The following is a 144,179-nucleotide window of genomic DNA, read 5'->3' as shown; positions in this document are numbered from 1 at the left end:
CCCCTATGCACCGGAGGGTGAGACAGCTTCAAAAAGATGCACTTGAGGAAGAATTACATGTTCTAGCCAATAAAGGCAGCAGTAGGCGCCCACAACAGCTCATTACAGCAACTGCATGCTGTCCTGAAATTGGAGCCCTTACAAGTAGTTAGATAACTGATATGGTCCATTAGATTGGCAGGCCGGCAGGCCTGAGTGCCAGGAAAACCATCCATACTCAAAAGGAACACTGTTAGCAGTACTGAAGAGGGATGCAACAGAAGAAAATAAACAATAGTGGAGTCAGTTGGTGTAATTGGCCAGCAGACTAAGATAAATTCATTCCAGCTTGTGAATACGGCTGCTGAGCATGATTCACTGAGTAAATCATGTGGCCCTGAATACTGGGCAGGCAGGAATGAAATGAAGTACGAGACAAAGGCCAGTCTGCCTTTTAAAGTGCCTGAGTGAAAAACCACCTCCCTGCTCGGCCCTTCGGGTTTCAGTTGCCTGATTTCTCTGCTGTCACAAGCTTACCAGTTTCCCAGCCAGCCATTAAGTCTTCCAGGGGAGACCCAAATCTGAGTTAATGTAAACAACAAATCAAATATTAAAAAATGTTCTTAAAACCCCACAACTCGTTCAAGTCCTCTTTATAAATCAGAAAGCCGGGGGGGGGTGGGGGTTCCATTGTCATTAACATTCAAGCAAGAAAGCGGGTTACATCTGTAACTGATAGCTGAATTTGTCTCAACAGGTTATTTTCACCCTTATATTGTTACTCTGTATAATAAACATTTACCTTCAATGTGGACCTAATAAAACGGAGCCAAAGTCATCCTACATGCAATGCCATATTATGGCACTGGAGCTGAAAGGTTGGAAGATGGATCTCTGCGGGGGAAGGAAAATCTGGAAGGAGGAGGAGTGAGGCTGTAGGAGCGATGAGCTGCCCCCATAGAGAGAGTCAGGACGCTTTCCCCAGTAGCCCAGATTAGATTCTAGTCAAATGAATGTTTGGTTATTTGTGATGCAAATACGGCAGCTGGACCTTGCAGGGACTAGAGGGAAAGATATTCCCCCTTTTCCCGTCATGCCTTGGGAGTTTTCAGAATAGATAATGCAGCTTTAAGGCAGATCAGTGTTCTGTGCCAGCAGCGGACCATCATGTTCTCACTAAAAATCTCAATTAAACTGAGGCCGATTTTTGACCACAGCCAAGCCCACGTGTTTCTCACAAAGGCAGATTCAGAAAGTGGGAGGCACGATGGCAACTCAGTTCTCTCTCAAAGGGGCAGGCATGTCTCTGCACAAGCTCATTCTTTACAAAGTTCACAAAGCCCCCCCACCCCACCCCCCTGCCATTGCAACAGAAGTCTCTCGGGGTTCTGCAATAGATGAGGCATTATTTTCTCTCACTATCCTGAACCCTTTGGGATCCTAATAAGAAATATTTTTCTATGGCGTTGCTCAAAACTAATTCATTGACATCGCACGGCTAATGGATGAGGCCAACGTTAGAAAAATAGAGTAGAAAAATTGTAATCATAACCCAACATTTCCTTCTTTCTGCCATTACACTATCTTGCCTTTATTGAGAACTAAGGAAATATACTTCCACTGTGTCTCTGCAAAATACAGGTTAGAGATCTTTCCAAGAACTTGCCTTAAATGATAAAGATACTAGAATTTCTTTCAGACCTTGGGAGGCAGGCCAGTCCTCGCTTACAAACTGCCCCCCAACCTGAAGCAAATACTCACCAGCAACTACACACCACACCACAGAATCACTAACCTAGGAACAAATCCCTGTAACAAACCTCATTGCCTACTCTGTCGCCCTATCTAGTCTAGCGACACCATCAGAGGACCCAGCCACATGAGCCACACCATCAGGGACTCATTCACCTGCACATCTACTAAATGTGATATATGCCATCATGTGCCAGCAATGCCCCTCTGCCATGTACATTGGCCAAACTGGACAGTCTCTATGTAAAAGACTAAATGGACACAAATCAGAAGTCAGGAATGGTAACATACAAAGCCAGTAGGAGAGCACTTCAATCTCTCTGGACGTTCCATAGCAGATTTAAAAGTAGCCACACTTCAACAAAAAAACTTCAAAACCAGATTTCAAAGAGAAACTGCAGAACTAAAATTCATTTGCAAATTTAACACCATTAATTTGGGCTTGAATAGGGACTGGGAGTGGCTGGCTCAGTACAAAAGCAACTTTCCCTCTCTTGGTATTGACACCTCCTCGTCAATTATTGGGAGTGGACCACATCCACCCTGACTGAATTGGCCCTGTCAACACTGGTTCACCACTTGTAAGGTAATTCCCTTCTCTTCATGTATAATAATGCCTGCATCTGTAATTTTCACTCCATGCATCTGAAGAAGTGAATTTTTTACCCAAGTGAGCTGTTGCTCACGAAAGCTTATGCTCAAATAAATTTGTTAGTCTCTAAGGTGTCACAAGTCCTCCTTTTCTTTTTGCAGATACAGACTAACATGGCTGCTACTCTGAAACTTACCCACAAAAGCTTAGGCCCAAATAAATCTGTTAGTCTTTAAGGTGCCACCGGACCCCTCGTTGTTTCTGTGGATACAGACTAACACGGCTACCCCCCGATACTATAATTTCTTTGTGTCATTTATAACAGTTACATTATTTTTTCCTTATTAGTTATAAAAGGAATTTTTCAGCTAAATTTTCAAAGAGGAATTTAACTTCCATTTAGGCACGAAAATAAGTGGCCTGATTTTTGAAAGAGCTCAGAAAGCTGGGTACAGAGATCTTTGGAAAAATCAGGTCAGAAGAGTCACTATGGGAGTTGCTGGGTGCTAAGCACTTTTGAAAAAACTTGCTACTATTTGGGGTACTTGGAAATCCCATTCGTGTATAAATAATAAATCTCCTAAAGAGCAGCTGTACGGAGCTTGAAAAATACATTGGCTAAATCAGATAGTTATTGATGGTGGTGATCAGCAAAACTAACCTTGGTTGGTCCTAGTTTTATAAGAAGGCAAACACATATGTGGAGTACCATGACAGACTGCACAGACGTATAGACCCTAAGGTCAAAAGGGACCGTTAGTCTGATTGTTGAAGGTCAGTATGCAGCTCATTGCATTCTTGTGGTACAAAACATGCATTAGTTTGTAAGATCACCACCAATTATCCAAGACCTCGATGCTGGGTGTGAATTCAGGATCACACGACAGCATTAACAAATTAAACAGATTTTTTTCCTTTAAGTTTGCCCCTTTAAAATGATTCTTTTTCCGCTTAAAGGTAACTGCTTGTGTTTAATATATCTCATGAATGACACTGATGGACTGAATCACGTTGTGTTTGATGACGACAGGGCGTGCTAATGAGCACTCACTGCACCTACAAAGTGACTTTCATCTAAAGATCGCCGAGTGCTGGGCTAACATGAATTAAGACCCACAAACACCCTGGGAGGTATGAAAATATCAGTTGCCCCATTTCACAGATGGGTTAACTGTTGCACAGAGCTAGTTTATGGTGGATCTAAAACTAGAACTGAGAAGTCATAAGGTATGTTTATCCTGAAGAAAAAAAAAAAAAAGTGTGTTCTTAACTTAGGTGAGCTAACTCCTGTTAGCGAACTTGGGTTAAAACAGCAGTGAAGAGATCATAGAATCATAGAATCATAGAATATCAGGGTTGGAAGGGACCCCAGAAGGTCATCTAGTCCAACCCCCTGCTCAAAGCAGGACCAATTCCCAGTTAAATCATCCCAGCCAGGGCTTTGTCAAGCCTGACCTTAAAAACCTCTAAGGAAGGAGATTCTACCACCTCCCTAGGTAACGCATTCCAGTGTTTCACCACCCTCTTAGTGAAAAAGTTTTTCCTAATATCCAATCTAAACCTCCCCCACTGCAACTTGAGACCATTACTCCTCGTTCTGTCATCTGCTACCATTGAGAACAGTCTAGAGCCATCCTCTTTGGAACCCCCTTTCAGGTAGTTGAAAGCAGCTATCAAATCCCCCCTCATTCTTCTCTTCTGCAGGCTAAACAAGCCCAGCTCCCTCAGCCTCTCCTCATAACTCATGTGTTCCAGTCCCCTAATCATTTTTGTTGCCCTTCGCTGGACTCTCTCCAATTTATCCACATCCTTCTTGAAGTGTGGGGCCCAAAACTGGACACAGTACTCCAGATGAGGCCTCACCAATGTCGAATAGAGGGGAACGATCACATCCCTCGATCTGCTCGCTATACCCCTCCTTATACATCCCAAAATGCCATTGGCCTTCTTGGCAACAAGGGCACACTGCTGACTCATATCCAGCTTCTCGTCCACTGTCACCCCTAGGTCCTTTTCCGCAGAACTGCTGCCTAGCCATTCGGTCCCTAGTCTGTAGCTGTGCATTGGGTTCTTCCGTCCTAAGTGCAGGACCCTGCACTAATCCTTATTGAACCTCATCAGATTTCTTTTGGCCCAATCCTCCAATTTGTCTAGGTCCTTCTGTATCCCAAGATGGCAACTTGGCTTTTCATTTGGGTTAACAGCTCGAGTTCAAGCATATACAGCAGCCTAAGCTTGAACTCAAGCTGCTAATCAGGGTTAAGAGCAGAGTTGCTGGATCTTTACTGTTATTTTAACTTAAGTTGGGTTATGTAAGAACAGAAAAATGGCCATATTGGGTCAGACCAATGATCCATGTAGCCTAGTCTCCTCTCTCTGACAGTGGCTAGTGCCAGGTCTTCAGAGGGAATGAACAGAACAGGGCAATTTTGGGTGACCCATCCCTAGTTATCCAGTCTCGGCTTCTGGCATTTAGCTATCCTGAGTTAGGAGCACACCTTTGTTTTGCCGTGTAGATATATCCACAAAGTCATTTGCCTCCTTAAGCTCTAGACCCCACTCCATCATCATGAGACATTATTTAATGCAATGCAATGGAATCATTTTAGTTTGATGTGTGAGGTGTGTCATCCCAAGCTTTAGCAGCCTTATTAAATGCATATTTGGAGTCTGCAGGCATCCTTTTATTGACGTATCACTTAAATCAGCCTCTGGACTAGATGACTAATGTACCGCCAACATTTTTAAAAGGCTCCAGAGGTGATTCTGGCAAGTACAGGCCAGTAAGCCTATCTTCAGCACTGAGAAAATTCAGTATGTTGGGAAAGAGTCAACACAGCTTTTGTAAAGGGAAATTATGCCTCACCCATCTATGAGAATTCTTTGAGGGGGTCAACAAGCAAATGGAAAGGACAATCAAGTAGATACGATGTACGTGGACTTTGAGAAAGCCTTTGACAAGGTCCCACACTAAAAGCTTGTAAGCAGTCATGGGATAAGAGGAAGTTCCTCTCATGGATCAGTAACTGGTTAAAAGATAGGAAACAAAGGTTAGGAATAAATGGTCAGTTTTCACAATGGACAGAAGTAAATAATGGGTTCCCCCTTGAATCTGGGACCTGTACTGCTTAACATATTCATAAGTAACCTGGAAAAAAGGGTAAGCAGTGAGCTGGCAAAGTTTGTGGACAATACAAAATTACTCAAAATAGTTCAGTCCAAAGCTGAGTGTGAAGAGTTACAAAGGGATCTCATAAAATTGGGTGACGGGGTGACAAAATGACAGATGAAATTCAGTGTAGATCAGTGCAAAGTAACACACCCTGAAAAAAATTATCTCAACTATACATACAGACTGATGGGGTCTAAATTAGCCATTACCAATCTGGAAAGCAAGCTCGGAGTCTTTGCAGTTCGTTCTCTGAAAACATCCGCTCAACGTGCCGGGGCAGTCCCAAAAGCAAAAAGAACGTTAGGAACCATTAGGAAAGAAGACAGAAAATATCATGATGCCGCTATATAAATCCACAATAAACCTACAGCTTGAATACTGTGTGCTGTTCTGGTTGCCCCATCTCAAAAAAATATATATTAGAATTGGAAGAGGTGCAGAGAAGGGCTCTGAAAACGATTAGGGGTACGGAACAATTTCCCCACAAGGAGAGATTAGAAAGATTGGGACTGCTCAGCGTACAAAAGGAAAACTTAGGGGAGGTATGATAAAGGTCTATAAAATCATGAACGGTGTGGAGAAAGTCAATGTAATGGTGTGGATGAAAGTCAATTGCAAAATGAAATGATTCATTTAAGGGTGATCAGTCCCTAAATGAGAATGGTCATAATCCGTTCTCTAACAGTACCTTGACGGTAGATGGAGCTTAATCTAAAATTAGCATGCTGCTGTTTTTATAATCAATTATAACAACTCCCCTAAATTAACATTAAAGCCACCTTTTAGCATAATTAAATATTTTCTACTTTCTCATTAGCTATTTACCATTAAACATCACCTCATTTAGCATCTGTGGAAATATAGATAGCTATCAATATAGATAGCATTTTCCAAAACATTAACAATTTATTGAAAACACTTGTAAAAACCAGTAAGGACCAAAACACGTTTACAACATAACCTGGGGTTATGTATGTCCTAATTTATCTTCGACTTGCCTCTGAATTGTGTCACTTCACTTTATTCATATTTTACCAAGCCTCCCTTGACAATTGTCAAAGAAATAGATTTTGGGGCCTACTTACATGTCAACAATTCTATATAAACATAAGCAAATATCCTCTCTGTAGGCTACAGATAATGAGAGCCATATAAGCATCTAGACAAAGAGAGTGAGATAGCAGTTTAAAGGTAGGTGTCATACAGAAGATACCACAACCCCAGGCCTCCACTAATAGCCTCCGATAATTACATGCATTGAACAGCTGAGCAACAGAGCATATTCTACAGAGGTGCTGAAGAAAATTAGGAGAATGTGCAAAAAATCAATGTAAACAAACAATCACTCTTTTAAAGTTCCCAAATGCGTGCTAGGCATTTAGCAGAGAAATATAAATAATATTTAGGTTTTATGTATTGGCATCTTTTTGATGCGCTGACTTGTTTTGTTTTGTTTTTTTATTGATTTGCGATTCTTCACGCCACAAGCTGGATAAATAAATATGGCTCTTATCTTTCTAAAAAACTGGATTTCAGGAAATGTGACCCTTTGGCAAACCATATACATACAAACCGTGATCGGAGCAATATTGCCTGTGAATTGTACAGACAGAGAGCCTTTGATGAAATAGCCACAAGATGTGAAAGTTCCTTTACTGTTCTGCTTTTTATGCCCCTTCAATGCAATGTGGCAGTGGCCTCTCGCCAGCAGAGCTTTATATGTCTATGCAAAGTTCCCTTTCCCTCCTCCCCCACGCGATCGTGAAGAAAAAAATACAATGAGATTAGCTTTCTGCTCATCCAGCAACTAAGTGTGCAGCCCACAAAATGGCGCACTGATGAGCTGAGCATAAAATTGGTCCTAGCCACAAAATTCAGATCCGGCCGCAAAGTCTGGGGAATGTTTGGATCCAGGGTTTTGGCTTGGCGCCAGGTGCAGTATATTTCTATAGTGCCTTCCATCCCCAGGAGCCCACCAAAGTGCTTAAAAAATGAACACGATATCCATACTCTAAATAAGGATCCTATTTATTTAAATGGGAACTGCTGGAGGCTCCGAACCCTTTTAAAAGCCACCTGACAGAGGCACGAATTCAGTATAGCGCTTAAACACATACTTAAGTCAACCCTTTAATTTTAAGCATGTGCCTAACCCCCCTTGATTTCATGTGTCTGTATAACTGACTGCAGTGGGACTTGCTGAATTAGAGCTTTGTTCAATAGCCTATATCAGGATTTAGGAATCTGACTTTAAGTTCCTATCTGTGAAAATCTTGACCTTCAATTATTGGAGATCTCCCTTAGGTTGTACTATAGTAGTCGTAGATCCTTTAACCTCTTTAATATAATGTCTCCTAGTGCAAAGTAGCTCCGCACAGGGCCCAGTGTCTATACAGCACAGTCAAGCCCTAAATAATCACCAGTAAGTACAAGAAATGACTTACCATTTGTTTTTGAATAGCTGAAATTTAATATTCTCATTTGAGGGTTTAGCGATAATCCATTGATAAGGGGAACACCACACCAGAGCTCCCAAGGGTGACTCAGCCACCAGTGGATCATATTCCAGCTGGATGGCAACTTTTGTCTCTCTCTGTTGCTGTTCCATTATTAAAAATCTTGAAGCAAAACACGGATGTTCTATGAATCTGCCTCTTAGGGAACTCTCTAAATAAATTTACTGAATAGGCTTTTGTGCCAGATTTATTTCCAAGTTTTATCTCCCAGAGAGAGTCCAAGTTCTTCGTTCCACTTTTTCCTCAATAAGGGTCAGGAAGAGTGGCAGAGAGCTGGTATCAATTAGCAACATTGGCCACCAAAGTGTAGGCAGATAAATTCCTCCAGAGGAGTGGTGGTGTGCTCAGACATGGTTCTAACAGAATGTATCATTTTCAAACAGAATGAGAGACTGAACTCTTGTTTTGTTTTTTGTTTGTGTTTGGTGGAAGGCGAATGAAGTGATGGCGCCTGTCTTGGTTAAGTCTAGAATGTACCTGATAAGTAGCTCTTAGAGGCTGTTACTTGAAGCTTTTTCTCCCCCTTCTGCAGTGTGGATTGTCCCACAAAGGGAGTTGGAGGGAAGATAAATTAGGTTTGTCATGTTTATCACTCTTTGTAGGACAACCACAAGGAAATGAAGACGGGACAGATTCTGATGAGAACTAGCCAGATTACAGGCCAGGAACATCAGAGAGAAGAGAACCTCCTGGAGATACAACCAATTCACAGGCCCCACAAGCACACATCCTTTACTCCTTCCACATGCTAACCCTCCTGTGGACAGTCATCTGCAATTATATCTCACAAGCACTGGACAACCCCTTACTCCTTCTGTTAGGCTCTGCCTGCTCAGTCTTGATAAGGATGGAGGGGGACCACCCAGTCTTAAAGAATGTATCCTCACAGCTCTTAGTTATACATTAGGAAGGTACGGCTCCACATCTTCCCCCAGTCTGAGAGTCAAAATCAAATTTAATATCTACCTTCAAAACTGAAAAAATCACCCTCTCTAGAATAAGCAGGGTGCATTTGTTCTCCCAGTCCCAGAAGATGCTGCAAGGCATTTTCATGTCACCAAAGCCCCTACATGATCCCTTGTTACTGCATGTTCTCACCTCACAGCCTCATCGGTCTTCACTTGGAAGCAGGCTGAGAGAGAAAGGGAGTTCCTTCTCCTTTTCTCTCACTTCCTTTCTTTTCTGTCTCTCACTATTCCTGCCTTTCGCTCTTCCTCCTCCTCCACAGTTTCCAATCCAGACAACTCATTGAGATGTTAGTTGAATAGGGTTAACTTGCATCCCAGCACAATTATACACTCACTTATAGAAACTGTATTGACTTCCCAGATAATAAAAACTTTAGGTCAAACTGAGACTCTAAAATGTTTCCTTTGAAACTCCCCTGCCTATTGCTGCTGGCTTATATCAACTAGTGTCTTTCTAGAGATTTTGTCCAATATGCTCGTCCCATATGCGTCAACAGAGTGCCCTTGTTGCCAAGAAGGCTAAAGGCATATTGGGCTGCATTAGTAGGAGCATTGCCAGCAGATCGAGGGAAGTGATTATTCCCCTCTATTCAGCACTGGTGAGGCCACATCTGGAGTATTGCGTCCAGTTTTGGGGCCCCCACTACAGAAAGAACATGGATAAATTAGAGAGAGTCCAGCAGAGGGCAACGAAAATGATTAGGGGGATGGGGCACATGACTTATGAGGAGAGGCTGAGGGAACTGAGCTTCTTTAGTCTGCAGAAGAGAAAAGCGAGGGGTAATTTGATAGCAGCCTTCAACTATCTGAAGGGGGCTCCAAAGAGGATGGAGTTCAGCTGTCCTCAGTGGTGGCAGATGACAGAACAAGGAGCAATGGTCTCAAGTTGCAGTGGGGGAGGTCTAGGTTGTATATTAGGAAACACTATTTCACTAGGAGGGTGGTGAAGTACTGGAATGGGTTACCTAGGGAGGTGGTGGAGGAATCTCCATCCTTAGAGGTTTTTAAGGCCTTGCTGGGATGATTTAGTTGGATTTGGTCCTGCTTTGAGCAGGGGGTTGGACTAGATGGCCTCCTGAAGTCTTTTCCAACCCTAATCTTCTATGATTCTATTATATCATTTGGGGGAGAGGGGGAAGGGAAGGGGGGAAACACCACCAAAATCTCCCCCCCAACAAAACTGTGTCTTAATAAACACACTAGTAAATACACTTTACCTGAGTACAGAAAATGGAGTTCCTCCGAATGTTGATGACCATGGACACTTTCAGACTATGGTGTATACATTACAGCTCTCAGCCTCCTTAAGCAATCCAGCCATCACTGACTCAATCAGTCAAAAGAAACTGCTGCCCAGTAGCACTCTAAAAACAAAACACAGGCATTTCAAGTTAGGGCAAATACGAAACTCCAAGGCAACTGATGGATTCTAATATCTGATATATCTTCTAATATTCTTTCCCGATAGGGAAATTAACTTCATAATCAAATTTAATCCCCATCTCTCAGGAATAATGGTGTTGCACAGATATAACTGAGGGCACCATTTGGGCAGCAAAATCTTTATTGCTGGAGATGATACACAAGCCAGGAAGAACCCAGCTTGACTTTCAGTCCTAAAGGTGAATTTTGAGAGTTTTAGAAAAAACAGCTTTTAATTCGTGAACTGGTCATATTTAATGTGGAATCAGTGAGACACAATAAACTTTGGACCCCACAACGGCACAGTTCAGAATAGAACTGCATTTTAAGGTCAAATAGAGAGAAGGATGGTTTCATGGTTAAGACACTGGCCTAAGGCTCAGGACAGAGATCCAAGTTCAGTGCTTGACTCTGCCACAGATTCTTTGTGTGACCTTGGGCAAGTCAGTTAGCCTCTCTGTGCCCTGCTTCCCCAGCTGTACACAGGGTGCAATCACATTGCTAAATCACCCAGGTCTTGTGAGGAGAAAGTTAGTTTGTTAAGATACTAAAGTGACGGAGGGCACTTCTGAGCCAAATCTGTGCTACACTGAGATAGCAGGAGAGGCATGTGCTTTGTGAATGATTTTTGAGCCAACCCTACCATTCCTCCTCATGGTAGCCAAGCCCCGTGACAGGAGCTGGGTCCAGAAAAACCACTTTCCAGGAGAGGAAAGTTGCCTTGAGCTTCAGAACAACTCCACTTCCTTCTGCCGAATGTGCTGAGTTGCCCGAAGTCTCTATCCTGCCCAACCAGTGACATGGGTAGATCACAGACTCTACCTGGGAATGGCCCTCACCTCTGTTGGCATGACTTAGAAAGACAAGTAGTATCCACATAGCTTATCACCACTCTTCCATAGGAGTGGAAGGTGTCCAGTACTTAGCAAGAGTAGGTCTCAACGAGGACCATATTTATTTTTACACTGGTTTTTTACAACTCTTTGTATTTTTAATTTTTGCAAGGAGGAGGGTAAATACCAGCAGTACTGATGGAGAACTTTGTCCCACAGAGGAAGCACCAGCACCATGGAAGAGGAACATACGCTAGAGAAGGATTCATGTTCAAATGAATCCCCTATTGCGAGTTGACAGGTTTCAGAGTAGCAGCCGTGTTAGTCTGTATCCGCAAAAAGAACAGGAGGACTTGTGGCACCATAGAGACTAACCAATTTATTTGAGCATAAGCTTTCGTGAGCTACAGCCCACTTCATCGTGAGTTAAGTTGTGAGGTAAGTTTTTCTTTTAGCGATGAATCAGCATAATAATCCATCTGTAACATTAGATGTGTCTGCTTGTAACAGCAAAGGGCCATCTGCCCGTTGGAATAAACGTTCAAAATGCTGCTGGGACCACAGCGATGGTCTCTTAATGAAAGGTGGTCAGCAATTAGCCCTTCAAGGAATCATACCCATGGGGTTCTGTACCATGGATGGTCTCCAAACCTGCACTCAACAAGTGTTGGATATTTTTTTTTAACTGTCTGTGGCAGGCTTTCTGTGTGGGGGGTTGTTTTTTTTAGGGGGTGGGGAGATAAATATGTTCCAATTCCTGCAACAGCAGGAGCCAAGTCAAGTTGTAATCAACATATGGCCATTGTAAGCTGGGTAGCCATGAATTAGAAGGGCAAACTGCTCATCGTTTCCAGAATGCCCCTCTGAATCACAGCCACCTGCTTAGGAGGCCAGGCTGCAGCAAAGTAACTGGCCACGTGATTCCATCTGTTTAATCAGTGTGCTATAGATTTGGGGAAGCTGACTAACTTTGCCTCTATCTATTTTCTTTTCTCTTTTTTTTTCCCCTCTAATTGGAGTTTGCTTTATGCTGAGATCCTCAGCCGAAAGGGCGGACATCACAGAGACAATGGAGCACAACTAGGCCAGAGCTGGAGTTCGTTAAACTGAAAACAGCTTTCTTCCCTTGCTAAGGCTGAACTGCTTAAAGGGAACAGATGAAGCAAGTATCCAGTTGCATCATGGAAGTGGGGGAAAGCCTCGGCCTGTGCTGTTAACTGGGCTCTCCTGAAAGCAGCGTTTTGCAGCCCTGAAAGGAAGATCAAACGTACATAGCACATTCCCTCGAGTAAGAAACTGTCATACGGCTTCCTTCTTTCAGGGGAAAAAATACCCATACCAACCATCAACTCTCTGTGCTAGTCTGCGTCAAGATATATTGAACTAAGTTAGCAGCCCAATTGAAATCGAAAATAAAAGTGGACCATGAACACTTGCATAAAATCCGTTTCAGTGACGTTCTGGTTCTTGTTTCACAAAGCAACAGCAACCAGAATATTCAAAGCTGAGGCTGACATATGGTTTCCTGATTCAAGTCACACAACCTTATTATGCAGAAATTTAGTTTCTTTTCTAATTAATTCCAGTTTTACTTTTTCTTTAAAAAATAGTGGCTCTAAAACAAATATTTACTTGAGAGACCTGAACAGCTTTTACCAGCCAGTTAAGGTGTACTAGGAAACACATGATGTTGCCAATAGACTAAAATGTCTCCAGAGGAGTTAGGTAAATATTTAGATAGGTGCTTACAACATGCATGAAAAACCACTGGTAAAATTCTTTAACAACAAGGGTTAATGAAAGCCTTAAGAGTTTTCCTATTCATTTGCTGAAGAAATAGATGGGGATGGGTGGAGAGAGAAAATAGGTATCAAAATAAATGACAAGTTAAAAAGCATTCGCTCTGAATCAGGCAAAACAGGGACTTGAAGGGGAATAAGCTATACTGGTATAAGGCCCCTTTATCCTGGTATAATTGTGTGTAGACCAGCCCTAAACTTCTGTCATTAACCACCTTACAGGTCATTAATATTGAGCTGTAAAGCAACATCAAACCAGATCACAAAAGTATGTATACTGATTAGCTGCATCTGAGTTCTGTGACAGTTATTAGTAATAGTTTTTCAGGACCTCAAACTTAATCTCCTCCATTAGTTTACCAAAAAAAAAAAAAAAAAATTGGATAGTCTTCGAAATTCATGGCCACAATTAGGACGTTTTCCAGAGGCAAAAACATTCAGAATGTTGTATAACAAATTCGCACACTGTCTTCTAGTTTCATGGAATACCCAGACTTATCTCTTGTTGTGAAGATGGAATTCTTCTTGTTCCTTAACCAGTCTTTATTTCTTATAATTATTATAATTATTATTATTATTATTATTATTATCTCCCTATTCTTGCAATTTGTTGGATCAGGACCTACATTTCTGCTTTTCGTCTGGAATGTGGCAGAATTAGACTTTAACAAGGGCTAATTATCGTTACCAAAAATCTATTATGTATATTCAGAAAGCTTTTTGGCAAGCTTACTATCAGGATTATTACATTTTTGATAGATATTTATTTTAATTTCCCAAATGTGCCGACCCCAAACTCTGGGTGCACAGGCAAACATCAGTGTAAATCACCATTCTAAACCCTAAAAACACCTGTAGAAAACCCCTCTCCCAATACCACTGGTATAACGCATATGCACTATAGACAGAGAGCGTCACATAATTCCATACTTAAAATTTTAAAACACACGTCGGGTGGTTTAAAAATGCGTTTAATTTACATTCAGACCAGATGTGAAAATGTGTTGAGCACCGACAGTTTCCCTTCGCTACAGCGGGGACGGCAGGTTCTCCTGACCTCTCGGGAGTTGGCTCTGGGACAATTTAGAAGTGCACATTGTACCAAAGCAAACTGGACTTGAGAAGATGTGCTTTCAGGCTGACAATTAGCTTGTATAGCTTCAGCACAGCGCAGATTGTTCAGCTGAATTGCACCCTTTACAGCATTGAAAATAAGGCAGTGCATGCACCGTACAACTGCTGGTTATGCTTCAGATCTGCCCAGCTCACAGGCCTCCAAACCGTGGGGCGTGCCCCCTACATGGGCGCTGAGGAACGTTCGTGGGGGCATGGCAACTCTGGGCCAGCCCCCACGGGGTAGGAGGGAGTGACACCCAGCCCAGCTCCGGCCCCACCTCCCGACCCCGCGCCTGGCCCTATCCCCAGCCTCAACTCTGCATCGAGCAGAGGGCCTGCTCCCACCCGAAGCCTCGGCCCCTAACTGCGGCTCCATCCCAGACCCAGGGCCATGCTTAGGCATACGCAGCATACACAGCTGCAAAAGGCACCCGAAAATTTGGGGCACGCCGGGGCTGCGGGGCCCTGGCCAGTTCTGCTTGTGCTGTGCTCTGACTCCGCTGTCCCACCCAGAGGCAGGCTGGCCGGGGCTGTGTACAGTTTGCACCCGGAGTCTTCTTCGCTGCACATGTGCAGAATGAATCAGGACAACAATCAGCAGCAGGGGTGGGAAATTAAAAAAAAAAGGGTGGGGAGGGACACACGTGAAAGAAGCCCCCTGGCCCTTCCCTCTCGCACACTGCTCACTCCCTTCAGCTCACCCACTGGCCGGAGGGCTTCTCTCTGGGAGATCAACAAGGTAGGAGCTGGCATGGGGCTGTGGGTGCCCGGAGGGAGCCGTGCGTGCTGGAGACAGGAATCTCCTCTCAAAGCTGGGTGTGTGGCGGGGGCCCCTGGCCAGAGCTTCCATCACCCCCCCATGCAGATTAATACACAGGCCAACGGGGCACGTGCCCAGAGCCGCCCTCCCCTCCCCCGTGGCCAATATGGGACCCCCCAGAAAAATGGGCACCCAAGCAGACAGCTCAAGCCACGGGGTGGAAGAAGCCCCGAGGTCACCTGGGTGCCCCGGCAGAAGCCACGCCGGGAAGGATGGCGCCAGGAGGGTTCTGAGGGTCCACAGGTGGTGCGGGGTGGTGGCTGTGTCCCCTCGACACACTGGGGTCAGCGGCACCGGCTGGGGACCACCTTCAGTGGAGCCCCCACCTTCCCCTCCCCCGTCCCTCAATATCCCTCCTCAGGGCATATTGCATAGGGCCCCATAAATCCTAAGGATGGCCCTGCCCAGACCCAGACCCACCCCCAGCTGCGGCCCCAGCCTCAGCCCCCTTACCTTGTCCACGTCCCCTGCCCCAACCATGTTCTCGGCCCCAGGATGGGATGGGGGGAATAGAGGCACATGAACAAGGGTAAGGTGGGGATGTCCCTCAAAAGTTTGGGGACTACTGGTCTAGGTATCTGTATGATTCCCATCACCACAATCTCAGAGCCTCAACTACATGTAGGCATTCCTCTCCCCATTGTGCTGATGGAGCTCTAGCACAGAGAGATTAACTGACTTGTTTAAAGGTTGCAAAGGGAATCAGCAGCAGACATGTGAATTGAACCCAGGCCACCCAAATCCCACTCCAGCACCTTAACCCCAAGGCCAGCTTTCCCCTTACCCCATATAAAAATAGTGGTCTTATTCCTTCAGCCTTGCAAACGAGTTCAAGAGTTTCCCCATTCATTACATTTTCCTTCCTCCAAACTTCAAGCCATTGTAAATAATGCTTAGCATTTGGCCTCCTACATTACTGAATGCATTCTCTCTCTTCTTTCCTGCACAATACAATTTAGCATTTAAGAAAGTGACAGTTCCATGACTAATTGCAGTTCAGTGTTTGCCTGCATGGGCGGATTTCAACACAGCCAAAAGTTACAACCCTTGAAATAACTTTCAGGTTTCAGCCAAGTGAATTATCATTCATATTAATAGATTCTTTTGCCAGCCCACACTCCACCTTCAGCCTAAAAAGGAAAATGTAACCATTCCAATGAATCCTCAGCAGTATAATCTTCACTGCTGCAAGCATGTTGTGTCATCGTCCTGTTCTACTGAAGTCCATTACACAGATCCCAGCTGCTTGCGGCATGAATTTTAAGTGTCACAAAGTCCTTGGTTGTCAAGATCTGCTATATGGTAATGATGGGCTGTGCATTTCACAAACATGCAGATGTTATAATAAGGAGAGACAAGCATGCATCGCTACCCCTCCTCTCCCACTGAAGTCAAAGGGAATTTTGCCATTGGCTTCCAGAGGAGCAGGATTAAGTCCATAGAGCAGTTACCACTATTTCTGGCCACAACTGTGTTAAGGAAATGAATACATGAATAAACTTTCATTCATTAAAGTCAAAGTAAAGGTGGGCTGGAAGACAGTAAACCTAGACCAATGGTTCTGGATGGTCCAACACCTTATAGATAAATTAAATGGAAGTTATCTTGAAAAATATTTAAGTGCATCAGAAACAGGAAGCCTGCCAAACAATCAGTGGGGCCACTAGAAGATGATGGTGCTGAAGGAGCACTCAAGGAAGACAAGGCTAAATGAATTCTTTGCACCAGTTTTCACTGCAGAGAATGTGATGGAGATACTCACACCTAGGGTGACCAGATGTCCCGACATTATCAGGATCATGCCAATATTCGGGGCTTTGTCTTATATAGGCAACTATTACCTCCTCCCCACACACACACACACCTTGAAAATAAGTGTCCCGATTTTTCACACTTGCGATCTGATCACCCTACCCATACCTGAGCCATTCTTTTTAGATGACAGATCTGAGGAAGTGTCCCCAGACTGAGGTGTCAATCAAGGTGGTTTTGGAACAAATTGATAATTTAGATAGTAATAAGCAACCAGGACCAGACAGTATTCACCCAAGAGTTCTGAAGGAACTCAAATATGAAATTGTAGAATGACTAACTGTGGTACAGAACCGATCACTTAAATCGGCCTTGTACCAGATGACTGGGCGATAATTACTATAACACTGATTTTTTTTAAAAAAGGTTCCAGAGGTGATCTGGTAATTACAGGCTGGTAAACCTAACTTCACTATCAGGCAAATTGGCTGAAACTATAGTAAAGAACAGAATTATCAGACACATAGATGAACACGATATGTTGGGGAAGAGTCAACACGGCTTTTGTAAAGGGAAATCATGCCTCACCCATCTAAGAGAATTCTTTGAGGGTGTCAACAAGTATGTGAACAAGCGGGATACAGTGTACTTAGACTTTAGGAAAGCCTTTGACAAGGTCCCACCCCAAAGGCTTTTAAGCAAAGTAAGCAGTCATGAGATAAGAGGGAAGTTCCTCTCAGAGATCAGTAATTAGCTAAAGGATAGGAAACAAAGAGTAAGAATTAATGAAAAAAGAAAAGGAGTACTTGTGGCACCTTAGAGACTAACCAATTTATTTGAGCATAAGCTTTCGTGAGCTACAGCTCACTGCATCCGATGAAGTGAGCTGTAGCTCACGAAAGCTTATGCTCAAATAAATTGGTTAGTCTCTAAGGTGCCACAAGTACTCCTTTTCTTTTTGTGAATACAGACTAACACGGCTGCTACTCTGAAACCTAAGAATTAATGGTGAATTTTCACAATGGAGAGAGGTAAATAGTGGGATCCCTCAAGGATCTGTACTGGGACCAGTCCTATTCAACATATTCATAAATGATCTGGAAAAGGCGGTGAACAGTGAGGTCGCAAAATTTGCAGACAATACAAAATTATTCAAAGTCCAAAGCTGATTGTGAGGAGTTACAAAGGGATCTCACAAAACTGGGTGACTGAGCAACAACATGGCAGATGAAATTCAATGTTGATCAATGCAAAGTAACGCACACTGGAAAACATAATCCCAGCTATACATACAACATGATGGGGTCTAAATTAGCTGTTACCACTCATGAAAGATCTTGGAGTCACTGTGGATAGTTCTCTGAAAACTCAATGTGCAGCCGCAGTCACAAAAGCTAACAATGTTAGGAACCATTAGGAAAGGGACAGATAATAAGATAGAAAGCATCATAAAGCCACTTTATAATTCCATGGTACACCCACACCTAGTTCTGGTTGCCCCATCTCAAAAAAAGATATGTTGGAGTTGGGAAACGAACTGAGAATGGCAACAAAATGTCTAAGGGTATGGAACAGCTTCCATATGAGGAGAGATTAAAAAGACTGGGACTGTTCATCTTAGAAGAGAGAGGACTAAGGGGGGATATGATAGAGGTCTATAAAATCATGAGTGGTGTGGGAAAAAAGTGTTATTTACCCCTTCACATGACACAACCACCAGGGGTCATCCAATGAAATTAATAGGTAGCAGTTTTAAAACTAACATAAGGAAGTACTTCTTCATACAACGCATGGTCAACCTGTGGAACTCCTTGCCAGGACATGTTGTGAAGGCCAAGACTATAACAGGATTCAAAAAAGAACTAGATAAGTTCATGGAGGATAGGTCCATCAATGGCTATTAATCAGGATGGACAGGGACACAAGCCCATGCTCTGGGCATCCCTAAACCTCTGACTGCCAGAAGCTAGGACTGGATGACAGGGAATGGATTACTTGATAATTGCCCTGTTCTGTTCATTCCCTCTGGAGCATCCGACCACTGTCAGAAGACAGGATACCAGGCTAGATGGACCATTGATCTGACCCTGTGTGGCCATTCTTTTGTTCTATTGATAGCACAGGGATAGGGGACACCAAACTGCAAAGTTCCCACATAGCTTTGCTCCAATCTACAACCCTGACCTCATTCCTTATTGCATCACCCTGTGCCCCTTTTGTTCCTCCAGCGATACCCACCTTGAAGCACCTGGCTTCTCCTATAACCCATCTCCCTGTGACTATATTTAGTGTCGCATGCAGCACCTAAAAGGCTGTGGACACCTATCAAATATTAAAAATGGGAAGCGTGGAGGAAGGAGATGAACAAATTTAATGGAAGGCAAGCAAAAGAGGCCTATAGCACATCCATGATCAACCATATTTATTTGAAATGGTTTTAGAAAGTGATCACTTAGGGGCCTCAGGATGTACTGAAAAACCTCTTCCATAGAAACAAACGTTCAAAGTGCCCAGGATCTGTATCGCTGGACAGGAGAGAAGGGTCCTCATTCTCGTATGGGGCATGATTGCAGAGCTTGCATTCTTAACACCAGGTAGTCAAGAAGGAAATGCCTTGCAAGTACATGCCTGAGCACTGACATCCTTCTCCAGAGAATTCTGGAGCCACACTCATGGGCTCTTAAAGGTGATTGGCAAAGAATTTTTTTCAACACTAGACTTGTACCTCCTTTAGTTTCTTTCTCATGTTTACAAAAGGCCTGGAAGGAAGGTGTGCATGTGTGTTAATACAGTTTCTTTCTGTCTTTTTCTGACAAAGGGGACTGACAAAGGGCGCTATTCGCAGACACAGCATACCCTCTTCCTGAATTTGCCACCCAATTTGTCTTGCCCAAACTAAAACAACATCTACACTTTTATATTTCAACCAGGCAGCACCCAAATCCAGAACATGAATCAAAAATCGGGGGACAGAGACACACACAACATAGTGAAAGTAGCTTAAACTGGCAGAGGATGAAACAATGGTGCAATGTGAGTCCATTAATTGTGCACTCAACTTGCGTTCTGACCGTTTGTACCAACACCATGATTCTTTTGGTTGTGGATTATTTTTCTCGACACAGTGAAAGGATTTTCTGACAACAAACATTTTTGAGGCGCGTGGAGGTGATACAACATGTTTGCTTTGAACAGTTTACAAACTTTGTGTTTACAGCATTGGGTGGGCTGATGGTAAGTTAAGGCAAATGGCAAGCCCCATCCAGAGACATCTATCATACAGTTTGCAGCTCTACAAGTAGCACTGCTAATAAGGAGTCTGAAGTTACAAAGAACAGCTTAATATTTCAGTTGGTAGCCCAGCTGGCTTCCTGCCTCACCACTCATTTGCATAATTATCATTGGGGGAAAGAGAAGAGTGGGGAACTGAGCAGCCTCCTAATGGAACAGCTGGCCATTCTGAAAATGGATTATATAATTCTATTGTCCTGATGTCTGGCTTGCTTAGTTTGCATATTAAAGATTTCCCCACCCAGGCTTATAGTTTGCTATAGAGCAGCAGTGTCACTCGCATCTCTCACATTTAAGGCTGTCTTAAGCCATTCAGTTTGCTCTTGACACTCGCTATACAAACTCCTGGGTTGTGAAAAACAGCAACAAATCAATCAGGGCAGAGACCTTAACCTTATGGAGATTAAAAGGAATGTGTGAAAGTTCAACTTGACATTATCATTTGCAAATTAATTTAAGAACAGGCATCATGATGAATATTGAAACGTGTCACAATCTGGCATCATACAAAATCAGAGTGAAAAGACCCATTCCTTTCCCCTCTGGCTGTGTGTGTTGTTACAGCCTAGACTACAGGTTTTTATAGTTAATGTGTGAAATAAATACAAGCCTGGAGGAGTTCAAGGTCTAGATAACTGCAAACGATTTTGTGTATGTGTACAAATCAGATCACGCCCACAAATCTTTCCCCCATAAAGTTAAAATCACGTTCCTTCCCCCAAGAGTAACAATTCATTTTTTAAGAAAAGAGTTTTTTTTTATTTTGCTGAGTATTAGGGATAGAACCTCATGATCACCCCAGTCAGAGCCAGATTTGCACAAGTGTGAACCTTATTGATAGTTATTTTTCATGTGTGCAAGAACTTCAAGGTGTCACCTTATGTTTGCAGTAGCTCCCACAATGTACTAGGTGCTTTCCATTCTAACAGAAGAGAGCATACAGGGGATTTACTCCCATTAGAATTTCTCTCTCTCTCTGTTGCTTTCTTCGTAGGCTGTCTGTATTCGCTTCTGCCTCCCCTCCTCGTTTGCCCTAAACAGACTGCAAATTCAATGACATTTGAACTCATGGATTTGTTATTAGACTTAGCAAGTTTGTCAATTCCATTACTCATCATATTAGGCAATGAAGGTAGCACTACCTATAGGTAAGGTTACCCACCACTTTCCATTATAAGACCTTCTTTTCAGTTGCTTATAACTTTGCCAGACAAATCATTCAGGCTGTCATTTTCTAATGCTGATTGTTTGCTTCTGGCTGATTCCCCCCTGCCTCCCACCCACCTGTTGTAAAGGAAATTGTTGGCTCAAACAATTCAATCATCTCTCAAAATGCGGTTCAGGAAAAAATACATCGTTTTATCCATATTAAACAAAAAACCTCTTACAACCATTTTAGCTGAGAAGTTTTAGCATCTGCATGCTTTACAGCAGGTACTTGCCCTGGGGTCAGATATGTGCCTTTTGTTGTCCCTGTGAAATCACATCTAAATTTGCCTATTTTTTAAGACTCTGAAAAAAATCTCAGTTTACACTTGCTCAGCAGAGACTTTTGAGAGTTTGGCAAGCTAAATTCTCTGAAGACTCCATCTGCACTGGGCAGGCTCCAGGCCCCCGTCACAGCTTCAAGGTGCCAACCAGATTACAAATACACCATGCCCACAGAGCAACTAAGCATGTTCCCGAACGGGAAAGAGGAGGGAGCAGCCTGCCTGGAATTTAGAGGAGTGAGGAACATGTGGGGGTGGGAGAGGCAAGGGAGATAGACAGAGGGGAGCAGAAAGTTGGGGTGGGGGAGAATGGGAATTAGCAGCCAGAGGGGATAGCAGCAAGGGAGGGTACAGAGGCAGAAGGGCCTGTAACCACTATCGGGCATGGCCTTACAGGACCTGCCGCTGAACCCATTATTCCTGAGTCTAAACATTCCATATTGTCTACCAAACAGCAGTTGTGAATGCCACTGTCAAAGCTCTTGTTCCCTTTCTTATAGAAGATAACAGCTTACAACTGCTACTAGTTACTTCATTAGTTGAAGTGATAGAGGACTGTACTGTGGATCTAAAGGCCCTGACCCTGCTGCTTCTGCTGAGTGTGTGTGTGGGGGGGGGGGGTTTCAATTTGTTGCATATAACAAAAATTGAAAAAACAAAAATGCTTTTAATGTAGAAAATTACATTAAAAATTGCACTAAAAGAACATTAAGGTTGCAAAGTCATGTACTTAGAAGTTAAGAAATGCCAGATGTATGTGCAATCTAAATTGAGCCCCCTTGTGCATATGCATTGTGATATAGTAATTACAAGATCACATTTTAATCACATACTGTATTTTTCAATGAGACTCCCTGCCACACGCGGTGCCTGGGATAGATTTGCTCTGGGGATGAATTAGGGCTGTGCAATTAATAAGGTTGTTGTCTGCAGTATCTCTGCCTCGTTTAGTGCAAAAGCTGGAAGGTGGATGGTGAATGAAGCAGGGACCTGGGGAACTGCAGAAAGAGAAAGGATGCTTGTCATTAAGGCTGCTGAACGACATCCTGGAAAACTGGATTCTACCCCTGCCTCTGCCACAGAGTTCCTTTGTCATACTGGGCATGTCATTTACACCATCTCCACAGGTAATCAGTGTATGTCTTATCTTCTGATTTGCAGAAGTACTGAGCACTTGCAACTGTGGTCATTGGGAGCTGTGATCTGAACATATAAAGTGCTGTAAAATGTTAAGTACTCTGAAAAAAATCAAGCCCCAGGCTTCTTAAATTGGGCACCTAAAATAGCAGATGCTGTGGACAATTTTGTCTCGATTCCCTATGGGTAAAATGGTAATAATACCCCCTCTTGTCTCAAGGGTGCTGTGAAGATGAATTCATTTATGCTTGTAAAGAACTAAGATACTATGATGGGGCACTATAGATTAATTTCCTCATGGGCTTTTCTATCTGCATTCATTTGAATCGTCTGCTGTAAGTAATGTATGGGGCCCCATGCTGAAAGAAGATAAAAAAGAAATATTGCATAGTTACCCATTCAGTGAGCACGCTCCATCCTTTGCACTGAATGAGGCAGGGGTCCTGGGGAAAAAATAGTATAAGATTATGTAACTAAAGACTGTGTCAAAATGAATTTGCCCAACGGGAACAACTCTTGCATGGTTAATCTTAAATCTGGCATTTCTTAACTTTTGAATGCTTCACTTTGCAACTTTACAGTTCCTTTAACATAATTTGAGAGGTTATATATACTGCTACAAACATGTACACATACATGTCACACCACATTCGTATTTGTATGGATTATCCTTGTTAAATGAAATATTCTAAAAAAAATATAATAAAAGAATCACTCGTTTGGGAAATGTTAAACTTGACTGTAAGAGTATATAGGTCTATGCCGACTGTTTAAAGTAGCTTGACAGAATTTTTTTTTTTAAATAATTTCAATCGATACTATCCATGTTTATTTTGATCAATTTAAATTTTCACAAGTGCACAAAATGATGGGCTTTAAGCAGGTTTTGTTAGATTATTTTACCCATTTGAATTTCGCAGTTGTGTGAATTATGAGCAGGAAGGTCGTAATATTTATTTAACAGCAGCAGACATTGAGACTCAGAAAGTTAAAGCTTTGTAAGCGTTAAAACACAAATGATCAAAATCCCATCGTCAATTGAAATGCACTTTTTCATCAATGTGCGTTTATGGGGAAATCGAAGTTTACCAATGTTTTCTGAAAAAAAATTAATTTTTCCAAGCCTATTTATAACCCGTAAACACTACATTATGTTTTACCATTTCCTACACAGTTTTAGCACTTTCAGAGAGACCACACTAACCAGATGAACCTAGCTAGTAAAGACAGTAAGAGATGCACTTAGGGGCTAAAATGACTTGTGTCAAAACCCACTTGAAAAATGTGTCACAACAGGCTATTGGACTATCGTATAAATGCTCCTTTGGCAGTTCATTTTCAGTTTGCACTGTTGCAGCATTGTTGGTCCCAGGATATTAGGGAGAGGTGGTGGATGAGATAATATCTTTTATTGGACCAACTTCTATTGGTGAAAGAGAAACTTTCAAGCTACAAAGCTCTTCTTCAGGTCATTTTCAGTGCATTTTTGGTCCATCAGCTACACACCTGCTATTCAACTAAAATATGTTGAAAGCTCAATGATGCTACCAAGCAGACGACCTACAGGCAGATTTTCAACTGGTGTAAGTTGTCATAGGTCCATTCAATGGAGCTGTGACAATTTACACCAGCTGAGGATCTGACCCTGGAAAATAGAGAGGCCTTTGGGTTCTCACTCTTCAGTCAGTGCAGCTTTGGTACATCACAGTGGTAACTTAAGGGTCTGATGGGGGTTGAGTGATTGTCGCATGGGGCAGTTTAGGAAGTTATAATCACCAGAGGATGAAAAGGCTTTCGACTAGCAAAGTGCAGTTCTCTCCTGGGTCTCCTCTTACCTTACTGGGTGCTCCTTCAAGGTCTCATTCAGGAGCTGCTTCTCTTCTGCATTTTCCTGCTTCTCTTTTTCTTTCTCTCACTCACGCTCATACACTCCCTCTCCCTCCTGTGGCAATCTTAGCTGCCATGAGTAGAGAAACCAAAAAAAAATCACGTGAAGAGATTGTAAGGTTGGGATTGTTTATCTTAGAAAGGAGACTAACATTGGTATATAAAATACAAATGGTCTAAAGAAGGTAGATCAAAAGCTTCTGTTCCCTGGGTCTCAAAACACAAGAGCAAGGAGACATTCGAGGGAACTAAAAAATGGACAACTCAAAACTCAAGGAAGCACTTGTTCACACAAAGCGTACCTCACTGACACATGATGTTGCCGAGGCCAAGAACTCAGCAAGATTCAAAAAGGGATCAGGTAGAGACCCATTTCCTGGCTATGCCCTTAGAGAACACAGTCGCTGTCGGTATCTGGCTTTGATATCTAATATCATAGATAGATAGCATAGATAGCAAATGTTTGCTGCTGTTAACCAAAGAGTTCATATTCAGAGCCAGACATGTGTATCCACCGACCGTTTAACTGCAGTACTGCCAACCCCAAAGGTTCAAAAATCGTGTCAGACCCTTAAAAATCATGACATTGGCTCCCAAATCTTGAGGTTTTTCCTGATTAAATATATATATAGTGTTTGTCTGGATTTTTGAACTCCCCCTGCCACACCACACCTCAGCGTCAGAGACAATTAGTGCTGCTGAATCCCTCAAATTTATTAAGGTGATTTTGGCCACCACTGCAGGAGCTCTCACCCCCACATCTGCCCATCTCCTTGCTCAGCAATTAATTCTGCATGCCTCTGCCCCCCCCACCATCTGCCACCTCCCAATCCCCCATCAGTTCTGTCTCCCCAGCTCCCACTGGACCAGGTCCAAAGGCATAAGGAATATAGAAGTCCAAACTATCCTCCACTTTAGACTGCAAAGGGGGAGACTGTACAATCTCTAGATTGGAAAGGCTATCATCCCAAAGTGCACTTCTGGGAACCTGCTACCCATGCCCCTGACTTGGTTTCATTAAGACAAAGCAGGCCTGGTGCCAAACCAGAGGAAAGGTGCCCCTGACAGGGGTGTAATTTAAGAAGCTGCAGGACTAGAACCCAGGTCTGTGCAGCTTGGGGCAGTGAATGCTCCCAACATTGCCAGTGGAAGGCCACATTTAGCCACATCGAAGGAGCCCTGTGGAGATTGGGGGTTACTTCTCGCAATGCCTAAAGTGGCCAGAGTGACAGCACCCCACAGCCTCGGATGGGCCCACTGCTTACTATTTAACCCTGGAAGATGCTGCAGAAAATCATCTGGGCAACCACATAAGACTTCTGGCTTGCTGTGGCTCCAGACCTCACCTTGTTTTGCTCTGATCCCAGACTGACTTCAACCCTGACTCCCAACTCCAGCCTGGTGACTACTGAAATTCGTTCTCTGACCCTGACCCTGACCCTTGGCTACTGATTTTGGCTCCTGCAACTACCCAGATTCCTGCTCGCCAGCCACCGCCTAGGGGCTGCCCCTTATCTCCGCGACACCAGCCCAGCAGTAACCACGCTGTCTTGACTAAACCTACTTTTATAAGTGCTCACAAGTTCAATGTGGTTTACAGTGGTGGTGGTTTAAGATAAAAATGGGGTACACTGTACCTCTGGGGGGCAAAGGATTGGGAATTAGCCCAACTCGGGGGCTGGCTATCAAAGAGGAATGATTCAAAAGGACTCAGGGATTGGGGGGCATTAATTGTTAACCTACAAAGCAATGTAAGGGCTGGTATGTCCCAGAGGAGAGCGCTTTGTGGTTGAAAGGCTGGTGGTGTTAGAGAGCGGACACCCAGCCAGGTACAGGCAAGACTCCCACACCTTGGAGACAGGAGGCAACTCACAGGCCTGGGTGCCCTGGTGCCTGGGTTTCCACTACCACCTCTCTAGCGGTTACTACCCAGAAGTCTGGACCCTCCTTTTACTCTGCCCTCAAGTTGCAGTCAATATTATTCCCTAAACCCAAGGCTGCCCTTCTCAATGGTTTCCCAGAGCCATTTCTGTGGTGGCTATTGCTCTTGAGGCTCTCTTCTCTGGCTCCCCAGAGTACTTCTCTAACTTAGCTCCTGGCCTCCTCTGGCCCTTTCCTAGCTTCTTCCATCTAGGGTTCTTTCACTGGTTCTCTGGCAGAAAGGAACCACAGCCAATCTTTCATCTTATTCTGTTCCTACCAGCTCTTCCCCCTATAGAAGACAGGTGACTTCATATCTCCCCCAAAAGACCTGGGTCTCAGCACATCTGAGAGCTGAAATCTGAACCCTCTAAAGGGCATAGCTCAACCTGTGACAGACTGCAGGTAGTTGGCATACAATGCTGTAGGACTTCCTTTTTGAAAACTCCCTACTACACTTGTCCACTGTGGGTTATTAGGGACATGGAAAACTTGCATGTAATACATAAATGTGGCAAGTTCATTGTCTAATAAACTCTTTTGGGGCAGGCCCTATAATTTTGTGCATTATACAATGGCAGAATCACTGTCTGAAGCTACCACGAAATTGCAGTAATTCCTTTAATTCCTAGCTCTCACATGGGATTATATTAGTATGTAGACCTAAAGTATACATATTCCTCTTTCAACAGATTTCATTTCCCCAGGATTTTGCAATTTTTCTAGCACAGCTGTTCAACTCATTATTTTCTTGGTCACTCTCTAATAAAAACCCAAGCTGAAAAGTAGGTGGCTACTACGTTTATTTTTCCATGAAATTTGTTCTTTATCCAAGAGTGGCCCTAACTTCTTCCGTATTCTCCTAAATAAAGACTGTTTCACACTTCGACAGCGCTTCCTGCCCCCAGAGCTCTGCATGTTGCCTAGTCCCAGCACACCTGTGAGAGGGGAATTAAGGCTTGCTTGGGGGAAACTAAGGCACAGAGCACTGACTTGCTCAGACCACGGATTTGAGATTAGAAATCTGGAGTTCCTGGTGTACGGTCCTCTGCTTGGAGGTCTTTCAAACTTCGTTTCTCTAATAAATGTAAGGTGGTTTTTTTTTTTACATTGATAATTTGTTCGCAAACGTAAAAAATTTTCCCTGCTGAGCCTCTCCCCTGAACTCCCTCTGTACCCATGCCTCAAAAGACACTTCTCCTTTTATTTTCACTTTTTAGGCTCTCCTCTTATGGGTTAAAGAGCCCCTGCTGTCACCACACCAATCTCCTTAAAACTATAAAACTTCAGGGAATGAGAAGTGTGTGTTAAAATGGAAACATTAGATTTTAACTATTTCCCCATATTTATCCACCCCCCCCCCCAGACATTCTTGTCAACTACTGGAAATGGCCCACCTTGATTATCACTACAAAAGGTCCCCCCCACCCCCCTGCTCTCCTGCTGGTAATAGCTTAAGTTAAGTGATCACTCTGGTTACAGTGTGTATGGTTACACCTATTGTTTCATGTTCTCTGTGTATATAAATCTCCCCACTGTATTTTCCACTGAATGCATCCGATGAAGTGAGCTGTAGCTCACGAAAGCTTATGCTCAAATAAATTGGTTAGTCTCTAAGGTGCCACAAGTCCTCCTGTTCTTTTTATTAGATTTTAAGTGATTCCAGCCATCCTACTGCCCGTGGCTATCACTCTGCTTCATTAAGTTCATTCAAATTTACTTGCCTTTATTGCTCCATTTAAAAAAAATGGAGAACATGGTTGTACTGCAACCACTAGTACCTGATTTTCAACCAAGGCACCTCTGGGACCCTAACTGTGGCTTACTATTCCACTGGCGCATCCTCTACATTTCCAGGGAGATTGGATGCAATGTCTTCTGCAGTTTCCATGGTATGCATCCGATGAAGTGAGCTGTAGCTCACGAAAGCTCATGCGCAGATAAATTGGTTAGTCTCTAAGGTGCCACAAGTCCTCCTTTTCTTTTTACTTAAGGCACTGTATCCTGGCACTTCAAAAGGAACAATTCCTTTGGAGTAGCCGTGGTTCTTTGAAATGGTGTGTGTGTGTGGATTCCTCCATCGTGTGCAGCACGCTTCATGGGCGCAAGATTTCGCTGTCTTTGTACAACGATGTGCAAAAACAGGTCTTTCCTGTATACATTACAGCTTTCTAAACCTGTATTTGTTTTAATTTTTTTTTTTTTTTTTTTACACTCCCACATTTCTAGAGCAGCAAGGTTGTCATTTGGCATGCATTGTGTATACAAAGTGACTTTCACTTCTTGATTACCCAGGCTTCTTTCATTTTGTATAGACACCCTAGACATCTCAGTGGGTTAGCTGTTTGGAACCCAATCCTGTAGAGTGCTGTGGCATTCAATGACACATGTACTCATTTTCCCGTATACCACTAAGGCGGTTTAAAACGAGCTCTAACAGAAGGGACTGAAATCTTCATTGAAATGCATTGGCACTGCTGCAGAAACCGCAGTGGATTCAGCTTTATTTAATCAGTCCTACACCATCCAGTCCCTGAACTATTCCACAACTAATTTCTACCTTCCCCAACTCCATCAAATTTAAGTGTCCACAAACTAATCCTCCTTGTTTGTGGAAAATTCCTTCACTTTAACCACATTATTAATTGTGCTGTTGTAATGGTCAGTATTACATTTTAAAGAGTGGTGAAAAGACACTTCATTACCCTATGAAGCCCCGCAAAAATATTCTGGATAGATAAGAATCTAAAACTACTTCCCCCATGTTAAAGAGATGCCATGCTACAGTATCTGCCAAAGACTTCATAGATCAACCAATAAAATTCATAAACACATGCAAATGCAAAGCAAAATGTCATTTTATTTAATTCAAGGACTAGTTTCCTTCTAGTATTGCTGAAGGGATCACCTCCTGGGGAATTGATCATTACAAAGTCCCTGTTTAAAAGTTCAAGTGCTCTTGTACATTCTTCTGAACCACAGAAAACATAATAATGACCAAGAAGGTGGGCAGCTACTTGCACTTTTAACCCACCTAAATTAGCATTGCTTCTGGCTGGAAAACAATTCAAGTAGTAAAATCATGGAAAAATGTTAACCTTTAAGGTCACTACTACATTTTGATCAAAAAGTCTTGAATGTATGAAAAACCATTTGTACATGTTATGAAGTTTTATAACCACTCACTGTATAAGGAGACAGTTAAGTATTTTGGACCAGTTGTCAACCAGACACTTAAGTGTTCAGATCTCCAGATATCCAATCATTTATTACCAGTTTAATTATGCAACTCACTTTTCACATTAAGCTCTTTAACAAACGGAACATATACCCACACCAGAATCACTGTAGACAGATTTAGTTTTATAGAATGCCCTTCTGAAAATTCATTTCAAAATAGAGATGCTTTCTCCCAAACTGTAAAAGCCATAAAAATGCAAAATATCTGTTAGGAAATTTGTAATCATAGTTACTCCTTAATGTTCAAAATAACATTTAACCTCCAGCTGTCTTTTGCTGTTGTTTATATACTGATCAATAGACTATAAACAGATAACAATGGTTCTTTTTTTTCCCCCACCTGAAACATTTCTTCTAACACAGGTCCAAGATAGGCAATACAGAGATTCAGGGACATGGATTATGCATTGCAAAGGTAATCCACTAATCATTTTAATTTAGAACAACTTTGATTCTAGTACACAACTTTGAGCCTCAGTTGTTTTCAATCTGCTCTAGATCCAAGTCCCCACAGTCTAGCGGAAAGATGCCCTCTTCAGTGCTTTCACAATCACTTGTGTCCTCATCACTTTCACATACTGCAGCTGCCTTCTTATAATCCCTTACATTGAAGCCAACTTGGCATGGCCCATGATGCCTTACTTCATCCAGTTGCTCTTTCACTGGACTGGAACCAGGGGTGGTGATGTTCATAAAGTCATGTGAATCACATGGGGATGACACAATTGTCTTCATTTGTGTGTCGTCGTCATCGTCATCATCATCATCTTCTTCATAATCAAGGGAGCAAAGACTCTTTGAATTTTTTAAAGTCTGTAATTAAAAAATATATATTAACCAAAAGCAATAGAAAAGACATACATCCTACCCACCCCTTCAAATGTTTAGGGAAAGTGGTTAAGGAGAGAATTTACAGCAACTCTGCAAATGGGATCCATTTGGGAAATAAAGAAGTTATTTATTGTTCAGTAACTGCAGTTCTCAGATGTTTTGTTCACATGGATCTCACTTACGACTAGCTAGCAATTTCCAGCTTAACATGAGAGTCTGACGTCCTAGCTACAGCTAGCCAAATAAGGATTTCTGAACCACTGTTCCCAATTTGGCATCTGATCTAGTCACCAAATCCAGGACATGATGTTTGGTAAAGGTATGAGCTGAGCTCCAAGTGCAAATGACCCATACAGAAACATTTCTTAGACATGCTGAAGAGGTTGCCTGGCCTCTAGCTGAGTGGGCCCTGAAGACTGAGGGAAAGCCATATCTACTAGTTACTAGAAGACTAACATACTGAGTGATCCATTTGAATCTCTAGGAAGGATGATCTGATCTCTTACAGCCTTCCTTAATGTCACAAACAGGTTGATTTCCTGAATGGCTTTACCAAAATAATAAAGGCAGGCTCTGGAAGTATCTAAAGAACTTGGTTTATCCCAGGCTTAAGTGGTGCTTGGGGAAAGAGAATAAGAGATTAATGATTTGGTCTAAGTCAAATTCAGCAGCACACTGCTCTTTCCCACAGAGAGTAGACACTGATCGTGTCCCTCAGTTAAAAGAGGGACTCCATCACATGAAAGGCCTGGCTTGAACCTGGAGGGGTTTAGTCTTGGCCTTAAGATGGAAAGGCACCTCAGTACCAAGTAGAAGAAAAAATACATTTTAAAGAAGGAGCAGCAAAGGAAGTTGTCAGTAAGCTAAGCAAAGTAACTGAATGATTCTAAATTGACTCGATGAAGGGTACTTCGGGGGATTGCACACAGGTTGCTGAGCTCGAGTGAAGCGAAAGGTGGTAGAAGCTGCTCTGCCCCATACACCCTCACGCAGGGGGAGGGATACAGAACAGGCGAGGTGGGAAATGCGCACAGGTATGCAGGGCACTGGTATGGCCCCAAAGGGCACTGGTGTCAAAAGGTTCTGATCTCCCATGCATGAGGTGCACACACACCCCATAAGCTGGATCCACATGGACAAAGACTAAGGACCCCTCTAAATTTGCAGTGTTTTTAGTTTAGCTGTCATTCTTTGTTAAAAACCCGGTTTTTAAAACACATCAGTCTATTCACTGATGAGTACTTATCAATATTATACAGTATATTATGCTAATTCCTCATTGAGAATTTTATACAATTTCTCTCTCACTGTACACACAATCATTATGTTACCAGTGTCTGGCACAGGATGCCTTTTAGAAAGAACTTTACATATTTGAAGAGATTTACAGACATTTACTAACTAGCCCTCGCACCACCACTGAGGAAGGAAGGTAGATATTCTTTCCCCATTTTACAAGAAGGGAAAGAGGCACAGAGGGGAAGCGACTTGCCCAAGACCATATAAATCACTGAACTTGGGAGCTCCCCTCACATTCAACCCCCTGCTTACTACTCTAATTCATGTCACTTCCTAGATATGCATAACTTGAATCCAGCACATTCAGGGATTAAATCACACCAGACCCTCGCTAGAAAGCAGGATTTGGGATCCATGCACAGTACTGTGTTAACATGGGGACCGTGTTAAAATGAACTGCAATTAAAGTAATTAAATTTGGGATCCATGGCCGCGACCACGTTATATGCAAATTCGCACTATACAGATGCACGTTCTAGCGAGGGTCCAGTGTATTCAACTGGGGGCGTGGGGAGGGGGAGAAGAATCAGATAATGTGTGATATGTTAGAATGATTTTACAGCACAACTCGGATGAAAGTCAGTGGATTATAGTACTACTAAGATGAACATGCTTCACTGACTTTGTACTCTTATACAGGACCTCAATGAGATTTTGCTGCACAGTAGAGACCACTGAAGTTCTATTACTGTATCTCATGGCAACCTGCACCAAATCATACTGCTACCATGGAACAAATCTTCAAGAGTAGGCTTCTGATTGCTACCATTATTTGTACAGTGGGCTTGATTCATTTTTCTCTGGCTGGAGTAAGTCTGGCATAACTCTGCAGCAGTCAACAGCATTACACTGGTTGAACAGCAATGTTATTAGAATTTGGAGGTGGAGTGCTCTCTGATACAAAAAGATTCTCTCTCCACATTGTTATACAGATTCACGGGTTTTAAAGCCAGAAGGGACCATTGTGATCCTTTAGGCTAACCTCTTGCATAAGAGAGCTCATAGGAATTCCATGAATTACCTCCTGCTTCAAGTCCAATAGCTGTGGCTGAACTAGAGCATCTCTGGGAAAAACATCCAATTTTTATTTAAAGATTTCCAGTGATGATGATGACGACGACGACGACAACAACAACTAGGCTCTTATCTAGGGCTTTTCATCGGTAGATTGAGAATAACTCTTGGTAAATTGCTCCAGTGGTTAATTACCATCACTGTTGCAAAGTTCTGCCTCTTATTTCTAGTATGAATTGGTCTAGCTTCAACTTCCAGCCCTCAGATCTTATCTTTGTCCGCAAGGCTGAAGAGCTCTCATCAAATTTCTGTTCCTTATGTTGATACTTATAAGCAGATCATGTGTATTTTTACGTATCTGTATGAAATTTCTATGATCCACCCTTAGGTCCTTAATTGATCCATAGCAATCTATATACATACAGTTACTGAAAACAAACATTTTTATATCCTGTATATGAAGAGGGAATATGGGGGTTCATTCATATTGACCCCTGATTTTAAAACAGCAAATTTCAATAATGCAATACAGCCGGGGTTCTCAATCTTTTCCTTTCTGAGGCTCCCCCAAACATGCTATAAAAACTCCACGGCCCACCCTATGCCACAATAAACAGGTTTTCTGCCTATAAAAGCCAGGGCCAGCGTTAGCTGGTAGCAAGCCGGGCAATTGTCTGAGGCCCCATGCCACAGGGGCCCCTGCGAAGCTACATTGCTATGGCTTCAGCCCAAGGTGGCGGGACTCAGGGCCCTGGATTCAGCTTTCTACCATGGGCCCCAGCAAATCTAATGCTGGCCCTGCTTGGTGGCTCCCCTGAAACCTGCTTGCAGCCCCCACAGGGGGCCCCGGGCTGAGAACTACTGCAATACAGCAAGGAAATGGGTGTTAAGGATACTTGAATCCTACTTGTAGCCTACTGCTTTGAAATGGTGAAAACATTTCCTGCTGTCTCCAGACAGAGGGAAAAAAGTATTTTCTAGGTAGCCCTTTAAGTCTTATGGTAGATACTGGTTACTGCTCCTCTTCAAACAAAGGAACAAACTTATTTATACTTTTGGAAAGGGATTTTTGAACCCCTGAATTGTCCTCCAGTCAGCTTTATTCTAGTTCTACTACAGATTAATCAAAACTAAGCACAGTTGTCTTTCTAGGTTTGTGTACATAAAACAGAAAATTGCCGGTTGGCTATACTGCACTGAAACCACTTGAATGGGAACTTTTGGTTGGTTTCAACACAATAGCAAGTGCATTCAGCTAGTTCTTTGTTCACTCACTTGTCACAAACTTATACACCAAACTAAAAATAGGTGGATTTATTATCTCAAGCACAATCTCACTACTTTTCACAAAGCAAAAAAGGTAGACCCAGAAATGCATTCAAACCCCTCTAACTAAAGCTTTACATGTTACACCAGTACAGTACCACACCTTTCAAGCACAATCATGCTCAGTGGGGAGTCAGTGAGTACTTGCTCAATGGTCCTCATTTTATAAAGGATGCTGGACTAACAAAACAAAAGAACCCACAGTTGGCAATGGATGGAACTCAATCAGCCAGAAGTATTCTTTTGTGTAAAGAAAGAAAAGAAGCTCAAAGAGTTTTAGAAGGAGTAGGGTTATAAAATGTCTGAATATTAAAACTCTGTGTAGGAAACAATGGAGGGGAAAGGAAATAAAAGAAAATATCCCTAGACCCTTGCTTTCAAACCAAATAAGCAAGTTAGGCCCACAGGAATTTGAAAGCAAGCTGATGTGTGCATGCGCTTCTGAATCTCTGGTTCAGAAATTTCACAGGAAGTCACTATACACTTCTGAAGTTTTTTGTTTTAATAAGTGATTTCACTGGCGCGTTTTGCTACATGACTTTACACAACACATTCAATTTAACCATGTCCTTAGTGGTGTTTAAAAACCCACAATGTATTACAGAAATGTGTTCGTTACAGTCCATTCTCCTTGAAAGGCTAAATATAGTTTTTCAAAAATCCCACATGTACTTAGTGTTGCCCCAGTTCTCACCACTAACTTGCAAGATGTTGTGCTTTTCTTAAAGCCCCTGCTCCTGGAGCACTGTTATTACATGAGAATCTCAACCTTTCATTCTAAAAAAAAAAAAGTAGCCGGTTTCTAGCTCTCACTGGAATGGAGGGAAGCTTGAAAACAAACTCTAAAGGCTCAAAAACTAGGAGGCAAATTAAAAGACTCCCCCTTGCTCTCCCCCAATTATTTTTTAATCTCATGGTATTTTGTGGCCTGATTTATGATTCTTGAATGCTTGGAATTGGCAACTCTGCTTTTTCCAAGCTATCCTCTCCTCTCTATGAAAGGCACCATTTTAACAAAATATTATAGAAATTATTGATACAGCACTTAGACAATATCATCGTGGCCCCAGGAAGCTCACAATGTAAGTTTAGCCATAAAACCTACATAACACCCACCAGGCTTGTTGTGCTCAATTGCACAGATCTTGTTTTGCGAGGACTGTGGAAAAAGGTTTTCTTTGATTGTCAGCCTTTCCTTAAGAACAAAACTTCCACAGGGAAGCAAACTGAATCCCACCACCTTTACATCAATATTTCCATCAAGCCACCACAGAAAGAATCCAGCATCTCTCTAAAAGTCAAGCTTGTGTCGGGAAAGTGTTCCACTTTCATGAAGTGGTTTATGCACCTAATTACAATGATGGTAATTACTAATGAATGCAACTGAGATGCCTATAAATTATCGTAAGCCACTTTTATCATACATTTCACATTACTACAAAACTTCTTTAAAAAGTTTCCATTTAAAAATCAAGATCAGAGATATGCAAGTATTAGTAATTTATGTTGTGGTAGTACCCAGAGACCTCCACCATGCTGGAGCTCTGTACCAGTTTCTGTCTATTATGACAGACAAAACATAGTAGGCTGCAGTTCATGCCCCGAAGTGTTTACAAAGATCTCTGAATTTTCCAGTGATTTCAAACATTTCAAGAAATATTTGATCCCATATCATCCCACCACTGCAGCTTTTACTTTATACACAGTAGAAGCAATTTTAGCTCACACCAAATAAAAGCAGATATACTAATTTAACAGCTACGCCACATTGAACAGAATGACCGTGCAAAAACCATATGCACACGGGTGGCCTGATTCTCCACTCTTACACCTGCATACTTATTGAAGCATATGAGGTTGCACTAACAACAGTGGAGAATAAGGACTTCGATGTTTGACTCAAACAATGTCATTATCATCAGTGATGCACTCACAAAATGGTTGGCACTGTGCAAAACAAATACAAGAGGCATTCTTGATCCTACAGTCTGGCAGGAAGGTGGAACCATTCACAAAAAGTGCAGAAAACAAGGAGAGGAAAAAATACAAACAAGGTTATCCATTGCAGTGTTGAATGTTTGGAACCTACTAACATTTGTGTTAATTTAAATTCCAAGAAAGTGATTTATAGCATCTGAACTCCAGGCTCAAAACTTAAAATTAAAGACTCAGAAGGAAATGCATTTTCTCAAGTTTAAAACTTATAAAAAACTGTTTGGGCATAAAACTGCCACTTTGATTTGTAAGAGAAAGTTACCATATATACTCGTTCATTAGCCCGGTCATTTATAAGCCGACCCCCCAAGATGGATAGATAAAAATAGTAAAAACCTGTATGACCCTTTCATAAGCTCCCGGCCCATCAGGGTAAGCTGCTGGCGGGTCAGGACGTTTTGTTTACCTGGAGCGTTCACAGGAACGGAGCCCCTCAGCCCCCTGTGGCCGCGGTTCGCGCCACTTCCCGCAGCTCCCATTGCCTGGGAACGGCGAACTGCGGACACAGGGAGCCGAGGGGCTCCATGCCTGCAGACGCTCCAGGTAAACAAAATGACAATGTATTAGATATTCAATTCAATGATTTTACAGAGTTTAAAATCAAATTTTAGTGTAGATCCATTTTAAGCTGACCCCCGCTCTTTGATGCATCACATTTTTACCAAAAATATTCAGCTCATGAATGAGTATATACGGTAGTTACTTATTAGTAACTGGAGGTTCTTCGAGATGTGCGGTCTCTATCTGTATTCCACTGCGGTGACACATGCACTGTATCAGGAGATAGAAGGCAGGACAGACCAACCGCCTTTCCAGTTCCTTCACCACAAGTCAGAGAAGAGCTGAAGCAGATGAGAAGGTGGGCAGGTATGGACCACACATCTCAAAGGATCCTTCAGTTATTACCAGGTAAGTAACTTTCTCTTTTGCTTCAAGTACTGGTCCCTATCTGCATTTCACTGTGGATGACTGGACAAGCAGTACTCAAATAGGAGGAGGGTGCAAGGTCATAGATGGCAGAGCAGAACAAAGGACTGCTGTTCCAAAAGATGCACTGGCAGAGGAGTACTGTACCATGGCATAGTGTCTAGCAAATGTGTGGATTGAGTGCCACATAGCTGCCTTACAAATATCAAGTAGAGGCACCTCTTGAAGCAACACCATAGATGTTGCTTGCGCTCTTGTGGAAAGAGCTCTTATCCAATGAATATGGGAAGGTTAGACAGCTGATAGAGAAAAACAGAGCCTGAGATCAATTTCGAGATTCTTTGAGAGGATACAGGCTGACCTCTGACCCTTTCCATTATGGCAACAAATAATCTAGGGGGATTTCCTGATTGTTTGTGTTCTCTGCAGATAAAAGGCTAAAGGTTCACCAAACATTGAGAGAATGGAACCCTTTTTTTTTTCTGAGCATGTGTGAGGTTTTGGGAAGAACACAGGTAAGTGAATAGACTGGTTCAGGTAAAAATCAGACTACTTTGGGGGTGAATTTAGGGTGTCAATGTAACAAAACTTTATGCTTATGGAATATAGCGTAAGGAGGATCTGCCATCAATGCTTCAAGCTCACCAACCCTGCTGGCTGAGATGATGGCTATCAGGAATGTGACCCTCTTGTATAGTAGAGACGTGGAACAAGAAGCTAAATGTTCAAAAGGACGCTTAGTTAGTACGGAGAGAACAAAGTTCAAGTCCCACTGAGGAGCACTCCCACTAACAATCAACTGCAAAGCGCCTGATGAGACAGTCTGCTAGCACATTTTGCTTTCCTGGGAAGTAGACAGCTGACAGTGTAATCTGGTTGCCAATGCACCAGTTCCACTGACTGACCTTTCTGCACACAGGGGGACAGATCTCACTCCTGCCTGTTTGTTAATGTAGAAAATAGGTCATGATGTTGTCGTCTGACATTTTTAGGGCATAGTGACCTTGAATGAACAGGAGAAAGGTTTCACAAGCCCTTCAAACTGCTTGTAGTTTGAGAACATTGATTGCATCCTCTACTTTCAAGGTGTCCAGGTGCCTTACGCTGTATGGTTGTCCAGGTCAGCTCCAAAACCCAACAGGCATGCGTTAATAATTATTGTTCTTTCTTGTGTGGAGGCGATGAAGGGAATGCTGACGCAAGCCTGATGGGGATTCTTCCACCATGACAGGGATATCGTACTACTTTGGTGGGAACAGTCACTATGGGGTTCGTGGACTGTTGGTTTGGCAAGTACACAGTTTGAAGCCACAATCATAGGCAATGAAGGTGGAGTCTTGCAAAAGGTGTGACCTAACGGCATGAGGCCACATGGCCTAGGAGAGAAAGAGGTTTTGAAAGGCACTCCGGGGTTGGTTATGATCTGGTCCAGGGTAATGTTCATAGACTGAAACCTGTCTCTCAGCAAGTAAGCCCTTGCCACGAAAGGTGTTGCTGGACATTTACAGTAGTGCTTGGGGGACAAACAGAAAAAGGATTAATAGATTCTGGATGCTCCTACAGCCTGGTCCCGTGAGACTCTACTGGATCTGGAAGAGTTGCAAGATGACCCAATGCATGTGTCCCCACTCATACCTACCCTATGGCCTGGGTGCATTTGAAAATAGGGAACCAGACTGGAACTCTTCGAACTGGAGTAGTCCCCAACTTGCCATGGGAAATAATCTAAAGGGACTGACGACACCATTTCTCCTTGCTACTATTCTGTCACCCAGAGAACCTGGGTACTGTTCTAGTCTGATTGTCTGACATCTTTCCAACTGCCATGTGAGACCTTTGTGATGGCCCACTGCAATGCAAGACGACTTGGAAACAGCAACAAGGAGCCAGGAAGGCCTGGCAACGAACAGACTTAGCAGCTGGCAAGCTGGCAGCTCAACAGAACCACCTTGGGACAACACTTCTTGACAGTGAATCAATGGTACCTCCAACTAGGACCTTTGATTTGGTTTAGGAACGAGATGACGCTATTAGAAAGGCACACAATTGGCATGTGGTGATTAATAGAATCATTGCACAGGAGAGTCAGGACTCCCAATTTCCCCACTTTGAACTACAAATTTATTTATTTTGCGAAGTGGAGAAGAATTTCCAGACAGGTGAGATACATCACCAGTTTGGGATGCTGGAAACCACCATCTCTGGTATCTCATATGAAATGGCTGGGTTCAACCCCTACAGGACAAGACAAAGGCCCTGAGAAAGACCCAGTTACCACCAAGAAGCAGGTGTGGGCTTTCCTGGGTCTAGCCACGTAGTGCCAAAGGTTCACGCCCCATTTCATGACACTTGCTGCACCACGGACAGACTTCAAGAAAGCCAATGCATCTCAAGCAGTCCAGGTTACACTGGGTTGTCCCAAGGCCTCTACCAAGATAAGGATAACCTCAGTCAACAGCCTGTGTGACAGTATTTGGACTTCTCACTCATGTTTATGTTACAAATGGATACTTCCACAGTTGGACCGGGAGCAATACTGTCAAAAACATTCAGGGGGTGGAATATCCTATACTGTGTATAACCCCGAAGCTGCAGCCACAGGAGAGCAGATACTCCACCACCAAGAGCATGCTGGGCCATCAAATGGATTGTAGGGGCCTTACAATATTATCTTTTAGGGCTTCCTTTGACCTAGTAACAGACCATGCAGCCCTTAAATGGTTGCAAGTGAGGAAGGACACTAATACATTACTCAGTAGTATCTATCATTACAACCATATGTTTTTTGTGTATGGCACCGGCCAAGTTCACAGCTCTAGAATGTGGACTTCTTTTCCTGAGACTGATGTTCTTGCAGAAGGGAAGAGATCAGAGTCCTGGGCCTGTTCTGCAGGGGAGGTGTGTGACTAAGTACATCAGGCCTTCTCTGCCCCTCAGTTCCCCACCCAAGGAAAATTCACTCATACTGGACCACCACCAAAACAGTCCTCGAAAGGCTTGGAAGGGCCAAGAAAAAAAAACACTGACCAATCAAGAACCAGCAGGCCAGTTAAGAAGGCTTGCCTGCTGTTGCTCAGGGACAGAGCTGGGTGAGACTGGAACAGAGCTCCTCAGGGCTAACCCAGACCCATACCAGGGCCTTGCCCTAAGCATGATTATTAATTGCTTGCCTTTTGCCACCTTGTGCCCCCCCACACCGTCTAAATGGGCACACGGCCAAGTCTTGAGTTGCCATTTTGTCATTTGATTGTTTTGAGACTGACACCAAGCTTATGGCACAGAATACTCTACTCCAAACCTTGCAGATGAAGGTGGGGAGTGTCCACAGAACCATGTATGGCCCAGAAGAGGGCAATGCAGAGCAGCCCCACTTCCCACAGTGGCCCATGAGAGCCACTGCTACTTTTTACTGCTCCCCACCTGACCAAAGAGTCTACCTTCTGCAGAGCTCCTAAAACAACAGACAAGCCAAAAAATTGGAATGTTATTAAACTATTTATATTTGGGACTGGGGTCTAACTATGCCGAGTGCTGTGCAAACTTAGAAATGAGACAACCCCTACCCTGACGGGCTCTGACAGAAGAAAAAAAGGCCTTTTCTTTTTTGAAAGGTTTCTGCTGCAAACAAATTTATGCATCTTTGCATAAAGAAAAAGTATGCAGTCATTTGCTCGGTCACAAAAATCACATAAGAAAAACTGTTCATATTCCCCCTCACCCCTTCCCTTCTAATTTTATAGGGAGGTTTCCCCCTCTCCCATCTGATTTAGTAATTCACATCTTTCACTTCAAGCATGAGAGTTTTCACATTTATCATTTAAGACACTAACTCGTGAAGATCATATTTCCAGTTTCACAGATACAAAGAAAGCGTTTGTAGTGCTTACTATTGTTAGCATTACACTTACAACATGTATCTTTAAAACTCATATAAATTGACCTCTCTCCAGTCTATCTGCGTTTCGGTTTTTGTTTTTTGAATGGGTATCTTGACACAAAGGGGTCTATTCACATTGTTTTGCATGAGGGAATTATGCTGACAAGTTCCTCTACACAGAGATGAGAATACACTCTATGATTGCTCAGGTTGACATTTCTGAACAGTATATGGATATTGATCAACAAGAGAATGACTGCTTGCAGCAGTAGCAGGTAACAGTATTGGTCTTTAGGATCCAAAACCAACACTGCCATAATTTTTCACTGGAGTTGTATTATGTATGTTTTTGGCTATCTATTCAGAAAGACAAAAACATACAAAGAACATACAACACATTCCCTCCCGCTTCCCCCACCCTCAGAGTGCAGTACATTTTAGTGAATATAACTTAGCTCATAATATAAGAACAGCTAACTCGCTAAGAGGAAACTTGCAATGAAGTAGTATTTTACTATTTTTATTTTACTAATGAATCATCCTTAACTGAAACTATTTCTAAATAAAGAGGACAAAAAAATTATAAACTTACAAATAATTTGTCAAAACTGTTTTTCATGTTCACACTGAACATTGTGCCAGATTTGGACCGTATTTAGCACTGGTGTAAATCCATTGCCTTTGTCCTCTGACATGAGGACAGAATTTGATCCCTTAGGTCTATGAACATTGCCAAATGGTATTATTTCTTACCACTTACATTTGTCATCTTGACTTTTATGCAGGACTATGCATCTTCTACTATACCTGACACATTTAGCAACACTAATGGTCTCATGCATTCATAGCTGCAACCATCCCATTCATGCTCAGAAGTCCATAGACTCAAATCCCTATGCGTTATTAAAACTATCATTTCGTACTTTTTTTGCAGAGTTTACCAAAGGGTGAGGTATAACAGACCAGTAAAGCTAGCTGTGAATATTAAATTGACATGTATCTGTTGGAAAGATTTATACCAGATTACAAAAGTAAACTTTGAATTTTAAACTTCAAACTGCACTCATTAGTTACTGACAGATGTCAGCCTCACTTACATTATTAGGTTGTGTTGGCATTCTATTATAACCAGCATTTTAAAGGGTTTTATAATTAGGCCATAAAATTCACTCCCAGCTGGAAAAAAAGGTCACAGCCTGGAAGCAATTTCATCCTTTACTTTTTTTTTTTTTTTGATACAAAAAGAAAATCAGATTTATATATTCTTAATATATAATCATTAAAAAGCAAAGATGCTAGGAATGTTTTGCTCACCTTAAGTTAAAAAAGGACATTTCAAAATGAATTCTTATTGGCTGTTAATCCAATCTACAGGTGCACCAGGGCCACTGATTATTTCCAGAGGAAAGTTAAACTGAGCAAGTTACATTTGTCTGTGTAAAGGGAAAAATGCCCAATGGACATGTCCAGTATGTTCACTATATCTAGCACCTATAAACTAAAATACAATAGCTGTTATATCTAATATTAACGCTTTCTGACAAGGGCTGTTTTGAGACAACTTAGTTAACATAAAGCCACAAAGACACTGGCATTTCAGTATCAGGTCAATCTGTGCTTTTTAAAGAGGTTTAGAACAATGTTGTTCCGAGATATCCTTTTTTGGTTCGGAAGTCACAAGGTGCTGAGGGCACTTGGCACCTGACAGAGTAGGATGTTTGGATATAGATTCCCTTGCCAAGGTTCACAAATCAAGGCAAGTGGTCATTTATCCTTTGTGCTAGCCAAATGGATACCATACTTGTTCATGGTGGGCTGGGGAAAAGGAGGAAGGCAGGCAGGCTCTTTTAGGTAAGACTTTACAATAAAGATCCTGCCTGTTTTGAGTGAACATTAGAATTCCTATGGCATTTCTCTTAATGGCAAGAGTTTGTCTCAATCACCTACTGAAGTGCAGTGTGCTGTGCACCAGCTGTCCAACTCCATGATGCCTCCCTTTGGTTTGTAAAGCACTTTTGGAGCCTTTGGATGAAAGGTTGTACATAAAATGTTAAATATCACATAATTCATGTTTTAAAAAGGCTGTAAATAGTCCACGCTACCAAATTTCATGCATTAATACAGGAAATTTCTTTACTTTCTTTTATTGTGGAAAACAATGAAACATGAAAGAACATTTTAGTGATTTCATTATCCTAACTCAAACAAAAGGAAACAAATTTTATTAGTAAAAGCAAACTTATTTAAAAGTAGGAAGTCACTTATTTGAATGCCAGTTTTTCACCACACCAGTTTGCAACATATGACTGCAAACAGAATTATCTATCAATCACCCTCAGAAATATAAATAGCTCATTCTGTTTATTCTCAAACACTTTGATATATCTAATTAAGGTCAATGCCAATGCTTAGAGTTATTTTTTTGAAATAGCTAGGTTACTTTCAAATAGTAATATCCGACTATATCAGTGGGTTACAAATATTTAAAAGGAGTAGCTTTTATTGGTGTAAAAAAGTGTCTTTCAGGTTTGTACACTTTGAAGAAAAGGAATGTATAATCATGAATAAACTAGTATTTCCCATTCTAAAAATCCAGTGGATGAAATCAAAGTCTAATAAAGGAGGCTGGCATAGGCTAAATTAAGCTGAGTATCTTCCGGTACATTTGAGACATCTGTTTACCTAAGTGCCAGTATCTGTGTACAACAGAAAACGGTCTGTGCAATGCAAGTCTAGCAGAAAGACCGACGACGTGACAGTTAAACTGATTCAGTGAGGTATTTCCCTACAGGATGTATTTTTATAATCGCTCTAGGCTTTGCAACGATTGTGTTTTGTTTTTTTGCACTTTCTGAAGAAATTGCTCAGACAGTGACTTCAGTCAAAAGCAAGTAAAGTACACCTCCTACAGTACAGTTTTACACTGAATACCTTCTAATATATAAAAAAAGAAAAAAAAAAGACAGCCTGGTTTCAAAATGAATGAAGCTCTTTCATTCTGGAACTAAACAACTGCAATATCACACCCCACCCAATACTTCATTCACAACTTAAAGAATTCCACTGAATTATTAACTCAGTAAGTGGTACAATTAACTCATTTCTCTTGAATTTCTAAGGACCTTAATAATTGACCTTCATTCTGGCCAAATTACTTTTAGAAATCAGAAAGTGGTTTTCCATATTAATGATGGAAACTTGCTGAATAACTTCTTTAATCCCAGATGGGGGTGGGGAGGGGAAATCAATAATTCTCTCTGCCACCTCCTCAGCCCCAGACGGACAGAACCAGGACCATCAACATAGCCCTTTGGGTACCAGCTTGGAAACATCAACTGAAAATATCTCATAGCTGGCATATTGTACCAGGATTCTTAACTTGATACATGGATACATTGTCAATGAACCTTATTCTAACAATGTTCTAAATCTAAATTACCAATGTTCTAAATCTTATTCATCCTTCCATGAATCAAGTTAAGAATTGATACATGCCAAACAGGCTTGGCATGAACTTGTTTATCACTGACTAATTTAAAAAGCCCACACAGCTGCCTGCAAGCTTACATGTGAGTTTATGGATAGCTCCTTTTCACATAAGGTCAAATGCAGCTGGTCTGGTACTCATTAGCTATTTCAACAATGAATTCTTACTTGTACTTATAGCAACTTGCCAAAGAGGAACAGTAAATCTGCATCGGATATTAAGCTTCATCCTCTTATGAGCACACTTCCAGAACAAAGTACTGTAAGTTTAAGTACTGCTTTTCAGGGCTGACGGAGGGCTACATGGTGTTGAACACTTATGAGAAGGCCAGCTATCTGTAAGACATTTGTTATACAAGTGACATTTGTAGAAGGAAAAACAGTATCCGTAATGAGATTTCCTTTCCTCGCTGTCCCCAGATCACACACTATTGGGCTGTCCTTTGCAGTCAGAGCACAGGGAGGCCTGCAACACAGAGGCTTCACTTCATTAAATGCCATTTTGGGCCCAATTTCAACATTGTGATCCACTCTGCTGATGCAAAGAAAGCAAAGCGCCAGATGCTCTCTGTGCCTGCCACCTCAGTAGTGCTTCATTCACGATTGCAAAAAACTTCAAGCCCCCATTCAAAACTAAGTACCCCCAGCCTGGTCTCTCCTGTCAGAGGACAAAGTGCTGGCTTGTCTTCAGCTCACTTTTGATGCTTGATTATCATCTCCTAGCCTGGCCTACTGCTATCTCCTTTCCTTCTTCCCAAGCCTGCTGGAATTTGAACTTTAAATGGATGTCCTCCCTGCTAACAATAGATAAAAAGGGAGCCTTTGATTGTTCATGCGTTGCTGAAAAGAAAGACCAGAGATTCATCCTGGCTGCAACCTAGCAGGATCTCATCAAGCACAGCTCCCATTCCATTCCAATGTGACGCTTTAGCCTGTAGCTACTCATTCAAGCTCACCGTGTCTATGTTTCCATTCAAAAAGGATGAATTCTTCAGGTTTCCCGTTAAGAAATTAAATGTCGATCCTGTGAATGAAGGGCAACACCAAGCTTGGAAAGCAGCCAAAAGGCTCTAACAACACTCAGTAGTTTGGAGTTAATTCAATACTTACTGCTTTCCAGCAGGATTTATAGTTGCATTATTTTTAAAGAAAAAATTACATAATCATGTTTAGGGCTTGGTAATAAACTATTTTTGGCGCCATCTGTTTTTCTAGTTGCTTGTGCCCCACTTAGTAGAATTTACTTTTATATGGCTCCTTATGACTGACCCACTTAAATTGCTCCAGTTACCAGACCCGAGAGCAAGACACAGGTTAGCTATACACAGAATATGTGATGCAATCAAATCTTTCCCAAATCACCTTTTAGAAAATACCACTTAAAAGAAAGCAGACTGAAGATAATCCTGAGTTGGTGCAAACCAGACTGTCTTCAATTTAAAAAATCTGCACAAGTTTGTAAGTAACACCAGGCAATACATTTCATACAAAGAATGTTACTATCTGGAAAGTAAAAAATGCTCATTAACTGCGTTAAATCATCTGAAAAATGTTTACTCCTGGCAGTGTTTTTCTGAGAGATAGTTGCCAAGTTTCAACCTCATTAAACCCATAGATATTCTGTAACAACTACATTCTGTCAGGCCATACTACCGTTATAGAGAGGGAAATGGAAAGTGGAAGCAGCTGCTGCAGGCAACTTGCCCCAGCAGAGAGGAGATGGTTCAAACAGCAGCTGCCACCCAGGCAAGAGCCCCCCCCCAAACCCACCAAATTAACTCTTCAAACTCACATTTATATTCTGCTCTTAGCGTGGGACACAACACTGGTGGCCTCCTCAGCATGACAAGAGGGATAAGAGTGAAGGGGTTGCTGATTTCTCAAATTCTGATTCAAGTAATGCTTTGGATACTTGCATACTGATTAAGTTCTCAGAAACACATTGAGTAGGAGCAGCAGTACATTCATCTTGACCCATGACACATCCAAGTTTCCTTTCTAACCAAAATAGCAGCAAAAATATTTAAAGGCTTTGCTCTTAATTATGTCAGATTTAAAAAATTCTACTTAAAACAAGGGAGAAAAAAGTTGTTAGTATTGAACAAATGTTCTTCTTACCCTTTGTGTGGGGCAGCAGTGTTAAAGGTTATTGGTTTACTGGACTTTGCAGCATAGCTATGGGTGATGTTCCTAGAAAATAGGGGTTATGCTGAAAAAGCAAAGAAATGATCGGTATTATGCAATATTAACTCACTTATGTACTTGGAACACGTGATATAATCACACGTATAGGCGCATGTGCACAATCTCTTTAGTGAACTCTAGACCTAGAAATAAAATTCTAAGGATTTCAAATCAACTCTTCAAGCAATCCATATTATTGAAATCAAGTTCACTTGGCCCTGACAGTTGGGTTTTAATCACTTTCTGGAAGAGAGTACAACTAGCATACACTGAGTGAACGGTGGGGGTGGGACGGGAGTTTAAATACTCCAACCGGAATAAGTTTTGTATGTCACAACAGTCAATTAAAGGTATACCTTGCAACCACCATTATTTTATTTTATTTTTTAAATAAAACTCAGCAATTGGCAACATGAATTATAACTCCCAAAGGCTGCTGCACGACCTGCATGTGCATTTACAGTATGTGAATTACTGAAGAATGTGATGGCTGATGAAGGCTCCTGCCTGCAACCAGAGGGTTTGAGACTCACTGTTTTTATTAGCAAACTGTTATAGTTTCCAAACTTCAAGTGGCTGAGGAAACCATCTCCAGCTTTCTGCCCAACACACCTAACCCCGTAACCTGGTGCAACCACAAATTTATGGATTTTTAGGGACACTCACCGATTACTACAGAAACATGCCCTATCAGGAAAAGTTGTAGGAAACAAGCTAACAACTACAGCAGAACCCCAGAGTTATGAACACCTCAGGAATGGAGGTTGTTTGTGACTTTGAAATGTTCGTAACTCTGAACAAAATGTTATGGTTGGGCTTGACACTTATATCCAGACTTTAGTGAGGCTGGAACCCTGGTATAAAGGAAGTCAGGAATTTGGAAAAAAGTCTGCAAATAGCACTCAAGTGTGATTTTGGTTTGTTTTTTTGTGGGGCCAAAAGGAAGAGAGTGGAGAAGAGACAATACTCTATGGAAACAAATCTGATCTACACCTCAAGCACTGAACCATTTTCAGCCAATACCCATGGAACAGTAACACCTACTATGTCAAAACCGCCCAAGTCCTGCTACGGCTACACAACCCTGAACATTGCCTTTCATCCCAAAAGATAATGAAGTGCTTCACAAAAGCTACATACAACTATCTTCCCCCCGCCCTGCAGTGGAGTATAGTGCAGCACCCATACAGGGGTGCGAAGGAACATTCAAGGGGGCGCAGCGGGACCGGAGCCAGCCCCCATGGCAGGGTGGAGAGGGAGTGCCACCCAGTCCCACTCCACTTCTAGCTCTGCTTTGGCCCTGCCCCCAGCCACGGTCCCAGCCCTGCCCCTTGCCCACAGCTCCACACCCAGTCCCAGCTCTGCTTCTCCCCACTCCTGGCCCCACTCCTGGCCCCAACCCTGGCCTCAATCCTCTTACCCCGTCCACATCTCCCACCTTCCTGGACCTGGAGTGGCGGAGGGGATGCAGATAGAGGTAAGGGGAGGTGCAACCCTGAAAAATTTGGGGACCACTGAATTTGAGGGAGGGGGCAAACCTTACACAGAGTCATGAGGTCAGTGTCCACAGAACAGGCAGAAGCTCTCTTTCTAAGGTCAAAAGACCCACTCAGGAGGAGTGCATGAAACAATCTTATTCTGCCAGTGTTCATCCTGTTGGGAGGTGAATCTTTGTAACAAGCAACTATGAGTGGTGAGTGGGGGGTAGAAAAGTTATTATAGACTAGTTACTAGGATACTTTAAAAGTCTGAACTCTCACTAGCTACCTGACCAGGATAAATAACCCACCAGATTTATAAATTGCACCTTGTTTTTTAGGTTAAAAAAAATTCTAGAAAGGACCAAGTCACATGCATATTTGTAACTATTACAACTATTTATCTTAGAAATCCTTTTAGCCCAAAACAGGACATTTTATAATGAACAATTTTATCATGAACAATTGTTAATGCACGGTGAATCTATTTCCCCCTTACTAAAAACTAACAATATGCTGTTGGCACAAACTATTTTTTTTTTGGGAGGGGGGGGGAGAGGGAACAGACATGGGTCAGAAAAATGTGTAATTTAGTTTTTTTTAAACACATCCGTACCATCCTGTTTCATGGGATTAATTGTTAGACTGAGCATACCAGATTTAGCCCCCTGCATCAATCTGGAGTTTAAAGTGAGGTCACCTATTTTGATTTGTTCAGTGTTTAATAACTTCTAATTTGGATGTGTGTTAGCATTTATTAAAGCAGCAACTAATATTAGACACTGGGAAATTGATAGTTATGATGTATGAACAGCCCCACAGTTATTAAGTGTGTATCTTAAGGCCTCCTCTACACTTTTACTGTATTCTGAACCTGACATGTTCTTGATGTCTGACATTAGAGAGGTTTTAGCAACTTCATAGTTAAATTTGCATTTAGTTTCAGTCAAAGCAGGGTTAAAATCCCTTAGATGAAAATAAGATGTGCACATCAGTTATACCACTTACTTTTAAAGGTTTTATCTTAAACATGGCTTTATTGTCAAACTTGAAAACTTAAGTCTCAAATATGACAATTTTATTTGAACTTAGTATTACTAATAACTATTTTATACCAGAGAACCAAATCAAAATTTAAATAAATAGTCAAGTAAGCCTACGCGAGATCTCATTACCCTGCAGAGTTCTTGATTCCAGCCTCCACAGATTTAGGAACTCTTGCAAGGCAGTATGAATTTTGCAGGGACAGAGTGGTAGCAGCCCAGGCACTCTGGGGAGATTAGTATCTCTTCAGGGCACTGGAATCTATTGAGCTCCTTACAGTCTTCTTGCTAAGCCACTTAAGCAAGAAGAGAGAGTTTGTCTGTAGAAGCAGGAAACCTTAAGCAGCTCAATAGTAACAGACAACTTGGGTTCAACAAAACCAGTGAAGATGCTACTTTCTCTGTGGAGTTTCCCAGCTGTATAGGAGGTATGTCTGGTGTTTATCAGACGGAATGTGAGAAAAGGGCTTTCAATTCTGCTTTAAATCAAGGCACTTTCAGTGGGCTGGGAGATTCAAGGATTGAAAAACTAAAAATTCCACACTCCAGCAGAGCACAGGTATCTTGAGCTCATTATAGATTTGTTAAATCCTGCTCCACCCCCCCGCAAACCCTTCAAACCATGCCTATATGCAGTACCTGCCATCACTAATTCCAGACTTCTCTCACCCTTTGACTCAAGACTCTGGCATCACACAAAGTTGTCAGGTACACAGTTTTCTGCACAAACTATTATAAATTTAGCACTGTACAACAAACTTTATGTACGCAGTGCATAAGGTATGGGGTTCTAGTTTTAGGAGATGTGCACACAGGAAATTCCTACTTTAGCTCCATCAAGTCAGCTCCTATCCTGAATGTAACATTACAGTTAAACCTAAGGTTTAAAAAATTTGGAAGTTAAGTTTTAAACCATGAGCTATATAAAAGTTCTTAACTGGTGTTCTGGTTCAGACTTTGGGATGTTTGTGTAATGAATAGGGGGGAATTTTGACATTCTAATAATATTAAACAATACTAATAATTGCAAAGATAATGGAATATAGCTTTTATTACACAAAGGCTACTGTGGCTAATTATTTCCATAATTCTTGATGTTTAGGGTTGGAGTTCTCTTTTTAAATTATAACCTTGATACACTACATTTAAAGTATAACATCATCCACTTGTGCAATCTTAAGTTTGTGTGATAATAAATAAGAATTTTTAATTTCTACTTAGACATGCTGTACAGTTGGATCAACACCAACAAGCACATCCGGATTTCAAAAAGGAACGGGGAAACTAGTTTACACATAGACCTATAAAACACGGGAGAACAACTTTCAAAGTCTGAAGTAGCACAAGACGGTTAAGCCACAAGACACCTGTGACACAAATATTATGATACTTTCCAAATATGTACCAAAGACCCCAATTTTCAGATTATGCTAGTTAGACCCTAAAATAAGAGCTAAAAAGCCTGAAAAAAATTCACTTCCTACCTCTAGCCCAAACCCACCTAATCTAAAAAAAGTCTTTAAACGAGTCTGACCTTTTATAATGTAATTGGCACTAAAGAAAAACTATTTGTTTTTAAAAGGTTAAAACCTATGTTTTTAATGAAACAAAAAGTTATGTCACAAGTACTACTAAACACTAAGTTAAATAAAAATACTTCTTATCAATATCATGCCATAGTTCTCTTGTCCTCTCACTGCAAAGATCTTCCACCTTTACCATCAATAGGTGTCAAAGAAGGGTGGCAGGGTGCATAGTGATCATGGAAAACAAGAAATTAACTTTCATACTAGTTTAATGAGAAATAGTTTAATGAGAAAAAGAGTAACTAGCTCTAAATAAATAAATATGCTCTAATAAATTGGTTAGTCTCTAAGGTGCCACAAGTCCTCCTTTTCTTTTTGCGAATACAGACTAACACGGCTGCTACTCTGAAACCTAGCTCTAAACACTTTCCCAAAACATGGCTCTCTAAGGATAAGTCTACACTACAGAGACCATACTGGTTTAGCAATCCAGCATAGCCCAGTAGCATAGCCGCAGCCTACACCACCTCCCTGAACGAAGTTAGCTATGGCAACAGAAGTTGGCTTCCATTGATAGCGACATTTACACTGGAGGTTGTTCCAGCACAGCTATGTCAGTCAGGGGTATGTTTTTCAATCTCCTCCCGCTCCCCTCCCACACGTACCTCAACATAGCTATGCTGATATAATTTTTCCAGTGTAGACCAGGCCTAAGTCTTCTTTAGAGGAAAGAGAATGAACAAGTTATGGACAATTCTCAACTTCATTAAATTCTGTCCAAGTAAGGGCAGCATGATCAGGTCCCACAGCATAATCGCCTCTGAATTTCTTTAGCCTACAGAGCTTAACGCTTTTACGTCTTTTAGGAAAGAAAATTCACATGTGAGAGAAGAGGAATTAGGTCAATTTTTACAGCTGTACTAAGTCAACAAGATGGGCTGAATCCTAGGAAATAAACATTTAGCACAAATGGCAGACAGTATTCCAGTGCTGTACAAATACTTTAAACAGTACACTACTTGTATTCCTTAAACAGACCAAGAGGGTTTTATTTCTTAAAGCATTACAATTTACATATAACACCAAACAGGAGCACAGTCATTTGGATACTGGAAGCAAGGCAGATCCCCAATAGTGGAGAAAATTAAGGATTTAAAACTCTTCCAAAACCTCAGAGAATACTTTCAAGTGTGCTCGCAATTCAAGAAATACACATTTCTGATTACTGTTTCTACTGGACCAGCATCATAGTCACCATTTGTCATTATCAAAGCTTTCAGAAGTTAGTCAGTTTTGGAAACTAAGAACTCCAAAGCTCCTGAAATGCTCTTCCACTTAGATTCCAAAGGTATGAGAGTTATTCAGCTATGCTGATACTGTACAGGTGGAATGAATGTTCGATTAAGTGCTTCCCAGGTCTCTTGCACACTCCAACATTAGTATGCGAGACTCTCTCCTACACAACACTAACATTCTTAGGGATCAGGATTTCAACACCTGAACACAACTGGCAGTAATAAGAAACACAAAGAGCACCCAGTATACCCAATACTGGAAAAGCCTTAACTGAATTTATTTGCTTCCATGATTTTCTGCAAGACTCTTGGATACTGGAGACCAGAGAAAGGAGTGTTCAACATTCCCACTCTTTCATTCTTTTATTCCACTCCCTATCCATCACCACATCTACCAGGGGTATATTGAACAGATCGATCCTTCTAGCCAATGACACTTCCTCCTTAATTTGTAGAATTTTAATCAAAGTGGTCCAAAGTAACAAGTTCTGCAGAAGCATTTAGGAGGGAAGCTTCCCCCCCCACCCCCCGGGTTTTCTTCTATTGGGGAGAACAGAGATAACTAAGTTTGTTTACAAGGTCAAGCTGACCGGAATAGTTATTCCGGAATAGGCGCCTAGGTGGAGTCTCTTATTCTAGAAGAAGAAAGTCCACACTGGGAACTGCTCCAGAATAGCTACTGTGCTTTAAATTCACACCCTACCTTTTTATGGAAAAACTTCTCCATGTAGGCAAGCTTGAACTCATTCTTCCAAATTATATGTGGAGCCCCGTTAAGACTTGTCTGCTTAAAACAGGAGGTTGTCAAAGTCTGAATGTGAATAAGGGAAAAGAAAAAAGGTTCTAAGTCTTATTTAACCATTTTGAAAAATCTTCCTGAGAAAGAATGCTGATGCTGTTTTTAACATAATCACAACTGAGGGAGTTCCCCTTTGAGTGAGAGAAACTTGGCAGGTCTGAAGATGCCTTTTGTTGGTTTGCTCTGTGTACCTTGCATTAATTAAGCAGAATCTAATTAAATGTAAGTCTGGTTCAGAGGAGCTCAACAGCATCCCCCAGGTGGAATCAAGGATGCTTCAAGTCCAAGAGAGAGAGGGAGATAGGGACACAAGGTTGCAAAAGAGCAACATGAGTGCTTTGATTCTCTAGGGTAAGAACTAGAATTAGCTTGATACATTTATTTTACAAAAAAGGAATGGTCTGGTATATTTAGGTTTCTAGAACAAAATTCATGTGCACTGACAAAAGGGATATAGCAATTTAAGTCCAGGCAATTTCCATCAGGAATTTAAATTAGTTTTACAAAGCCCCAACCTAATGAAAATTTGTACTATTGAAATGTAGATTAAAATTTAAATTGAACTAAATTAAAATCAAAAACAGACTATAATTCAGTTCAACGGTCTCATTTCAGTTTCATTACTAGTAAGGTATCTTATTTAACTTCTGCAAAATTGTTGTCAGCAAAGAACAAAAAAATATTAAAAATGAAGGCCTCGGTCCTTTTTTTTAAATATAGCTGAATTGCTGTAGGTAGAACCCAGTTCCATCTCCCACAAGCTTTAAAAAAAAAAAAATTCTGTGCTCCATCTTCTTTCGATGCCAAAAAAGGCGGCTTTTTTAAAAAAAAAAACCTTTTAATGAATCTGAGATTCAAGGTACTATTGAGGGGAAGCTTAGGCAAAGAGGCAAGTTTTACATTTTGCTCTGAACATGGCAAGTGTAGTGGCCATGCTTTTTTCTTCTCGTAGCAAGTTCTAAATTCTTGGTCCACTCTAACAAAACCTTTTTGTAAGTAAGTGTCAGAATATTAGCACAGCAACTTTTAAAAAATGTTTAACAGGAGTTTATAGTGGAAAGTCTGACTTAACTGTAATAGCTTTTGAGATTGAAAATCCGTATGTTTGAGGCAGTGTCAAAATCTTAGCTGTGAATAAAAAAAGCTGCTTTCTGTATCATTCAGTTTTAAAATTAAAAAGCAAATGCCAGTTCAGTCAGTAATATCAGGATGCAACCACAAGCACACTTCCAAACAAACCAAGATAACGGACACAGAACAATGACACTGAATAATATACTTTCTATGTAAAATCATCTGTTCAGCTTAAATAACTAGACATTAAATTTCAGCTCAGACTGCCTTGTATCACACTACAGATAGTTAAGAGTTGTGCCACTCAGGAGCTGTGTTTTGGTTTCAAATACACTGTTATGGTTACAGACTTAATGTCCAAGGTCCCTGGTGTCTGATTATAGTAACAGACATCTTTTTTCATCTGTGTTGGCTAACGCAAATATTTACTAGAGCTATTTTGTTTTGATACATTAAAGATAGGCTTCACCTGTCTACCAGCCTGAGTGTTCAGACTTCTACCTGAAAGTTAGGTAAACTACATAACAGCTGTTTGCATGGCACAGCAAACCTAAAATATTAAGGGTGTAGTCTCCAACTCTTGGAACACTGCAAAGCAGCAACAAGATTGACAAAGGACAATGGGAAACCAAGGCAGAGAAGTTAACTGATTTACTCAAGGTCAATGGCTGAGCTGGAAAGAAAACTCAAGTTTTCTGACTTCCTAATCCATTATCCTAAAAGCAATATTTAGACAGACACATCTGGGTCATATTACTTTAATTAATTGTATTACAGTGATGGCTATGAGCCCTGGCCAGGACCACGGCCTCTATGTGCTAGGCACTGTACAAACACTTGACCTGTAAGGCCGATTCCTCATAGCCCTATTTTAGGTATCTTCTGCCTGCTGCTCCATGATTCACTGACCTCTCAAAAGAATTGCTCCTATGACAGAAAACGTTTCCTGTAAGCTAACCAACAACCCTCCTAATTTAAATTACCTAAGCCCCGATCAGTAAGGAAGTTAGCTGAAGGCCTCATATTGCTTCAGCTTCTGTCTTATCTCTATGGGCTGTGTTACATGCCTTGAAAAATCCTGTTTAAGACAATACAAGTTCTAGAGAACAGAGAAAGACAAGGACCCAAAGACATGAAGAAAAGCTGTATTTCAGGCTAACTTTGGGTCCCTGCTCTCACATCAAGAGAACTGAGCCCCACCATCTAGCTACAGATGTATTCATGTTAAAATGTTGTAATTTATTTCATTTACTCCTCTTGACTTCTTTTATGAGCTTCAGACTATGTCCGCTGTGAAAAAAGTTCCCTACAAGTCCACTGCTGTATGCAGTGTTGTTGTAGCCATGTTGGTCCCAGTATATTAGAGAGACAAGGTGGGAAAGGTAATATCTTTCATTGGACCCAACTTCTGTTGGTGACAGAGACTAGCTTTTGAGCTTACTCAGACCTGAAGAAGAGCTCTGTGTAAGCTCAAAAACTTGTTTCTCTCACCAACAGAAATTGGTCCAATAAAAGATATTTCTTCACCCACCATGTCCCTGTAAGTCCAGCATTTTGTCCAGGTATTTGAAGAAAAGAGCTTATAAGAACGCTATTCATTTGACTCGTGTTTGGTTAATGAAAAAGAAGCCATGCTTCCAGAATAACTTAATAAATACAATAAAATAATAATAAAATGATGATGATGAATTGGTTAAGCACCAACTTTGTGCTCAGTGCTGTTAACACCCACACTCTGTCCATGCTCTGATGAACTTCAAATCTAAATAGACAAAAGATCAAAGAGGGATGGACTCTAAACACTCTTGCTTATGAAATACAATTGAGCCTTAGGAAAAAACTCATTGGTGGAGCCATCCAGAAAGACAGAAATATTAACAAAGTTGTAAACTAGGACCAGACTTCAAGAAATAAAGCAATATTTGAACTCATTGTTCCAAGTCCTAAAACAAAACCACAAACCACTGCAGTATTTATTTTTTTAAAAATCTTGAGATGTACAATGAGCAGCATAAATAACTCTACAGCTACTACAGTTCCCTCTTGCCTTTCCATTCCTATGCCTGTAACAGAATATGGGACAATGCAAGTGACCTAAAAAAAAAAAAGACCACTTTACTCTAAGCAACCTTGTTCTTTCTATAGTTCTCTCAAGAACTCACTTCAGCTATCCTTTCACCACTTTTGCTGTCATATCTAGCCTCAATCCCAGAGCAGAGATAATTTGTATTAATAATCATAATATGGTGATGGTCCAGAAGTCCCAGTTAGGACTGGGGCCCAACTGTACTAGGCTCTGCACAAAAACATGTAGAAAGACATCTGCCTGGAGGAACATTCAGCACACACAATGTTTAAAAATAGCTCCAAGAAAACCAGATGCATGCCCAACAAGTTACTGAAAACGGGATGCATATATTTTTGTAAAACATGAATGCTCCCTCCCCAAACAGGAACAATTGGCTGGTACATCAATCTTAACGGGACACCATCTCAAACTCTGTAAAAGGCAAGCACATGAAGAACGGTGTTGATAGCTTGAAGCTGTCTTGCCTTCCTTCAAGCGGGGAAAAATTTGAATCTTGCAAACAAAAATAATGGGAACAATATTAAACAAGTTAGCCACACATTTAGACAGCCCCAGTCTTGCTTCTTAGTTCCAGGACAGATCACAATCAATTACATTTGTAGCAGAAGTTCTCAAACCAACACTGGAGAATATCATCTTGGGAAAGTCTGTACAAAGGGTAACCTCTCCCCTGTTACAGAGCTGTGGGAATTAAGAGGTGGTTCAGGGCTGCCAGGCATGGGGAGTGGGCTGCGGGGACTGAGCAAAAGCAGTCAGGCACTTAGTCTCAGCAGCTAGTTCTAGACTATTTAAGGAAATAAGGGCCAGCCTTTCCCTCACTTCTTATGAAGCCAGCTTGGGAGAGACCAAAGGGATGGGATGGTTGGATGATGACTCCTTCCTCTGAAGTTAAATGATGCATTTTGGTGGGGGAAGAGATGAGAGATATCAGTGCTCAGATAGCACTGTATTTTTGGAGCAGGGAAGGCACATTCCTCTGAATGGCTCTAACTCACTGCCTCCTCCCACTACCAAAAGGAGCTGCAACAGATTTCCCCCTCGCTGCTCCATGAGGCTTGACAAGGAAGGTCAGCGCTTCTACAGCTGAGGAACATGACACAGCAGTGGGAAAACAGAGTGCTGCTGGGGGAGCCAGGAAATTGACATTCGCAAAGATTAATCCCACTCGTTATGGTCCATTCATATTGAAACTCTTGGATTGGGATTGGAGTTCCTCCATCAACCATTTGGTATTTCCATCTTAAGTAGTACATCCAAAGAGCCACTGCATTAGGGAATGGGTGGCCTAATGAGGTTCAGAGTTATATACACTAATCCACAGCTACCTTCACCTTTAATACAGAATGACAGACCATTAGGATCTGTAGCATTCATGGTTCAAATTTCTCAAAATTTAAGATTAGGGCAGCGACAGCAAACTGCTTCATTTAGGTGCATCCCTCAGGTTCCTGGTAAATTACCAACATGGCCCTCCGTTACGTAGAGTTTGGAGCCGCTCCCAGTTTGCCTTACAAGTCTCAAATGTGGATTTAGAGGATAAACTTATTTCTGCTGTTATTTATGGGTAATACTGCTATTTATTTACATACTGCAGATTCTTATTTCAAAATTGGACTTAAACACAGTTCTGAATACAGTTGTACAATGAGATTTGAAAGAATAGAGAATCTCAGTGCGATGCATAATCTTCCTGCATTACAAAATACATAAATCCTTCTGCAATGTATCTACTGTAAATGCAGGGGGGACGACCCCATTGTGTAGAGTAGTAGCCGAAACCAAAGAGTCCATGTTCAGGAACATTAAGACAATATTTCCTGCAAGATATAACGAAGTGAAAAAGGACTTTCATTATAATAAACACAGTCCAAATTCAAAGCACCCCAAATTGGTCACTCCTTTTGCCTGACAGACAGAATACAAGTTTGAAGCTTTTTTCCTGATTAGGTCACACTTTCTTCTGCTCTCAGACAAATTACTGTGATGTTCCATCATTACAGGAAAAGGGGAACTTTTCATTCACCATTAGTCTAGTTGGAGTACAGACATGTCAATCAGACAAAGCAGAATTTAGTAACCTGACAGCTGCTTTCATTACTACCAAGGACCTTTAACAAAACCTAAAGTGGCTGGTGCTATTTCATGGATCTGTAATTAACTCCCACACTCCTCACCCCACCATTGTAGAAGAATAAGATCCAGGATAACAAGAAAGGTCATGAGACTGCAGTTAAATAAATGATTATGCCGTAAATGGAAGCCATTTAAAACCCAGAGATGTCTTAATCATGTCACTTTCACACTACTGTTGCTTGTAGAAATTATGAACAGCAGCAAAGGCGGGCACTGGAGTTACTCATGAGAGGACCACAAAACAATTTAAGACAAAGACTGGGGAGGGCAAAATAGCAGAGACTTCTCCATTCCCCAATCCTCAACCTTCCATGCAGCAGCTAGCAGTCTCTGGATGGCGTAGAAGGGATATAGTACTCCTGTCTCCCTTCTAGCTGCTTGAAAGCGGTGGAGCTTCCAGTCTGGCAGGAAAATACTATTAAGAGGCTGGTAAGAAAAATGAAGTCTTATTTGCCTACTGGAAGAGATTACAGGCATAATCCACAACCAGCACTTTGCTTCAATACATGGCCAAAGAGATTGCATTTTGAACTATTTAAATTAAAATCCACCATACTGGTAGCTAATTAATGAAGAAAGTTCTCCCTGTCACAGTGGAGAGGAGACTAAGATTTAAAGTGACTCCTAAAAAGGTAAAGAAAACCAAAAAAAGTGAGTAATACACTTAGGACCAAATTCTCACTTATGCTAGAGCCATTTTACACCACTGTTGCGTCAAAGTGGCTGGATTCAGGACTTAACTGGCCAGGCAAAGTTTCCCTATGTACTGTATAGGGGAAACTTCTCCTGTAAAGTAAAGCTAGCAGAGCAATCTCCTGAAACTGCAGTCCACCCCCACCCCAAGCACCACAACATAGGGCCAGTTCAGGGAAAGAAGGGATGAAGGTACCGCACAACTCTGCTCTGCCTGATCCTCCACTGGTGTAAGGTCTAACTTCCAACGGGGCTAACCAGCTCAGTATCAGGGAATCCACAAACAGCTGCCTGCACCATCACTCCCCGGCTTCTCTAAGTAGGTAGAGCACTACACAGAAATGAGCCCTTCAACTTTCACTGCAGTCAAACAAAGATCTGCAAGACAATACAACGCAGTAAGGATCAACGTTCATTTAAATAAAAAGAAAAACAGACAAAATAAGATTCAGAGCATTACCACCTAAGAAGCAGAACTTCTAATGGAAGGAGAAGTGGCATCTCATTTTAAATGATTTAATGCAACAACCGCCCTGATCTCAGTTGACGATACCACTGAGTGGGAATTACTTTGTGTTTTAAATCCAGATCCATTCTCTCCCTCTGAGTAGGGAAAACTTTCAGCAGTAAAAAAGCCAGTATAAAAATTACGCATGTGCATTTTGCGTGCGCGCACACACATGGTGTGGCATTAAAGAATGACTGGAAGGAAAAAGGAATTGAATAACTATTTTTAGAATAAATGTATTGATTTAACAACGCATGCATTTCTGCACAGGTTAGTTTACCACTTTTTAAGAAGCACAATACATTCCTAGCTAAGTAGTACACAAGTTTCTGCCAGTCTAAGCCCAATGGTCAACATTACACAAATGTGTTGATTCACAGGAGGGTCTACCTCTTAGTTTAAATATTTAAACAATATGAGACTAACACTAGAAAAGAAGTGAAGTGCCTATATTCTTTGGGATTCTTTGGTCAAAAACAAAAAGCAAAACCTACTACGTTCAAAGAATTAATTAACATTCAAGAGCCAAATTTTTCTTCGAAAGAAGTCTTCCAATGCTTTTCACTTTAACAGAGTTAAGACAGGAGAAAAAGTCGGTCCAAATTCAGCCATGAACATGAAGGCACAAAACTCTCCAAGTGCTCTCTATGCATACCATCAACAGACTAGCTCCCAGGCAACATGATGTGCAAAAAGGTATGAAAAATCTGTCGTTTGAAAATAACTAGGTTACAGGCTACAGGCCAATTCATAGCTAACTTTGATCTGCTCAGTCGAGTAGGCTACGGAATGCAATTTTAAGGGCTTGTCTACACACAGAGAGCTTCTCCCATCAGCATAGGTACTCCACCTGCCTGAGAAGCAGTAGCTATGTTGACAGGAGAAACCCCTCTTGTTCACATAGCACTGTCTACACCGAATGTTAGGTCACTATAACTGGTTGTTCAGGGGTGTGCATTTTCCACACCCCTGAGCTACGTAGTTATATCAACTTAAGTCTGACCAAGACGAGACGACATATTTCAGATTGAAACATATTATTGACAGCAAGACCAGTAAGGTATGAAATTCAGCAGGATTACAGAGGGATGAACATCTGTATCAACCTTCACAAGGAGGACTATTACACTACTAAACTGAATACAGAACACAGTTCACTTCTACATTGGGGATTGACCCTGCTTTGAGCAGGGGGTTGGACTAGATGACCTTCTGAGGTCCCTTCCAACTCTGATATTCTATGATCAGTACCATGAAAGCTATGACTACAGAGACCAGCCTTTTGAGGTAGAAGGAAGAAACAATTATTTGTTCTACACAGAAGACTTAGCTTACCCAAGCGCCAGTGCACCGCAGATTTTACTCGGTGGGACGTGGGGAAAGACTGATTTTTTGGTGGGGGTGGGAGTACACTACGAGCTAATCCCACTATTTGTAATTTATTTTTTTTTTTACCTTGTCCTTGAGCCTGAGGAGGCAGAGCTGCTGGAAGAACTGATAAAAAATTCCAGCAGTGAATCTACACAGAATTTAAATACAATAAAATTGTGCGGCTCTTCCAAATTGGATTTTGTTTGACCTCATGGCAAAATAATTTTTAACAACCCTGACAAGTGGGAATAATTGACAAACTTTCAATAAATCAGGGTGCAAAATGCTTACTGATAAGCACAACACTGTAGTTGAGGGTCAACTCCCTAACATGACAAGTTGCTATCAGTCATACTGGTAGTTCTGAGCAGTAACAGTGAAATGGACTAGAGTCTTACTAGTTTTATATTATTTCTGCTTGGCAAAGCCATTGTCTGAGCAGCAGAGATACTGAAGCTGTGTACGGACTCAGGAAGACAGCATTTAGTGATTGTGCTGAACGTAAACCAATTATGGGGCTGAGGCTTTTTTCTCCTAAATGAAGTAGTAAATTCTGTGAGGACTTAAGATTCTGGTGGCTGGTATGGAGGAGTTTAGTATTCACTACTGGCAAGTGGAATTTTCAAGACTTGCTGAACTCACCAGTATTATTGCTCAAGTTTTGAAAATGGTTTAAAACAGGATTAAATCCAAATAATCAGACTAGTTAAATTAGAGTTACATTCTCTGGCTCATCATGACAGGTTTACAGCAATATTCAACTACAGTGCGCTATATGTATGCTAGTACACTATACACAACTGGCCTCCCATACTGAGGTAATAAATATTAGATCTTCTGCAGATTAGTTCATCTTGAATCCTTGCTGACTGAGAACATAAGCCATTAATAAAAATTTAGGAGACTAAACAGGATATCCTGTGAAAGAAATTCAAGTTGCCTGTAAAGTGGGACAATTTGTCATTTTAGACTTAAGTAATTCTGATTTATAATTTCATCTAACAATTTTCCTAAGCCAGCCCCAAAAAACCATACCATGCAGTTAATAAAGCTGAGTGGGTAGTGAAAGTAGTAATGAAAAATTATCTCCCCTCTCAGTCTTCTCTTCTCCAAACTAAACAAACCCAATTTTTTTCAATCTTTCCTCAAAGGTCATGTTTTCCAAACCTTTAATAATTTTTGTTAATCTCCTCTAGACCTTCAATTTGTCCACATCCTTCCTGAAATGTGGCGCCCAGAACTGGACACAATACTCCAGTTGAGGCCTAATTAGTGCAGAGTTGAGCAGAAGAATTACTCTCGTGTTTGTTTACGACACTCCTGCTAATATATCCCAGAATGATGTTTGCTTTTTTGCAACACTGTTACACTGTTGACTCATATTTAGCTTGTGATCCACTAGGACCTCCAGATCCCTTTCCGTAGTATTCCATCCTAGGCAGTCATTTCTTATTTTGTATGTGTTCAATTGATTGTTCCTTCCTATGTGGCATCCTCTGCATTTGACTGTATTGCATTTCATCCTGTGGCATTGTACCTGAAAATAGCACCCTGTAACCCCCACATGCACCACGTGTATAAGGCTATGATATTTTGTATAAAAAATGCCTTGTAAGTTATCCTATGAAATGTCATGATTTATTGAAACTCACTGTTTTGTCAAAATATGTATTTCATTATTGTATATGGAGTTATGAGATTTTGCTACATGCTTGTTACTGAAATATGTTGAGAGTCTGGGAGATGCTCACAGCTAGCCCGAAACTGGCAACAAAGTGAGTGACCCACACCCAGACAGGTGTTAAGCGACAATCACCAGCCATTGACCAGCAGAGGAATCGTAAACAAGAGATTTAAGATTCAGTAAGAGAGTTGCTCAAGCCCTACGCAATGGGGATTGCTTAACTCTGTGATTCAGCAAGGTATCAGGACATGTGATGCTTGACTCCATGTTTGAGTCAATATTTTTCCGGACACTGGAACAGAGTATAAAATAAGGGACAGTGGAATCCTGAGTCCACCTCTCTCTACCCCCACCCACTCCAAAGGCAACAAGAATGTTTGGAAGAAAAGACTTGGAACTGGGGAGACTGGTCCCAGGCTGAGCAGGGAATTCAGCCTGTGTATTAGAACTGTGAACTGCTTACATCTAGTGGGATGAGGAAAAACTGCTCAATTCAAATCTTGCTTAGTCAGATAAAGCTTAGGATTTAGACTGTGATTTTACCTTTTATTTCTTATGTAACCAACTCTGACCTCTATGCCTAACACTCATATAATTACTTAAAATCTATTTGATTTTAATGTTTTATCTTTACCAGTGAGTTTGTCTAAAAGTGTTTGGGGAATCTGCTCCGATTATAAAGGCTGGTGGCATGTCCACTATCCTTTGATGAAGTGGCGAACTAATTAATGAGCTTGCACTGTTCAAGAGAAGGTCTTGAGCAGTGTCAGAAGGTACATTTCTGGGCTGCAAGGCTGGGGGATTTGCAGGTGTCTCCCTGTGTATAGTTCATAAAAGACTGAGAGCCTGCATGTAACTTTGGGTGTGCCTTCACATGCTAATGGCTGTGTGAGAGTGAAGCCTAAAGGGGCTGCTTGTCTCTAGTACAGAATTGTGAAAGGTACCCTGATCCCGAGAGTTAAAGGAGACAGCGGTCCCACAGTCCAGACGTACCCCACTGAGGTGTCACACATCTTGTCTACAAAAAATGTAATGCCTGCTTTGTACAGGGTTTGTGTTCTGATTTTTTCTTTATTCTGCTACTCTTCATTAGAGCTGTGCCAGTCTAGAGAACTTGTCATTTTCCATTATAAAACCTTACTTTCAGGGGTGCAAAACCACCAAAAATATCTATCCCCAATTTCTGGAATATTAGGTTTCAGAAAGAGCTATGGAAAACAAAAATATTCTTACACTTTTTTTTAAAAAAAGGCATAAGCAGTTCCTTCCCCCACTACCCCAATCATAAAACTCAATCGTTCTTCCCCCCCCAAGTCAAATGTTTTCAGCACTGGGTTCAAAAGAACAAACTGAGGCAGACTAGATGACTTACTGTCGCACATGGCCAAGCCACAAGCCTGCCACAAACAAAAACACAACGTTGGGATGGTGGAGGACAAACAGACCGATTGTTTGGGACAGAGAAAAGTATATCCCTCTCTTGCAACTCCAAATGATTTGCTACAGAATGGTACTACCACTTCAAAACAGATGACACACCATGAAACAGCGGAGGTGTATTGGGGTGATATTCCAAAATTTTAAATCTTAACTCTGAATTATGGGAGTAAAAACAAGCACTTTTGGACATGATATAAATAAATTAAAGGATCTTGGACCAGCAATGAGATCTGAAGTGTCTACACTGAAAATATAAGGGCCCTTTTAACATGCACTTTGAGGGTGGAGGAGGCATGGGGGAAAAGGAAAGAATTACATCTCTCAGTTAAACTCAATTTGCATGGTAACCCATAAACTACTGTACTTTTAGACAACACAAACAGCAAACGCTACATTATACTTCTAAAATGCCCAAGAATTTTCAGTTATGTCTAGCATGATTTTCACATAAAACTCTTAAGTTTTGGTCCTCTACTAAAGAAGGTAAGGACAGACAAAACCAAACCAAAATGCTTAGTAGTTCTCATTACATCTCCGTCTTCAATGAAGTAGGTAAATAGCATCAGGATGTTTAATAAAAACAAGTTAGAGGAAAAGGTGTGGACAGAAGTTAGGAACACAGTAAAGACCTCTTGGGTAATATGAACACATTCAAATGAGGAGGAATAAACCTACATCCTCTAAAGTCCAGAATGGTTCCAACAGAAAAGCCTCATGGCATTCAAAGCTGAATTACAGCCACGGTTAGAGCAAGGAGATTCTTGAGGGGGGAAGGAGTATGACTTACAAAAAGTTGGAAATCCAGCAGTACAGTTCAAAGATTTCTAGCACACCTCTAGACAAGGCTAGCAAAGAAACTGAACAAAACAAAAGTATACCTTTGTAGCAAAGTTACAAGTTATTCACAAGTACAGAAGCTTGCAGAAAAGGCCATTTATACTTTTCAACTCTGGGGTCTCTCTGGCTTGTTCCTCTTGGCTCATCAGTTGAGAGCAACAGAGGAGGAGAGATACTTAGCTGTGTGGATTGATCACAGGAGGATTATGAACCACTAATGTGATGTGGCTGTGAAAAAGGCTAATGCAATTTTAGGATGTATTGGGCGAGGCATTTCCAGTAGAGATAGAGAAGCGTTAAAATGCCATTGTAAAGATCTCATTAGCAATACCGTGTAGAGTTCTGGTCAATCATGTTCAAGAAAGATGAATTTAAACTGCAACAGGTGTGGAGAAGAGCTACTAGGCTGATCAAGGGAATGGAGGGCCCATATTATGAGAGGAGACTTGGAAAACAAACAAAAAAGAAGGCTGAGAGAGGATACCACTGTTCTCTATAAATACACTAGGGGATAAATACCAGGGAGAAGGAAAAGCTATTTAAGCTAAAGAACCATGTTGGCCTAACAACAAATGAAATAAACTGGGGCTCACTCCCAGTTTCTCTTATGTTCCCAAAAATTCATGCTTCAGTGTTTCAACCAGCCACCCAAAAGGGATTTTGCCCCTCCCACTAGTTTTTTTTTTAAATCTCTTTCCTCTGAAACATGAGGGGTGGCCATGGCTAGAGATGGAACATTGGAAGAGAAGGGCCAGATGGCACCGAGCGAGCACACACACGGCTGGCTGTTCTTGCTCAGATGCTTAGGGTTTAACCAGATTGTCATTTGTGGGGTTGGGAAGGAATTTTCGCCATGTCAGATTAGGGGAGAGGTCATCTTCCTCTGCAGTACATGGATGCAGGTAACTTTCCAGGATTATCGGGCTATATATCACTTAATCATTTCCTTGCCACTGGTGCCCTTTGGTCCCTCCCATTCTCTTCCTGTGGCACATAAGTCTAATTTCCTGTAATACTTTGGTCTCATTTTGGTTGCTGGATTTACTGTTTGGGTGCTGGGTGGTGTTGGTGGCCCATGATATTCAGGAGATCAGACAAGATGATCTGGTGGTCCCTTCTGGCCACCACTGATTTGGAGACTTCTAAAAATTTTATCTTGATATCTCAAGTTACCAGTTTTTCATTTCAGATTAAACTGTATATTGAAGTGCCATTTCCATATTCTAACATATGAGAATGTTTATATGGTATTTACATGTAACTATTCCCCCTGAGGAAATGATCTGTGGTTATTTTAATAAACTGGACTCCTTTCCTCCTCCCTAAGGATTTTCCACAACACACTCCCAGCCCCAGAGCTCAGCATCAAGCTCAACACTTGAGCTTAGATGCTCTGCATCGTTAAACAAAATAGCACTCCTGTGGTAGCTGCGGTGTTTGATTAACTTTAGGCATCCAGAGAGGCAAGGCATGGCATGAAAAGTTTCAAGCTACCAAACACTTCTACAAATATTGGGGCCCTTAACGCTAATATGAGAGGGACTGTTTTTGTACATCTTGTACAGTGCTTAACACCTCTATCAGCAAATTTTTAGTAAGTGCAGCAATATGATGTTGCTATTAAGAATACCACACAGTATTCTCAGCTAGAACTTTAGCACTTCATATGCAAGAAGTCTTCAGAAAACCTGCCTATGAAAATTAAAACATACCTGTTTTCAGCAACTGCAACACTATTCTCAAGTAACAAGAGCTACACACATTATGGATAAGCCATTCATTTGATATTATGTTAATAGAATTACTCTTTAGATACCATTAAATGTTCATTAAAGCTGTATTCTATAGTACATTTCCACCTTTCACATCACATATATGCATTCAACTTGTTCAGATTTGCCAGGGTAGAAAAAAAAAAATGCAAAAAACTAAAAAATCCAAGCTTATGGAACTGAACTAGTACTGCTAGATAATAGCCCAAAGCCCAATGGGAAATACAGATTTCCAACAAGGTCAAACAGCTGCTCTGAAAATTATCTGAACTATTCGTTAGAAAGTACAAAAGCCTACTTCTCAAAAATAGTCTCACGCCTGTACTAGATTATCAGTACTTATTTTCTTCTTCTATAAAGGACACTGCTCTAGCGAAGGTACACAGCAGGATAGAAGTACTAGAAGATAGAAATCTTTGCTGAAGAAAGTTTAAAAGAGCAGTGTGGTTAGAGGTAGATATGTTTTAGTTCACACCAGTGTTTGCAATTCAAATCATTTAAAGTTAAGTTGCTTCATAAGTAACACAGCCAAACTGGAAGTGCACAAGCTCATACAAAGAAAGATAGGGTTTCCTTCCCCAAATCAGTAATCAACGTTCGCTTTTATAAGTCACGTTCCTGCTCGGAGTTTAAAAACAACTTGAAGTGTGACAGGAAAATTCACCACATAACTGAACATATGATATTTTTAAAGAAACTAATACTAAGCACATGAATATTTTAGCTCATTAAAAGTGAAGTCAGCTTGATCAAGACAAGTCAAGGAACAGATCAGTTTCTTAATTTTGAATTTCTTCACAGCAGATAAGACCAATTTACTTTTACATGAAAACTTTTTACTGCTACAAGCACCTTTTACAGTGACCTGCAAAACAAAAACATTGTGTTTGCATGTGATTTTCATTATTTTGTTTTATACATTAGAAAGGTCCGTCTTGCCTGCCTATTTTACTGGTAGACTAGGACCAAAGAACTAGTGACATGACACCATAAGTGGCAAGAGATGAGAACCCAAGCAGTTGAGAGGGGATGGGCAGTCTAAACTGCCTAACTCTAAAATTCCTGACAGAGGCTATATTTACACAGCAACTAGACATGCACGGCTGGCCAGCCGACTCGAGCTGTGGGGCTGTTTCATTGCTGTGTACACTTTTGGGGTCAGGCTGGCTCCCAGGCTGTAGGACCCTGCAAGGTTTCTAATAAGACACATGCAAATAGTCACCCACATGCACTCCATATTAGTGATCAAGTTAACATACAGTACAGCTAACTTTTTTTTAAATAAAGTGAACACCGGAGCCAAAGCTAGTCATAATACACTGACTAGATATCAGCAAACTGAACAGGGTCATAGTATCCCACAAGTTAACTGGATTACCCTTCTGCCCTTCAGAAGAATTTGGTCTCATCTTCCAATCCTATTCAGTTTATAATCACTGATATAGCACTTTCCATGCTAATCATTTGAAAAATGCATTATAAAAAGGTAGGTTAGCATTACTTCCCACTCCCATTATTCAGATGGGGAGCCAAGAGAGAGCTTAAGGATTTGGACCAGAAGCCATATTTTCCAAATCCTAGCCCTGTATCCAAATCAATCCCCTTGTTCACAGCAGTTTTCTTCCATCCGCTCCCCTACTTTATTTGCAAGTGGGTTCTATATAGTTACAGCAGTTTCTCTCATTTTCTTGATCAGGATCCTAGCCTGAACCAAAAAAAATACCAAAAATTATCTAGATATCATACAGCTATATACTGTAAATACGGCAAATCTTATTTTTAAATTTACAAGTTTGGCAGAGATCAAAGCAATTGTTCTTACAGACCTGCTGCACTCAGTCTTTGTAAATATAAATCCCATGTGAACAGACAAGAAACACTGAGGTCTTCTGCAAATAAATTTATATATTCATATTTTGGATGGAGGCTGAAGACAAGTTGGAATGAAAGTGGTGGAATTTATTAACCATTCAAAACACTGCAAAATTTCACTTACAAATTTTTTGGCTCTAAATGAGCTTTGAGCACCAAGTTGTAGGCCACTACCACCGCTGATCTTTGACCTTGCAAGAGCGGTCTCAGAACATCTCTTCAGCATGCTTGATATCTGGACAGATCACTGTCCTTGTATTAGCCAAAAGGGGAAGCGGACTAGCCCAACATGACATGACAGCCGAAGTCCCATCTCATAGTTACGCTCCCTATGTTTGAGTTTGGAGATATAATTGCAGTACAGAATATTTTTTTTAAAGCTGCAATAGCGTACAGATTCCTGTGAAGTAGAATATATATTTTTGAGACAAGGGGAGATAACTTATCCATGAAATTCAATGCAATGATGCATGTATGATAGACGCGTACCACCAATATTGGCAACTTTTTGCCATTATGGATATACCTTGTGACAAGAGTTAAAAATTAAAAGATTCAGGGACATTGTTTGAGATCTTCATTTTTGCTAAAGTAAGTAATTTAGGCCACAATACTGCTAATAATTCAATCATACATAATCCAAAGATCACAGAAAAGGACCAACATGACCTCATTTTAAGAGCCACAATGCATACCAGGAGTGGAAAGTAAGGGTCAGCTAACTAATTACTAAATACTACACTGTTGAGCAGAGTAAGCATTCCTCGTCCACTCTAACAAGACAGTTCAGAAGCCAAAATGAAAAAATTATTCATAACCCAGCATAGCGTGAGCCATTCAAAGGATGTGGCAACATATATTTTAGATTAATGTATCTTCTAAATAGAGATGAAGTCTCATTGGAAACAAAATGAGAAGTTATTGGGGAAAACTTAATTTACAGAAAAAAATACCATTTTTCTTACACAAACACATCTACAAGCATAGGTATATTTGGAAGAATTAGATTTTTATCACCAGTAAATGTCAATTTCACCATATGCACCTGAACCAGCAAAAAAAAAAAATTTCCACCAATAATAAAAGTTTACAGGATGTGAAGAAAGAAAAAAGATGATGATTAAGAACTTAGTTTGATTTAAGGATATTTACTTTATATATTGTGACATTTGATGTTGACAATTTTCATTTTAACAGTTATGAAGCTTTAACTTTTTAAATCTGAATGTCTGTCATGATTGTCTGACCCTTGCTGTCTGAACTCTCCCCCTCCATAAATATGACAACTGTGAAAATTAAAAATCAATTAAAATTTAAAAAGTGCTTTAAAGCAAACATCGATATCAGTCACAAAAAAGAAATAAAAATTGAATTCTGCCACACCTAAATACAGGTTTGCACTACAAATACTATGACTATACCTCCCTCATAAGACCACCTGCTACAGTAAGGGGGTTCCTTTCCCCATCTTCCAGTCTGCTCCCTAGACAAAGGCCATTTGCTCACTGTGGTTGGTTTATGAGCAGGTTTAATAAGGCCCAGTTAAAAATCACAATTGATATTATTGCATCCCTCCTGCAAATTCTGTTCTAATGATGGCAGACTTGATGTTCCATTCATTCCTTTCTCCCACAAGTATTTGACTTTTTCCTGCCATCCCTCTGTGCTTGGAAGGCCTTTCTTCCCATTTCAGTCCACCAAGACATTACCCCTTTCTCATACAGGCCTCAGTAGCAAAGCACTTAGACTTACAGTAAGCCTATTCTTATGCTAAAATCAAACGGACTTCATAAGGACTCAAACACATTCTTAGTGCTTTGCTGACTTGGAGCCTTAAATCCCCTCTGAAAACTCACTTATTCCACTTATTCCAGTATTAATGTTCACAGCTATCTAACTTTATTTTCAGTTTTTACTTCATCGGGACTTTGTATGGGCACAGGGGGTACATACTAGTAATTCCAAGTGCAGTATGGAGACGATAGTTTCTTTCTTGCTTAAAAGGCTCTTATAAAACTTCGGCAAGGGAGCAGAAAGCTCTTTAAAAAAAAAAGTGTTTTTTCTGTTTTGGTTTTTAATTTCAAGACCTATTTGAAAGACATCCAGTTTCTGATCATTTTTTCAAAATTAGTCATTTCCACAAATTCTAGTTATACTATCCCTTTACAGAGTTAAAAGGTCTAAAAACAAGAACAACCCCCCCCCCCCCGCCACATAGTACTTACTGATTGAACACTATATTCAGTATCAATTCTTAAAAGATATCCATCCACCCCATACCAAAAAAACCATGCAGTATCTTAGTTGGAACGTATCCCAAGAAGCATACCAGCATTCCACACATACTAAAATTTAAAGCTATGGAGACTGATACAAATAGTCTTTGTATTCTTATCTATCTCAAAATGCCTGTTGTACTGTATATGAATAAGGATTGGCAAAAATGTTTTCAGGAATAAGTTTCACCCTTAATAAAAGATGCCCAAACAAAAATCTTTACCTTGGAGTTAAAGCTTAGTTGTGTTTTAAAAATGGTAAAGGTGTTATTTATTTTGCACATGAGTATATTGCACTTGTAACTGTCATTTACTTCAACCAATTTAACATCAAGTTTTTTAAAAAAATCCTCAACAAAATCGTCATTATTTTTTGAGTCCTAAAATGTTCAAGACTGAAAGAGAATTCCTAAACTTCTCTGGAAGATATAAGAAGCTGAAAAGAAGAGCATGCGCCAGTTTGAATGTGTTATGTATGTTTATGTTGTGGGTCAACATTTCCTTATTAAAAGATTGTAATTTCATCAGGTACCATGGTGACTGACACCATGTAAGAACCTAGACAGATTTCTAAATACTATTCCCCATTTCAAACTGAAATGGGATCTTGAATATTTCAATGAGTTAATGCTGCAGAAAATTTTTGGACAGTAAGAAAAATTCTGTAGCCACTTAGTATTTTACAGACATTTTTATTTAAATCTATTTTATTTTCTATTCTATTCCTTATTGGAAATAAGCCTGTTGGGCCTGTTATGTGGAGGTGCGAGTATGATGGGAATGGACCTAAAAATATCTATAACTAGGGTTCCGAGAAATGTTTTATTTTTCAGGATTTTTTCCTCTTTTATCTATTACAAATGTGTTTTATTCCTTTTTACTACACTTACATTAATATATCTCAAATGACCATAAGTATCTAAATCCAACATTTTCTTATACTACATCATTTCATTAAGCATTATTACTCTTAAGACACGCACCAACCCACACCTCCGTTAACCCACCCCCTCACCCGAAAATGCCCCAGACAGCTCCTTAGGGTTCCTCCCTTGAAATTTACCTAGTACTGCAGTCCACAGATAACTTCCACTTCCCATCCCCACTTAGTGGCACAAACCCCACAGGAAATCAGAGATCTTCCCAACCACTACTGCTTCCTACTCCAGTCATAGAATATCAGGGTTGGAAGGGACTTCAGGAGATCATCTAGTCCAACCCCTTGCTCAAAGCAGGACCAATCCCCAACTAAATCATCCCTGCTAGGACTTTGTCAGTCCCCGCATCACATCCTCAGGGACCTCATCCACCCTTTTTTAAAAGTATATAAATATAAATATATTCCTCCTCCCACAATGAACCTCATCCCCCAGACCCATTAGCCCCATAAACTGCACCCCTACCCCCCCCATTAAGCCCCCATTATTCCCAGGAATCCCTCCCCCTTTACATCGTCTCCCTCTCCAATTCAATCCCCAGAAATCCCAACACTACTGTTCTTGAATATTCCTCTTACCACACTGAGGGTATGTCTATACTACCCGCCGGATCAGCGGGCAGCGATCGATCCAGCGGGGGTCGATTTATCGTGTCTAGACTAGACACACTAAATCAACCCGCGAGCACTCTGTCGACTCTTGTACTCCAGCACCGCGAGAAGCGCAGGCGGAGTCGACATGGGAGCAGCAGCAGTCGACTCACCGTAGCGAAGACACCGCTCTGAGTAGGTCTAAGTACATTGACTTCCGCTATGTTATTCACGTAGCTGAAGGTACGTAACTTAGATTCCCCCCGAGCGTAGACCAGGCCTGAGTCTCAGCCCCTCACTAGCTTTCAGGACCCCTCCCCATCCCCCTTTCATATATTCCCCTTCCCCACTGAATCCCAACCACCACTAGCCTCCTCTAGGGGGTAGTAGGGCCTGGGGAGGGACTTTCAGAGTGAGCCTACCTGGCACTCCCCACATGCCAGGTCACACCACCAGGAGTGGGAGGCCGGGCCTAACTCTATGGGACAGGAGTTGCAGAAGTGACTGCTGGGGGAGCAGGGTTTTTTTATTTTTTTTAATTCCTTTTCGTTTTGTGTTATTTCACATTTGTGAAATACATGGGGCTCCATCTAAGACGTAAATGTTTAAGTACACCATGTAGGTATTTTTCAGTGAATCAATAGGCTGTGTTTTTCAGCTGAATCAGGCATTCAGTCTCTGGGAAAGTTCCATCAGCCAATTTTTTCTTCTTTAAATGACTAGTGTTGGAAATTTTTTAGGACTTTGTCTAGCATTTTTCAGATCATGCTAACTCACCTATCAGGGCTTTAACACGGGGACCTTTAAATAGATTTAGATCTGACTATGCATAAGATTTTATTTTTAATTTTACTTTTGCCAAAGAGGCTACCTTACTAATCAATTGACCGTAGGTTCTGTTCTACATGAAATGCAGCATCTAAAAAAAAAAAAAAAAAAATCTGACAACCCCCATCTGGGGGTGGGGAAACTTGGCAAGCCAGTGGAGAACAGCATCCATTACAGGTATGGGCATCATCAATACTTATTATCATTTACTACTAGCCTCTCTGTCACACAGGGAAATGAATGCAGAGAACCTGTGGAGATTAGAAGGTCTGCAGGATAGCAACAGCCCAAAGGAGACACAGAAACAGACACAGACACATCAAATGAGCAGGATGACTTTTTTCTTGCAGCAGCTAAAGGGACCAGAAAGCCTCACCACAATGCAGAAATGCAGTTTAGCTCATGATAATGCCACTATCCTAATATGGCAACTTGAATCAATTCAAGTACCAGTATTTATTTTTGCCAATATTTTAAGTATTGCCCCCTTCTTTGTCCAGGTGGTCTGGGCTGTCCATCATTGTGCATAATTGTTCAGTGTGCCCTTCTTCAGTGCCCACCACAGATATCAAAACTTGTCTGGTGGTGCATATGCAGTATAACACATGTTATACTGAAGTCACTAAGCAATCCCCTTGCAGCTCAGCAAGGATTCCCACCTCAGGTAAAAACAGGCAAAAATGCAGTTATGTGTATATAGCTTTTATTCACAATACACACAATCCCAGCAGTGCATCTTCTGTGGAAAGAAGTGGCTGTATAGATTGGAAGGCCTCCATCGGAGTAGAAGGAAAACCAATCTCCTTGGGGACAAGCTAGCTAGAGTAGTCAGGAGGGTGTTACTCTAACAAAGAGGATGGTAAAAAGGAAGAATGATACGAGATCTCAACTAACAAAACTGGAATTCTGAGAACCCAATTAATCAAGGAACCAAAGGATGTAAAAAGAATTGAATATACACCCGTGCTAGGCACCTGCATAACAGACCACAGAAACTGGATTGCTCATTTAGCAGCATAAATGTGGTCTAGTTAGTATTACTGAAACCTGGTCTGATGATTCGCATGACTGGAACCTTGACACCAATGGTTATAATCTATTTATGAAGGATCAGGTGGCAAAAGGGGAGTGACACACTGTCAAAAATAGCATTACCTGTTTCCAAGTCACTGATAACTCTGAAGAAAATTATCTTGAATGCTTATGGATAAACATCTTAATCAATAAAACACAATATGGGGTACTGGTGTCTGCTACAGAGCACCAAACCACACTGTGGAACAAGATGACTAGCTCCTTATGCACCTATTTATAACATGGAGAAAGGAAAAAAAAAAGCTGTGTGATCTTGGGGAATTGTAATTACAGTGATATGCTCAAGGTCTCAGGTTGCCAATACTAAAATATCCTTGGATTTACTAAATATTATAGATGACAATTTCCTAACCCAAAAAGTGCTGCAATCAACATGGGGGAATTTTATATTAGACCTTGTATTGACAGATAAAGAGAAAATAATTGCAGAACTAAAAATTAATGATACTGTAGGTACAAGTAATCATGACATGATCGCATTTATAATGTGGAAACAGAATAAAGTCCAGACCAGTACACACACACACACAGTTCTTTGAAAGGGGCAATTTCAAAAGGTGAAAACAATTATAAGCCAAATTAGCTGGGAGAAAATTTAAAATCAGGAAAAAGTGTGAATGACAACTAAGAATAGTTTAAGAACACTACTAGATCTATCAAAAGCCACAATCTTCCAATGGAGAAAGAAGGCCATATTGGTTAAAAAAATGACCTCATTTAGAGACAAAGTGAAGGAAGATATAAAAATAAAAAATATATTAACAAATGGAAGAAAGGAGAAGTTGATGGTAGGAATTGTAGAAAACTGACAAAGGAATCAAAGGAGCACAAAGAAATATATGGCCAGCAGAACTGAGGACAAGAAGATATTCGGAACAAAAAAAAACAAAAAAACTCCCTTAACAGTGGTATTGGTCCATTATTAGATGGAAATGGTAGAATTATCAATAGAAATAATGCAGAAAAGGCAGAAGTGTTCAATAAATATTTGTTCTGTATTTGGAAAAAACAAATGTAACGATAACACAACACTTTTTCCTATTCCACTAGTATCTCAGGAGGATGTTAAACAGCCACTAAAGTCAGACATTTTCTAAAAATCAGGAGATCAAAAAATCTTGGCTGAAAGATCTTGGAAGTGCTGGCTGAGGAGCTCACTAGATCATTCATGTTAATTTTCATTAAGTCTTGGAACACTGGAGAAGTTTCAGAAGACTGGAAGAAAGCTAATATTTTGACAATATTTAAAAAGGCTAAACAGGATGACCCAGGTAATTATAGGCCTGGCAGCCTGACATTAATCCCAAGCAAGATAAGGATTCAATTAATAAAGAATTAACAGAGGGCAATACAATTAACAAAAATCAACATGGGTTTACAGAAACTAGATCCTCTCATCTAACTTGATCTTTTAAAATTGAGATTACAAGATTGGCTGAGAAATAGCGCTGACGTAATATACTTAAGACTTCTGTAAGGTGTTTGACTTGGTACTGCATGACATTTTGATTATAAAGCTAGAGCAATATAAAATTAACATGATCTGCGTTAAATGGATTAAAAATTGACCAACTGATAAGTCTCACAATGTAGTTGTAAATGGTGAATGGTCATTGAGTGGGTTTGTTTTAATTTGGGCCTGCAGGGATCGGTTCTTGGCCGTACACTATTTAACATTTTGTCAATGACCTGGAAGGAAACAAAACCACTGAGAAAGTTTGCAGATGACACAAAAATTGGGGAAGTGGTAAATAATGAAAAGGACACATCACAGATACAGAGCAATCTGAATCACTTGGTAAGATGGGCACAAGCAAATAATGTGCGTTTTAATACAACTAGATATAAACATACATCTAGGAACAAAGAATGCAGGCCATACTTATAAGACTTTTTCCAAGGAAGCAGTGACCAAAAAAAAAAAAAAAAAAAGATATGGGGAAGGTGGTGGATTCATTTGCATATGAGCTCCCAGTGTGATGCTGTGGCCAAAAGGACTAATGTAATTCTTGGATGCATAAAACAAGGGAATCTTATGTAGCAGTAGAGAGGTTGCTTTACCTTTGTATTCAGCACTGTGACAGGGTGCTGAGTAAGGAGGGCTTAATCAGCCCCAAATCAAGGGGGATGGATTGGGGCTGGTTGAAGAGCCATGGGCTTGCCTGGCAACAAGAAACAGCTGTCAACCTCATTAGCCAGGGGTTATAAAGGCTGGCAGGAAGGAAGCCAGAGGAGGGAGAAGTGGGGAAGAGAAAGGCCAGGCACAGAGAGGGTGGGGCCCTCAAGTCTGCTGTTGGCCAGGCTTGCTGCTGGCAAAGTTTGGCTGTGAAAAACCTATACATAGATAATAAGGTGGTGGTGGGAAACAGCTATAAATAAAGAGCACTGGTGTTTGCAACAACCTGAGAAGTCCCTGACTGATTTGAAAGGGAAGCAGGGGCAGAAACCAGAGGAGCCCAGCTTATGCCTCGCTACAAGCACCAGCACAACTGCTGCAAGAATACTGTGTCCCGTTCTGGTTCTCATAATTCAAAAGAGATGTTGATAAACTGGAGAAAGTTCAGAGACAAGACAAGAATGACTAAAGGGTTAAAAGACATGCCTTATTGTGATAAATAGATTGAGCTCCTTGAATCCAACTTGAAGAGACAAGTAAGGGTGACTTTATTACATGGGGAAACAAATATTTGATAATGAGCTCTTCAATCTAGCAGAGAAAGGTATAACATAATCCAATGGCTGGAAGGTGAAGCTAGACAAATTCAGACTGGAAATAATGCATATTTTTAATATTTTAATTAATCATTAGAACTATTTACCAATGGTCATGGTAGATTCTCCATCACTGGAAGGTTTCATATCAAGATTGGACGTTTTTCTAAAAGATGCTCTACAAACTATTTTGGGGAAGTTGTGGCCTTTGTTATACAAAGGAGGACAGACTAGATGATCACAAAGGTGCCTTTTGGCCTTGGAATCTAACTCAACTACAGCTGTTCCAATTTAAACATCCTGCAAAGATTGCGTCATTTCACCTGAAGTCTACTAAATCTTTGCTGTGCATGCCCTCAGGGTGTGGAACTCATTCCCACATTGAGCTTGCTATTACTCTCAAACTTTAAGCACATCTGAAAACATGCCCTTTTTGAAAGGTTATGGGGATTATTTATTTAGTTAGGATTATGGTCAGAAAATGACCATTTTATTTTGTACCCATCACTATGACTGTTTTCAATTACTTCTGCACCGTCTTCATAGGGGAAAGCTGAAGAGTTACTTTATCGTTATGATTATGTGTATTTCCTTCATGAACAAAGGAGGAAGACTGAATCTACACTCTACATCCTACTTTTTCTTAATACTAGTTAGAAGATCATATTTATATATAGCATTAAGTCTACACATCACTTTCAGAGCTAGGCAGATTTCCTCCCCTGAAAGGCTTATGGTTTAAGGTAGATGAGACACAGGACAACAGTTCTTCCAATGAATGGAAATAGAATTCCGATTAGATTTTGAAGGACTATGGGAGGGAGGGAGAGAAAAAAATATGACTGTTGTTGGTGGACAGGAAGAGGAGACTTCTAAGTACAAGGAACAGCAAGAATAAAGACATTAAACAGGGTGCAGGAGAAGAGATACAAGAAGGAGCATCAAGTAAGAGGTGGGGGAGTGGGAGAAAATGAGAACTGTAGAGGCTGAATGCATCCGATGAAGTGAGCTGTAGCTCACGAAAGCTTATGCTCAAATAAATTTGTTAGTCTCTAAGGTGCCACAAGTATTCCTTTTCTTTTTGTAGAGGCTTGGAGGCTAGATTATGTAGGTCTTTGGAGAAAGAGGTGCTCAAATTTTTATGCTTAAAATGCAGTGGTGAAGCAGTCCTGGCTTTTGTACAATTATAGATTCTTGTGTATTTACAGCAAACAAACAAGTGGTTTAATTTGCAGGGATAGTGCAATAGTGTTAACCCTATGTAAGAGTACAGAGACTGTACTAGCAGAAAATAGACCTTCATACTCTATACCATAAAAAGTTTCAATAAATTAAAGCACACATTTCTCAGGGTTTCTTCCCTCCAAAAGACTGCTACACCACATATGTATGTGAATATTATATGCTAAAAAATAGTCATTCAAAAATTAGAAATAAATCAATAGTGGACAAAGTTAACCGAACCACTAATAGTAAAAATGCAAATTGGCTTCAGTTTCTGAAATATTCTTATTTTAGACAATTTAAGCAGGTGCTTAGCTTCTAGTTTGACAGACTTTATTATAGACTAGTATGAGAAACTGGGCAACCTTTGACTAAAACCAAGATTGCCCCTTCTGGCAAATCAAAAACTACCCAAAATGAAGCTTTTTGCAAATAATTTCCCTCAAATCCTATTAGAGGAATGAAATAAATTGTATTTTAATGAGTTAGAATTAATTTACAGTGAGCTTTTTTGGTAAATAAAGCTAATTCCATAATCTGTTTTAGACTTCTGCCAATTGTTAGCACAGGAAGATCTTAGAGGACTGATTAATCAAGACTCACTTGCAGTAAGCCTAACTGCATATTTTAGATTAAGTTAAAATTAATAAAAACTGTGCTGATCTCACAATCTATTGATATTTTGTGAATAAGGAGCCCTTAAAAGCCAGAAAGACTTGTAATCATTGAGAGTTCAACAAAGAACATTTCTTGGCTCCAATCCTGCATCAAGTCTTGCATAGATATTGCCTGGCATGTGCTGCAGGATCAAGGCCCATAATCTCATTTCAAATCCATGTTCTGTATAGATTTTAACTAAAAATTTTCAAAACTACTTCACATGACAGAGAACCAATAAAATCAATATCAAAAGAAGAGCACTGACTCACATAATACAAAAATATATTAGTCAAGGTCTTATCAAAGAGAATCTTCAATTTATCTGGGGGGATAAATAAAACAGCTAGTTTAAGATGTTGACATTATAGTTAACGAAGGTTTGCTGAAAAAATTCACTTGGTAAACGAGAAATTTAATGATGACCCTTGGAATTTTTTTTAAAATAGTGTTTACTTTCATTAAAGGTTCACACACTACATAACTTTTAAATGAGCTATGATCACATAACTGCAACTCTCCTTCCCCACCCATGTAAAATTCATATTATGATTTTATGATTCTTATGAACAAAACAGTAGTAAAACTAAAACTACCCATCTGCCCAATGGTCAGATCATCCCAGGAAACACCAGTTTCAGAAGACTATAAGACTCATTGTCTGCTAAAGGAAGAGGTGGAGTCAATTTTATTCACATCTTGGTATCCTACTTCTGCTACAGTTCCTAAAGTTACCTAATTGTTCTTTTATTTCTCACTGATCATAGAGGTTAATCTGGGCTCAGACACTCTGAAACCAAGAAAGTTTGCCTATTTCATATTTGATCTCCCAAATTAATTTTGCTTACCATAATACAATAAAGGTAAGAATCAGTCCAGTTGAAAGACATCCAACAGTTAAAAGTTCATCCCACAGCACTTTACCAGAACTTCCCTATGTCCTCATCTAAAATTCACCAATAACCACAGATTTCCAGGGTCCCACTCCATTCAACTTGTTCCTTTGAAAGATTAGGTAGTTCTTACACTAACATCAAACACAATATTCCTCATTTTATCTTTCATTATCATCCTTTTAGACTGTCTCCCTCACCAGGCTATCATTAGGATAGCCTTCCTTTGAAGAGGAAGGCAGGTTACATGAATCTCTCCAATGCTGGTGCCAATGAAGTTATGGAAGATGCGTTAAAGGGTGTGGATGATGCTGACCTATGATGACACCACAATGCCAGATTTCTCTCTATGGCCCAAGTGATAGTACTTGATATTGCTCCCATGGACACCAAACAATGGGATTCTATTTTTAACTGCAGCACATGCTTAAATCTACATCAGCACTGCCTAGTTATGGAAATGTTAACCCATGTACAAAGTCTACACTTCCCCCAGCTCACGATTATGCAGATAATGAAAAAAAATGGTTACTCATTCAAAGAAAATTCTCACGCACAGTTGAGTAGGGAAATAGAATTTTGCACAGCTGGTTTAAGGAATGCATTTTTCTAGTACTGTGGGACAATGTTTGGAGAAGCCCTATGAGGATACATCTGTTTCCACTGTTGTCTCTTTATTAGCAGTTTCTTTAATTGCATTCAACTACAGGTTTTGTTGATGCACATTTATCTATGCTGTTGTAATCGGCCAATATATGTTCTGACTCATTTTTTCTTTGACTTACAGAGGTATTAGAGCCTTAAGGTATAACTTAAAGCAGAACATATTTGCATCACAACAGAATGTTTTATTACCGCACCTAATCCCATCTCATGGGAACAGACTTACTTAACTGACTACTTTTCCCTCCACTTCCTCCCTGAAGTTGCTGTGGCATTTCAGAAGCAAGCCCAAAGTTTTTTTTTCTGCTCCAACCCTGTAAAAGTGTTTTTATGCAGCCCTTTGTACAGTATGTAGAAACAGGCTGCAGTGCACAAGCTGGGTCCTAGTAGTAGAGAGTTATAGGTAGCCACAAGACATGAAGTTAGCGAGTGGCAGAAGCCTAGTTGTACTGCTGGAATTACAAAAGCCAATACTAGCATGCCAATTTATTGGACTTTTACACCCACAGAAGAGTTTGATTTAGCCAACTATTTTCTAGGAATAGCCTGCATGCAACAATTCATTTCTACACTCTACTGAAGAAAGTAAAATCTCACCCGTGTCATTTTAAAAAAGTCTAAAGATGGACGATTCCACCGTACATCCTCCTCCCGTCTGCGCTTTAGCCGGCTTTTCTTTTCATTCAGGACACAAGGCTGTGAGCGGCACCTCAGCAAGCCCTGACGCCGGCTAAGCTCTGGTGTGGAGGTGGGAGTGCTGTTGGCTGAAGGCAAGAGGTTTCCAGTCTCGGTGATGTGCTCCTGCGAGAGGGAGAGGCGACGCCTACGGTTAAAGTCACGAGGTCCTCCAGAATTCCAGCGGATACTTGAACTTGTGCTTCCCTCACTACTGTCCACAAAGCCGCTGCTCGCAGAGGAAGGTCGGGGTACTGGAGACGTGTTGAAGCTGGTGACCGTGAAGACACTATTTAAGGACAAAACATTTTGTGGCAAGCTGATACTTGTGCTTCTCTGTAAGTTTGCACTCCCGTGACTGTTGCAGCGCTGCAAGGTGGCGCTGCCGCCGCTGTTGCATCGTCTCTTTGACACAGGAGTCCAGACTTTTGAACTGCCGGGTTTCCATGGTGACCGACAGCGCGCCAGTTCATCCGGCTCAGAGAGTGACCTGCAGTGTCGTTTGGTAGGCGGAGCCAATGGCTGCCCCGAGTTTTCATTAAGGTTTAGTTCACTTATCCATCCTGACACCATAGATGTGCTGGACGATTCCTGCTGCCATTGCAGACTCACGTTGTTAGCTGTGCCTCTACTGAACGGGCACACTGGGAAAGGGTAAGCTGAATTTTTGGTGGCATCAGCTTGGACTGGACAACCCCCATTTAAAGCTTTCCAAGGGCTCTCTTCTAAAGAGGAAAAATGTAAGGGAACAGAAAAAAATAGGACACAGTTAGCTTACATTAATAGAGATATTATTTGGGTAAAAACGAATAAGTTGGAAGTCCTAGTTCTCTTAGCTGTGAAGGTGACACTTAACTCTGCATCTTCACCAAAACCCAACCCTCTAACATGAGCTAGTTTTGAAGGGGAAGATTACTATGGGAGAAGTCTGGGATTTCAGAGTAAAACCAAAAAACAAACAAAAAAAACAGTATGCACAAATTCTCTTGAACTCTATATCCTAATACCCAGTCTTTGTACTTCAGTATAGCTACTGTGAAAATGTGAATTACTTTTGCACATTAAGAGTTATTGATAGATTAGCTCTAAATCATTTACAAAGCACAGCACTCACAGCACACCATTTTGTACGTAAAAAGCTTGCACAATAGAATGTTGATATTAATAAGCATTAGTGGCAAATTTACCTGCTGCTCCACAGTCTACAAAAAATATATTAACATTGAGACCAGTAGCACTGAACCACCATAAATAGGGTTGAGCTGGTTCAACAAATCTTGTGAAAAATCCAGCAGGTTGGAGGGCTTTTTTGCTTAACACCAATTAAAATCTAGCAGATAACTATGACCATTTTAAGCCTATAGGGACCACAGATAATTTTGTTTTTCTCCACAATGGAGATATACTGCATACGTAAAGCCAAATAGTTATAGGTTTGTAGTGTTTTTTCTTTCAAGACACCACATTATGGAAATCCAAGGCTTATGTGATGTCTGTTCATTCTTTATAATGTGACTAAAAGCTTTAAAAATAAAGTATTGAGAAATCTTATTTTAGGAACTGTTAGTTAAGATTGTTTTTTGGATAGTGGAACATTTGTCCCTCCCACTCATATCATGACACAAAGCCTCTGAAAGCCCTATGTTAAAGTCCACCATTCCCCTTATTTTACACTTTAAAACCTTATACAAATTTTACTGTGAATACAGACAGCCCACAGTGTACAACTTATGATCTGAAGTGGCAATGCTGGGTTGGAGGGGGAAAAAAAAAAAAAAGAAGTCTGCCAGCCAAGCCTCACTCTTTTGTGAAACTTTTCTTTGAGAACATTTTGCACATTTTACAGCTGTTCCCCTGCATTATAGAGTGAAGCACAAGAGGACAAACAACAGAGGCCTAGGATTTGCAAATTGAAAGGCAGATCATTGTCCTGCTGGCCAGTTAACAGCTCTTCATGCTTGGCTAGAAAATTTGCTAATTTAAACCAATTAGCCAAGTAAATTTCACTCATCCTGGGGGTGTGGTAATAAAGGATGAATTAAAAGTTAGTCTGTATTCGCAAAAAGAAAAGGAGTACTTGTGGCACCTTAGAGACTAACCAATTTATTTGAGCATGAGCTTTCGTGAGCTACAGCTCACTTCATCGGATGCATACCGTGGAAACTGCAGCAGACTTTATATACACACAGAGAATATGAAACAATACCTCCTCCCACCCCACCAGCAGGACAGTGGGGTGGGAGGAGGTATTGTTTCATATTCTCTGTGTGTATATAAAGTCTGCTGCAGTTTCCACGGTATGCATCCGATGAAGTGAGCTGTAGCTCACGAAAGCTCATGCTCAAATAAATTGGTTAGTCTCTAAGGTGCCACAAGTACTCCTTTTCTTTTTCCCAAGTTTTTAAAGCCTGTTATAAGAAGTAATGAAGATAAAAACTTCATCACATTAAAGTATAGTAGAGCAGAGTACTACTTTTAAAGCTGGAGGTAAAAATTCTTCTAGGTTCACTGATTAATAATATTTTATATATGGATCTTGAAGATGGTCAGGAATGCAAACCCATGTTCACAGGTGACTCTAAACCTCGGACTGCCAGAAGACTGGAAGGGAAGATGGGATGGATCACTCCCACTGCCCTATTCTATATGCTCCCCCTGAAGCTGATATACTGGCCCCTGTTGGGAGACAGGATACTGGGCTAGATAGACCATTGGTTTTACCCAGCATGAAAGTTTTTATATTTCCACTGCAGCTTTTTTTTTTTTTTTTAAGTACCAACAGGCGAAAGTTGATTTGTTAAATGCTTTGAGGGTTGCAAACCCAAGTAGCTACAAGTCCAGACAGCTGGCCTATGCAAATATATATTAGAATTCCTTTGTCCTCCTTCCTCCAGTCTTTCAGATGGGTACAGTCATATGTGTTTTGCCTAAATTCTTCTGGGCAGGAACCATCCTTAATTCAGTGTGAATAAAGCACCTAATACAGTGAGGCCCTGATCCTGCCTGGGACTTCGAGACACTACCGTAATGCAAATTTTGTTAGCATCTAATTTTAAGATCTCTTAAAAAGTCTGGTTCATGTTAAAAAAACCCAGAAAACTGCTCAAAGTCACTGATGATTTTACAGTAAGCGTGCTGAGACTAGTGTTGTTTGTAAGATGCTGTTGTAAGATTGTGCGACTGCTGTCCCCTTGAGAACCTCAAAGAAACAAAGATCAGTGTCTCAGGAGACAATCCTACTGAGTAAATGAAATGTACCACCCCTTATAAAGAAATAAAGCGGATGTAAAATTTCAACTTTTCCCAAGTCAAAGATGTAAAAAAAAAAAAAAAGCCCACAATATGGCAGTAAGAATGAAGAAACATAGAACAGTAACCAGATATCCCAGAACAAAAACACCACACACACACACACAAAACATGCAGGTTTTCCTATGTCAAATAACACTGGACATGAACTTTGACTGTTTCCATCACGTTAACAGGTATTTGAGAGCGAATTTATGGTTTATTCTATATTGCAAAGCCCTATTTTTATATGAAGATGTGTAAAGAAGTTAAAGGTGTGGTTTTCTGCTATGAAGAAAGCCTGAAGAGAAAGCCTTGACAGAACAAAACGGTAGTTTCTCTGCATTTGTACATCACAACAGATATTGAACAACAAACAGTAACAAGGGGTGTTACTATGCAAAGCAGATCACAAGTACAAAAATTAACAACCAGTGATTCCCAGTATTGTTCCAAGACCCTCATAAGCCAGGAGGCTGTATAAGAGCATGCTCCAATCCCCTCCACCTTATTTCAGTAGAAAGGCTGCTTACTATACCAATTACCTCAGTAAAAATACGGCTACGATTTCAGGGGGAAAAACAAAAAACAAAAAACTTACCATTGATTTCGAAAGGGAACAAGCTGCCACTTTTGTTCAGCTTCTCAGATGAGTACTGAAATTAATCAGAAAAAAAATTTCAACACCATACAACTACACATGGTGTGAAAGGTAGCGAGCATAAGCCTTAAGGAAAATTTAAAATATTTAAAAATAATATAGATATAGATATATAGCGAAACTGGGAATAATTAATGGAATGACCATGTTTCTGGTTGGGAGTCTTAAAAAACTCTAGTCTAAGTTACTGGTAATTAAAAAAACCTAAGTTTTCAATTTTTGGTACAGTGCTATATAAGAATCCAAAATATCTTTCAAAAAGCTTTCAAGTATTTTCTGGGTTGAAATATGAACCAAATAAAGTAATTCCAAAGTTGAATGAATCTATTCCTAACTCCCAAAAAAAGAATAGAGAGCTTTGGATCCACACCTAAAAATTATTAAACAAAACAGCAGGAAATTGAAATTTAAGAAGCTGTTGTCTGAATTTTCGTGCTCGTATGGTATTGAAAATTCAGATACCTGAACAGCTTTACTAAAGCCATTCTAGTCTTTTAGGTGAACACAAATTTAGACTCAATTAATACATAACTAAGGACTGGATAAACATATGACATTTATAGGGAAAAAATATTTGTTGCCCTTTAAGAGTGTGTTTTGCTATGTTTTACTGATCTTTTAGCAGATCGTCTGTGTATTTTGCCCTTTAAAAAGTAGACTTTTGACAATAAAATTGAATGATTGCCAAAGAATAGCTACAGTTTTTCATACAAATCATTGCAAAAATTGATCAGATACATCATGTGACTTCTAGGTATGGTTACTATATGTGCATTCTATAAAGTCCTTAGAAACAAGTCTACTGCGTAGTAAGGAGAGTTTGTACACTCAGCTTGTCTTCACTACCGGGGAGATTGATGCTGCTGCTATCGATGCAAAGTGAAGACTTGCTAAATCGATGGCAGAATGCTCTCCGGTCGACTCCGGTACTCCAGCTTTGCGAGAGGAGTAATGTAAGTTGACTGGAGAGCGTCTCCCATCAATGCAGCGCAATGAAGACACCGTGGTAAGTCGACCTAAGCTACATCAACTCCGGTTACGTTATTCACATAGCTAGAATATCGTAACTTAGGTTGACTTACCCCAAGAGTGTAAACAAGGCCTCAATGTTTTTCCTCCCAGTTATCATAAATTTACATGGAACAGTGACTAGATTTGTCTCAGATATGTAGTGTAGCTTGATATCGAGCCTCCTAATAACTAAAAGGCAAATTAATAACACTCAGATTGGTATAGAGTTTTTCTGGGGATGGGGAGGAAGGACTGATTATTTTAAAAACATGCCCTCTTTAAAGAAAGCTTTTTTTGGACCTCGCTCTCAGTATTAAGCCAAAAAAAGATAGTATTGTTCAGAGACTTCCTTCCAGATACAAGTTCAGTTTTAAGTAAACATCCTTGGGCAATGGAGCATTTTTGCTGTTTGCCACAAAGTGCAACTGGCAGCTTTAAAACCTTGAACTTCAAATTCACAACTAAGATACTGAGTAGTGAAAGGACAGCTTGCTTTCTTTAAAAAAAATCCTACCCAACTACCTACCACACAAAAATGTCTGCATGTCTTATAGACTTTTGTCTATGCTTTTTATCTTATATTTTCTATATCTGCAGATGCATTAGCAACTAGCTACTTAATAAAGCACAATCTTTTTCTAGAAACAGCAAGAGTCTTAGGATACCAGGACTAATTTAGGTTTCAAAGTTTTAAATCGAGACTGGTAAGGAGCATTATTTCATTCATGTTCATCTTGTAAAACTGAATTTTCCCAGTTACATAGTCTATAACTTTATTAATATGTAATATAATCATTTGTGCTAAACTAGGAGTGAGGCACTCTTCTGTTCTATTTACTAATTTGAGATAGGTTTCAGAGTAACAGCCGTGTTAGTCTTCACAAAAAGAAAAGGAGTACCTGTGGCACCTTAGAGACTAACCAATTTATTTGAGCATAAGCTTTCGTGAGCTACAGCTCACTTCATCGGATGCCGATGAAGTGAGCTGTAGCTCACGAAAGCTTATGCTCAAATAAATTGGTTAGTCTCTAAGGTGCCACAGGTACTCCTTTAATTTGAGATAGAAACTCACACTATTATTGTTTTGAGGAGCAAGTGTGGACAGAGTGACAATGTGACAAATTTAAAAAGACTTTTAAATAGGTTATTTAAAGATCTCCCCTCCCCTCCAAATTCAGATTACCATAGGCATTTCAAGTATACTGATAACTGTGTGCTAGAGAAAATTACAGAACCAAGTTTTGGGGAAAACCATAGCTCGAGGGAGGAGGGTGTACACACAGTTTATGTCATATTATATAATGAAAACCAAGGTATACTTCATGAGTTTCCATCAGCTTCAATTATACCTTGTCTTTTGCTTTAAACTGGAAACAGTATTATCTGTATGCCTTGCACTGGGATTGACTAGAATCCTACTGGAAAACTAGAAACAATTTAAGGTCCCATTTGGAGAAATGTCAAAACCTGTGTCCCAAACCATCCCTTGAAAAATGACAAGTCAGTAGAATGTTCCTTCCATTTATATAAGTACAGTATTTGCATTTTAGGGCAGATTACAAAATTATATTTTGTGAACCACAATGCTATGGAAATTCAAACTATTAAAACATGGAAACAAGAATACTTAAATCTTAGAAAACTGTACATCTTCAACCACAAAAAAAGTAAACGACTGAGAGGTAAGTAAATCTTTAAACAACCTTTTTAAAAAAAGGACTCATTAAGAAACCCAAAAAATCAGGATCAGTTGGACTAAGGGCTCAAATTTGGACCACATATTTAGAAGGGCCAAAAAAACCAACAACAAATCACAGAATTGATCCCAAATTTCCTGCGTGGGCCATCATTAACTGAATGCCCAGATGCTTCCAGGGAGATCTGGTAAGAATACATTTATTTTTTAAAATATTTGCAGTTAGAGTAACCAGACAGCAAGTGTGAAAAATCAGGACGGGGTGGGGGGGTTTATAGGAGCCTATATAAGAAAAAGGCCCAAAAATCAGGACTGTTCCTATAAAATCAGGACATCTGGTGACCCTATTTGTAGTCCAGTTATTTGATCAGCTTCATGTTCTAACTAATCGTAAACCAAGCAATCTTAACCAGTCTATTAGATCTTTAGCAGTTACAACATAATCTAATACAAATGTCTGGAGAACATTGTAATCATTCTTACACAGTACAATACAGGTCAGAGGCCCTGTCTAATAGTCATAGCTACTTCCATCAGTCCTTTTTTTCTTTCTTCTGCAAACAACTCTTCATAGATGGGGTGGAAATGGTTAGACTGATTCTTTACAAGCATTCACTTCAGACAACACAAATCACAGGTAAAATTACCTTTTTACATAAATTACTTGCATTAGTAATTACTGTAACAGATACTCATTCTTTGCAGACCAGGGTTCAATAATTGTCTCTCTCAAAAAAAAGTCAACATACCATCTAGGAAAGGGAGAAGAAATCATTGGGTCCTTTGTGCATGCACTAAGATACCACCATGATAAGACCTTTACTGTATGAGCCTTCAAGTGCCCACACACTGTCAATGTATCAAGGGATATTTAATTACGCCATCTCCCAAATCTAGCCTTCAAATCTTTCCACTGGTGGTTGGGTCCAGGAGACTCTTCCATTGCAAATTTTTCTATACAAACTAGCCTAAGTAGTACTGGCTTATATAAAAGCCTTCTACCTTGGTTATATGTCAATACCCTAAAACTTGAAGTCATAGGTATTACTATTCAGCATTTCCTTCCTTCCTTCGCATACCAAAGCTCACTTCCATGAAAAAAGTCATTACAAAAAAACAGGCAGCCCCAACATGAGAACCATCAGACCAAAAGCAGCAGTACCAGCAGCCAAAACCTCTGACTATTCTTACCAGCTTGGATAAACTTATTCTGTATGTCAGACACATCTGCTCAAGGAAAAAGAGTTTACAAAGCTCACTAGCCATACCCTCAACCCAAGGGGATTGCAGTATATTTTCAGCACGTTCTGTAGATATACTTTCATATCAGCCAGAAATCATCTAGTCTAATTTATAGCTCCAGATACAAAGATCGCAGAGCCCGCCTTTCTGACTCTCTAGCATGGTCCCTGGTTTTATGGCTTCCTCTTCCTAAAGGACAAAAGGGCGAGACAATAAGACATTAATAATACTAGCTCTCCTTTTGGCCCTTAAATCCATAGTCTCCCCAGCTACTGGAAGAGCTATCTAGTATTCTGTTGAGTATTCCACTCACCAGTAATCTCCTATCTCAGGATCCAATTCTTCATACTCAGCAGGCCCAAAGTCCTCTTGAAACATGTGACCTTATTTTCAGAAGTGTTGGGCATTGAAAACTATTTCTGTATGCATATCAGTCAGTGTCTCTGAACCAGAATATTTCAGAATATTAGTTCCAAAAATTAAACGGCCAGAATGTCATGACTAATGAAATATCTATCACCTTTTCCAGAAGAGCATCAACTTTGCAAGTCAAATGCACTATTTGTTTTATATGCCCCTTCCCCTCAAAAAGAAAGAAATATTTAAAGCAACTATGACCAGCACTATTGGACTATTAACACTAGTGCACGATGGTCTTGGTGACGGCACAGGAAGAGCATAACTTTTCATGGTGACCTCCACAAGACTGCTACGTAGGCTTCTTTCTTCATCTGCAAGTAACACTAGACAGAGGACAGGTTTCAGAGTAACAGCCGTGTTAGTCTGTATTCGCAAAAAGAAAAGGAGTACTTGTAGCACCTTAGAGACTAACCAATTTATTTGAGCATAAGCTTTCGTGAGCTACAGCTCATTTATCAGATGCATACTGCATCCGATGAAGTGAGCTGTAGCTCACGAAAGCTTATGCTCAAATAAATTGGTTAGTCTCTAAGGTGCCACAAGTACTCCTTTTCTTTTTACTAGACAGATGTTGCTTCATCTGTCTATGCTATTTTCAGAAGTCAGCTCTGGCAGCTCTCTCAATCCCATCTGCCTCTTATTTTTCTTTTTCCCTCCCCCCCCCCCTTTCCTTTTTTCTGTTCCTACTGCTTGCTTTGTCCTATCAGTCTTCTACTCTCCAGATAAATGGATATGCTGAGCATGACAACAGAACTTTCCCATTTGTATATGTGCTACATACAGTACCAATCATCAGGAGGAGCAACTCTTGTCTGTTACGTTAGTGCCCTAGAGCCACCTACTGAAAACGATCAGTCTTCAGAAATAGTCTCTTGGTACGCACAGCACTCAAACTATCTTTCTAGGTTCTTCATCATCAAGAAAGCCTTTACAGAGTTCCTTCTCTCAGAGGAGAAGCCATCCTGATCTGAGATTATCAGAGTATGAGAAAGAAAAAATTTCTCAGTAATGACAGATAAGCAGTCAAACAGTAAACACTAATTATGGGTTTTGGTGTCCCAGAAACAGGTTCTTGTAGCACCCAGATAGGATAAACAAAGATTCACGATGGAACTCCAAGTCCAAGCCATAGCACCTACTAAAACTACATCAGTGGTCTCCAAAGCGGACTGCGCGTACCCCATGGGGTGCGCAAGACGATCGATTGGGGGGCGCAGCAGGAGGAGCACCGCCAGAGCAAAAGGGCGGCACGGCAGGAGGAGCACTGCTGAAGGGGTGGGGAAGGGGAGCACGGCCCTGAGTCCTCCGGCCCGTGGAGGAGCAGGGGCAGCCGTGCAGCCAGCAGCCGGAAAGAAGCAGCACTTTCCCCTTCAAAGCGCCGCTTCTCTCCAGCCGCTGGCTGCGCAGCTGCCCCTGTTCCTCCTGAGTCCTCCGGCCCATGCACCGAAAGGGGCTTTAGAAGTGCAGGCCAGGGCCCCAGGGCCCCCTTAGCCCAGAGCCCTGAAGCCCCTGCATTCCAGGTGGCCCTGCCTGCCGTTGGGGGAGGGGGCAGCTCCCAGAATCACAGCTCCCAGAATCATGGCCATGGGGGTGGTGCTCCGGTGTGCAGAGCAACCTGCACACAACCTGCACCAAACAGGAGCTGCCCCAGGTAAGTGCTCTGCACCTCCTGCCTGCCCCAGCCCTGAGCCTCCTCCTGCACCCTAACTCCCTCCCAGACCCCACCCTGAGTGCCCGCTGTATCACAAAGTGTTAAACCAAGATTTTCAAAAATAATAAAGCATATTCAATCACATTGCTCTCACTAATATTTTTTTTTAGTGAGAGCAAAAAGGTATTTTGTACTGTTAATATAAAATAAAAATTTTAAAAATTATTTCATCTTTATCTCAGTTTAATTTCTATGTTTTATAATTTACATAATATATTACAGTAGTACATGTATATAATTTATACATAAATATACATATATTGGGGATGCATGCTCAAAATTTTTTTTTACTGATAGGGGTGCGCGATCAAAAAAGTTTGGAGACCACTGATCTACATAGACAAGTCATGTCGTTGTCCTCCAAGACCCCTTGAAGGGAACTCCTGTAGCCAAATGTGCCTTAACATGACCCAGAAGAGTGAGGTCCACTGAAGAAACAAAGAAATTTAGGACAGAATGATTTACCTTGTTCTCTTGGACACAGCCTGAATTATATTTGCGTCAGTGTCATACTGAAATTAAAAAAGGCTCAAGTCTACTTCAGAGAAAAAAAGGCCCTTTCCATTTCTAATTTAAGACCTTAATGAGAAAGGACATTGGCAGGAAGAGGCAAGAATACCAGCAGCATGATCGTGGTAGAATGTCACAGGTGATTCAAATGACAGATTTGAAATCTTGTTTTAAATTGGCAAGCAGGAAACCTTGATTTAAATCAATTTTAAACGGTTTTACATTTGCACTTTTTTGCTATTTGTCTAAAGAAAGGTTGATTTTTACTGGTTGGTAACCATTAAAACATGTTGATTTAGAACAAATTATAACATTTTACTCTAAATTTGGTGATTTTTTTAGTAACCAAGAGGATACATTTTGTATTGCTATGGTTTATTTAAGCAATTTATTCTGATGTTTAGCTTACTTTTTTTTTTAAAAAAATAAGATGTTTGAAAATGAAGAATGATACGTTAGGACTGTATAGGGAGCCTGGGCACCTATTATATGAGGATTCATTTTTTACTTGTGATTTGTGTCAAACCCTTTTGGATGGAAATTCAATTAACATGCACAATAGCAGCATTATAATATTTTTAGCTAAATGAAGCATCTTAAATAGCTTGATACATAAGAAAGTTTATTAAATGGGTTTTTCATTTAAAGCTAGCTGATTTATTAAAAGGAAGTATTACCTGTAGTTCGTGAACTGATTATTTCTCGCCACTATGTTCAAGATTTTTGAGCTAGTAGATCTCATCTTTTCACACCTAGTTTTTTTTGCAGATTGAAAAGGGAAAAACAAGTTTTCCCGCTTTTTCGATTCCCAGTTGGTTTCTTAATTTGGGATGAACTAGTCTTTGACCTGAACTAGTTGAATGAACTGAAATGAAGAAAATATTGTTCTGCACCTGCAGAACAGGTAACTGCTGTCAAACTAGGTTAGCACTTCAATTTCTGGTGATAGATGCTTAAGCCAGTGACTTCCACCAGTTCAATGGTTTGACTTTCTTTCAAACTTGGTAGCAAATACATACTACTAAATACTTTTTTTTATTTAATTAGGGATGTGAATTAATTGCAGTTAACTCAAGCGATTAATGCAAAACAAATTAATTAGATTTAAAAAGTTAGTGGTGATTAATCATATCTTTAATTGCTCTGTTAAAGAGTAATAGAATACCAAGTTAAATTTATTATAAATATTTTTGGATCTTTTTCTACATTTTCAAATATATGTATTTCAATTACACCACATATACAAAGGTACAGTGCTCACATTATTACAAATATTTGCACTGTAAAAAAAGTATTTTTCAATTCACTTCAATTACTGTAGTGCAATCTCTATCATGAAAATGCAATTTAAAAATGTAGATTTTTTTTAACCTAACTGCACTCAGAAATAAAATGTAAAACTTTAGAGCCCACAAGTCAATTAAGTCCTATTCTTGTTCAGCCAATTGCTAAGACAAACAGTAAAACATACTAAGTGAACAAAAGTGGTTGCTTATAAGTAGGGCAACCATATTTCCTTATGCTGAATATGGGACACCTGGTAAAATTACTCATATTCAAGCGAGTTCAGCTGCAATCAATCAGAACTATGCAGTACAAACATTCAAATTAACATCAAGTGACTGAGCCTTGTTAAAAAGAAATACTGCATAGTTGGATTCTTTTTATTTACCTTATCTTTAAGGTTCACACAGGTAGGGGTGACACACCCCTACCTCCAACCCCCCCCCACCCCCCCACACACACACGGGAAAAAGTAACACACACACTCCTGTACACTGCTCTTACTTGGGGGTGACCAACCGACCCAACCCTCCCTGCCCGGTGCTCTCCACCCTACATGCCTAGCTGGGCCCCTGGGACAGACCCGCCTCTCCTGGTACCTGACGCCACATCTTCCAGAGGCTACAAGTCACAAGGCTACCCAGGGTCACATGTCCTCTCCACGATTTCTGCCAGGGTTCACACCTGAACGTGACTAGCAGCAGCCTTGTGGGAGGGAAGGGACGGGAGGTGCTTATAGGAGAGGGGGCAGGGATAACTTGGCCCCTGTCTTTGCAGAGCTCATCTCTTCCCCCTCACTCCCCCTAGTGTGGCTGGAAGCAGCTTGTTTCTGTTTCATCACCTGCAAGGAGTAAGCTGATTTACAAAACCAAGTTTTGCTTAGGGGAACCATCAAGATGTCTAAGTGCCAAAACTGAATAGCCATGATTACTATAACCCTAGTTCATCCTCCCCATTTCCCCTAGTTCAAACTTGTTAAATGATCCCTCTACAAAGTTCTCCACAATTACCTAATATACAAGGCTTGTGAACAGTGCTAGATTCATAGCACTGTTATCCACAGACCAGATACAGCCCTTGAAACAGAGTATGTTTCTCTACTCAACCCCACAAGTATATCCCTACCCCTAAATTTCCAGTGAGTACACTAGTAACAATTTTCAGAGTAGCAGCCGTGTTAGTCTGTATCCGCAAAAAGAAAAGGAGTACTTGTGGCACCTTAGAGAGTGACAAATTTATGCTCATGCTCAAATAAATTTGTTAATCTCTAATGTGCCACAAGTACTCCTTTTCTTTTTACTAGTAACAGTGTAAAGCTAGCTCAGACTCCTAACTCATGCAATCCTTAGTGTTTCTGATGAAATTGTCCATGACAATCGCCCTCTAGAATTTATTTCTCACAGAGTAAAGCATCAAATGATAGCTACTAGCCAAGGAGTCAAACCAATGTGCTAAAAGTGAAAGGGTGTAGCAGATTGCCCCCACTCAAAGGACATACCATTATTCAACACAAAGCTGTGTGTTCTGCACTTTTTTGTTGTTGTTGTTGTTTTTAAAGTTTGCTGCTTTATAATTCCTGCAGTAGAACTAGGTGAATAAATGAAGGCCGCAATCTGCTGTCAGGAAAGCATCTACTATCTTTGCAGACAAAGCATTTCATCATATCTTCTCAAGGCCCATCATAAGCACATATCCATGCCTTCTAACTAGCATTCATATTACTTGAGAATGCCTCATTTATTCATTCAGAGGGCTAACAAAATTTAAGTGGCAAACTTCTACAGAAATTCAAAAAATAAGATTCTCCTGATCTCCAATGCAACACTTACCCATCCTTGGTTCCCTCTAACCTCAAGCAAATAAACAAAAAAACACATATATTAAGAGAACCTTAAGGTGATAAAGTCAAGCATTCAAATATTAGGAAACGACAGAAACCGTGTACGACAAAGGAATTCTCCCTTTTTCACCACAAAAAAAGCAGTAATTACGTATTTTAATACATAGATAGATGATCAAGCAATAGCATCCATGCCATTCAAATTAAATGGTAGAAAAGTTACTTATACTCTACTCTTTCCCATCCCCTGGTCTACTTAAGCATGAAAGGTATAGTGATCTGAACATTAGAATAGGAGTCATTAACCCAAAGTTCCTCTCCATCTGTAACCTTGGACCAGGTAATGTGTCTGTTTCGCCCTTGTACACAGTAGATACAGTTATGAATAAACAGAGGTCACCATTTAAAAAACAAAACAAAACACTTGCTCACTGTAAGTGGATGACAGTATCAAATACCAGTCCCCCTCTTCCCCCCTGTGTAAAATAAAGATCTCATAACAGTAACTGCTAGCAAATGTTTTCAACATGGTAATCACTGTGACTCCACAGCACTGGGAATATGTTAGTTAATGCCTGTAAAACGCTTACCTGACAAATAGTATCAATCACCACAGAAGAAAGCCTTTTCTCTTTTTATAAATACATGGATTTTGGCTGAAAGAATTTCATTTTTATATGACTGAAGTTCAAACATTACTATCTGAGCACCTGAACCCCAAACACATAAGTTTCACTCCCCTCCTACATTTAGGAACTCTCACCCGTTATGTCCCAACATAAATCCATAAATTTAATTTAATTCTCCATTCTTGGTTTTGGTGTGTATTTTATGAAAGTTGCTTCTTTGCTACCTGCTACTTCAACAAGCTTATACAGTAGTTTGGCATATCCTTACCAGGTGAATATTGTATGTTTTACACGTCAGATCATCCAAGCTCTGGTTCTGCAGCTTTTCCGTTATTAGTGTTACCATGGTAGTTGTCCCTTTGCCACTGCTCACACTGGGAAGTGTTGAAGGCTCCTCTGTGTCCTGTTTCAGTATTCGTGAGCCATTTCTGATTCCGTTCTAAATTTCAAGATTTATGCTTCCATCTTACTGCCAGAGTTTATATCCAAAGGCCTTCAGGGTATCATGTCTGCTTTTCTGTAAAGTTAGAGGAAAGGGGGGAGAAGGGGGAGTCAGCTTTGTACCCATTAAATTCTTTACAATAACTGGATTTATATGTAAGGACCTTTCACATATAGCCAAAGATGTTAGTGCCCCCAAATTTATCTTGCATTTTTTCCCTTTGCCTCACAGATTACAGGTCTCATTTCACAAAGTATGGCTCCTACTGGAGTTATACTGATCGCTGACAATTACCACCACAAAGGTGGAAGTCACATCTCAGTAATTTTGCTTGTCAGCCCTTTTTTCCTCTCTTCCCACAAGACATTCTACACATCAAAAAATACATTTAAAAAAATCACTAAAGCAAAAGTAGTGACAGGTGTGTAGAAAAGCAAGTTTATACAAGAGGAAGGACAAACAAATGTAGAATCTTGTTTCATAAAACAGGAAAGATCTTCAGGCTATTCAACATAATGGATATTATGTTTCCCAAATAGGCAAATCTAGCTGAAAGATTTTTATATAAACAGAACAGCGGTAGAGGGGATTTTTTTTTTTAATATATTTTCTGCTTTCCTATATTTCTAGGTAGATGTGTATATTGACCAATAATGCTTATAAAAATGTATATTTAACTATTATAATTACTGATCTTTAGCTAAAATTGGATCTTAGCATTATAAAACATAAAGCTGACTGGAAAGGTAAACGTGCATTATAAAAACATTTTAAATTGAAGAGAACATTTCCTTGGTGAGCAATAAAGAGAAACCAACAGTAAGCTCACTGCTGTGCATGCTGTGCCCTGGTCATCCCTTACCTACCTTTAGTTTTGCTATCACTACTATCACCATTGCCCAGAAAGTAACCTCTCTTTCATCACTCTTTTTCAAAGATCATTAGCTACCTACTTACATCAACAGTCTTACCATCAAAGACACCCCCCATCATCTTTGCTCATTTTCTCTAACCCTCTCCTCTTGTTCCTTGCACTTCTCAATGCAAGGATATAAATCTCTCCTTTTCTGGTTTTCCACCTTCTACCTTGGACCCCTCTGACTTCCAAACTCACTTCTACCTTGATCTCAGCAATAATTTCTCTATGCCCAACCCTCAGTGAGCTATTGTCCCTTATTTTAGCTTACTTATTTCAGACTGTCAGCTTTTAAGTGTAGGAACACATCACACTGCCTTTGTAAACACATATGTAAACTGATATAATTTTTATTTGGTACTAAGTCAGACTGATTCACTTTAAACCATGTGCTTTGTGAAGCATCAGGAAGAGATGCTACACTTGCGTTTATGCAAAACTGGAACAGAGAGCTATTTATACCCAAGCACATATTCAGAGATGCAAGTCAAATGTAAAAGTAACCAAAGACTGTTTACTGTTCAGAAACGTTTTGCAATGTTGGGAATGGCCAAACAGGAAAAGACCCAACAAATTAAGAGAGGCACCAAACCAACAAATTTTGTTTACATTCAATAGGATACATTTTTTTTAAAAAAAATTTGAATTTGTGATAAAGAGACAAAGTGGGTGAGGTAATGTCTTTTATTGGACCAACTTCTATTGGTGAGAGAAACAAGCTTACACAGAGCTCTTCTTCAGGTCTGGGAAATGTACTCAGAGCATCACAGCTAAATACAAAATGGAACAGATTTTGTGTTAACCATGTATGGTAAACAATCTGTTCCATCTTGTATTTAGCTGTGACGCTCTGAGTATGTTTCCCAGACCTGAAGAAGAACTCTGTAAGCTCGAAAACTTGTCTCTCACACCAACAGAAGTTGATCCAATAAAAGACGATACCGCACCTACCTTGTCTCTAATATCCTGGGACTGACACAGCAACAACACTGCATACAATTTGTGATAAAAACAGATTAATCTAAGGAATATTGGAAAATTTTGGAAAAATATTATTTTGTAAATTTATATTACAAACGTACCTCAAGATTTTGTATATGTATTTTAAATATGTCCAGTATTTTCTACCTATACTAATCAGTTTGCTAATAGTAAGCCAGAGGTTATTTGGGTACATGATTCAAGTTAAAACCATCTAAAACCTAGGTATTACCCATACAATACTGCCTGATTATCTTTAAAACTGTAACCTAGAAGTACATCCTGAGAATATAATTTCATATTCTAGCCCTACATATCAGCAGATTTCTTTGGAAAGAGTAAAATTGATGGGATAATATAAATATGCTGCTGTCACCCTTCCTGCCCCTCACTCTACTCTCATTTTACTTTCCATGAAGTAGGTATTGTTTGTCTTATCCTAAGCACCTGAATGCTTCCTAGGAGCACTGCAGCTTCATTGATCGGTTTCTACAGAAATGCAAGCTAAAAGCACAATGCTGTCTTCCTTTATAGGCACCCAAGACTCAAAATATTTGCCAATGCCTCTACTGAAATCCAATCAAATCTCAGAATCAGAAATTGATTCTACAGAGCACTGATGCACTCATCACTAAGAAGGATGTGATGTTTTTTAAACCAAAGTAAAGTATCTGCCATACCATACAACACAACATAAGGCTGCTTTCATGTTCTGGTGTTCTTATATCTATAGATGCATGCACATAGCCAAATTCTGCTGTTCTGCACAGGCAACCTGATTGATTTCCTTGGAAGTAAGTGGGCATAACCAAGAAAAGGAGTCTGACTCAAAGTCTAGAAAGCAGTAGCATTTTATCTGAAGTTGGGCTTTGCCATTTACTATGCTTCCATCAATTCAGACAGAGGCATATATTTCATTTTGACATATTAATGCAAAGGCTTTCAGATTAAGAAACCGTCATAGGACAATTACTACAGAAGGGCAGCCACCAACTCCTGCTATGACTGATGATACACAAATGAACATTTACAAAAAAATGGATATAGAAAGTACCAGCTAGAACAAGCCTATATACTAAAGGCTTTTCTTTGCATCATATTGTAGAAACTTAAACCTTAGTTCAATAAATGCATCATATTATGCAAAGTAAGTGGAGGGGATAAGGCTGCTAGATACTAATTTTTAATCAATTGGACATTCCAGACCACGACTTAAATCCAGGAAAAGAATTCTTGAACCAGCAGGGCAAACTATTTCAAACTCAGATTAAGAAACCAGCCATCAGGAGCTGTCACCTTTATTAGTTCCAGACAATCACAAAGATGGATAAGTTACTGGGTTTTTTCAGTGGAGACTCATTAAGGCAATTTTCTGTTACTATGCAACTTACACTGCTTATATTTTCCTCTATAGGAACTGTCATTACTAAGACTGAACCACATGCATAGATATAGATCTATTTTGTATCTTCCCTCCTTGTCCACCCCACCCACCACACACTTCTTCACCCAAAACTGATCATAGAATCATAGAATATCAGGGTTGGAAGGGATCTCAGGAGGTCATCTAGTCCAACCCCCTGCTCAAAACAGGACTAATCCCCAACTAAACCATCCCAGCCTGGGCTTTGTCAAGCCTCACCTTAAAAACTTCTAAGGAAGGAGATTCCACCACCTCCCTAGGTAACGCATTCCAGTGTTTCACCACCCTCCTAGTGAAAAAGTTTTTCCTAATATCCAACCTAAATCTCCCCCACTGCAACTTCAGACCATTACTCCTTGTTCTGTCATCTGCTACCACTGAGAACAGTCTAGATCCATCCTCTTTGGTACCCCCTTTCAGGTAGTTGAAAGCAGCTATCAAAGCCCCCTCATTCTTCTCTTCCGTAGACTAAACATCCCCAGTTCCCTCAGCCTCTCCTCATAAGTCATGTGTTCCAGTCCCCTAATCATATTTGTTGCCCTCCCATGGACTCTTTCCAATTTTTCCACATCCTTCTTGTAGTGTGGGGCCCAAAACTGGACACAGTACTCCAGATGAGGCCTCACCAATGTCGAATAGAGGGGAACGATCACGTCCCTCGATCTGCTGGCAATGCCCCTACTTACACATCCCAATATGCCATTGGCCTTCTTGGCAACAAGGGCACACTGTTGACTCATATCCAGCTTCTTGTCCACTGTAACCCCAGGTCCTTTTCTGCAGATCCTACTGGGAAATTCAAAGTGAGACTTTAAGAGACACCTATGCTCAATACAGTTATGTGTGAGGAGTTACTAAGTTTACCAAAGCTGTGGAAGATAGAGTATGTACTACAAAGATGATAAATTACATTAGTCGGACTAATTCGTTTAACTCTCTACTAGATTTCAGCTCCTGCCACTCCTGTTGGGAAATCCCAGCTTTCAGCACAAGGTAATCACAGAGTGAGAGACTGAAGAAGAAAGCTCAGCGTGGCTACAACAGCACTCGGACCACTGCTAAAGATTAAAGTTTTCTTATAAAGGTAACTATTTTGAGGTAACCTGCATGCTACCTGACCTGTTCTCACACATAAGCATTCACAGTTCTTTATACTGTTCATAGATTAGAGCGGTTCATTCCACCAAACTGAGTCGTCAATAATTTTTCCTTCCCCCTTTCAATTCAGACCACCCCCACCCCCACCATCCCCCCTTGCTGGGCAAACTACTGCAGCACAGAGCTCTAATCCCAGTCTGCTCTGCCACTTCTGATACTGGCCACTCTGAGTCAGGATGCTAATGCCTCAGAAAAAACTAATAGTCCAAGCTACCGATGGAGTAGTTTCTTCTTAACCTTGCCAGCTAGTAGCTAGTTTATGCCATTAAGTAGGAGTGTTTCTCTCTTCTAAAAGAAAAAAAAAATCCTCCTAAAACATTACTGTAGATGGTCTCAATTTATACTGATAGACCATCTACCTAAATTAATAAGTTTTTTAATCCTACTAAAATCAGCCTCAATCTCTTGTGGCAGCAAGCTCCACTCATTATTATGAGTTACACTTAAAAAAACCCACCCATTTCCTCACATCTGTTTCAAATTTTGTGCTTTTAAAGTCTCTAGATGTGCCCCCCAACCTATTGTTAAGCCATCGGTAACTACAGTCCTGGTTGGTGGAGGATAAGAAAAGGGTACACCCTTCCATATATCGTTCTGATCTGCCCACCACACTAGGGACTTCAGGGCTGCTGAAGGTACTCAGATCAGGCTGTTCAAAGATTGATGATTTGGGAGACACATCAATTTCAGCCATCCTTGCAGAGTACGGAGGCACAATCTCACATGTTGAACCACATAAGTACATGAAGCCATGTGGGCTAGCAATGTCAAGCATACCCAAATGGTGGTTGAGAGGTGAAGATCTGAGACACGGACATAGGCAGCAAATTGTCTGAAACGACTTGAGAGAAAGGCCCCTGAACTCAGTCTAGTAGGGCCCCAATGAACTCCATTTTGTGTTTTGGAATTAATGTGGACTTTCCTTTGTTCAAAATCAGTCCCAGACAATCCAAGAGACATAGTATGAACTGGACTTGATGGTGAACTTGGTCTTTGGACTTGCCCCTCGCTAGCCAATCATCCAGATAAGGGAAGATGTGAATCCCTGTTCTCCTGACAGACTGCTGTTACAGTCGGGAATTTGGTAGATACACACGAGGTTGAGGGCAGGCCAAAAGGGAGTACTGTGTATAGATAATGTAGTGGTGGGTCAACAAATCTCAGAAACTTCCTGGGGCTTCACATAACTGCTACATGAAAGCAGGGTTCTTGAAGATCGAGGGCAGCAAGCAAATTATTGTGGTCCAATGCAGGAAGAATCAGAGCTAGGGTTTCCATGTGGAATTTCATATTTGATACAATGTTGAGACTTCAAAGGTCGAGAATAGGTCTCTCCTCCCCTGAACTTGCGAATCAGGAAGCAATGTGAGTAGAACCCTGTTCCCCAAATGATGAAGGGAAACATTTTCTATGGTTCCCAAACTTCAGTCTTAAATCTGCTGAAGAAGGAGTAACCTATGAGAAGTGTCCCTCAAAAGGGATGATGCAAAGGAGGAGATGGTTTAGGAACTGGATGGCATATCCTGATCCCACAGTTCTCAGAATGCATTTGTCTGTGGTTATTGTTTCCCAAGCCTTGTAGTTGTGGGATAGCTTGTCCCCAAACAGGAAGATACGGTCAGGGAAGTTGTTGACAAGTAGCATGCTGACCTCAAGAGAAGATTTAAATTGACTACTAGCTCAAAGCTAACGAAGGACAGTATGGTTGGTTCCCCAAGGGCCTTCACCTCTGTGACTTGATTTCCTTTTGGAGACATCTTGTTGCCTAACAAGAGAAGCTGTCTGTCTGAAATACTCCTGGGAGTACTGATGGTACTGTTACCATTGTTGCTGTCCACTCTTAATAGCTGGGGTATAAACTCCCAATGTGCACGAAGTGGTTCAACTGTCCTTAAAAGAATGCAGTGTTCCACTATCTTTCTTTTTGGAAAACAAGAACAAGCCATCAAAAGGCTTGTATATTTTGTTGGACTATGAGAGCTACCCCAGAGTTTGGTAACCAAGAAGCTTTTCTCATTGTTACAGCTGAGGCCATAATCCTGAAGGAAGCATCTGCTACATTAAGTGCTGATTGCGGTGACATCTTACCTGCCAACCTGGACATCCTGTTCCAATTTACAAAATCATATTTAGATAACACCTGCTGATTAGCAGCATGCATCTGTAACAATGAGGTAAAATAAATCTCTCACCATTAAATCTAATCTCAGACTTTGTCTTTAGGTGTTGCCTCGTACCTTCCCTGTCAAACTCATTTGCAGCCATTACAACAAGAGTTAGGGTCTCAATGGAAGTAGAAATGCTGAAATCATTGCATAGGTACATAGTACCACTTGTCCATATGCCCTGCTGTGGGAAATAAGGAAGCGGATGTATGCCACAAGGACTTTACAATCTCCAAAAGAGCATCATTTATAGGGAGAGCTACCCTCTCCAGGGATGAAGAATATCTACCAATTCATGGGTATTCTCCAAGACAAACTCAGCTTGGATACCCAAGGCATCTCAAGGGTCCCAGGGAGGCCTCTGCTGAAATGAAAATGGTATAGGACACTGGGCCAAGATCAGCTCTTCCTATTGAAACTGTGCCAGTCCTGGTACCCACAGTGGATACCCCAGAGACCTAGAAGACTTCCAGCATTGGTTTTTGGAAGGAGGCAGAGACAGATGACAACTCTGAGCCTGAGGAACCATTCAAATAATTTGCAAACAAGGCAGGTGCTACTCTGCAGGAGCCAGAAAGCATTCAGACTGCCTTAGGTACAGTAAGAATCCCACAGTGCTCAGAACAGTACAGTAGCCAAACCTATGAGTACCAGTTGCAATGCTGATGTGGGACTAATGCTCAGGACCAGAATGGCCATCAGTGCTGAGTAGATCTGTACTGAATCTGAAGAACTGGTCTGTACCAAAAGTGTAGAAGCTGGGATTGTCATCGGAGCTGATCAGGATATCAGTTCTGACAAAAGATGTCAGTGCTGATAATCAGACTGGATTCAATTCTGTAGCATGATTCTTAATTGGTGCTGAGGAAGACACCACAAACAGCCTGCAGTCTGAAGTAGCCAACCCAGATAGATGGTCCTGGGGTCACAGAAAGCACCGCCACACCTGAGGACTTCTGTATCAAAAGGAGTGTATACGGAGACAGAGTAAATCCACTGCTTCGTGGGGTTGATATTGTCAGTGCCAAGACTGAGGTCATCAGAACCGGATGCAACAGACATCCCACATTTCAAGGTTTCCGGTCTTTCCTCTATACCAGGAATTTTATACACAGAATAAAAAAATTCCAAGCATACAGCAGGAGCCATAATCAACCTGAAGAAAATGCCTCCGAAGGTTATCTGTCAAGTCTATACATATAGACAGATTCTGTTGTCTGACTAATAAAGGAAAGCAAGCTTCAGAATATACTCTTTTCTATGACTGTCAGAAAAAAGCTCCTTTCAATCTTTTTATGCACCACAGATTTCAAGAATCCAGATATGATTCACATCAGATCTGGTCATCACTGATTACGTCTCCTACAGCTAAGGGAGAAACATTTGTCATGACAACTTCTCCCACAGTTTTGTGCTTGCTAGTGTGATCTTCATAACCAAAACTGAAGAAAGAGTATTTAAAGTCACCTTTGCAATGTGGACAACTTGTTGAGAACGAACTTCAAAGAAGCTCCTCTACATCCCAGTAACTTTGCCTGCAGTGACTGATAAACAAAAACAGAAAGATGAAAAAGACAAATCCTTTCTTTGCATCACCTCTGAGTCTTACCCAGACAAGCTATAGCTAGTCCTTATTTACACCATTTTCCACAATATTTTTTTACCATCAGTCTCAGCAAGACTCAGTTCACCCAGGAAGTAGCCTCTAGGTTTCTTCAGGTACTTCAGGAAATGCTTATCTTTTGATAGTCTGAGGAAGAGAATTAACTGAAGATTCAGACTTTGGATTAGGATAACAAGGATCTCTAACTCTTATCTACACTTCAGCAAATCAAAGCAGCCAGTCACCCCATTAGTCTGGATTCCAGATCTAGACTTTATGAGCAGACTCCAACTAGAAGATCCTTGATTGTGTATTCCTCTACTGCCTTGAGAGGCTGCCTGGACACATCAACAAGTAATGCACCAATCAGAACATCTCAGATTACTACAGTGCTTTCACCTACCTGCCCTCTCCCCACAGCCCCCCAGTCTTGCTTTACTCCTACAGCCATGCAAGAAGCCCATCTTTTATTAATTGCTAAAGTTATAAATTTATGTTTTATGCCATCGAAAAAGAGGTATTCCAAACCAGTTATCAGAGAAGACATTATGTGCTAGCTCCTTCTCTTCAAAAGGGAGCAGCTTCCAAATTCATATCACAATTTCAGTGAAAGAGGTATCAAGATGGTAACCAAAATATGTTTTTATAAACTCAAAAAGCTCATGGCCTGCCAAGGTTAAAATTCCCAAGTACTTTAAGTTTAGCCCTGGGGTATTCATGACAACAAAAAACGAAAAAAAGTCATTTCCTTGGACCAGTACAGCTTCTTGGTTCAAGTCTAAGACTGACTACAGAAGTTCCAGACCTATGTAGTTTTCAATCCCTAATTGTCATTTTCTAATGAAGCCTTTACTATTACTATAATATTACTAGATTAGTACATTTCCAGTATTTAGTCCTGAGGCCAAAGCACTAGAGAAGTACTACTGCTACCCCAAGGGCATAATTCTCATGAATTATGAGACCACCAGGTCTAGAAAGTACTACTGGGATCCTTATTTAATATGGGAAAGTCTTTTTTTAAAAAATTATGTTATTCTCCTTTTATGAGCCAGAAGTTCATTTCAGAAAGCAGTGGGACAGAACTGATGTCCTATCCATAGTTAAAAATAAGGTTTGTAGGTTCTATTTGTGCAGACCAGATATACTGTTTAACAGCTAGCTAGCAAATCCTACTTAAGCAGTAGTTACTGTTTCCCTGGCATGCACAAACATTGTGCAAAAAAATTACACAAAGATAGTATTACACAAACCTTAATGTCAAAAAGTAGGAACTGAACCAAAAAAATACTCGGAATCTAACAAAACATTTACATTCTAAGTGTCTTCAGTTAAGAGAATCAGTGACCTTTGCTACAAAAAGCTTCACCAGTTCTCCACACAATGCTTTCTAAAACATGCCACAGAATTTTAAGTTTCTATGCAGTATTCAGCGAGGTATGCTTTTCACTAGAAGGGGAGAAAAGAGATTTATAAATATTCAAAAAGACATTTTGTTTGTATGAAGTGAGAAATAACGGAGTTTAATTTTTAGACAATATAAAGACTGGAGAAGCACAAAGCATGTGAATGACTTCAGAAGTAGGTCTGCAACAGTAAAAGATAGATCAATTGCTCTACAAAATACCCTGTTATCCAGTGGGTCAGCTACACTAGATTTGAAGAACTAAGACTCAGGGGGTCATTGGCTCAGAAAAAAAGGGATGAAGAGAATACATTAAGTGCACCTTTGAGAGCTAAACTCAGCCAAGTTGCCCTGGAATCCAGAACCTAGAAAGACTACTAGGCCAAGACCCACTTCCTGTAGCAGGGGAAAGTCTGATCCTAGATCTTCACCAAGCAATAGCAACAGATTGCCCACTCCAGCAACTGGAGAAAAGCAGCACAAAAAATACACCCAAATTAGAGATTACATCCTACACAGATTGGCAACTGATTACCTTCCTCCCACAGTCCGGATGGGCAAGTCTTCCTGCAAGAGAACAAAGCCTGTACCACCAAACACAGGTTCACGATACTGCTGTACTCAACAGGAGCTGGTGTTTTCTAACCTGGCCTTTGTACTCAAAGGGAGAGAAGTGCATAAGCTCAGAAGATAGTGCCTGAGAACCATGCCACTAAGCCTCAAATTCAAAACCAATAAATGTAAAGAGTTTTTCACATGTATAAATTAGATTGTGGAACTAATTGCTATAGAAAGTCATTAGCAAGATTCAAAAGAGGTTGGACATTTATACGGATATCAATACTATCCAAAGATATAATTAGTGATAATTTTGGAAGAGATATTAAGCTTCATTCTGCAATTACACCTAGCTATTACAGACCAGGATGAGACATACCACCAAGATCAGCTGTGACTACCCCACATCTTCATATTGCTGGGTTCTTGAATCTTTGTCTGAAACAGTGGTTCCCAACCTTTTGGGGCTCAGGACCCTTTTGTAAACCTTGATGACCTGTCATGACCCAAAAAATAGCTTTAGTATAAAAACCATCTGGTTTACCCACAATATAATATACACATTAACCTAGTAAGTACTAGATAAGTACACCATGTAACCTAGGGGTTCTCAAACTGGGGGTCGGGACTTGGGGGTCACGAGGTTATTACATGGGGGGTCATGAGCTGTCAGCCTTCACCCCAAACCCTGCTTTGCCTCTTGCATTTATAACGGTGTTAAATATATAAAAAAGTGGTTTTAATTTATATGGGTGGGGGTCACACTCAGAGGCTTGCTATGTGAAAGGGGTCACCAGTACAGAAGTTTGAGAACCACGGATGTAACCCAATAAGTACATTTAGGTGACCACTCATTGAGAAAACCTGACCTGAAACATATGGTACTGGCCACTGTCAGAGAGAACACTGAATCAGATGAACTTCAGATCCAATATGTAAATTCCTATATTACCGCTGTTCTCTTCCTTAAAAATCTATGAACACACTAGTGACTTTTTAAGTCTACTTACAGCATCTAGACACTACTACACTTGAAGAGGATAAATCCAGCTCCATGTGCGCCTGCTATTGACATTAGCCACAGAAAACCTGGAGAAATAGCTTTTGAGGTTATTTCTCCGCCACATCTGAATAAAGGTTTCTCCCACCTAGTATTACTGAACTAAACTGGTGCATAACTACACCATATCGTTTAATATTGTGCTAAAGTCTGGTCTAATAAGGCTTTCATACATTGCTTTTACCATTATTAGAATTAGCTTTACCAGTTTGGAACTCAAGGAGTTTGGGCAGCGACTACTGATCCATTCTGTTAAGTTTCTGCATACACACATTTCAAGAAAAATAAGAGTCTCCTAGGCAGTTTACTGAAATATTTTAGTTGCCTGCGATGTTTTGGGGTTTTTAAAAAATACTTGGCTAGACAGCCACTAGCTAATTTTAACTATTAAAAACTCTTCTTCAGAATTACATGAATCAGATAACAGCTAATTAAGTTTAGGAACAAGCCATCATAGGAGCAATTTATTTAATTTCATCTCAACGCACCCTCTTTTTATGAGCATTTGCCATTTAAACAGAATGAAGTAACTGTTCAAACAATTTAAGTCTCTCTAATAAGACACAAAACAAAGATTCCTGGGGGAAAACTGACATGAAACTCAATTCATTAGGAATAAGAATTTCTACACATTAAACACTGACAGAATAATAGTGCCCCAAGCCCCTGAAGATTTTACTGTACTCTTCAGAGAGACTAGTGCTTGGGGACCCGAAGGAGAGTACAAAGATGTAGGCCAGCTGGCTATGCCACTCTGATGACCCTTCACTGCACTCAAGTGGTGGGAGGTAGAAGAAAATCTTGAGAACAGACTAAGGCCAGCTGCACCACACTGCTGGTCCCATCCCTCAAAGAGTTTTCTAGATGTTCTTTCTTCAGAAAAGTTTGTTTTAATTGACATTTAGAATAGAAAGTGCAAAGTACAAGATAAAACAGTGCATAGTGAAACCAGAGGGCAAGCTAGCTGAGCCTTATAAATGGTAATCCACATCTCTAACCTGTTAGAATTCTTTTTTAGAACTTAAAGGGGGGGGGGGTGTGTATGTATGTATATAGGGAAGAAGCGGGAAGGGGAAAGGGAGAAACAAGTGGATAAAAATTATCTAGCCCTTCAAAAGTCTTCTAAATACAGTGCCACAAAAAAGAGGCTAAAAAGGAATCTTATTAACTACAGAGTGACAAGTCCTCTGATAGTTTAAAACTGGTTAAAAGACAAGAAGCAACAGAGTAGGAATAAATAGCCAAATTCTCACCATGGAAAGAGGTTAATAAAGGGTTACCCCACGATGAGTATTAAGGTTGGTGTTCTCTGTATTGATTAATAACCTGAAAAGGGATGAATAATGAAGAGGCTAACTTTGCCTAACAGGTTGTTTGTTTTATTTGGTTTATTTCTTTTGTTTTTAAGTGTTTTAAAAAAAAAAAAAACGTGTAAAAAGCCCACCAAGATCAGGTGTTCTTCCAGAAGATATGCTCTAGGAATTATTTTGGGGAAGTTCTATGGCCTGTGTTATATAGGAGGTCATGCTAGATAATCACAATGGTCCTTTCTACCATTGGAATCTATGTATGAATCTAGTAAGGCTTGTAAGGATCTTCACAAAGTCCCAGCAAAAACACTTTGTGAAGTATGGGGTCCACAAGGCCAAACTAGTAAAAACTTGAAGGAATCATTTCAGCTACTTGTACACCGTTATTGGTTTTGAGTTTAAGAAAGGGAGCTATTTATGTAGACAACTCAGTAGGCAGTAATGGTTACAGCAAATAAAGAGATAGAAAATATATATGCATAGACTCCAAAGCCGATTGTGAAGATTACAAAGCGATCTCACAGAACTGTGAGACGGGGCAACAAAATGGAGGATGAAATTCAATGTTGATAAACGCAAAGTAATGCACACTGGAAAACATAATCCCAACTATACATACAAAATTAGTGTGTCTAAATTAGCTGTTACCACTCAAGAAAGAGTGTGATTATGGACAGTCCTTTGAAAAAGTCTGCTCAATATGCAGCAGCAGTCAAAAAAGCTAACAATGTTAGGAACCATTACGAAAGGGATAGATCAGACAAAGTATCATAATGCCACTAAATAAATCCATGGTATGCCCACACCTGGAATAATTCATGCAGTTCTTGTCATCCCATCTCAAAAAAAGGATATATTAGATTTGGAAAAAGTACAGAGAAGGGCAACAAAAATTATTGGTGGCATTGAACAGTCTTCATATGAGGAGAGATTAAAAAGACGGGAACTGTTCATTTTAGAAAAGAGATGACTATGAGTAGGTATGATAGAGGCCTACAAAATCATGAATGGTATTGAGAAAAAGTGAATAAGGAAGTATTATTTATCCCTTCCCATAACACAAGAACCAGGGGTCACTCAATGAAATTAATAGGTACAGTAAAAGCTGTGTTATCCAGCCCTGTACCAACCAAAAAGCTCTATAAACTGGCATTTCTTATCTTCGCAGAAAGTCCGATTTACAGTCCGGCCAACAGGAGCTGCGGAGCCAGCTCTCAGGGTGGGGCAGGCGCAGAGCCGCCTAGCTGCGCCTTTGCCTAGGAACAGCAGGGAGAGGTCACCGCTTGCAGGAAGCCATCCGAGGTGAGTGCCCCCCAGATCTAGCACCCCAAAACCCCTCCTGCTCCCCAACTCCCTGCCACGAGTCCCCTCCCACACCCAAACTCCCTCCAAGAGCCTGTGTCATGCACACCCTCCCATGCCCCAACCCTGCACTCAAACTCCCTCCCTCTTAGTTAACTGGAATTTTTCACTTACAGGAAACATAAGGAAGTACTTCTTCATACATCACAGTCAAGCTGTAGAACTTGTTGTCAGGGCATGCTATGAAGGCCAAAAGTATAACTGGGTTAAGAATTAGATAAGTTCATGGGGGATAGGTCCACCAATGGCTATTAGCACAAAGTGGTCAGGGACATAACCCCGTGCTCTGGTTATCCCTAAACCTCTCACTGCCAGAAGCTGGAATTGGATGACAGGGGGTGGACAACTTGACAAATGCCTAGTTTTGTTCATTTCCTCTGAAACATCTGGCCCTGACCTGTCAGAAGACTGGATACTCTGCTAGATGGACCATTGGTCTGACCTTCTTATGTAACACATAATAAAATGCATTTACCAAGCACCTCTGACCCACCTCACCTACTCTGTCCACTGACCCTTCTCCCAAGGATGATTCTAACATTCCACACTTCTCAAAAGCTTCAAACAGCTGTTCTGGTTGTATAAATAAGCCTTCCTGAGAAGTTGTTTTCTTCTTACTCTCCCTAAAAGTGAAATTTGCCTGCTTAAGGCCTCAGGCCAGGTGGAAAACGTTCAACTTGAGGTCTGAAACTTCATTACCTTGTGTGGCTCTAAAAAGGAGCTTTATATACCTCTAAGCCTGGAAGCGCCCATAATATTTGACTGTGTGTCAAAGAAAGCTATTCACTGATTTTGTAAGTTTTAAAAATCTGTTTTTCCCCTTTAGTCCTGTACAGTCGGACCTCTGCATTTAAGGCACTTGGCTTTATGGATAGAGAGATTAAAAGTTTCACTGGAATCATATCAAGACTAGTTTATTTCTACAGTAGTTAAATATTGTACATTTGTGGTTTTGTCAGCCTCATTCTTCAGGGAAAATCTGAATTTTTCCCTCCCACGGTATAGTACTATTCAATTTAATGCATGAAAGAAAGTTTACACATCCTCCTCTGAAGAATCCAGATTTAGCTTCTACTTCTAGAAAGAGGATCATAGCCTGGTATCTTCACAGTCAATATGGTAGTCCTTATGTTTAATGTATCACTTTGTCACCAGAGGGTTTTTTTGTTTATTTTAAACATACACGTTAAATATATTGCAGAAGTTTGGGAGACACTAACAGAAAAGCCAACAAGAGAAAAATTATGGGAGAACAAATGGATATAGGATTAGTTATGCAAGCAAACTCTACAGGCTTACGTGTGTTATTTAAAAAGGCTTTCTGCTGTATCATCTATCTTGAAAGTGCACAAAACTGGTACAAGATATAGCGCAACATAGACAAGACAGTTCCCTTCTGCGGCCCAAACTTACTCTCAATCAAGACTAAACATATGTAGTTTACTACTAACAGTAAACTTTCAAAAATAAAATGTTAACTCAGGAAATACCTAGAAAGCGTTTTCCCTATTTAAAAAGGGACCCTGGAAGGCCCAAAATTTAGGCTATTAAGTTTAAACACCTAACAGAACTATGGTTTTTACTATTGTATGCATGTGAATTTTGTTTAGATTTAAACATTTGTCTGTAGCATTTGTAATCCCAAACATCACAGCATAATGCTAGAGCATGGGAACCAAAAAGTGAAATGACTCCCCCTTTTCATTCCCTTTGGGAAATGCAATGTACAGGGTAGAAGAAGTATTGGAGTGCGCACTTTGTTTTAATCCCAGATGTTATTTGTAATATAGTTAAGTACAGAACTCTCCAAGTTTATTTTAACTACTCTCCTGTAAATAAAAACAAATTCAGTTGAGCAAAGTGGTCTATATTTCCAGTTAAATGAAGTTATGGTTTAATTGATGTTTAGCACATGTAATAGGTTAAATGGTTGAACATGCAGCCACAACTCTGCCCTCCCTCCTCCACACTATCTGCTTTGTAACTGATGTCTTAAACTTAATGCTTATGTACACGGTACTTTCTGGATGCAAAAACTAAAAATTTCTTTTTCTTCCATAAGTACACTAATTTCATTGGTACAATGGTCATACATCTTTCCTTAGAGATTTTATTTAAATTATAAAATTCTCTTCTCTATAACATTCATTTTGCCATCAGTTTTCCTTTGCAGACATACTTAATAAAAGTTACTGTTTGAGGCCGTCTTGAGAAAAATGTGTGCAGTTGTGGTCTTTTACCATTTCATATGTAGCCTGCTTGCATTTTTCATGCAATTTATCCCCCACTTGACTAAAGCTTAAAATACTACTTCCACCAAAAATATATATATTTTTTTAAATATATGCAATGAATTGAGTGAGAATGTACAGAGAATTAAAACAGTTACCAATTCTGAAAGTTAATCTCTAGTGGTGGACCCATATACCCAAGTAGAGCCAAAACAGTAAAGAGGACTCAGCACAGATAAGCTGACCCATATGGGCAGACCTCGCCTATGCGATCAGGTCTTTACATCGCAAGTTCTTTTGGGCACAAATCCCATCCTCCTGTGTGTAGTATCTAGCACAAAAGGTAATGCACGTGTTGTCTGGGACCTCTGAACACTATTGCAGTGTATGAACAAGTTAATAAGGACTAGCCAGATTTTTACTAAGGACCTAGATGAAAGGTCCTGTTTTTCTGGAGGACTACTTTTTTGGGGAGGGGGGAGGGAGAAGGAGACAAAAAGCTATTATTTTTCTAGTCCTCACTGATCTGCCAACAATATGGTGTCTTTAAAGGCAGACTGACAGATAAGCCCCTTCCAGTTGATGGACAAGAAACCTGTGCTGGGGAGGGAAGAGGGAGAGAAGATAGCCAGTATTAATGATTAGAAGGAAAGCTTTACGATGTCCTCCCATTTTGCTTAACATCCAGAAAAATCACATTTGTAGATGAGGTGTTCAAGATGCCCCTTAGAACAAGTGGCGAGGGAAGAAGAAAAAACAACCCACATTCAGCCAGGATGTGGGCTTGTTAGTTATGAACTGCTACATATGTGCACGTGCATGGAAGGATAGATGATCAGCAAAAGCAGATAAACAGGAGAAAGATGCAAGATGAAGCAGCCCACCTCACTCCCAGACCTACACTTCCTATCATACATCCTTCAGCAAGTGACTTCTCTTTCTAGAGTCCCACCATATTGCCTCTTGGCATGTCAACTGTACCAATTTCATGTGCAGCTTAAACCACTGACCCAAGGAAATTGGAGCATCTGCTGTGAGGAATGGGAGGACAGTCAACCCCCACGTATGTTCGTACACACACACACACCTATAGCACTATCCCTTGGGTCCAGCTGCCATTTGTTAGAGAGATTTTCAGACCCAAAAACATCTGCCTAGGAACAGCAGGGAGAGGTCACCGCTTGCAGGAAGCCGCCCGAGGTGAGTGCCCCCCAGATCCAGCACCCGAAAACCCCTCTTCCAGTTTAGAAACCTAGTATTCCGCCAAATCAAGTACCCATTCAACTGTATTTACTGAAGCTGATTGACTAAACTTACATAAGTATTTTGCCAGCCAAAGAAATCAGATTTCCACTCCACTCTTGTTTTTAGAAAAACATGCCCTGTAAAGGAAACTTGACCATGATGGTTATACAAAGGATTCCAGAAGTCTGAGTTGTGGCTGAAAATAGTTTCTACTTTTCTATTTCAACACACTTTTACAATAATCCACTTGCTCTGTAAAAAGCCATATGCTGAAGCTGCATCCCTTTTCATTCTTACATCTGGGTGGTGGGGGTAACAGAAGCTATTGCATAGGCAAGCGATTGGTGGACTTACATGGATGAGGTGGAAAAGATAGCATGGATCAATGAAATGTGGAGAAGTAAAGGAGGTTGGGGACAGTAGGTGTATATGGGATGTACTCCAGGAAAGGAACAACAATGAACACGTTGGTAAAGGCTGGAGCGTACGTTGCCCCCCTTCCCGAGGGCCCCCAGGCAGTGGGGCTCAGGGTTTGGCTTCAGCCTCAGCCCTAGGCCCCAGAAAGTTTACCACCAGTCTTGGTGACCCCATTAAAATGGGGTCGTGACCCACAGTTTGAGAACCCCTGAAATAGAGGGATTTTATCCTTGCTGTAAAAGAGGAGCTCAAGGCAACCTTAACTAGCGTCACTACCATAAATCCAAATATTTCAGTACCTCAATACACTCTCCTAACTTAGTCTTCCATGAGCCTGTAGCAAAACATCCACTAATTTCAATGGGAAAATTAGGGCCACAGTTATTAGTTTAGTTCCAGAAACCAGGTTCAGAAATGCAGCCTGAGTTGGCTGTAATTCCATCAAACCACCATTACCATTATTTCCGGTTCCCCAAATGGCTAGTAATGTTTATTAAAATAAAAGTAAGTCACCCTCTTGCCTTTTACATGAAAACTTAAGTCATAAAATACCTATCCTGACATTTTCATATGAGGACATACTTTATTGCATTACCGAAATCACAGGTGGCACGCTTAATTTTACATCTGTACGTGAGAAAGTATCAGTTTAACATCTTCCATGGCATTAAGGAATTTGATACCAACACACTGAGATTTTTGCTTCAATACAATAAAAGCCGTACGTATTCCCCAAGATAAATCTATATAGATCCATCTTTCTAATACATCTAGTAGTTCTGGAACCAGCACTTCAATCAGTGATGTAATATCTTACTCTCTGGCATAGGTTTGGGAAAAAGTCTCCTCACAATAAAATAAAAATACATACATTACAGCCAAGAGGTTGGGTATGTGACTTCCAACTCTGGAAGTTAGCTGAACTAGATATTACAGAATGCTAGTGATGTAGCCCCATTTTACAGACTGAGACTTGGAGGAGCTTAAATTAAGCTTACATTAAGTTCAAGGGCTAAAAAGAAGTCCGTGGTTTCTGTTCTCAACTCTGGCACATCTTTAGAGTCCCCCCTTTTCTTTAAGTGCAAGAAAATAGTTCCTCAGTTTCATCATCTTTTGTCTTGCAGTAAGAATTTCCACACAACAATGGCAATATTTAATAAAAACACAAGTGCTATGCACTTTTGAATGATGTATTTTAGGGGAAGTCTAGTATTTTTAAGGTGTAGGAATTATTAATTTTTCAGTTAGTGCCTTATTTTTCAAAGTTCTTATCTGACTTGTCCTAAGTGCCAAGTTTCTGAATAGATTTGCGTCACAAGGGACTAAAAGGTAGAGCACCCATCAGTGGTTAAATCTTACCACTTAGGAGTTCAGGGAGACATGGTGGGGGAGGCAATATCTTTTATTAGAAGTTTAATATTTGGACAGGACACTGCTAAACGGGACTATTGAAAGCACAGTACTGGTGGGGGAAGAGGGAGAAGGTGGCACACGTACGCAGGCGTCCAGATCTGCTCCGCCACAAGTACTGAGCAATATAGCAGGCCAATATTTTCAAATGTGTTTCTGAGCAGTAGTTCTACCATTATACCTCTCAAATGCTCTTCATTCTAAGGAATAGTGAGTCTCTAAGTTATATACTTATATGCCACACAAGTCTGGTCTCTCCTCCCTTTTGTTGTTGGAGGTTTACATCAGAAACAAGGCATCGTGAAACTAAGTTTACAGAAAGTTTTAGGTATTTATTTTACACTAAAAGAAATTAATCCAACATCATTTGAACCAATGTATGCAAGTAGCCATGTAAACTTTTTATTCCTCTTCTCTCTTCCTTCACCCCACCTTTTTAACTTGCCTCACTCAAGTCTTGCCTCAAATTGGACTGAATGCACTACAGCACAGGAACGGTCTTTTCCTAGGTATAGCACCTACTACAGTGGTGATCTGATCCTAGTTGGGGCTTCGGGCACCAATACAATACAATACAAATATAGGATTAAAATAACTACCGGCAATAGTGTTAGACTTGGGCTAATTCTCTAACAAACTTTGGCAGATGAACCATACAGTTCTTATGAATCTAGACTCAAATCACACCCCCTAAATATATTTTTTTCCCCACAAACAGCAGGAAGCAGCACAAAGGCGTGTAATCGAACTTAAGAACTTGCAGTAACTTTAGAAGAAAAGTGTGCCCCCCCCCCCAATAAAATATGTTATGAAGGTATATCTATGTTTTATATGTTATATCACATCACACATTATATGAAGGCAAACAATTCACTAAAATGGTGTAAGAAGAGCCTGTGGCTGAATTGGGCCATCTACATCTTTCATACGGAGTTATGGCCTACGGAGGCTACAGGACCCAGCTCCATGTAGCCTCAAGCAGACTTGCTGCTCAAACTAAGACAGAGCTGTACATGTTGTATCCCACAGTTTTCACTTGAACTCCCTATTTACGATCAGGATGGATACAAACTGCTCCATTTTATGCAGATTAGGGATAGCTCTTGAGCTCTGAAGTTGCTAATGTAGCAGACCTTGGCTGAACAAAAGGAGACCCATGATATATTATGGTTCCACCTATCCAAAATTTAAAAAGTTCAAAGTTAACAGAAAACTTGAAGGCAGAAAGCCATTATACACTTCACAATCAAACTGGGAAATAAAAGGTTTAAAAAGCATGACCTTTAAGAGAAAAAAGCCCCATCATCTTGAGGGATTGTGGAGAGTTGGAGAAAATGGGGGAGGGGGGAGGAGAGAGTGGGAGGGAAAAAAAGCAGTCACACTAGTGATGGACATTAAGAAAAACAAGTTATGACTAGCAGCATCGTTTCACAGTTGTTGAATAGAACATTTAATACAAACAATAAATGAATGCAAAATTAAAGCTACGGTTTTACAAACCCAAAGTCGGGCACAGTTCAAAAGTATGGCCTCCCACAGTAACTTTGCTTCATTGCATTTTGTATTAATATGCATGACTACATACATGTATTAAATTAATAAAAATACTAATACCAATACAAAATACACAAATATAATGCAACAAATTTAAAGTTTCTGTGAGAACCATAATGTTAAACTGGCTGATTTTCGGTGTGATTAAAATAATAATCTGACCATCGCATTAAGAGTTCTTGAAGCTCATTTCTTTGTACAAAAGAAGAAATTTAGGGCAGATCTATTTCTGTATCAAGTTTCTTCAAAAACTCCTCAGACAGCAGGCTAAATAAGAACAAATAAAGCTGTTTGAGATGCAGACTTCTAATTCCAGGATACAAATTAGAAGTCTTACTAGTGAAATCATGTACAGAGTCCATTTTTCCACACCCATGCTTGGATAAATAATTCCAATCAAATGGAATTTTACCAAAGCTTTGATTTTGAGAAGTACAATATCAGGTGTGTTCAAGGAGTGGAGCCACAAGACTGCCAGTTAGCATCCACAGGACAGATCAATCTTTTAAATTATACAGATCAACTGCTGAAGTTCCAGTTGTGATAAATCAGTGAGACTGTCAACCTATTAACAAAATAGAATCATAGAAGTGTAGGCCTGGAAGAGACCTCAATAGGTCATCAAGTCCAGACCCCTGCATCAAGGCAGGACAAAGTAATAACTAGACCAGCAGTTCTCAGAACTGTGGGTCGGGACCCCAAAATATGTAACAACCTCATTTTAGTGGTGTCACTACGGCTGGCATTAGACTTGCTGGAGTCCAGACCAAAGCCTAACTTTGAGCCCCACCACCTGGGGCAGAAGCCGAAGCCAGAGGGCTTCAGCCCTGGGTGGTGGGGCACAGGATACAGGTCCCCCTGCTCAGGCTTTGGCCTCCCTTCCTGGGGCGGTGGGGTTCAGGTGGGCTCATGCTTCAGCCCCCCCTCCTGGAGTCATGTAATAATTTTTGTTGTCAGAAGAGGGTGGAGGTGCAATGAAGTTTGAGAATCCCTGAAGTAGGCCATTCCTGACCAGTGTTTGAGTTTGAGACCCCTGGGTTAGACAAATGACCACAAGGGCCACATGAGGATTAATGCATTGGCCCGAGAGCCGCATCACTGACACCCCCACCCTCACTGCCCCCAGCCCCATTCCAATCCTTCCATGAGGCCCCGCCCCTGCCCCGCCCCCATTCCAACCACTTCCCCAAAGTGCTGCTCTTGCCACTCCTCCAGGTACCTCCCCCAAAAGCTCCCATTGGCTGCAGTTCCCTGTTGGTTCCCTGCCAATGGGAGTGCAGGGGGCGGTGCTTGGAAGCAAGAGCAATGCACAGAGCCCTTTACCCTCCCCCCCACCCCCCGTCCAGGGGCCACAGGGACATGGTTCCAGCCGCTTCAGGGAGCGGTGTGGGGCTCGCAGGCTGTAGTTTGCCCACCTCTGGCCTGGAGGTAGGCAGAGGGGCATGGGGAACTTGATGGGCCACACAAAAGAACCCCGCTGCATGTTTGAGACCCCCAGTCTAACTGGTTATTAAAAAACTCTGACAGAGATTCCACCATCTCTCCAACAATTTTTTCCAATGCTTAACTACCCTCACAGTTCGGAAGTTTTTCCTAATGTTCAACCTATACCTCCTTTGCTGCAATTTAAACCCATTGCTTCTTGTCCTATCCTCAGAGGTTAACAAGAAAAATCTTTTATGCACTTGTAAACTTATGTTCCCCCCCCTCAAGTCTTCTTGGCTCCAGACTAAAACTTTTTTTTTTTTTTAAAAAATCTTCCCTAATCAGTCATGTATTGTAGACCCTGAATCATTTTTGTTGTTCTCCTCTGGACCTTCTCCAATTTGTTCACATCTTTCCTGAAATGTGGCACCCAGAACTGGACATACTACTCCATCTGAACCCTTATCAGCACAAAGTAGAATGAAAGAACTGCTTTTCACAGTTTGCTTACAACACTCCTGTTAATACATCCCAGAATGATGTTTGCCCCCCCCCTTTTTTTTTGGCAAAAGTGTTACACCAGGGGTCCCCCCAAACATTCTGTTACACCCCTTTACCCATAATGGAACCGGTGTCCCCCTCCCTCCCCTAGAACCATGGTCAGAAGCAGGGCTACGACCAGGGCAGAGCAAGGCTGGGTGGTGCCCCCAAATCATTGAACATCTCCTGGTTAAGACATGGTGGTCCTCTTGCCCTACTTCCTATCTTTCCTACGCTGTGGGATAGTTAGCTTTTGTGATCTTCATACCCTCTGAAAAACTGCCAACTCCCTCAAACTGCTTTTCCCCTTAGACTTGTGTCCCATGGGATCTTACCTACCAATTACCTTAGCTTGCTAAAGTCTGCCTTTTTGAAATCCATTATCTTTATTTTGCAGTTTTCCCTATCATTCCTTAGAATCATGGATCACTTTTGCCCAAACTGCCCAGCACTTGCGACTTCTCAAACAGTTCCTCCCTATTTGTCAAAATCAAATCTAAAACAGCCTCTCCCCTAGTTGCTTTCTCCACCTTCTGAAATAAAAAGTTGTATCCAATGCATTCCAGGGACTTGTTGGATAATCTGTGCCCTGCTGTGTTATTTTCCCAACAGATGTCTGGGTAGTTGAAGCCCCCATCACCACTAAATCCTGCGCTTGTCATCTAAACTGGTATTTTTAAGAGCAAGGTAAATGTTTTCAAAAAAGCCAGACATTCTTCAGAGAAAAGCTATTCTATATTATATCCTGCCTTCCCACTACATAAACTTTGAGAAACAATGCATGTCCTTCAAAAAAATGCTGTAGTCGATTTCTCCATCAACCCGCCCCTGCTCAGTTTGGCTCCAACATGTAAAACTCAATCAGTTCAGAAACAGCCTGATAACTCTTTGTGCCATGCTACGCAACTCTTCCATTGGTATGAATAGTGGCAATGATGTTATATGATTTTCGTGAAAACTTTTTTGCAAAACTAGCATCTAATATTTGTTTGCGGTTGCCAGTTAAGTAATACAGTATGATTAATTTCAGTACTCTTAGGCCCTGATCCTACAACTTATCTGTACAAGCAGAACCCTCTGCTCATATGAAGCCCAACTGAAATTAATAGGATTGGGTCTGCTTCCACACATCTAGCTGCAGAATCAGAGCCTTAGACAACTTGTTTAAATTATATGCCCAATATAAGGCAGTTTAGACCGAGAGTTTAGCAGGTTTAACAAGAAAGGCTTTATGAAACTTAAAGCAAGTGTTCTTGACATATAAAGCAGTTATTTCAATATAAGTATCCCCTTTCAATGGTTACAACTGTAGGGTCTTATCAGTAGGGTAGCAGTTCCCAAAGTGGGGTCACTCCATCAGCAGATGGGGTTGCAGCAATCCCATGTGTGAGGTCATACAGTACAGATACGCCATTTTGTAAAGCAAAATGGCATCCTCCATGTTGCATGACCTTTCATGTCTGGTGTCTGTGGGGGAGGTCATGCTACGTGGAGGACACCATTTTTAAATGGCGTCCTCCATGCTGTCTGGGATCACAGGAATCAATACATCTGAACATGGTGTCATGCAGGGAAAGTGTTTGGGAACTGCTGCATTAGAGCATAACAATCATACGGTAAAACTGATAAGCCTATTTCATTGTTTGATGTGAGATATGAACAAAGTTCAAATGGTGAAAAATAAATTTGGTAAATTCAGTTTTAGTTATCCAACAAAAAGGTCTTTAAAAAGGAATTAAGAGTATAATTTAATCTATTATATCCTTTAATATCACAGCTGAAAATGCTATTGATAATGTAAATCAATACATTCAGCCTGCCTGAGCCACATAACTCCCTCTTTTACAAATGAAAGTCAGGACAACTATGCTTTCATACATCAGTCTTTCCCAATGTAAAATAAACGTATAAACAGTTAAATTAAGAACTGAAGAATGACTGGAAGATCTTTTTAATGCATACATTAAAATCTATTTTTTCCAATATTTGAGCTGTTTTAGTATTTCATGCAACTTGTTTTCATTGTCCAGAATAGTCCATTTCACTTGATTCAGTTATTTTCCATCTTTTGGGTTTTCTTGCATTAGCATAATGCCACAATATTTGATTTGAACACTGTAGATCTTCTTTTAAAAAAATTCCAGTGAATAGCCTAAAAAAGTACACACACACTTCTTACCGGGCATATGCTCAGTAAATTTGCCTTTTTTTTTTTAAGCCCACTCCCCAAAATTTTTTTTCCTGCTAAATTTGACTTTCAGAGTCCCTCTAACAAAGTTTTAGAATTAAGAAAGAAAACAACCTCATTGGCTTTAAGACTAATAGAATTTTATATATTTTTTAAAAATATGGACTGCATCAATGATCTGGAAAAAGGGATAAACAGTGAGATAGAAAATTTTGCAGATGATACAAAATTACTCAAGGTAATTAAGTCCAAAGCAGACTGAGGAATTACAAAAGAATCGCAAAGAACTGGGTGACCAGGCAACAAAATGGCACATGAAATTCAATGTTAATAAATGCAAAGTAATGCACACTGGAAAACTTAATTCCAACTATACATACAAAATAATGAGTTCTAAATTAGCTGTTAAAACACTAGAAAGATTTGGGACATTGTAGATAGTTCTCTGAAACATCCACTCAATGTGCAGCACTGGTATGCCCACACCTGGAATACTGTGAACAGTTCTGTTAGCACCATATCAAAAAAGATATGTTAGAATGGGAAAAGGTTCAAAGAAGGGCAACAAAGGTAATTAAAGCTTCCATATGAGGAGAGATTAAAAACATTGGAACCGTTCATCTTTGAAAAGAGAGGACTAAGGAGAGATATGATAAAGGTCTACAGAATTATGAATGGTGCGGAGAGTGAAGAAAGTGTTATTTAACCCTTCATAACACACAAGAACTAGGGGTCACATGATGAAATTAATAGGCAGCAGGTTTAAAACAAACTAATCGAAGTACTTCTTCACACAAGGAACAGTCAAGCTGTGGAATGCCTTGTGAAGGCCTAAAATACAACTGGGTTCAAAGAAGTTCATGGAGGATAGCTCCATCAATGGCTACTAGCCAAGATGGTCAGCGATACAACCCTGGGTGTTCCTAACCTCTAACTGCCAGAAGCGGGGAGTGGATGACAGGGCATGGATCACTTGAAATTGCCCTGTTCTGTTCATCCCCTCTGAAGTGCTTGGTATTGACTGCTGTCAGAAGACAGGACACTGGGCTAGATCAATCATTGGTCTGACCCAGTATGGCCACTCTTATATTCTTATGCAATATTCTGTTTCTTTTATAATATAAAATGTATGAAAGAATACTTAATAAACATGGACAGCCAAGATGTTAACTACATAAGCCTCAAGACATGTCCAAAAAAAGTTGTCAGTACAAATCACTGCTTCTCGGGTATGTATCCACTTTACTAATATAGTCCACTTATAGCAACCACTACAGATATGCAGTATTAGGAGCTACATATTTAGCTAGCACAAGATAACTTTTGCTCTGTTTCCTCCTATAAATAACTTTGATTTTTCTCCCCATAATTAGCACAGACTGTATCCTGTATCAAATGACACCCCAATAACAGATGCACCCCCTTTTTTGTTTTACAATATAATATACATACTGTCATTTACTGCCTCTTCAGATGCTATAATGTTAAACTGTTTCCTTCAGCTGGATAAACAGCAATGCTCTTGGCCACACTGTAAAGATGATACAGGTGTGCCTATGAAAAATGCAGAAGCTAGATATTAAATAGGAGGGAGACAAGAGGCAGGAGCCATTTACATAGTCTTCCATGTTAGATTTCTGATATTTTTGGATTATCCCATTGTATCTCTGGATAAAATGTATTGAGGCACTGTGAAAATATTTACATCGAAGTAGTAAAAATATCTTCCAGCAAACACTGGACAAAATGTATTGCCATAAAGAGAGTACATAATAAATTACATCTTTATAACCAAAGACTTCTAAAGAGAATATTTTAGATACTAAAAAAACTGTTCATAGAAACATAGGAAAATTCAGGTTAAACTTTTAAAAACTATGGAATACTATCATTCAGATTCCTTAACGGAGAAAATCTGAACTTACTATAAAATAAAGCCCAAACACAAGAATTCTTCTATGTTTTAAGTGTTCTCATCAGCTCCCTCAAACATGCAAAGAATGCAAAGAACAACTGTGTGTGTTAAAGTCTTAAAGAAAAGGAAAATATAAACCCACCATTACCTACCTTTAACATGGTCTGACAGGAGACTTATCTTACTATTCAAAAAAAAAATCAAAGCAAAAACAAAAAACAGATTCCTAAAATACAACTAAGTGGCATTGTAAAATTTATTGCAGGAACAAAAATCAGGGTTGGAAAGTTTTAAGTACATGTTTCTAAAGGGAATAATCTATCAAACCACAGGAGGTGACCAGAACTGCCATCATCATTGCTGTTAACACAAAGAAATGTGTTTTGGGGGTTGCTGAGGGGGGGGAAGAGAACAAACACCCAACAATGGCTACCAGACTCCAGAGGAATTCTTGGGGATGGGGTGGGAGTGGGGGGGTTATCCCACACAAGACACAATTTTGGTTTAAAAAATTAAGTAGTAATGTTACTACGACATAACTTTAATTACTACATGAAGCTTTCCAATCACGTCAACTAAACTTCCCATAAGTTCTAACATACAAACTGGATTTCTAAAAAACGTAACGTAGAAAAAATGAAAGCACTATTCATAATACTTCTCTATTCCCATCCAAATCATAATACTTTGCACAAAACTTGCATTCAAAGAGAAGAAAAGTAGAATACTGGAATTCAATATAGTTTTTGCAACTTGTAGTAAGTGAGCTATATATTATATTAAATATTTAAGATATGGGGTGTTACAGGTTGGGCTAGACACAAACTGCTGGTTTTCTGCAATTGAGGCCTACAGAATACAGTCTGGTTACTCCAACATAAAATTTTCTAAAAGTTTACCACCATATGGCTCACCCAGCCATCACTGAGCAAAGTATTAACAAAATAATTATAGCCAGATATTTTATGTTTATGTCTCTCAGACACAGAATGCACTTATATATTCCAGTGAAAACTCTAGTTGAGTAGAAGTTTGTATTTCACAACACAGAACAGAAAAAAAAACCAGTTTAGACAAAAAACATGGATGAATATTTCCTAGGGATGTGATATAAAGCAGCAGCAATCCTATTTGAAAAGTAATTAGACCAATATATAATAGTCATTTTAAACAGACTAGTTTTTATTTAAAAAAATCAGATTTAGGGGACTGTAAATTGCTGTTATACGCCTACACTTTGCCCCATGCATATGTCCTCCCCATAAGCAAATCTCTAAGTTACTTTCCAATTCAAAAATGGGATAGTTGTACAGGCATAAACAAAAAGTCCTCGTTGGCTTGATCATGCACTCATCCCTGAAAAGCTTCAATAATCATTTAAACTTTTAATATGATCCTAAATTAAATCCCATGCTTCATTAAGGAGACTTTTGGAATTTTGTACTCTGAACACTGAGAATCCAATTCACAGCACACATACATGAAGTATAATTAAGACATCTTCAAAACATTTTACTTACCAAACACGCTCAAAGACTTGCGCTATTTGTATAAGATTAATCACATTTTAAAGCTGCAAAACACAAAAATTCAGGGCAATCTAACAGTGAAGCCTGTAACAACAGCTCACACGAGCTAATTTTAATGAAAGCACAGTGGACCAGAAAATAGATTTGACCAGCTGGCTAAACTCATCCTGAGGCCTACAACTCAGCATGCACATTTAAAAAAAACAAAACAGTATCTATCTGTTCTGATTTCCCATGAACAGTACAGGCTCCTCTCCATCAGAGGACCTAAAGAACTGTTACTACTATAAAGCATTCTATTTTTCAAAGAGCTATTTATTAGAACAGTTAGGAAAGATATGATATGATGTAAATAAAAAGAGGGTTTATTTTTAGAACTCAGCCAAGATTTAGAAAAAAAGATATACGTGATACTAAAATACAGGCCATCTCCAGAAAAGCTCCCCCTAATCTTAAAGTTACCCCTTTAAAGTGTGCAAGGTTTCCAGTACAATTTTATTTGACCTTTAAAGATCTCCTCTCCTTGGCAACTGATTTTTGCTGGTCACTTGGGTGATTGCAGAGAACGAACTTCACTGCACTTAAAAAACCTCACTGTTTAGAAAAAAAGCTACAGTCAATGTGAGTTTGTCATAATAATCTTACACTTGCATCACATCTTTTACCCCAACGGATCTTGAAATGCTTTAAGCTATACATACATGAGAATTAGTTCACCAACCACAAAGGCATTTGCTATAAAAAAACTCAACATTTTGGAATAAACGGCAAGAAGTCTAATGCCGATATTGTTGAAGATGTGTAGCTATATTAACATAACTTGGTTCCTTTGCATATGCCTCAACTGCTGAAGGAGTAATTATTTAGCTCTTAAAATATTTCAGGATGTATATTTTATGACATAATACAAAATCATGTGCTAAGAGCTAGTGTTTACATGAACATCAAAGAAATTTCTCTTTGCAAAATTCATATACAAATGCATATATGCATTTACATACGGGCCAGAGAATTCTTGGCCTAGAGGAGCAGCTTTATCTTCTAACCTATAACAGTGCAATACATAAAACCTAATTTTAATCTAAGCAGCAATTATTGATGTTACTACATTTTTATTCTGCCAAAAACAAGTTTGTTTCCACTCCAACTAGAAAACAAATGTAAACAGCTGAAAGGGTGGTGGGGAGCGAACATTTATTATGAGCCTGCATTACCTGTCACCAAATATAAATATTAAAAATTACTATGACTAAAACTTGTTAATAGAGACAAGAGGTTATTATGTTAAATACAACTCCCTTATAAATATTGTCACCAATTTACAGCCATGAGTGAGGAATCACACCTCCCCAAGCAAGTAGTGCTCAGTATATATAGTAACAGAAAACCATTAATACAGGTAATAGATGATCTCCCCCACTTCCACACAAGCACTAAGCCACCCTTCAGAGTACATACACACATTCCCACCCCCTATCCTATATATCAGCACTACACAAGTCCCTCCTTCCCCTCTCACACTTGGGATCGCATGGGTACAGAGCACCCCTCCTTCCAAACAGAATAGGCCCCTCTGGCCAGTCCTTTCGCCCAGCACTTGTATGCTCTCCGCAAGAGGGATCCACTAAGGCAGAGGGACCAAGTAGGTGCCTTGCTACCCTGACCTCGGTGCCCATCAGACAATACCCAAGCTATTGTGCCCACAAAGCCATGCCCAGCCCCTCCATTACCCCTTGTGAAAGATATCTGAGTGGCTACTCCCCCAGCTGATCCCCCAAACAGCCAGTACTGGTGCCCAGCCCCGCTGCCTGCCTGTTCCCCACGCTTGTAATTGTGCTAGACCCTTGCCCCTGTCAGCACCACACACACAGGGCCAGCTGGTACCTGTGCAGGCCTGGCTAACAACCCCCCACTCCGCACCAGTACATGTGCCCAACCCCGCAAGTTACTCCATATACAGCCAGTACCTGGGCCCCGCTAGCTGCCCGCCCAAACACACACACGGCAAGTACATGTGCCCTGCCACCTCCACGGCCCAGGGACCTGTGCCCGGCCCCGCAGCTTGCCCCTGCCCCCCCCCACACACACACACCCCCCCCGCCCAGGGACCTGTGCCCGGCCCCGCAGCTCACCCCCCCCACACACACCCCCCGCCCAGGGACCTGTGCCCGGCCCCGCAGCTCACCCCCCCCACACACACCCCCCGCCCAGGGACCTGTGCCCGGCCCCGCAGCTCACCCCCCCCACACACACCCCCCGCCCAGGGACCTGTGCCCGGCCCCGCAGCTTGCCCCTGCCCCCCCCCACACACACACACACCCCCCGCCCAGGGACCTGTGCCCGGCCCCGCAGCTCACCCCCCCCACACACACCCCCCGCCCAGGGACCTGTGCCCGGCCCCGCAGCTCACCCCCCCCACACACACCCCCCGCCCAGGGACCTGTGCCCGGCCCCGCAGCTCACCCCCCCCACACACACCCCCCGCCCAGGGACCTGTGCCCGGCCCCGCAGCTCACCCCCCCCACACACACCCCCCGCCCAGGGACCTGTGCCCGGCCCCGCAGCTCACCCCCCCTCCCCCAACACACACACACCGCCCAGGGACCTGTGCCCGGCCCCGCACCTTCCCCCCCCCCAACACACACCGCCCAGGGACCTGTGCCCGGGCCCGCAGCTCGCCCCTCCCCCCCCCACACACCGCCCAGGGACCTGTGCCCGGCCCCGCACCTTCCCCCCCCCCAACACACACACACAGCGCGCCCAGGGACCTGTGCCCGGCCCCGCAGCTCCCCCCCCCAACACACACACAGCGCCCAGGGACCTGTGCCCGGCCCTGCAGCTCCCCCCCCAACACACACAGCGCCCAGGGACCTGTGCCCGGCCCGCAGCTCCCCCCCCCCCCAACACACACACACCGCCCAGGGACCTGTGCCCGGCCCCGCAGCTCCCCCCCCCAACACACACACACCGCCCAGGGACCTGTGCCCGGCCCCGCAGCTCCCCCCCCACACACACACACACCGCCCAGGGACCTGTGCCCGGCCCCGCAGCTCCCCCCACACACACACACCGCCCAGGGACCTGTGCCCAGCCCCGCAGCTCCCCCCCCCCCCCCCACACACACACCGCCCAGGGACCTGTGCCCAGCCCCGCAGCTCCCCCCCCCCCCAACACACACACACCGCCCAGGGACCTGTGCCCGGCCCCGCACCTCCCCCCCCAACACACACACACACACACACCACCCAGGGACCTGTGCCCAGCCCCGCAGCTCCCCCCCCCCCAACACACACACACACACACACCGCCCAGGGACCTGTGCCCGGCCCCGCAGCTCACCCCCCCCCCCAACACACACACACCGCCCAGGGACCTGTGCCCGGCCCCGCAGCTACCTGCGCCCAGTACCTCCCCCCACCACAGCTAGTACCTGAGACCCTCCCCACCCGGTATCTGTACTTGCCCCCCCTTGTCCTTAGCCCCATTCCCTCCCCGGCTAGTACCGCCGCCGATACCTGTCCCGCCGCTCTGCCTCCCGGGCTCACGCTCATTCCCCGTGCCCGGCCCCGCTGCCCCCACCAGGTACCTGCCCTCCAAGGCCAGCGCGGGCCGCCTCCCTCCGCATATGTGAACAACGCTCCTCAATGGCAATTGAACAAAACACAGCGAGCTCCGCCCCCTCCAGACACGCTCCTCCCATTGGCCGGCTCTGCAAGCCTCTGACCTCTCACCCATGCCGCCATAGGGCCACACTGCACACTCACCCCGCCCACAGGGGATGGACTAGCCACGGGAGCGCTTCCACTGCAGCGACGGCCAATTCAATGGGCCTTTCCGGACTACAACTCCCAGAAGGCATAGCGGCCGCCCCACACCCTGTGTAGTACCCATGCGCATGCGCTCACGCAAGGCGGGGGCGGAGAAAGACATGTTAAGGAAGTAATGCGCATGCTCTAGCCGAGATCAATATCCCCGGATGAAACTGCAAAGCAACAGCCTCCCCCGAGCCTTTGCTCCTCTCGCATGTGTATTATAATTCATTCGTCTGAGACTAGAAGTGGACGCGTTACGTCATTATGCGCATGCGCGGCGGTAATAAGGGGGGGGGGGGAGTGATGTGATCCTTGCTGGGAAGTGGGCATGCGCGCTTTAGGGAGCGTGGGGTGAGGCCGGGTACCCGTCCTGTCACCGCCCTCCGCGGGGTTGGAGCGGCCACCGCAGTGCTTGCGCCCCAGGGGCCGGGAGGGGCCGGGCGACACCCACCCCAGAGCCTAGGGGCTCCGGCAGGCTGCGGAAGGGCGCTTAGGCACACGCAGCCCCACGGCCCGTGGCCCCGCAGAGGCCGGCGAGGCCCCCTCTAGATGGGGAAAGGGACCTTGGCCCTTTGCTGGCAGTGCCTTCACAGAGAGCAGCCTGCCGTCCCTTCTGAAGGGCAGCCCAGCCCCAGGAAGCCTTTACAGCTCCTCGGGGGTCAGAGCTCCCCTTTTTGAGTGATTGGCTAAGAACTGCTTCCATTACAGCTGGACCTCACCCACCTGCTCTTCAGGCAAAGTCACGTGCTTGAGAGGAGCTCTGCTACCCACAAAACCAGGACCATGCGTGTATAGCAGAAGGATTTCATCCTCCAGGGTCCATCTGTAGCAGTTGATGGAGCTGCCAGTGGTCTGTAACTTTACTTTTCACCTCAGAGATGTAGCAGAGGTTGACAGGAAAGACTGAAAAGTCTCCATTCTTTTCTTTAAGGATGCTCACACAGATGGATGAAGGACACTAGTCTCCATGAGAACCATTGTGGGAAATTGTGAGTCACTGTGACCTCAAGCAGCAGCAATATGCAGACTGAATGACATTGACATTCTCCCCTCATTACAAGATTTTTTTTTTTAACTTTTAACATTCCTGATATATTCTCCATAACTGGAATTTCATTTGACTTCCTGCATAGATGTGCACACTTACTTTGTGCTGTACTCCACTGTTACAGTTGCACTGCTCTCTGGTTGTCTTATTCCCACAGTTTCCAGCCCTCTGGCTTCCAGGAAGACCTTAGGGAAGTCCATGGGAATTGTGAGAGAAGGCATCAAATGCTTCTGGAAAACTCCCATCATTCCACATCCCCATTTTCTAGTCTTTCTCCAACTGGAGGACAGGATGGACTGTTTCTTATTATACAAGAAAGGTTTCTATTGGAGTGTTTGAAAAGCAGTTCCAAAGCAGCTACAATAGGAAATGGAGGGTGTTTGTTTGCACAGCACTAAGACTGTGATCCCAATAGGGCAGAGACTGTCTCTTATGTGTCTGCATTTATACCTACCATTACCACAATAATGAACTATAACTACCATTAATAGAATCATAAATTAAAATCCTTTTAATAGATTTTTTGCTATTTACACCTTCCACTCTTCAGTGCTTGTAGATATTTATAGTAATATGTTACAACACTACCCTCCTCCCAATCTTGCCTACATATTGATTGTATCCAACTACATTGTAAATTTGTGATGCATCATGAGACTGCAGTGGCACAAGGGCCAAACCTAAGATTCAGATGCAGAATCAGAGCCCAAAATCATCACTGTATTTGTCCATAGGAAACCTGTTTCATACTGCTTTTTTTCATGCCTTTAATTCTAGCACTAGCATATGGCCAAATCAGAATTCATTTACCCCCTAACACTATTTCAGTATTTCCTTTGTCAGCTTTTGCTTTTCTTCTTTGCAAGCCCTATGACACCCAGTTTGTTGAATTTATCCTCTGTATTTTTAATGTCTCTTCATGTTGGCATTAAAGCCTTCCCAAACAATTGTGGCAGGGCACCCTTCCCATACCATTGCAGTATAATAAATTATCTTTGAAACAAATGACCTCTTTGTACACTACCTCTTCAGGCACTAGTTTACTTCCAAGATTTTCTGAAAAGATTACCTACAGTTCACAGGTCTCTCCTTCAGCTCCTAATGCTGGTCCTTGAAATACTTTTTAGTTGTATTCATTTTGCTTCTGGCCTTATCCATTCTAAACACATGAGAAATTGTATTCCATCTGTTTTCATGATCCTGTCCGTGACCTTGTTTGGCAGTAATAAAGCCATATCCTGCAAGCACTTTTGTACATAGAACTCCCTGTTGAAGACAACTGATCCCTGGGGCAGTTCACTACTAACCCTTTTCCACACTCGGAATTGGCCATTTAGTCATACATGTAATCAGTTTTTAACACTTTATAATTTTACCTTTCATGCCATAGTTACCAAGTTTCTTTAATAGATTCTTGTGAGGGACTTTGTGAAAAGGCTTTTGACAAAGTCTCTAATCAAATTATATCATTGGGGTTTCATTTACCTATTAGTTTAACTCTTTCAAAGCATCCTAACTAACTTGAGACACATTATGTATCCTTAGTGTTGCCACGCTGCTTTGTTCCTATCAGGTTACAGGGAACAAAGGTCTTTGCAGTAATGATTTTTTCAACTCTTTTTCCCCCAGGTACTGCAGTAAGGTTCGCCGTCTATACCTCTTAGATCTTCTGTCTCCGTCCCTCCTGTAACTTTCACAAGTCCTTACCCTTATTTGCTCCCACTCCCTCCACTGACATCTTTCTGCAGCTGTCCCTGTCTCTTTCCCGTCACAGGTAGGAAAGGCTGCCAGTCTATTTTTCCATTACCTCTGATGGGCCCACTCGTCTCTATCTAGCACATGAGCAGGTGGGGATCTGAGCCACAAGCAAGTAATTGTACCAGGTGGCATACTCCTCCAGTCACCTAATGGCTTCCTGTTCTGTTTGATGTGAGGCACCAACAAGTGGACAAGCTGTGTGGAAGCTGCCTAAGTAGCATAGACACCAACTTTTCCTTTTCCCCAGGGGTGCTCAACCCCCACTTCGCCCAAGGCCCTGCCCCCACTCCACCCCCTTCCCCAAGGCCCCATGCTTGCTCTACCTCTTCTTGCCCCCACTCCACCCCTCCCTGAGGCTCCCGCCCACCCGCTGCTCTCTGCATTTCACTTTGGCGGCAGCACCACCCCCTGTCAGCTGTTTGGCAGCAACACAGCCCCCTCCCCCCCAGCTGTTGGGCCACAGCAGCGGCACCCCCCCACACACACACACATCAGGTGAACAGCGGGTGTAGGGAACGGGTGCTCAGTACCCACTATTTTTTCCCCATGGGTCCTCCAGACCTGGAGCACCCACGGAGTCAGTGCCTCTGCTAAGTAGCACTCCCAAGCTAGTCTCTAGTTTTTGGGATCCCTGCTAATGTGGAAGTGGGGAATTGAGAATCATATCCCGAGTCTGAAACAGGGCAAGTGGCAACTTAAAGAAATGGCATCAAGTGTTCAGCTATGGTCTCTCCCCAGCTTCTATACCACCAAGAGTAAAGGCCCAGCAAAGATCTGGATTATAGTTGAGATCTAAGAAAGTGTGGACTCAAAGTTCCTCTGCAACAAGGTTCAATAGTAATCCTCTAACACTATACAGAGCTACTGTATGAGATGACTATTCTAAAATTCTATTTTCTGGATTTTATTGCATCCCACCATATACTCCAAGTACCAGATTAAATGAGAGTGTATTTTGTTTATACAGATAGATACCAGCTTAATAAACATCAGCTGGGATGATGTAGGTATACTTCATCCTGCCTCAGTGCAGGGGGCTGGACTAGATGAATTCTTGAAGTCCCTTCCAGCCCTACATTTTGAATATTCTAATAATATATATTAAAAATATCAGTCTATACATTTTGGGCTCAATCATCCCTTGACCTGTATGCCCATGCAGGAGCATTAGATGGAATTTAAAATTCCCATAATATCCCTGTGCAAGCCCCCTGGTTCTTGGGTCCAGTTGTACAGTGGTATGCAGGTGCTTCTCCCTCCTTTGAAAGAGGGGAGTGAGAGCCTGGGCTTTGCCTCCTGCCGACTGGTGTGCTGGAGGAGAGCTGAGTTAGGGTTAGAATGTGAGAGCAATTTGCTGCCAGTATAGGCCAGCAGAAAATTACCACCACACTAACCCTCCTTCCCCACCCTGAGCAAGGAGGGAAGCACCCAGGACATTGTGCCAATCTAACCCATAGATTTTTACATATCCTCTGGGTTCATGATGGATTCTAATCTTTAAAAAAAACGAACAAGCAGTAGCGCTGGAACAGTTTTTCGAGTGGGGTACTGAGCTGTGCCCCCCGTGCCCATGCCCCTCACTGCCCCCTAGAGCTGGTGCCAGGAGCAGGGCCATGGCTTCAGGGTGGAGCAGGTGCAGACAGGGGTAAGGGGGCTGAGGCTGGGGCCACAGCTGGGCGCGGGGGTGGAGCCCCAGGCACGGGGCTGGCAGCTGGGACCCTGGGGCCAAAAGCAGAACCCCAGACACAGGGCCAGCAGCCAGGACCCTGCATGCGGACCAGAAGCTGAAGCCCTGGGCCTGGGGCAGGCAGCGTGCAAAGCCAGGGGGGTGCTATCACACACCTACTTCCTGCAAACGAGAGAAGCAGTAAAGTGAGTGAGATGCCATATTTATCCACAGTGCAGAGTTGTTAAATTTCAGATATGCATTTTGCATTAACTAAAAAATATTTTGCACTGTATAATGATGCAGTAATCACATTTTAAAGTGTTTAGTCATTAACTTTACTAATCCAAAAGCAGCTGGGCATATGCATAACTGCTCTACACTGTTTCTTCTGTATCTTAAGATCTGAGAAATTAATACAGGTAAGCAGTCTAGAATTTTGCTAGCAAATTTCAGTTAAGTTACATAACATAATATTCCTCTTCCTGCCAGAGGCATTATTAGCCATTCATCTGTTCCCCTATAAAATATTTATGATACAAGTGGGGCCTCTGTTTTCAGAGACCGGTGAAATTTATGAAGCCCTGTCAGAAAGATTCCAGATCCAATAAAACCCTAGCTAATCCTCTTGTATCAGGGACAGTTTGCAACCCCCCTTAGCAGGCAAGCAATCAACCTGGATGCCATCTCCTAGCCCATGGAGTCCAGGGCCAGATTTAGGGGCAGGCGACCTTGGCGATTGCCTGGGGTGCCAGGTTTGGGGGGTGCCAGGCTCAGGATGCTCTTTTTGTTGTTAGCAACAAAAGGGAAAATAAAATGTTTGAGGTAAAAATCTTTCAGGTACTGATGTTAGTACATTTCAGTTATCCTTAAAATTAAAAGGTCTGTAAGCTTAGATGAAACAGTTTTTTTATTTGCTTATATATAGCATGAATAAATACAGATTTACAGATCCTAGTGTGCAAATGTATCATCTTATATGACAGGGGTAAAACATGCATGCAAATCATGCATCTAAGTTGTGAAATGGGCTACAAATGCAATAAAAAAATTAAGTATTCAAAAGTTTAATAAATGAGGGGTGAGATGAAAACGCTGTTTGTGTGGGGCACCATTTGGTTTAGGGCCAGATCTGATGGAGTCTTCTTGGTGATGGGTGAAGAAAGAAACCAAACTGGCTCTGTAGTCCTACTTAGAGCAGGATCTGCAATATCCCTCATATTCTAGTGGGATATGGGAGGTAGAGGGGGGAATTTTTAGCATGGCCTAATTTATCAAACTGGCTTTTCACACTTCCCCACCCAAGTCTATTTGTTTGGCAATCCTACAGCTAAATGTCTGGATTCTGATGGTATAGGGAAGTCCTGACCCAACTGTGTTTGCCTTTTGGTGGGTTAATGCTAGTTTAGCTCTGACTGTTCTAACAGACTAAGGTTTGCTTGTTTGTAAACTGCTTTCCCTTACTGACTGTTCTTTGGGGGAGTTGTCGTGAGTAAGATGAAGCAATAAGAATGCTAAATAAAAGAACTGAGAAACATGGCAGTTTGCAAAGGTCATCTAAATATAAAGAAGAAACAAAGATAATGTCAGGTGCACATGCCTTGTGTGTTCAGGCAGAATTTGGCTAGAATAATTTTGATCCAAGAGGATCTGGAAGGAGGTAGAAAGATTAATTTGTTGCAAGCAACTCAGTTTTTGGAAACTCCTTTGGCAATTTCTGAGAGGGGGGGAAGAATGTGTGACATGAGGCATAGGTAAATAAACTTAGGTACAACTACCCAGAGAATGCTTTCCCAAAACATCACTGACATTTTTCACTACTATCCAAGACTGAATTATGTCAAACCTCCAACAGCCATTTCTCCTCTTGATTATTTTTATTAGCTAAAATATTTTTTTAAAATATTTAAATTTTTAAAAAATGAAACAGTATTTTCCAAGATTCTGGTCTCTTGTTCTATAACTTGGTTCCCATAAATCTATTGAGCACAAAAGAAATGGACTAAATTATATTAGCATTCCTATGCAGCATCATTTTGGACGGGTGGGGTACTGTCATAGGATGGGAATTGTCTTGACTCACACAACTATGCCTTTTCTTTTGTTCTGTCTGGGAATCTGAGAACTGTAGTGAGCATGGTGTGCTGTGGCAAGGAGCTTTACATCAGGCCTCAGTAACTTATACCTGTTCCCAGGAACCAAAGTCCCTTCAAACTTTTCAAACTTGAAACTTTACTGGAAATAAAGACATTTTATTAACAAACATTGTAGGCCAGTAATCTGTTTATTTCACTTTATCTGATGCAAAATATTCACAGCATTACTATCATCTGATAAAGGAAGAAACCATTATATTTTATGATGATATTCAAAATGATGATTACAGGCCAAGTTCACACAATCCTCAACTCAGTTGTCTAATTGTGGGTATAATAATGCATGCCCAAAATACTAGGCATACAGTCCTTCACCTAGTTTTGCATGCAAAACCTCTTTTCTATGCTCACACTGCATCTTCTCCCTTCATACCTTATCCCTGAGTAATCTCATCCACAAACACACATTCCGCTACCATCTCTATGCTGAGGACTCACAGATCTCTCTCTGTCTCCAGACCTGTCTCCTTCTGTCCAAACTAGCAGCTCAGCCTGTTTCTCTGACATCTCCTTTTGGATGTCTAGCTGTCAGAACTCAAGCTTTCCCCGCTACCTCCTTTCTCAATCACCGTGGAGAACATCGCCATCCTGTCTGTCACTCAGGTCTATAATCGGGAAGTCATCTTCAACTCCCTTTCAGGCTATGTATAAATCCTGCCAATTCTTTCTGCGTAATATCTTCTAGATCAGACCTTTCCTATAAATCCATACAGCTAAAATCCTCATCCAGATGCTCATCAACTCAGCTACTGCAACAGCCTTCTCTCTGACAAATTCCATCTTGCCCTGCTCAGATCCTTTCAGAAGGCTGCTACAAAGATCATTTTCCTGGCCTGCTGCTTTGACCTGTCCTTTTTTTGCATCCTTTTACTGGCTCCCTCCTCTCAGTCACAACAAATGTAAGTTACTTGTCTTTGTTTTCAAGGGCCTTCACAGCCAATCCCACACTAACTTTTATCTTTCATTCTCTGCCTAGACATTAACTCCCCTCTCTACTAGACCAGTGATGTCAGTCCCATCACCCACTAGTTAAATTTTCAAACAAGCTTTGTGCTTTCCTGTACATTGTCCTTCATGTTTGGGAGAAGTTTCCTGTAAACATCTGCAAAGCCTCTCATTATCCCCCTTCAGAACTTCCTCAGAACTCTTTCACCATGATGACAATGGTTAAACCACTGGTCCAGTGATACCAGTGCCTATCATACTGACCAGTAGTGTTTCATTGTTTTCTTGTGCTCCCCATGTAGGTCTGTATCCATCGGTTTCTTGTCTTACACTTAGTTTGTTCTTTGCTCACCTTTTTGTTGTGTGTATGTATGCACCCAGCCCATGAGTAAGAATCCTAGGTATTACAATAATAATCTGTGCATGCAAAAAAGTATAATTACATGTCTAAGTATTTGGTTTACTGCAAATATGCCAATCAGAGGTTACATGCAAAAAAACTGGGTGCAGAAAAATATTGCACATGCAAAATTGCACATGTAACCCACACCCCTCCTGGGTGTGGTGTTCTGTCCCATCTAGTGGCACCAAGACCACTTAGAGAGATTAACAAGTTTGATCTATAGCCTTAGCTAAGAACTATATAGGGTTTAGTTCACGTGGTAGAAGCTCATGCACTAAGCTCCAGAAATCCCAGGTTTGATCCTGTCTGGGGTTGGTTGGTGTTACATGCACACAATTTTAGAGGCCACTACAAAAATAAATAGTGCTTGGATGTTTAAAGTGAATCATCATAGATGTTCTTTGTCTGAGGAGTGAGTAGCAATTTCAGAGTGTATATTTTCTGCTCCAGTTAATTTTGAACTTTTAAACAAAAATGTTGATTTATAGCAAGAGAAAAAAAAGTATTTCAACACCAAATTGAGAATGTGGCAGTCTGATGTTTGCTGTATAAGTAGAGTATTTTTTAGTCCTATATGTATGTATGCAGAATATATTAAGAATTAAAAAGCAAATCTCAAAAGAGCATAAAGCTCTGCCTTGGGGTTCCCCCCCCCTCGTTACTAGTCTTGTACAAATTAAAAGCACATTAGCCTTTCTGAAAATAAATCAGACTGCAGTTCAGCCTTTTCTCTTTGGAGCCTTAGTTTGCAGATAGCCATGGCATTCCACTGGCTAAGCCACTTGAGTGAATTTCCTGATTTTGCTTGGTTGCTTAATTTCCTGTTGGGCTCACATTTTGCCTAATTCAAGACAAAAAGACCCCTCTTAATGGGATGAATGATTGAAACTGCAGAGCTGGACATAGTAATTTGATTTCAGTTCAGACTTCAGTATGTGCCTCTCTGAATAGAGCTAGAGTTTCAGAGAAGTACATATAAGTGACTCCAAACATTGCCTTAATTCAGCATTTTCCCCTTATTAAACTACAATCCTGTTTATCCAGATATCTGCAATTTGAACACATTTTCACTTTTAGAATGAGATTTTAATTTGTGCCAAAGACCAGTGTCTTCCATTCCATAGCAATCAGCCATAAGTCTTTAAAAACTGGTTGTCATGGATCAGGCGCAGTCACTCCTGCACACCCCCAGGCTCAGGGCTGCACAGCCTAGTGGCCAGAGTCAATCACTGTCAGAATGGGCCACCACCTCAGGGTGGGCAGCAGGCAGGATGGGGAACCCAGGCCCTCCCTCTCTACAGGGTCCCAACCAAGGGCCCTGACAGTGGCAGTATCCAGCCAAAACACACCAAATTAGCCTCTAATTGTCCAACCAACTCCCCACAGAGACTCCCTGGGTTACTTCCTACCTACTTCTCAGCATCTCATGGCTTCCAACTTCCCCCAGTTCCTTCTCCCTCAGACACATCCAGAGCCTGAGGGTTGCTGTCAGCTGGCTGGCCTCAACTTGACATGCCCACAGCCCTTCAGCAGGGACCAGGAGCACACCTCCTTCCCCTACAACAGTTAACCCAGACCAAGCCAGGCTGCTCCCTCTTATATTGGTGTTGCACTTCAAGCATGCCCAGTAGGACCAGGGGGGCGTGGCTTCCTAAGCCCACAGTGAGGAGTTAACCCTCGCAGTCCCAGTGCAGGGCATGCATGCCCCGTCACACTGGCAAATAAGAAAATAAGGAACTGGAAGCTTTTAGTGAGTAATATATTTGGAATATTAACACATACTGCTAGAATGCCTTTGGACTAAAGCAGCATTATTTGCATCATTATTGCAGTCTTTAGCCTCTCATTCAACTGTTGAACACATGGAAGTATGACTATGATAAAGTAGTACTTTGTCTAAAACAAATATAGAGGGAAGAGTTATGGGCATATACAATTCACATAACATCTATTCTGATTGTTCTACTTCTCTTAGGTTTCTGTATTGCGCCTATCACCATGATATTTATGTGCTGCACAAATGTATTAAACTATAAAAGCCTGGAACAAAACTGTGTTTTTCTCTGTGTTCCTCCCCAGCAGAAGAGCATGACTTTGTCTGCATCGGGCTTTTTGCAGATCAGTTCAGGGAAGACTACCAAAAAAGATGTATTTTACACCTTGATCTGAATTCCATCAACATGGGGCTCGGTCTGATCTTTTCTGGCAAGCAGTTCCACAGCTGGAGGCCTGCTGCTGAGAATGCTCTGTTCCCAGAGCCCAAGTGTTAGAACCTGGATCTATCCAGCTACATCATCTTTATGGAGCACAGTTGTTCGGGGGGATCATGGAGGCTAAGGTGGTCTTTTAGGTCCAGTACTTTGAACTCTGCATTGATGCTGTATATGGAGGCCAGGGTTAAGGCCACTCTGAAAACTAAGCATACTCAGACTGAGCTTAATGCTTGTGCAAGTTAACGAAAATGCTGTGTCTTCTTCCTGACAAAGCTGAACATGCTTATTAAGCATTATGCTTGTGTCATGCCTTTTCTTTGTCTGTCTCCGAGCTCTTGTAAGCTCCTTGGAGCAGGTACTGTCTTTAGAGGTGTGTCCCAGTCATGGTTGAGAATATTGTTAGTGCTTAAATAAAGTTAGTTTTTAAAGGAACTAAGATCAAGGACTAAGTCCTTGGAGTCAATGAAAGAAGGCTCAGACCCAAGTATATCACTTGGAAAGTGAATAGAAGGCTCTCTATTTGGGAGGACTATATTCTACCCTTGAAGAAGGATGGACTCTACCAAATAAGTCGTTTCCATCTCAAACTACTGTAACCCACACACTTCACTCCTCTAGTGGCACTGAGACCACTTAGAGATTAATGCGTCTCCTCTACAGCCTTAGCTAAGGCCCAGTTATCTTTTAGCTCATGCAGCAGAGGCTCATGCACTAAGCTCCAGAGGCCCCAGGTTTGATCCTGCCCACTGACAACCAGAGTCTGCAGGGTTGCACTACTATAGGACAGACCCTGTGAACTTTATGTTGACAAACGTAACATTTAAAATTACCTATATAGGACCAAATGAATATCTGGTGTAACTCCATGTGGCCTATATTGTTTTTGAACTCATATGCCCTTCTCAGGCCATGTCTACACTAGCAAGCTTACAGTGGCACAGCTGTACTGATGCAGCTGTACTGATGTAAGATCGCTCGCGTAGCCATGCTATGCCGACGGGAGAAAGGTCTCCCGTCGACATAATAAAACCACCTAAATGAGCGGTAGTAGCTATGTTGGTGGGAGAAGCTCTCCCACCGACATAGCACTGTATACACTACCATTTTTTTCTGGTGAAACTTATGTCGTTCAGGGGTGTGTGTTTTTCACACCCCTGAGCGACATAAGTTTTGCTGACATAAATGGTAATGTAGACATGGCTAAGTCTTGAAAAGTCTGCTTCCCACAACAAGGGCTGTCACATTGATTTTAGTACTCTGCTAGGCAGCCCTACAGTAATAATCCCAAGGCACTGGCTTCCTTCATGAGCAAGGACACTCATGTGTATGTGAATGTTATGCTATCCTGTCTGGTCTTGTAAGCAGGAAGAGGGCAGAGCAGTATAGAGAACAGGATTCTCATTTAGTTCAAAACCCCAGCTTACTCAGAAAAGTGAAGCACACAGAGGGAGTATCAATCAGGCACAAAAGCCCCATAAAACTATAATGAACTGGGTTACATCTGAATTTTGGCCTTGAATTTCACTCTGTACAACTGTATATTTTTAAAGGTATTTATTGTAAATAGGACAAATAATATGTAACTAATTTGGGCCATTTATATAGACATTTTAAACTAGTTAATAGCAGATCTTCATTCGCAGCTGGCTTAAATTAAACCTTTTGCATTCAACATAACTGTAGGGGGATTACAGAAGATGTGGACACTGTTAACGCCAAACATTGCACATACACAGAATGAGACCTGCAAATGACAGTTACTTTGTGATCCCACATTGAGCACTACAGAGGCAGCAATGGATCAAACTCTTTCCCCTTATCACTTTGTGTAGATTTGCTTCTTTGTGTTTTGTTTTAATGATAAGGGAACTTGGATCCTCTGAAAGGCCTTAGATTTCTTCTGTATGCATTTGTCAGGGCCAGCGAGAAGCTGAACTGCTGTGCCAGTGGTCCCCTGCTTGTCTACACCACCACTTATGTTGGTATGACTTATGTCACTCAGGGACGTGAATAAGCCACCCCCAAGCGATGTAAGTGACACCAACCTAAGCATCGGTGTGGACAGGGCTATGCTGGCTAGAGAGCTTGTCCTGCTGACATAGCTACTGCCTCTCGCGGAGGTGGATTTATTATACCAATGGTAGAGCTCACTCCCGTCGGCATAGAACGTCTTCACCATATGCGCTATAGTGACGCAGCTGCCTCAGTGCAGCTGCGTCATTGTAGCGCTTCTCGTGTAGACTAACCCTAAAACGACAGAGGTTCAGACAGCTGTTGAGAGGTTTACTCAGGACAAGAGCTGTGACCACTGTTGCTTTCCACCAGTATTCTGAGGGAGTCCTCGACCCCTGCTCGGCCTCCACTGCACCTCTTCCCCACGGCCCTAACCCCATCCCACCTCTTCCCACCCCATTGCATCCCCTTCCCTGAGCGCACCCCACTCACTCCCCTCCCCATCCCAGCGCCTCCTGCCCGCCACTGAATAGCTGATCTGTGGGAGGTGCTGGGAGGGAGGGGAAGGAGTTGATTGGTGGGGCCCGCTAGCAGGCAGGAGGCGTTGGGTCGGAGGGGGAGGAGCTGACTGGCGGAGCCCACCAGTGGTGCACCCACGGAGCTGGCAACCTGTGCTTTGCAGATTAGCAGTAGTGTTCTGACTGATCTGGTCTCTGGTTACAGCTAACAGCACATTCTCAACCCGCCTTGTGAGCTTCTACTGACTGGCCCGAGGAAAGTGGAATATCATTTTTCCATCCCCTTATTGTCATCATGATAAAGGGTGGCCAAGTCGTTTTTGTGCCTGAGCTGGTAAGTTTTCAAGGCTGCTCTCACACCCAGTGTCAGGTAGTTAAAACAATGTGGGCAACAAACAACTTAATCCACTGTTCTCATCCGCTCCAACGTCCATAGGGACTTGTCCTAATAAAACCATGCATTGAGTATCTGATTATACACATGTGGGGGCTGTGCTCATCGCCAGCCTGCAGCGACTGTCACAAATAATTAAGGGAAGGCTCAGAAACCACCCACATCTGTCCCAATTTTTTTTTGTTTGGTATGCAAGCAAAAGGTCAGCTGTTGTGCAATGCTTTAAGCCCAGATGTCCCACTCAGAAGATCACGCTGTAATGCTCCATGGTTGCACAGAGACCATGGTAGTCACCTAATCATGTGGCACAGGGAACAGAACTCTACTGTCTGCTGTAGTAAACACAGGCCCCAGCTGGATGGGCAGCTTCAGTAGTTAATCTTGTAGAGGGAACATGAAAAGACAGGTGAGCAGATCTGTCATTTCATGTAGTAGGGAGCAGTGGTTCCCAGCCACCCCGCCCAGGACAGTATACTATGGGCCAAAATGTTTAAATATGGCTACCTAAAATTAGGCACGTACCTCCCTATTTATGCCCCTAAATTGAAGTGGTCTGGTCTTCAAAGGTGCTGAGCTCCCACAATGCCAAATATGAGACGTGGGTGCTGAGCACCTTTGAAAATCAGAACCTTTGTGTTTAGGTGCCTAGAGCCTTGCTCCTGTCATTGGACCCACATGAATGGACTTCTTGCCTTCACATGCAGCCCCATTAACCACTGGTCTTCCTGGGTGGATCTGATTACAGATCAGAGCCTACATATGGCCATGGACATTAACTCCAGGTGCTCCCCAAGTTTGGAAATGTTGGTCATAGTTCTCTGCCAGGTTCATTTGCACGAAGGTGCAGTACTTTGGCATTGGCATTTGACTGCTGGATTGCTTATCTGGCACTGACGTGTGGAAAGTTTGAAGAATGCTATAATCCACGGCCTCTTTTTTCAGGAGCTAGCCAGAAGGCCTTTAGTTTCTTCTAGCCTTCCATTTTTAGGCACCGTGCGATACCATTACCACCAGGGCGTTTCATGGGAAAGTTTGCTTTTTATTGGTTACATGTTGCAACCTGCACATGTTTGTCTGCATCTAGAACAACCATCCTTTCAAAACGACAGATGTGAAAAGTAGCATGCTGTGAAAACATGCAGCTCTAGAAGTTATAATGAAAATCTCTCAGGAGCCAGTCAAACAAACTTAGGGCCAAATGTCCGCACCCCCCACCACTTGGCTTGCCAAGCCCCCTCCCTACCTTAATTCAAACCCCTGCCAATGACTCACCTTTTCCACCTCCATCCTTGTGGGCATTGTGGTAACATTTTAAAAGCCAAAACACCCGTTTTTTCTCTCCTGGTGGTTCCTGAGCATCTATGATTTGTCTTTTAAGACTGTAAGCTCTTGGGGCAGGAACTCGTTTCGTGTTTTGTACAGGGCCAAGCATGTTTTGTACAGGGCCAAGTGCATAGTGATAAAATAGAATCATAACTCCTGGTCCCACTGGAGCCAGTACTGAACTCCTGTGAGTTTCAGTAAGGCCAACATTTGGTCCTTAGCAAATAATAACAATGGCACTAATTACTGGCTCATTGTGGGCATTCCTTTGATTTGAATCTGCTGGTTTCATTGTCATTCCTGTATCCTCAGGTCTTCCACTCAAAGGGAAAAGGAGCTAAGGTTTTAAGAGAAAGTTTTGAAACTCTCTGTTTATTCTGTGATGGCACCCGCTGACTAACAGATATTAAAAGTTAATATATCCAAAGGATGTTCACAGGGCAGTACAGTCAGCTTTACTGATATTTATATTAGTATAATTATTAAACATATTTCACTTGGATTCTAATTTAGAGTCTCCGGGTTTGTCACATAAATTAGATATGTCCGAAGTGAGCACTGCGTGACTATACAAGGTGTAGCATGCATTAATTCCGTGAATATAGTGTCATGACTATAAAATGAAAATATGATGAGGAAGTTCATAGAAACGTAGGGCTGAAAGGGACCTCAAGAGTCAAGTTCTGCTCCCTGCAGTGAGACAGGATCAAGTAAGCCTAGACCATCCCTGACAGATATTTGTTCAACCTGTTCTGAAAACGGGGATTTACATAACCTCCCTTGGGAGTCTATTCCAGAGTTTAGCTACTCTTAAAGTTAGAAAGTTTTTCCTAATATCTAACCTAAATCTCCGTATGTGCAGATTAAGCCCATTACTTCTTGTCCTGCCTGCAGTGGACATGGAGAACAATTGATCACCATCCTCTTTATAACAACCTTTAACATATTTGAAGACTGTTATCAGGGCCCTCCTCAGATTTCCTTTCTCACAACTAAACATGTCCAGTTTAGGTCACATTTTCTAAACCTTTTATCATTTTTCTTGCTTTCCTCTAGACTCTCTCCAATTTATCCACATCTTTCCTAAAGTGTGGCACCCAGAACTGGACACAGTACTCTAGCTGGAGGCTTCCCCGGTGCCGAGTGGGAAAATTACCTCCTGTGTCTTACATACGACATTCATGTTAATACAGCCCAGCATATTAGCCTTTTGCGCAACTGCATCACATGGTTGACTCATGTTCCATTTGTGATCCACTATAATCTCCAGGGCCTTTTCAGCAGTATTGCCATCTAGCTAGATATTCCCCATTTCGCAGTTGTGCATTTGACTTTCCCTTCTTAATGAAGCACTTTGCCTTGTTTTTATTGAATTTAATTTAGCTGATTTCAAACCAATTCTCTAATTTGTCTAGGTCATTTTGAATTCTAATCTGTCTTTTGAAGTGATTGCCACCCCTCTCAGTTTGGTGTCCTCCTCAAATTTTATACGCATAAAGTTATTTAAAAGGTCTTGGCGTTTAAAATATTAAAATGTATAGTCTGCAAAGTGTTGTGTCCCCTTGAACAAAGTGTAGGCTGTTGATCCAGATTTTAAATGTTCATATACAAGTACTATGCTGCCCATTAATTTAGAAGAAAATCTTAAGAAATGGCTTAACTTGCACACTGAAGCCCTGATTTTGTGCCCATTGACTTCAAAGGTGAAGTATCAGGCCCTGAATTAGAGGGCGCATATAGTAAGATTAAGCCCAGACCAGAACACTGGCTCCAAATCTTTCACCTCACAAAGTCTGGGAAAGTTTAGACCTAGATCTGGTCAGGAACATTGTGCCTCTGACCTGATCCTGTAATGTGGCATATATGGTACATGAGATAAATTGCCCTGAACACCTGCTCCAATCTTTGCCACTTAAGATCAGTTGAAGCATGCAGGGACATAGATCAGCACCTCCATGAATAAGTGGTCAATCAAGTCTTTATCAACACTTGGAGTGAATTGTGATGGCGGTGATAGGAATTCCAGATTGGAATTGGACATTCAGGGCTAAGTTTTCAAAGGGCCTCTACC

General features: G+C 41.3%; 1 protein-coding gene across 7 annotated transcripts; it reads right to left on the bottom strand.

Annotated features, from left to right (window-relative positions):
• Positions 1-29,286: 29,286 nt before the first annotated feature.
• On the bottom strand, positions 29,287-127,589 carry FAM53A (family with sequence similarity 53 member A). 7 transcript variants are annotated; one of them, XM_084626869.1, is made up of 7 exons: positions 127,506-127,551; positions 106,113-106,229; positions 95,351-95,599; positions 84,680-84,734; positions 80,713-81,515; positions 52,671-52,778; positions 29,287-30,499 (listed from the first exon to the last, which is right to left on the bottom strand). In XM_084626869.1, the coding sequence occupies exons 3-7, from the start codon at positions 95,426-95,428 to the stop codon at positions 30,161-30,163; spliced, it is 1,383 nt and encodes a 460-aa protein (XP_084482995.1). In that variant the 5' UTR covers positions 95,429-95,599; positions 106,113-106,229; positions 127,506-127,551; the 3' UTR covers positions 29,287-30,160. The 7 variants fall into 7 exon arrangements, with proteins under 7 accessions (XP_084482995.1, XP_084482996.1, XP_084482993.1 ...); XM_084626870.1 differs by having other exon boundaries at positions 127,435-127,513; XM_084626867.1 differs by lacking the exon at positions 106,113-106,229 and having other exon boundaries at positions 127,506-127,589.
• Positions 127,590-144,179: the final 16,590 nt, after the last annotated feature.

This window comes from Lepidochelys olivacea (genome assembly GCF_965140295.1).
Source record: "Lepidochelys olivacea isolate rLepOli2 genome assembly, chromosome: 4".
Lineage (NCBI taxonomy): Eukaryota > Metazoa > Chordata > Testudines > Cheloniidae > Lepidochelys > Lepidochelys olivacea.
The sequence above is the reverse complement of the archived record's forward strand: the minus strand, read 5'-3'. Positions and strand labels throughout refer to the sequence as shown.

Excerpts from the sequence above, each read along its gene's own strand:
- FAM53A (XM_084626867.1), bottom strand. The coding sequence starts at position 95,428 with ATGGTAACACTAATAACGGAAAAGCTGCAGAACCAGAGCTTGGATGAT. Across the intron at positions 52,779-80,712 it reads ACTTTTTTAAAATGACACGG|ACTTTGACAACCTCCTGTTT; the intron begins GTGAGATTTTAC and ends ATTCACATTCAG. Across the intron at positions 30,500-52,670 it reads AGAAGTTTTTCCATAAAAAG|ACTTTAAAAAATTCAAAGAG; the intron begins GTAGGGTGTGAA and ends TTTTAATTACAG.